General features: G+C 41.3%; 1 protein-coding gene across 7 annotated transcripts; it reads left to right on the top strand.

Moving 5' to 3' along the window:
• Window positions 1-38,479: 38,479 nt before the first annotated feature.
• ZNF516 (zinc finger protein 516) lies at window positions 38,480-139,301 on the top strand. Of its 7 annotated transcripts, none has more exons than XM_086894471.1 (7): window positions 38,480-38,683; window positions 81,104-83,125; window positions 123,367-124,836; window positions 130,360-130,464; window positions 131,372-131,439; window positions 136,335-136,392; window positions 137,972-139,301. In XM_086894471.1, the coding sequence occupies exons 2-7, from the start codon at window positions 81,229-81,231 to the stop codon at window positions 138,217-138,219; spliced, it is 3,846 nt and encodes a 1,281-aa protein (XP_086750597.1). In that variant the 5' UTR covers window positions 38,480-38,683; window positions 81,104-81,228; the 3' UTR covers window positions 138,220-139,301. The 7 variants fall into 7 exon arrangements, with proteins under 7 accessions (XP_086750597.1, XP_086750630.1, XP_086750609.1 ...); XM_086894483.1 differs by having other exon boundaries at window positions 38,680-38,833; XM_086894495.1 differs by lacking the exon at window positions 38,480-38,683 and adding an exon at window positions 40,904-41,105.
• Window positions 139,302-144,179: the final 4,878 nt, after the last annotated feature.

Below are 144,179 nucleotides of genomic sequence, written 5' to 3'. Positions count from 1 at the left end.
TTTCTCCAGGCTAAAGAGCCCCATGTCCACCATCTGCTCCTCATAAGACTTGTGCTCCATACCTTGACCAGCTTCATTGCCCTTCACTGGACACACTCCAAGGGCCAAAACTGAGCAGTGGATTCAAGGTGCAGCCTCACCAGCACTGAGTACAGGGGACTCTCCCAACTCTCCCTAACTCTGCTGTGCTCTCATTTGCTGCAGGGATAGCATGCTTGTTGAACATCACAGAGCTGTGGGTGTCTCTCTCAGAAGTGTTGTAATCCCTGGGAAGACAGACTTACTGCTTCCAGTTGTCTGAACTTGTGTTCTTCCATATCAAATTACTATTTTCCATCACACTGGGACAGCACCCACTATTGACCAGTGTAAGTCTTCTCCACATATTTATATACCACATGACACATGCATCTTAATTAACTAAACGATCTTACAGCTTAACCTAGGCTTAATACAGAAAAGGATCACAATAAACAATGGTGGGAAAGAGGAAGAATGAAGGGAAGAATGAAAAACCATGATAATATTCTATACACATCAGTCTTTACTTCCTTTTATTTTAAGTGCTTTATTTAAACAATAGTCAAGCACCAAAAACTTGAAAGTTTATGAATGTTAAATTTGCCTATAGAGTGTCAGCAGACTAAGGAGTTGTCCTAAGGCTGGATACGCAAAGCAAGATCAGTGTATTCCCTAAGAAAGCCACCTAGGTTCTGGCTTGTAATCGTCACCTGTAAAAAATCACCTTACTTGTCCCTCCTAAGCAGCAAGCAAGTAAGGATTAAATTCTTTGGCCGTATTCCTCCTATTTCCACATGTCAGGTGCTTATTTTTAAGTGGGTAAAACCCTACCCCATGTACCATGATTGTATTGGCATGAAATGACAGTAAAAGATAGTAAGTTCCAGTAAGCAGCTGCCTTAATGCAGAATAAAGGTAGAAAACCCCAGCTTCCTTCTTTGTGTTCGTGTTTGTGGCTAAAGCACAGCAAGTGGATGGAGAACCTCAGGCACAAGCAGGTGAGATAAGAGGAACAGGTAGTGTTGCTGACAGGAGATGCCAAATGGGATGCCGAGGAGACCTAGAAAAGATGGTCACAGCACTATGTCCAAATCTATGGCTGAGAGCAGGAACAAAGGGAAAGGCCATGGAAAAATCACTCTAGGAAGGAACTATTGGAAATTACTTATCAGGTATAGACAAAAACTCTGGATGTTTCCAGATCCAGATCCTTTGATCAGACTGACAAAAAGTGGCCCTTTATGAATGGTGCTTTCAAGACCTTACAATAATCCCAGTTTTGCCAAAGGGGGGGAGTGTGCAGGTTCTTCACTATTGTTTCTTCCTCCTCTGCCTGTGATTGCTCAGAATTAACGTGCTCTGTGGTGCACACCAAGCTGGAAAGTTCCTGCAGTATTACACCCTCATATTTTCTGAATTTTAATCTGAAGTGGGAAGCTGTTAAGAAACTACTGCAGCAAGGGGCCACAGCAAAGCAGGGGACAGGAGAGAGATGGCTGACAGAGAGAGAAGTGGCAAGCGTACTGTCCCTGGCCATCCAGGCAGTTCCCTGCAGTACAGCCATAGGAAGTGACAGGTACTCTGTCCTTGGCTGGATTTGCATTTGCTTTTCCATTTGACTCGGGTACTGGAAAGCACAAATTATTTTGATTTGGTTTTTATCTTCACTCAGTATTTAGGCTTGAATCCTAGTTTTCTCAGGCCATGGTATATTTGCTTGGTATTTGCCATACAGGCAGCAGTTTGATCCTGATGAGTCATATGATGTATACGAAACAGTAACAGTTGGCCCACAAGTGGAGTTAGACTTCCTGTGCAGTCATCCCTGGAAAGCCATTGCCCACTACTTGATTCAGTTTCACCACCTGTATAGTCAATTACTGTACCCATGGATCTTCCCATCCAAAAGGATAACATAAGGTTTATGAATTTACCATTTCCATTGTGACCTGGTAAATGCAGAGTTCCATCAACTCTCCCTGCTCCCCTGTACACCCTGGAAAGCAGGCATCCTGAGGAAGATTTATCCTGAAGAAATAAAAGCATGGGTTACTGTTAGCAGTGTACTGATGATTGTACACAATATCGTCACAGCAGAAATTTTCTGGGTTGCCATGTAATAGCATTGCCCCAGCAGTCAGCAGTGTCTGCTTAGCCAGCTGTAACTTCCCTGTGCCCCTCATACATTCACCTCCTAGTCAGCCCTCCTGCCACAGGGTCCTAACCTCAGCTATGCCAAAGGAGCCCAGAGGAGTGCCAGGGCTGGGCTGATGTCTGATGTGGTGTATGCAGTGCATTGCCTGCAAGCACAGCAAGCAAGGACAGCTCATGCCTGAGCTGGTTCTGGGTGGAGGGAAAGGCTGGGGGGTGCTGTGGTGGATGGTACTCCATCCACAGGCAAAGACACTGACTCTGTACAGACTGTCAGCCTCGTCTCCTTTCCCACTGCAGGTTGCTGCATAGAGTAGGTCCTTCCAGGGGTAGGCAGGTACCCGTGGATTGGCTCGGTTTTGTTTGCCTTATCTAATTACCCCCAGCAGCTCATTCAATACAGAGAAAAAGTGTAGTCTTACACTAATGGAGTCTTTTCTGGGAACTATAAGTTATCTTGCTTAGCCAGGATTTCATGAAATTCGGAAATTAATCTCTTTGTATAATACATTTTAAAAAGTAACCCTTATTGTATCATGTTAACAAAACTAGGGCTGTTTGACAATATTTAATAAAGATATTAAAAGAAAGAAAAAATATCTTTCTTCTGTTCAAAAATATTTTCAAATAATGTGACCAGACTGAATGTGTGGGAGGTGCCACCTGGCAATCTATGAAAGAAGGAAGTCAGACTTGGTCGTCTTCCATTACAGAAACTTTTGCCAAGGTATACAATTCTAAGCATTTTATAAAACATTGTTTTGTCAGCTTGCTTTGGTAAGCAAAATCTCTCTGTTGATTTAGCATCTGGTACAGTAAAAAAGTCTAATCCAATAGCACATCAGGTAATGCTGACTTTGGTATCTAGTGTTCCTATCTAATACTCCAGAGAATATACATCCTTAAAATCAGTGTCTGTCACAAGATAATTTGTTCTCATGGCATCTCTGTTATTATTGGCCAATATCACATGAAAGTGGCCAAGATAATTACTAATAGTCACAAACTTATCTGCCACCAAGGTACCCTTAATGCAGCTGAGAGGGACAGAATCAGAGATAGCTTAAGTCACCTTCTCTTTTCCTCTGCATTCTTAGGCTGCTCAGGGACTTTTTTCATCCCTGCATAATTTAAAGCTTTCTCTTCCTTTGGATCAAGAGGAAAGAAGAGGTTGCTTGAAGTTCTTCAGGCCCAAAATGTCTTCTGACCTCTGGTTGAACAGCCTTAAGACACCTTAGAATCCACTATGCCACACTACAACCCCTACAGAGGGAAACCTGGGCAATGTGTTTTACTACACTGTCTCATCAGAGACACACTAGGAGAAACACAGTTACATGGAAGTGTTCTGTAAATATCTCATGACTATTGTAAACAGTCATCAGCGTGCACCAGCTTGGCCTGAGTCAATCAAAGTGTTACAAAATCCCCCCATGCCTAAGGAGGACCTATCCACTGACCTCATCTCTGGAGGCTGAATGGGAGGTGACTTTCTTGCAGCTAGTGAAGTGCAGCCCGTGGCTGATGCCCTCATTCCTAGGACAGGAAGCAAATGGGGACACCTGTGTGACCAGAACAGAAGTTCCAGCTGCCTGTTCCTCTCTGAGAGCCAGAGGATGGGTCTGGGTTGAAAGTGTGAGTGCAGTAACATACGTCGTTCACAAAAGGCTTCCTTCCTTATCTCATTCAGCCTTATCCTCAGAATGTGGAAAATACATAGCTTAGGACTTAAGGCTGGTACTAAGAGGCAGGATCCTCTTTGGCCTCACTGAACATGAGTCCTCAGAATGACACTACAAATCTGCCTAGGAAGTAACAAGGGAATCAACTGAAGTTCAGGAAGTATTCAGACTGAATCATTCCTGTATGACCTGGGGCCACCATCTCATCATCAGCAATCTTTTATCCTTAGTTCTGAACCAGCTGGATGCATATAGGTAGAATGTTGTCAATGTGTGAAAAATGTCTTCAAATAAACTTGATTTTGGAGGCTCTGGGCACTGGCAGAAGAGTCCAAATCATTAACTTAATCTGTCAGAGTCTGTACCAGGACTTCCAGGCCTCCCAAAGCTTAGTGCTGGTTGAGCCCTGCTGCAGCTCTTCAGCTTCCTTCCATTCAGGAGCTGCTGTTGCTGTCATGCTGTCATACTTTCTCTGGGAACACAGCACCTCAGAAGAATAATAAGAAAGTTTATCATCACATTTGTGTATAAATGTTTAGCTATAAAGCTGCATTGGTGGTGAAGGGTCTGGACCACAAGTGTTATGAGGAAGGGCTGAGGGAGAAAAGCAGGCTCAGGAAAGACCTTATTGCTCTTTACAACAGCCTGAAAGGAGAAAATTGCCTCAAGTTGCTCCAGGGGAGGTTTAGATTGGGTATTAGGAAAAACTTCTTCACTGAAAGGGTTGTCAAGCAGTGGAAGAGGCTATCCAGCAAAGCAGTGGAGCCACCATCCCAGGAGGTGTTTAAAACGTATGGAGATGTAGCACTTGGGGACGTGGTTTAGTGGTGGCTTGGCAGTGCTGGGTTAATGGTTGGACTTGATTATCTTAGAGCTCTTTTCCAACCTAAATAATTCTATGATTTGTACTGAAACAATCAGGCATAACGAAGATATTTTTCAAATTTATTTTTTTTTTTGTTAATTTACAAAGCTTGTCTGAAAGACTGGTGGTTAGACCAGCAATTAGCAACAAGTAAGTGGGAGTGATTTTCCTTCCATAACACAGATGTATTCGAGTTCCATAGATGCTTCTTTTGTGAGTGGCATTGCCTGCTTCTTGGAATATCCTCCCTTAAAGAGAAACCATCATCCTCCAGGCTGCATTTACAAAGATGTGTGGCTTGGATGTATCTTATAATACGAAAATGACATAATTACTTTGCTTCTAGCAAAGTCTATGGACAAAGTGACCCAAAGTCTTGTACTTTCAGGAGTAAAAATAGGTTTATATTATCTCTACTGTCCTTAGTTTGACAAAATGCCATATGCCTCCAGTCACCATGAACCTTATTAGAATAAGAATAAAAATTGAACCCAGAACACAGTTGACTAAGCCAGTCTCTAACTAGAAGATTTCCTTTTCAATAAATCCATTGAGATTTCTTCATTTTCTAATTCAGCAGTGTAGTCATAATCACTAGAAGTGGTAAACCAAGTTGAATAATTTTAACAAAAATCTTAAAAATCCTGCACAACCCTGTATTTTTATATTCCATTCTATTTTCCAGACACATGAGGAAGGTGCCAAGTAAAATCCTAGCCTTGAGTTGACTGCAAAGTTGACCTACAACTTATCCTGAGATTGTAATACTGATTTATAACCTGCTTGATCCACTTCATCCCCCTTTACAATTAAAGACAAATGATGGTCTACTGGCTAAGGCACAGAATGAGAGCATCTAGATTTAGTTCTCTGCTTTTCCAGGGTCCAGAGAAAGCCAAGTGGTCAAAAAGCCTTTTAGGGATTTCACTCCTCTTTTACAGCTCCTAACCTCCACTCATTTCCGAAACACAGGTCAGTTATCTCAGGGGATATCAATCTTGAGGCTTTAGCAGCAGTTCATCCCTTCTGAGAGGAAGGATTATAACTCCTCCCTCTCTCACAATAAGGAATTCATAAATCTGTGGAACACTAGTAGATTGCAGTGATGGGCTCAGAGTGATCATTCTTCAGGCACAAAATTAGGCAGAAAGTGGTACAAGTAAATAAGGTTTCTCTGTACAAAAAGCTGTGGAAGCTTAGATGGAATCTCAAAAAACCTGTTTTCCACAGATGTGGAAATAATCCATAGAAGCGTTTTAGTAGTGAGTATTGCATTGGCATCCATGTAAAAAATTTCCCTCATCTGCAACAGCATGTATACATCTTAAAGGTCCTTTCCAACCAAAGTGATTCTATGAGTTTGGCTTTTTCATGTGGCTGTCCTGGAGGTGACTACATTTCAGTAATTCCAAGTAGGCAGCACAGGAGGAGCCCTCTGAGCCTGACAGCCAACCATTACACAAACACACAGCAACAAAGCTCATGGGGTAGATGTCTTCTGTTTAAATCTGCAGATAATTGCCTCATCCACTGAGGTGTCTACCAGCTCTAAGTATTTTGCATTCCTTGGGATAAAAGGTAGAGCAGGAACTCCAGTTTTAGCCCAGCTCTTGTGGATAGTGCTCTAAGAATAGCACAGTGCAGCCCCCACCTTGTTGCTGCTGCCAACCAGCATCAGACATCACACAGAGCTCATTAGTCAATTTAAAGACAAGTCTTCTAACCTAAAGTGTGGTTTGAAAAACCGTTGCCCCAGTGTTCTTGGCTTCAGATGAAGATAATTTAGGAATATACTCCAGTAGTCAAGTCTGGCCATTTTCAAAAGAGCTTTACAGAATATAGCAGGAGCAATCTGCAGGTATACATATATATATATATATTAGCTTTTTCATGGTGTATGCCTTTAAAATGGACAAGGACAGGGACTCCCTCCAATAAGAATTTATTGCAATTACTATTTATACTTTTAGCAATATTGGAAAGTCAAATCATAATACTGTGCTGTTTGATATCATGATAAACCAGAAAAAAATCATAATAATTATCAAAATTCTCATAAATTCTATAATAATAATTCTAATTCTAATTCTAATTATAATAATAATAATAATAATAATAATAATAATAATAGTCCCAGATAACTAATTGCATATTGCTGTCTGCTAAATGTTCTTTCATCTGTATATACATATTTGATGTCACAGTAAAGTATAATAGCAACATATGTCTTTTCTCTACTTCTCCCATACAGAAGGTAGTCTTGAGTTCTGTGGGTTGCATTTTGAATACCAATTTCAAAAAGAAAAAACAATGCATACTTCCTTTGTTGACACATTGCACAAGTCAGATGTTGAGACTGGAATTATTCCCTGCCAATATATTTTCACTTTATAAAATTGATGAAGATACAGAAGGGAAATAAATAGGGCAATAACTGCACGATATAATTTAGTGTAAACAGTAAAATGAGCTTCTTGTTTGCAGCTTCCCATGGGACATGAGTATAGACAGGGAACTTCCTCTTGTTTCTAAAGTAGAAAATGAAAAAGGAGGGATGGAGGGGAACCAGTTACTAATCTGCAGAGCAGCCATTAAGATAAAAACAGATGGGGACATGGCTCAGAGGATTGGTAACAGGATATGGTACCTTTTCTTTCAAAGTTACTGACTTTAATCAAACCCAGGTTGTTAGCTACTGAAAATTGTGGTATTACCATTCAATGTATGTTCAGTGGCCTTTATCAAAAGGGCTGTAATTGCAGTCCAGTTTCTTGTAGTTCCAGGACCAGTTGAAATGGCACCCCAGGGTTACTCAAGCAGAGACACTAAGCTTTGGGTACTGAGAATAAAATTCCCACCCAAATGAAATCTCAATCTCCCAGCAAGATGAGGAGATGGAGTAGAGCTGCCACCACACTGCTAACTTTGCTACACCTGTTTTCTGGCCAGACAGGAGTTGTTTTCACAGCTACAGACTTTCAGTGTCTTTTATTGACAGATTTTCTAATGTAGCATTCTCTGATGATGATGATGATGCATAATTTATTCCCTTCCTAATGTCAGAACTGTTTCCTGAGCACTGTGATGTCCCTTCCTACCCTTCCCTCTATTTTCTTTCAAGTCTTTCACTTTTTCTCTATATTGTTCTGGTCTGTTGGTACACTGTTTATTTAAAACAATCAATAGAGAGTATGAATAAACATTTTTGCTTCTGCCATTAAAATTATCTAGGTTTTGTCTTGTGCACAGTTCTTTTTCTTTGTTTCTCTTCATCCTGCAGTCTTCTCCCCTACTGAACTTAAAGCTTTTATGTTTCATCAGGAGGGCTGTAGGCAGAGGTGGTGGTTCAGAGGGTGCTCTGGTGTCTGCAGACCAGCTGGGAACAGGCTCTCACTGGGATAGGCAGGCACTCCACCAAGCCCCACTGGGGGCCAGTCCGTGCCTTGGGGACATTGCTCTCTAAAGTGGCAAGCCTTAAACATGCAGAGAAATACTTCTATCTGCATGAAAAACACCACAGGAATGAAGAGCTCAATCTGATCACTGCAGTAGTTTATTTTAAGTGGCTTTGTATCTGTTAAAATTCCATATGTGATTCCTCTTCCAACACATTTGGAGGTGTCTTTTTTATTTATTTTTTTTATTTTATTTTTTTTCCCCTCTCCTTAGGGCTTTGGAATAAAGAAAGTATATTCACCTCACACCAGGTTGGGGTCTCAAGCCTGGTTAGTGGCAAGTACCCTGATCTCACCTCAAAGCCCAGCATGCTGAGCAAGTCGAAGAAGGTGCTCAGAATACCTGAGAAATAAATCACAATTGTTATCCAGTTCAAAAAAGATGATTTTTCATTTCCTAAGTGACTCGGTCTTTTGAAGAGATACATCATAAAAGGAGAGCAAAGGTAAAACTTTTCAGTCTCTTCTTAGTGACTAAGATGCTGCCAAGATGCAGACTAGCTGGAAAAACAGCAAAAACTAGATTCCTCCCTCCACCTTTTCATTTTTAAAATAATTTTAAATTTTATAATTGAAGAAAAAATAGTTTAATGCCCCGTTTTCTTTCTTTCCCATCTCTCACTCCTCCTATCCAATGTTTTTAAACATACAATAAAGTTAATCCAAGAATTCAATAGTGATTAAATTCTTATAATAGACACTAATAATTACCATTCTGCTACTATTCAAGAATTTCATCTATTTATCTCAGCGACAGAATAGGCAGAAACACATAAAGTAAACAGAGTCAAGTCTGATTAGAGAAGCAGGCATTGAGTTTCATTTCCCAAGGACATTACATTTGTAAAATTAGTATCTGAGAAAGATTTGAAATGTCTTCAAATTGGGAAACTAATAAGAGGGTTTTTTCATACTTTTTGTACAGCTAATACTTCTGGAAATGAATTATTCAACGTTTCTTTAATGCTTGAAAAGATAAAGAATATCCTTTTAGCTTTGCAGATATGGGACAGCAGAATATCTACTCTTAAAGAAATAAAAAATGTACCTACTTTCTTACTGTTTCCACAATCTGTGTGACACCTGCATATCAGATAAAAATTCCTTCAGATATGCATTTTGATATGCAAAGATTGCTAATTGTCTTAGCAAGAAATATTGAATCATTATGCAGGATATAATAGAAAATACAAGACTTTCTACAGCATTTTAAAACTAACTGGGAAGTGTAATAATGAACTTAAATACAACTTTACAACAGATTATATTTTTCCAGACATCAATTAAAACACCAGGGAAAGGGTTTCACTTTTCATTGCTTCCTTTAGCTTTTTTACAGTAATTTTCTGCAGAAGACTTGTTTTCTGGGAGCTTAATTTTTTAAAAATTTCTTGTGTTTTAATATTGATACTAAATTTAGGCTAAAAAGAAACGATTAATTTCTAATTATCATTTTTTCAGACAGTATGATGGTAGAGATTTAGTACTCATACTCTCTGGATTAAGTATGAAGCCTTGGATCTCAAAGAATGCGTAAAGCTGGTAACAGGGAGTCAAGAAGGCAATATACTGTAAAGGGTAATGCAAGAAACAGAAAAGGAACTGCATAATGACTGCAGTTTTACTTAGCAAAGATGTGTGCAAACAGTTGCTGTTGGCTTTTACTTTGAATACCTGTTGTGGGTGTGTTGGAAGCTTTGGATGTTTCTCTAAAAATCAAAGCAAAACAAGGTTTATATTTGGTGAAGCTGGATTATAGTCTCAGTTTTGCTCTGAGAAACAAATTATCACACATTATGTCAGTGTAAATATGTATTGTCTTAGATGAATTTGAGGGAACTTTTTTATGTATCTAGTCTGAATTTCAAGGTTATGGCGAAGAAACAATCCAAGGTACTCTGAATCATCATGGCATCTCTGACCAAAGGATCTGCTTACTATTGACTGTAAATATGCCCTTATAATATATCCAAGTTATAAACCTTCCTGTACATGTACAGCAGAGATAGAGGCAAATTAAATGCTTTCAACTTCTTAGAGACATAGACCTTACTTGGATGTATTTTGAGCTTTCCAGATGAAAGTCACTGCAGACACAAGGAGCAAAAGTCCTTGTACGGAAGGCAAGGCATACAAGCCTGGAGCGCTCCCAGATCTGCCTCTGATTCACCTTCTGGCCCCAAATTAGTAGCTTTGCATCCTCAGATACTTTTCTTAACTGTTTAATGAGCATTTCTGGTATTTGACTACATATTAGAGGTGCCTAAAGGTCACGGTACAGAAGCATTGAGTTTTATTGGTGCCAAGTCATTATTGCCAAGTCTTCTCTTGAACACTGAACACTGTTCAGTGAACTCCTGGTAGAACAGGGCTAGTGAGCAAGGCAGGAATAGGACACCTGGAATGCTAAGTAGATAAAATGAATTAATGGGAAATTTAGATTAAAACTGAGCTAAAGAAGGAAAACCATAAAAGAGGAACGGAAGGGAACTGAGAAAAAAGGGGTCTGTAGAGATGGGAACAGGAAATGAAAACCACACCTCACATCTTGCAAAGTGTAATCCTTTCAGGATGGCATTATCCATACACTATTATCACGGCACCTACCCAAAGAAAACCTCAAGTGCCTCATCATCTTGCTGATGATTTGCCATTACCTTCAGCAGGTGAGACACAGGTGAGACACTTCAGGTCAGACACTGATGGTGCTGAAATCTCACTTACAACAACAATGGGAAACCAACACGAAAAAAAATTCACATTGGCATAGCCCATTTCTGTGAATCACTAAAGGTTTGAATTGTGACCTTTCAAAAAATGGAAAAACAAATTTGGGTTTCACAGTACATTTTTGTATAGTTTTTAACTTGTGTACAGTTTCATGTTAATTGGCCTGAGATCCTTGCCTACAAGATACTTTCCTTGCAGGTAAAATCAACAATAATTCATAAGAATATAAAACCCAAAAATTTCATATACTGACCCCATAATTTTCTCCTGATTGAAACAATAATATCATGCTTTGCTACAGCCAAAATCAGATTTTTTTTCCTATTCCACCAAATTATATGGTTTATAAAGATATCATCAAGATGGAGAAGTATATGTAAACTGGCTATCAAGCACAGAATAAACCATATTTTATCTTCCAGTAAACACTTAAGCCTCAAACCATCCGATTATCACCAACAGGGAAAAACGTGAAGTTCTTGACAAGTTAGTAAAAGCATCTGGCAAAGGATGGAGATTTTTAATTTTTAATTTAAAGACCAACTATCGTTCTTACTAAAAATATCTTGAAACAATCAGGTGATCTTCAACACTCCAGATGGGTTAAAGTTTTCCACAGAAAGCTTTTACCAGTCTGCAGTAATCTGTCATGACTCTGCTCAGTATGAATAGTGTGGATGAAAAATGTGTGGTTTATTGGTTCACATACTAAATGTGTAAATAAGGAAGCAGAGAAGAATGTGTGGGCATGTGTTTTTATCAAACTTTCCTTGCTCATACAAAGATTATGGTCTTGAATATGGCAGCAGCCCTAGTGAGTCTAAGCTTAATTTCCTAGGAACTCAACGACTTACTCATTTCCTACCTTTGCCTATGTAGGGTCCAGAGCTGCCTCTTTATCCATTTGAGGACCACAGTAAAAGGAAATTAATATTTGGTATTTTCAGCAATCTCAGATGGGGAAGAATGTCATTACTCCCAAGTCTTTATTGTACACAAGTCAAGATCTGCTTTCACGTGAATAACAGTGGCTAAACCAAGGTCTCAGTCAATTTTTTTGTCTCTAAGTCACCCATTCCTTTTCATAGGAATATCATAAAAAATCTCCTGCTGGAAAGGACCCTTCTTCTTCTATACTGAATTTAAAACTGTATGTCCATACACCTAAAAACACTTTTTATTCAATCCTATTCATCTAGTCACGGTTCATTTCCATTGTTTCATGCAATCTTGAAGACAATGCTTGTCTCTGCATTAATTTAATTGACAAATCATTAGAGTGACATATGTTAATTTAAAAGTAAGGAATATGAACTAGATGTATTTTTAACTTAGCTTACACATCTAGAATGTGCCACACTAAGAAAGGCTTTTTTAGATCCCAGAGAGAATTTTTAAACCTTAAATGCCAAAACCTGTATTTTGGCCCTGAAAGAAAAAGCTTCTGTCACTGCAAGACAGTGAGGTCGATGTAGGCTAATTCTATTTGGATGTCCAAAATCTGGTTTAGGAGGGGAGCATTCAGCATGCTGGGCACAGCTGTGTCAGCAAGGCCTGTAAGACAAGGAGCACTGAAGGAGCACTGTGGTGTCTCTTTACAGCTTTGGGGAAACGCTGGTACATCACACCCTGCAGCAGCCCATGGCACCAAGCAGGTGCTGGAGGGCTGTGTGTCAGTAGCAGAGGCTGAGCTTTAGTGTGTCGAGGACAAGAATAATGAGCCTCGTGCAAAAGCAGATTTCTGCTGGGTAAAAGGGATGATTTCTGCCTTAATGAGAGCTCACCTTCATGGTTATCAAGGGAGTTTATAAAGCCTTGATCGCAAGCTAACAAATCCTGGTGTCTTTCCCTTGTGGATCAGGTTCTTAGAAGGGAGAATTCACTTTATCTGCCTAAATGCTTCATTCAACACTGTGTGTTCTTAGGGGTGCTCGTTCCCTGCCCACTCCTTGCTTGTCTCTTACTCTGCACTCTGGATTTAAGGTCAGGGTGCTTATGACCCTTAGGAGAGCAGGAGTTAAGCAGTGAGACACCTGCCAGAGCCAATCCTTCTGTCTCCTGACCACAAATGCCCTTCCCTGGGCATGCACGGTGCAATGCCAGGGGAGGCAGGTGGAATATTTTGAGTGGCCTTTACCCATGGACTTCCCTTCACTGGAAAGCACATCATTGCAGCACTGGGCAGGCTTTTCCTCCACAAGAACTTTCCAATGTCTGTTCTCCTCTTAATGATAAAGGACTAGTGCAGTAATCAAAGCAAGGGGAAAGAAAGAGTTAAGAGAGAGGTGCCATTAAGGCTTACTAGGATTTGAGATTTAAACTCTCTTTTTAATTTATAAAACCCAAGCCAAGCAGCGTGACAGAGAGTGAAAACAGTCCTGTACCTAAAGCTGCTTGAAGGATGTACAAGAAAAACAGCCAAAAAAAATGTCTTCCATTTCCTAGCTATGCCTTTCTAAGTGGCCATTATTAAGACTTGTTTACAGTCCCCAGGTCAAATCCCTGGCACTGACAGATAGATTTTCATGGTGTACATCATGACAAACACCAGAAAAGGAGGTGGGGAGAGACAGGAAAATCTATGGTCACTGCCTGTCACTGAAGAAGAAATCTCCATATAAACTATGGCTATAACCTTGGGAAAGTTTTGTGTTTGCTGTCCCAAAGGGTTAGATATTTTGTTAAATAAATAGGAATTAAGCACATGTATATTTTGATATCCTAAGAATTCAGTACATATGTTGCAATGATATGAAAGTGGAAATACTGACTTTTTTTTTTTTATGCTAGAATTCCACCTGCACACAGAACAACAGCAAGTCCATATCCTCTAACATCTGCTAAGGACAGGGTGATGAATTATGATGGGTACTCCATCCCTGTCCACTAACTCACACTGAAATACACTTCATCCACAGTTTGAAGAGGTATCTACATAAGGGATTGTGTAATTTCTGCAATTTCTTGGGTTTGTGGGAGCTAGTATGCCTTTGGAAATAACCTTCATTACACAATACAGCAATCATAGGAAGGTATGAAAATAAGCACTTTATGAGCTGGACTGCATTAATATTAAATAGTATATATTGTTTAATGAATATAAATATCTTAATAATATTTTTCTTACCAGAGAAAGCAAATAAATGTATCTTCATTTACAATTTTCTGTGAATTTTTAGGGAAATTATCAAGTGTGAAAGACTTCAATTTTGTATTTCTTACATAAAAAACCCCAACACAACAAACAAACAAGCTGTATGAGGTCAGTGAGGATTCTTCCTTGTGCTCCATCCATTCTCTTCCCTCTCAGTGATATAACAGCTGAGTTTGTAGGAATATGCTTTGTAAGTGGGATTTTTTTCTAATAGTTAAGGTCGTGGAACAAGTTGAAAAGCATGAAATTCTGCTGCATAAATTATCATTAACAATGTGGTTTATTTTTCTTTGGCAGTTGAAATTTTAATGTAATGTTCTGCTGAAATTTTGAGATTCAGTCAAGTTTTAACAAGCTACTGCTAGGAGATTGCATTATTTTTTATGCATTTGTTATTAAAATTCTTGATAAATGTTGCAAAGATTCTACCTGTGAGCTGTTTTTCACTCTCTAGCTGATACTAAATACTTGCCACCAGAGCTGCATTTTTGATGGTGATTTGTCACATGGTATCTATCATTTCTGTTCCTAGAGTGAGTGAATGCAACCTTCATCAGGATCCTTGTCTGAAGCCTCACAAGAAATACATTTCAAAATGGAAGTCATCAGTATGTATGTACATAAAATTTTCCATAAAGATAAACTAGTACTATTTTCTTGCATGAATGTTTATGACAAGAGGATGCCATGGCTTTCAGCATGGGTGAAATGGATACATATTAAAATATTGAGCAAAATTTAATAGAAAAAGTTTGCGTTGTTCACCCAACTATGTTTTGTTTTAGTCAGCATTTGTGCAGACAAAGCTATTCAGCAGCCTAAGAAAAGCCCACAGACAAGGTCCCTGTGACTCCAGTGATTTTTGGCCCAGCCACCCAGGCTGGGAAGATGGGAATTCTGTGGGCTCTGGGATGCTCTCCTCTGAGCATATGAAGGCACAGTTTTAGATCTGAAGGGGAAAAACCAGAATTTTTCTTTCTCTGGAACACTTTCTAACGTCTTAAGCTAACAGGTTCCCAGCTTGCTTCCAATCCTGGTTTATAGTTGCTCTTTAGGGGTTCAATAAACTGCAGTGCATTTCTTGCATGCAGTGCTGCTTTCTTTAAAACATCAGGAAGTGAGCGTGGTGGCATTGGGCAGCCTCCAGGTGTGCCAGCCTGACCCCAGGCCCTCCAGCCAGCTGCTGGAATGGGAGATGCTTGCACACCAATGGCTTTGTGCACACATTTTCCTCAAATGAGTGCAGAAAGGTGGGGCGGGATTCTGTGAATGGGGGCCTGATCCACCATCTCTGCTGGTTCCTCTGAGCTTTACACTTCTTCGAGCTTTTCTGGTGATTCTGTGCAGTCAGTCTTAGACCACTGAGCTCAAACCTCTGCAGGGTCTTGCAGGTGTGAATGAAGGTGGCTGGTGATAAAACTTGAAGAAAGGGACTATCATGAAAAGAAATCTCCCCAGCAGTTCTTCCCATGTCACATAAATGGTCATACAAACCTGACCCATCTTGGGAGCCCAGAAGGAAATGTGGTTGGTGCTCTCTGTGAGCCCAAACACCCTTTCACACTGTAGTTGTCATGAAAAATCAGCTTTACCAAGGTGGCTGTTCCCTGGATGGACTCCTGGGAGTGCAGGCCACAGTCACAGAGGAAGCTGCCTGTGAGTCATTTCTCCTGCCTGTCATTCCAGGTGGACCCAGGGGATTCCTGTGTTATCCTAGAAGGGTGGGTGGCTGTCCAGGGGAGGTTGACTGAGAGAGGAAGGTGGAAAAGCCTGCAGCATCCTTCTACATGAGGATCTGCTGCTAGTATCTGACCTATTCCTGTAAATTGTCTTAATATGTGAAAACAACTAATGCCTCATCTATAGATTTTGTATTTGTGGCAGCCATAAAAAGGTTGTGTGTCAGGTTTGAGTTTGATTTGAGGGAGGAGTGGGATCTGGAAGCTGTAGATGCTGTTTTAAAGCTTCTCTCCAGTACTGATGATAATGAATGATGTAAGCCATTCCTTCGGACTGATGATTAATCCTAATGAATATGTTGCATACGTATGTTTCACGGCTGTCATTAAGCTTCCATTTTAACTGCTCTTCCCCTTTACCCACTCCCACCCATGCCTGCAATCTGCAAACTCTTATTCCCTGTAGGTATTTTGATAGAGAAACAGACAGGTAACGATCCCGATGTCAGACTGTAAGCCATGCAACTGTCAGTTCATATCGTGTCTGACAGCCATTGACAGCTTGCTTCTTCAATTTTACTAAGATTAATATTCGTCACATGTTTTATTTATATTTACTGATCTTGCTGCAGTGAATTTTTAAAGAGACGTTTTCATGTTAAAACCCCCTGTTAAAAATCAAATCTGCATTTTCTTCAAAATTTGGCTTTAAATTTCATAGTACTGCTTGTGGAATTTTTCACATTGCTAATGGCATGATCTCATGTACAATGCTTTATCCATGCAGTAGTCAATAAGGCTAATTCCTATAAACCCACAGGATCATCATGTGGGAACCTCCTCATCACTGGAAGCACATCCACACATGGTTAACTTGACACAAGGCAGTAGTTTCACAAAAGACAACTGCTCAAATGCATAAAATTATTCACATGTGCAAGCATTGGAAAGATCTAATTTCTGCAAGAGTAACATTGTCACCAGAGTAATGCTTTTGAGCTTCAAAGTATTCACACCAGCAAATGCCTGCAAGATTAGACTTTGGGCTCTCTGGTGAAACTCTTGTACTGTTCTGTCCATTTGAGGCAGCTCAGCATCTCTCTAGATGCTTGAATTGAAATAGAAACACATTGGGATGCTGAAATTGTACATGGGATGGGGGAAATTACACTTAAGTCAAAAGAATTTTAAACAAGACAGAAATACTTGGAAATTTTGAAAAAAAAAATCTAATTCTATGAACATTTTTATATAAACACCAATTATTTAGCTATTTTATATGAAAATAATGCTTGAAAAATGCAAAATTTATATCTGTGTATATAAATATATAATTTTACATTGTGTAAATATGAAGACAAAAGCTTAAACTTGATTTCAATGGCATGTCTGCTTTAAAAGGCATTAGTCAAATATCCCACCCAATGATTTTGATCATGTGTCCTATCTGAGTGCAGGCTGGCTTATTTGACCCAATTTAAGGAAATTCAGATCCCCATCTTCACACATTTATTAATCGGAACATTTCCACTTCAGGACTCCTTTTAACCTCTCTGATCTTTCAAATTGCATGTCTCTTAACTTCATAAATTAGCCAATTCTGACCTCATCTAGCCATGAGATTACAGTGGTGGTTTATCTCTTTTTTCCCTTCCTTTCTCTCCAAATCTGTATCATCATGTTTTTCCTATTGCCATGGCAATACAGCGAAGTATACAGAAAAATGCAACAAGCCAACTGCATGTAAAAAAGTTTGCACAAAGACAGAATTGCTAAGTAAACAAGGAGCATTGCTGATACATGGCTCCTGCAGGGATATTAGTGGTGGGGGAGAATCCCTTTTTATCACCTCTCATTACCAAGCAAAGTGAGAACAGGAATGGGGAGACGAGACAAATCAGGATTTCCGGAAGGGATATCAGCATGAAGTAGGACCAGCAACATGGAAGTGTGATGTTTCCTTCAGATCATACAGAACTCCAGCAGCCTCTAATGAAAATATGGGTGATTTAGCATTTCTTCACTGAAAATAACCTTGCCCTGGACCTCAGAGAGGGGGTGTATTGTTAACTTAGAAACAGTGGCACAAACAATCAAGGGCACAAAAAAATCAATGAATTGGTGAAAACCCCCTCCATTTAGCCTAATAATTCTCTCCATATGCTTACATGTGAAATTAATAATAATTCATCCTTCAGTTACAAATCAAGACCACTTTTCAGCCCAAATAATTATAATGAAGTAGTTAAAACAGAGATGCTTTTGATTTTTCCTAATGTAAGAGGAAAAATTAGATGAAGAAGCTGTAGTTTCTTACTTTTTTTTATTTGATTTCATTTACATTTTCTTAATTAATTATTTTTTACGGAGAAGAGGTTTGTCTTATTTTCAGCGAAAGGAATGCTGATTGTTCTCCTAGGGATATTATAAGAATGTCAAAGAAAGCCATAAATATTTTATAAAGACTGATAATAGAGTTTTCTGTGCTAAGGAAAAGTCAATGATTTTTGAAAAGGGATACATAATGATTTTCTGACTAACTGCAAAAATGAGATGGCAGTAATTTTAGCATTAGCTAATAAATATTGACATTTGTATTTCAATGAGTGTAATCAGGCTTTGGTTGGATATGGAAAGTCATAATTTTTTCATCACTATTATTATAAAAGCTTGACTATTTTCACCAAAGATATTAAACAATCTTTGCAGGAAGCCTCAGTAACTTCTCAGAATAAATCCAGTAAGACTATGCAAGAAATAACATGTGCTCTCTGCATCATATTGAGAGCTCATCTATTTTGCTGTCTCACTTAAAAACAACATTGTGCAACAGGCATCCTCACACAAAAGCAGTCTGCATGCAAAGTGATCAGGTTAAAATGACAGCTCTGGGCATAGAGGTAACCTGATGCCCTCGGCATACTTTACCTTGTTTTATCTCATAGCTATTCAAATTTACCAGTTAGGGAAAAAAAAAAGACCTTGAAAACACCCAGGGGTCACTCAGAATCTGAAATGTCAGCTGTTACTCATGGTGGTAGCCTATTATTGCAGAGACAGTCAAAAAAGTCATTATTCTGTGATGACTTCTCAGATTTTCAAAAGCTTTTGATCCCAAAGTTACCACCCTTCCACCAAAGCCAAAATCCCAAACTGGTTTCAGAACTGCTACATTTCTGCTGAAGGATCCCCTTGAGATACCTGGTATTTGATGAATTAAAAATGACATCATTCTTGTTGGCTTTAGGGCTGATAATTACGGTCGGCTGAGAACACAGAGCAGTGAATGGTGGCAGAGGGGAGCGAGCTGAAACCCAGGGCTTTGCTTAAAAGTTCATTAGCGGACATGTCTGAAACAAACAGACCAGATTTTAAAATTGACTTGTTTTCACAATGCAGACAATTTTCAACAGGAGATTCTGGAAGAGTGATACTGTTGCCTCACAAAACAGCCACAGTTTCCAAGCAATTCATTTTTCACGGCAGCACGCTTCAAAAGTGTCTCTCTCCTATGGTAGCACAAGTACCCAGTGAGCTGGACTGGGAAGAGAACTGGCTGAAAAATAGCCTGTTTTGGATAATATTTAGCTGCATAAATTTCTTGATCCAGGTTACTTTTTAAAAAATAAACCAGTGGGAGTGGGAAAAGTGAAGCTGGCTGGTACAAGAAATGCTGCTCGCTGATGGGGAACCACGACCCCGTCTCTGTGAGTGCCACTGCACCATCCTCACCTTGGACTTGGTGATGTATTTCCAGACCTTGCCCTTTTGCTGGCCCTGGTGCTCCCCTGACCTCTCTGTGACTCAATTTAAAGTCTGAAATCAACAGAAAAGTAACAAAGAAAAAAAGCAAAAAAGCAAAAAAAAAAAAGCTATTTGTTTAAATTTGCTCAATAAGGGGTCAGATAAGCAGCAGTGCTACTGCACTTCCATGCATCAGCAACATGTGGCATAGTCCAGGGAAAAGGGAGGACCCTCACTAGCTTGACCAATTTAAACTGTCTCGAAACAGCTCCCTGGATATCTTGCCAGGGGCTGTGTAATAGAAAGACAAGCATTTCTGCATTGCAATGTTTAGTCCTGGCTAATTTTAAAACATAATGTAAAAAGGCTTCCTTCCTTTAAAAGCCTGGGACTCGTGACCCTTTCTTTTATAAATACACATGCACAGACAGATACACAGAGTATAAATTAACCTGGAAAATGTTGATTTATAGGAGGAGGGAACAGAGGGAAGAGGAAATCTAAACAACCTCATTTAGTCTTGGCAATATCAAGAATGCCAAGGCTAGTTTTCCCCTGCTTGTGGATTAGGAGGTTGGTGGCTTTTTAGGGAGGGACTGGGATTATATTATGAGCGTTTTCACAGTTTAGATGAACTGAGAGTGATACTGGAATTTTAAGGAAAGATTTTTTTTCTCCTATATGATTTTGCATGCTGAAGTTTAACAGCTGTTGCAAGCAAAAAGAAAACATATTTTTCCCACTACATCTTTTGATTCCACCAGATGAACTGAGTTTCTCTGGCATTATTTCTTTTTAAGAAAATTCAGAAAACCAGGCAGTTAAATTTAACCCAGCTATAACTCTGCTTATTCAAAATTACATTAAAGCAAAGGTCTGATTTGGCCAAACCTCTTAATTGCTCATGACCCCATCATTTTCTGTCCCGCTTTCCTCCCCCTTAACTGGTTGTCCCATTGTTTCACTAGGGATTGAAGTTAGATTTACTGGCTGGCAAATACAAGGATTGCTCTTTTGCCCCTTTGCCCCATTCCCTGATTTAAAAAATAACAAGAGAGGGGATGGGTGTAGGGAGAAGCCTCAAAGGAGTTTGTTTGTTTGTTTGTTTGTTTGTTTGTTTGTTTTTCCCAGCATCCCTGTAGGTTGCTAGTGTTATATTATACCGTGAGTTTTTAGGAAAAAATGGGAATACAAGCCAATGGATTCCCTTCAGCTCCATAGGACTGCGCTTTCCTGGGACAATCCATTTGCCCTGTGAGCTCTCCCAGATGATTTTATTTTATCTGTTTCTCCCCGTTTCTCCCCGTTTCTCCCAGCCTCTATGGATACCTGCCCTGGCGTTCTATTCGGCTGTCAGCAGGAGCGAGGAGCAGGCTCTGCTATCCGTGATCCCCGCGCAGTGGGCACCGGCCCCTCCGAGCGCCCTGCGCCCCAGCGGGATCCACTCCCCGAACACATCCAGCTGGGTCCTCCTCCCCCTGCAGACTTTGCTCTGGCCCGAGTGCCGGCCTTTGCTTTGGGTTATGGCTGTGAGCAGACTGTCAGCACGTCCTCCGAGCCCCCTGTCCAGCCGAGCCCAGCTCGGGGGCTGCTGCCATCCCCAGGAGGTCCCGCTCACCCGCAGCGGGGTTAGGCTTGGTCTGGCTTGTGGCGAATCTTCCTATCAACACATTTCCCACCTCAGGGGCCCCCTTTGGGGCTTTGTATCATCATAAGATAGGACCGACCGGGATTGAATCTCACCCCCTATTTATGTCCAAACAGCAGTGAAGCTGCAGACAAACATAAATAACACATGCTTGCACCTCCTCTGCTGTGTTGTGATTCCAGAAATTAATCTGAAACTGGTGTCTGAGAGCTTCGAACCCTGCTTTTAGAGAATTTGAAATGCATCCATTAAATTGCAGCTTTTGCTGAACCTGTCAAGAAGGGTTTCTGCCCCAAATGGAAACTGTCCAAAAAATTATGCATGGACATTTTAAAGTTATGCAAGGTTAGAAAATACAAACAAAACAAGCCAAAACAAAAGAGGGGCAATTGAATGGCTGCAGGACAAAACTGTGAGCTAGGGGAGCCCATCCCCTTCAATTATGCCCCCTTAGCCACGTGAAATCAGGGCAGTGGTGAGCTGCACAAGGATGAGGTGCAGGTCCTCCCCTTAACCACAGAAATTTGGATTCCAGTTTTCTAAGTGTTTTGAATCCTGACGTCGTTTTAGGCTAATAGCTGGGGTTAAAATAAAAATGCTTCATTGATCTAGGTGGGTGTGTGAAATGGTTCTTTTTTTATCTGCTGCTCTGGGGAAAAACAGGAGGACAGGCTGGGATTTAGTGTTCATATTAGTCCATGCTGCTGCCTGTGCTAGCAGACAGGTGTCCCAATATGAAGGGCCCAGCCCTTTTGTTCCCCAAACACAAGCCATAACAACTGTGTTCAGAATGAAGAGAAATATTAAGTTTCCTCTGACTAATAGGTGTTTTTTTTTGAGTTTCATGCCCTGATGAATTCTGGGGGTTCCTAGGAGGCAGCTCTGATTCCTAGCTGGATCTGTTTTCAGGGATATTTCAAATGAATTTGTCTACAGAACCATCAGGAGCTCCTCATTCCTTGGAGCCTTTTTTTCCCCACAGCCCCCCAAACTGGCCCTCTGACAGGTTCTGGTTTTTAGTGGTTTTCCCCTTCATTAGCTGAATTCTAAGCTCAGTTAATCTCTGCTCTCTGGATTAGTAAAAAGTTTTTTGTCTTCTTGTAAGCTGCGCTTTTTCTGATCTCTAATTTTAAGTGCCCAATGAGCAAGTCAAAAAAGAAATATTCAGGTTTCCTTGCTATGACTGTGAAATCAAATCAACCATGAGTGACAAACCAGTTTTATAGGAGAAACTTGTTAAATGCAAGGAATAATTTTTAATTTAATTTATCTTTTTTTTTTCATTTAAGTTCATTCATTTAAGAATTCTGAAAGGGTTTTGCAGAAAGTCTAAAAAAACCTCCCATCTTTCTATATAAAAACGTGTCTCCAGAGAAAATTCTCTCAAAATACAGAAAACAGACATATAATTTAGAACCTGTGGGCTTAACTTCGACAAGGCATGACAACCGTTTTGCAAGCTTGAAGGCGTTTTGGAGCCATTGTAAACCAAAAACACCAAGACATTGAAAATTAAGGCTCCAAGCCCAAGTACAAACTGCCTCCCTGTGTACCTATTGCAGCACACACAATACCTTGTGTTGGGAAAACAACACTCCCTTCCTGTCCAGGGAAGACTGGAACACATAGCTGCAGCAAGGCATGAAAAAGCTGGAGTTTGGCTGTAGCCTCTTACATAAAGGAGATTCCTGATTAGGAATTAGAATACTCTGGTTTGTCCTGGTATAATTTGATGAACAATTTTTCAGGAAGGCTTCCAGCAAGCTCCTCTTCCCTGTCCCCTGACATTGCTTCATCTTGGCCTTGGCCCTTACTCATTTGTCTGGCCTTAGAGTGAAATGGGTGAGAGAGCTGAATCCCTGGGAAAATCATCATTTATTCTTGTATTTTCTATTTATTTTTCCATTTTATCCTTCCTGGGTGATTTTTGTTTCCAGGGAATCAGGTCCACCATCCAGCCTCCTACACAACTGGGAAAATAGTGCAGGATGGACACGAGAGGCTGAAGTTGCTGGCGAGGCTCAGAAATTACATAAAGTAGCTAAAGCATCCTCCAGCTCATTGAGGGCTAGCTAATACCTTTAGTCCATCTGGTGAGCACACCCTGCTATGGTTATTATACCTATATATTTACCTGAATGTCTGCAACCACTTATTTTCTGCTGAATTGTCCCTAACTTACACCAAAGCAATGCGAATGCAGCCTGTCTGCAGAGCACTGCTGCCTGACTGCTGCTTTGACTTGCTTGGCACAGCTGTGAATACAAGGTAGAAGGCAGTGAAGAATTGCGAGCAGAGTAGCTTAGGATGTTATAAACAATGTCTGTGAGGTTAATTTAAATTTAGCTTATGTTTCTCAAGAGTCATTAATGATAGATTGCTTTGCATTCTTAGAGATGGGAGGTGGGGGTGTGGGGGGAGAGTATGCAAATTGACACTGTTATGAAGACAACAAAGAAATTCCTGGAGGCCATTTAGATGCTGTTGAAACCAGATTTCCAAAATAAAGTTAATAATATGTTAACACCTTGTTAGTGTGTTAAAGCATGTATGCAAAGGTAACAGCAATAATAACAGAAGACACAAAAGTTGCAATGCAAGCGATGTGCCGTGAATTCTTCTTGCTCTTCTCCCTCTTCTTTTGCTTCTCAAGGTACTTATATATGTGTACTGCTCTGATGTGACTCCTTTCAAAGGAATAATTGCAGGCAACAGACTTCACTCTGCTTTATTGGCAGCTTAAGGCATTCAAGCACTGCAAGGATTAAGTCTTATATCTTGAGGGACACCTTTCTGTTTCATGTGCCTGGGAAAGCTAGTGGTTATCAGAGATGTATGGGCAGGTGTGTGACTGCCTTAAATATGAAAGATTTTTTTAGAATGACTCAGTGTTTATTTTATCTTTTGTGTTCTGACTTTCACTTAAGTTACCCTCATACTCTCAGGTGCAAGGTTCTCTTCAGGTGTCACCTTAATCCAGCATCTCCTCCCTGTGCTCTGCTCCTTGGACACAGTGCTGCCTGTCACTGCGGAACATAACAGACAAATGCTTCTTATTCTTATTATGTTTAAATGCACTTTCCAATTACATGAGTATATAACATTTTCTAAACAAATAGTCTAATTTTGTATAGATAGGCAGCTTTTTAATAGGATGTCCCAACTGACAATTACCATACGATTCCTAAGGCCAAGAATCACAAACGTCATTAATCTCCTAATGAAAACATCTGATCTCCTCCATGATTCACTGTAGAAATCCCTGTCTTTTTTACTTTTTACTACGTGCAGGTAGCTGATTGTTTTGGACTGTTGGAAACAATTAAATCAGAGTCCATTGGGCTTTCTACAGCTGTACTTAATAGAGGAAGGCATAGTCCTTCCTGCTGGTTAAATCGGTTGCTGCAATGCACAGCTATTTTTATTTTTGTGTGAAAGCGAGGTTTTGAAACCTTAAAAATAAATGGTGGACTTGGCAGAAAAAAAAAAAAAATACTTGCTTATAAATCAGCACAAATGCAGTGCTCTGTATTTACTTTGCAATGTGTATCTAAATTTCTATTTTGATTCAGGGACTTACCCTGATAGATTAATCTATGTTTAGTGAGAGAAGAAATTCACGCTACCTGTTTCAACAGTGAATTTGCATTAAATAGGATGGGTAAGAGGAAAGCTGAATACCCCATTTGCACATTAAAAGCTGATCATTAATCCTATATTTTAACTCTACAACTGTCAGGAGCTATTATTTCCCAAAGAGCCTGACAGTTCAAGGGATAAACTGGAGTGGGTCCCATTATACAGGTCTATGAATAGACGTCAGAATAGTTTGCGCATCAAACCCCAAAGGCTATTAGATGTGATACTTTAGGAATCAATTTGTAGCTAAATTAAAATGAAGGGATGTGAGTCCTTGGACAGATTTTAATAAAGCAGAAAATTTAACATATAGAGAGGCATTTTAAATAAAATTAGACAGATGTAAAGATTTTAAAAAATATGTATTATTAAGCATAAAATAACTCTCAACATTGATTTTCAGCCTTGTGCTTGAAAAACTGTGCCACAGCAATGAGATCAAACAAGGAGAGGTGCTGAAATGCTGCTTTCAAAATTATGTTTTCAAGTGACTCTAGAGTAGATCAATAAGAGAGCTGATAGCTTACGAGCTTCTGAGACAAGTCAACAAATGCAAGGCAAGAAAAGAGGACCAAAGAGCTGTCTTCCTACAAAAAAATTAGTTTCCAACAGGACATCCTGCTGAGTTTTATCTGAGTTCATTAGGCTTGAAGACTGAGATCTGCTAATTCCACATGAAAAGTTCCAGACATTTACAAAACCAAATCAAATGCGATGCTGTACTTAAGCTTGTTAAGAAGTTGAAGTTAACACTAAAACCTGCTTAAATAGGCTCTCAGGAAACAGCGCTGCACAAGCTCTACCATACTCACCCTTTCAGAAAACCAAAAGAAATCATGTCAGCTCTGTGCAGTTCATGTGAGGCTTTTAAACACCATACTAGACTGGCCCTCCAAAAAGCAAATGTTGGGAGAAGAACACGATCCCACAGTACGTTACTTCAGTTTTCTCCCAAGGGGTCTCAAGTGAAGTCAGGGAATCAGGCTCAATGCATACAGTTACAAGGGCAGGAGTACAGAAAGACTGAAAGCCTCACTGGACTGGGAACAACTTTGTTCTCTCTCATTTATTTCTACAATTTCTTGCTCTTACGTAGTTTATATCCTGAAGTCCTTGAAACAGGATGTGCCTTAAAATTTATACATCTTTCCCTGTGCTCTGAAAGTTAATTGTTGTTTATTATTCAAAGTAGGCTACTGAAATTAGATCTCATAAAAATGAAATGGTTCATTTCCATAGCTGAAAATGGAGCTCCTTGCATACTGAAGCTGGAGGAGGTGAAGACAAAGAGAAGTTTATTGTAGACAGTTTCCCCTGGTTGTTCTGTTAAAAGCCTGCTGAGACATGAATGGAAACTGCAGAAAGCCCCTTACTCTGTACTTCACTGGTATCACAGATTTTAATATCCCAGGGAGGATAGCTAAAAGCTCTATGCTGTGGGCTGTCCATAATGTCTAGTAAATCTTTGTTTCCAATAACTTCAGATAGGCTATTCCTGCCATTTTTATATTATTAAATGCAATTAACTATTAACCCCTTGTCTACCATTATTTTATTATTTTGAACTGGAGTCAAGCTACTTTTAGACATGTGGATGTATAAATTAAGGGAACTAGGCTCGTTACTGTGCTGTTCTTAAGTCATGTAGACAAACTAATGTCGAAAGTTCCAATGGTGAGGATTCTCACAGTCTATTCACTCGGTCCCTTATATGTGTGCTTTATGGTATCATCTTTAATTGCACAGCCACATAATAACTTTATTCAAATGCTTCACTCAAAAAGAAATAATTAAATTCCTTGTGAGCTTCTCTGTGGTGACCAGTTCTGCAGTATTTGAACGCTTCATGAACATAAATTAATTTATCTCCCTCTTGGCAGTTGCTGTTGGAACTCATCCCAACGTTACTGCTCTGAGTTCGTAGTATAGTGAAATTTTGGCTTTGCCCATGTAATCTACCCTAGAATAATATATTCGAGCGTGGAATAGTGGGACACCGCAGTCTATAACTGAGGACGTGGCATATGTGGTTCAGTCAGCGCTACCAGCTGTGAGAAACCTGAGCATCCTCAGTTACAGCAGAATCTTAGAATTTAGCAACTCCAATTGAAGAGGTAGTGATGGAGCATGTGCAAACTGTGATTTTTCACAGACTTATAACATAGCCAAATGTGTAACGAGAATAGCAAAAGGCAAAGCCCTAGCGTAGGGAGACTTCAGATTTTTCAGACTCTGGCTTCAAATTGTGAAGGTGCTAGAACAATTCCCAGAGAAAATCCAGACTGTTTATTGATAAGGAAAACAACCTACTTTCTGTTTCAGAAACAGCTAAACAGTTTCTGGCTGAAATTGTCATTAGCATTTGGGCCTAAATTAGATGTTGCACAAAATGACAGCAGAAATGGCTACACTGATAAAATTTAGCTGTCTGTGAAGACAGGCTTTATAGTAAAGGTAGAGTGTCAGGCAATTTTTCCTTTTCACAGCACCTACACAAATGTGTAATAATCTCATTACACATAATGCTGTGTGTTTGATATGAATGTGTACGCGTGTGTATTTGCAGTTGTGCAAATATACACAGAGAGATCAAATGTTTTGTCATGTTGAAGATTAGCCCCTATAGATAGTCACCGTGTGTAATTCGGGATCAGTTATGCAAGCACACAAGCCTACTGCTCGTGAGCCACTCAGCAACAACGCTACCTCCGACTGCAGTCAGAACAGGACAGTCAGGATCATAATCTTATTAAAGGAGAATAGATGCAGAAATCATGTCCCACTTTTGTTAAATGCAGCACTGGTAGGTTACATGGCTTGCACACGGTTTGCTCGTTGTGTATCTGGCTTGCAAAAATGATTTGATTCATTTGCGGAATTCTAAATTTTACCATTAATAGAATTTTCACCCTTAGGCCTAAAAATCCAGGTTTATATTTAGAAAAGAAGGCTTGTGTTTATCATCTGTAAGAAGCTATTGTAGTCTTTTATTGCAGAGAGGCAAGTGCAATTACCAAAAGAGGAAACAATTCAGTTCAGCAGCAGCCTGGGCAGGAAAGCTGACTGCCAGGTGCATGAAGTGTAAGGATATCTGTGCTGGCTATGTACGCACCAAGGGTTTGATTTGCATTAAAACAGTGCTGAGTTGGAGGGAAAAGAATGGAAGAGAGGACAGGTAGGCACCTACCCCACCAGCATCTCTCTGCCTGCTGAAAAGGTTTGGATTTCATGGCAGAAACACAAATACAGAGTGAAGATAAATAATTAAAGCCCGACATAATGGGCCAAAGTAATTTCCTGTTATTGGGAGAGTATTTTTTGTGTGTGTATGTGTGTAACAGATGAAGCTCATTTTGAAAAACTTAAATGTGTTAAAGAATTCTAGCATTTCTTTCAGTATTGGCAGGACTTGTATTACCTTGGGAAAAAAAAAATAAATTACCCAACACCACTGAGCACATGGGCTTATCTGCAACCTAATACTGTTATTGTAAGGGTTTGTATAGCTCACTTCCTGTTTTTGAGCTTACACAACAGGATATTTAAATTACAAAGACAATGAAGAACTGAGGTAAAATGCTCTTGATATTAAAAATTTTCTAGTTGTTCTAATTGCCCATGAAGTGAGTTGCAGAATTAACCAGTAAACACAAGGTCGTTCCTGGAAACAAACTACAGGCAAACGAAAGGCAGCAGGGCAGGTTCAGGGTTTATCAGCTGTCCCAGTATGCTGTGAAAAGCGTGTAACTTATGTGTATAATGGCAGCTACTAGCCTTTAATAGTGTTTACTGCCACTCTTTCCACTGTTAACTTGGTCTTCAGGGTTTAATATCTCACCTGTATCAAATTGCATCAGGTCAAAACTTGGCTTACAGATGTGTCTGGATGGTACTCTTTTTTCTAAAAAACAAAAAAATTAAATTTTATCCCAACCAGAGCTGGGATGAGGACTATTTTTTAATTATATTCTTTTATTGATATTGATATTGATATTGATATTGATATTGATATTTTTTCCTATTCACTTCCCAAATCTGAACACAAACATTTAATTTTTCACTGAAAAATCATCTAAATAAAATTCAATTGGTACATTGAATCTTTTCATTACTTTTCAGCTTTAGTTGACAGAGATATTTTTATCTTTAGATGTCTTTATCTGAGTGGGCTCTTCCTTCTTAGACTTTCTGGATCGACCATCTTGGAGCACTGTGAGAAAACCTGCACTGGATGTGCACCAGACCTTGTTTTTTTCCCCTGGCGTGCAACTGGGACAGAGTCTGTATTCTATTCAAAGTATATTTATTCTCTTTTAGCTGGGTGACTGACTCTGGTTACGCAGCCAACCCAAAGAAGGTGCAAAACTGCTTTCAGCAGAGATTGCTGAATGGATATAACCCTTGCTGTGTTGGGTACAAATGCCAAAACACAATTCCAAGCACAGTACCAAGCATGACTTGTGCCACAGTTTGCTCTGCCAGGGTCAGCAAAGGTCTCAGGGTATTTCATTACAGCAGTAGTGAGCACAGCTCTCTGAAAGTACTGGCCCATTTTGCAGCTACAGGAAATTGAGGCTCAGAGAGAAGAAAAACTGGCTTATGCAGTGAGTGGAGTGTCCTCCCCAAACCCAGTATATACAGCTGCAATGGGGCTCAGACCCAGCACGGTGTTTTGGGAGCAGGGCAGAAATGTGTTACTCCTGCATCCCCTGCTGTGGCAGCTCCAGTGATAGCCTGGGAGAGGGGGCCATGGCACACATCACCTGCTGACAGGGAGGTGCAGATGCAGCCACAGGCAGCCAGTCATTGCCTGGCATTGAGATAACCACTTCAGCTCTGCTCAGTGGTGCAGACCTTCCCCTCTCCTTGCTTACGTGTGCTGCAGGGGGTGAAAAGAGGACGAGTCCTACAAACCCTTGGTAAGGACTAAGTATCCACTCATGAGCAGTTTGAGTGAAATTCAGCTTGGATTAATAGCTGGAGTTCTAAACCCATTTTGCATTAGTGACGAAAAAAAGCCACAAGTACATGGATGAATGTAACTTATTCATGGGTTTATGGGCCCTAAGGTCAGGGAGTGAAGGACTCTGCAATAGCTTTGATGGTTACATTCTTCCATTCATATCTCTGATTAAGTTTAAGTGTAAAACTCATGGAATTTCCCATTAACTGTACATCTGAGGAAGCTGCTGAATGCACTTATGCAAGTCTAGATAAGAAATTTAAGTCATACAAACTACTCACACATCCCTTTGCTTTTGATAAAGCAGAAGGACAGAAGGATTGTATGTGTGCTAAATAAATGACATTAGATGAAGTAATGCCTTTTTTGGACATTTTCCACTTTGTTGCATTTGGAAGTCAGGAGCATCTGGAAATCCACGTTTTTTTGAAATATGGTGGGAAATGATTAAATAAGAATGTTCCTGTCAGTCTCTTGCGTGCAAATCTTGCCGGGTCTGGAAATTACCAGTGAACTTTGGAGAGAATTTTACCCTTAATATGGACTAAACACATTCGGTAGTCAAGGAGAAAACACTTGGCTACCAACCAAGCAAATAGTTCCTTTTAAAAATGTTCTAGTGAGCAAGTGAAAAATGAGGTCATTCATGCAAATATCCCATTCACCAGCACTTTTTTAATAACCAGATTATGGATACTACACCTGCCCTACAGCAGAATAGTATGAACTTAGTAGAAAACTCTTGAACATAAACTTAATGTAGTTATATATTCCTTGCCAGAAGCACTTGTGAATGAAGTAAGGGGTGTGCAGAGGTACTGTTAATGCTCTGCCAAGTAGCTTTCTCCAAAAAAGCAAAGGTGAGAATACAGGAGGCTGCAGGAGCAGCTGCAGAGCCAGGCAGGGGGTAGCCAGAACTACCGGCTTTGTTCCAGGTCCCACGGCAAAGCTCCTGGCTGTGACCTCAACAGCCACCCCTCTTTAGTTCCTGCAGCTTAGGGTAGCAGTTCATGTTCAGCTGCTCACACCAGCTTCCAGTTGCTGGCCTCTCACAGACTTGGCACTGGAACTACCACAACATTCATTAGGGTTACAAGGCAGGAGAGCACTTCCAAATGGCTCCTGGCCTCTCTTCACAGCCCACTGACCCCTTCTTCCCACTTGTGCCTCGTGGTGTCTCTCCTGTGGACTACAGATGTAGGTGCTTGTGTTGTGTCAGTTCTACCTGCTGGAGCCTTCAGGGAGGTAAGCACCAAATGGTGAACACAACTCTCTTCAATTCTGTAAGACAAGTAAACAAACAAACCAACACACACTTCAGCCTTAGTGACACCAAACGGAGTTGAGAGCACACGCTCACATGCATCCTTCTTTCTCTGGAGAGACAAAACATTGGCTTGGACAATACTAACAGCATCATTCTGTGAGCATTTTTGGCAGCGTTGTTACCACAGTTATTTTGCAATCTATTATTTTTATTACTCCAACTTCCATCAAAATAAATAGGATCCTGGACTTCTTAGATGATAGAGGGATTTGGCATGAAATGTTCTTATGTCTTAGGGAAAAATATGTGGAGTATTACACCGCAACATACTTCATAGCAATAAAAGTATGACTAGTGGTATATCTTGCATTGCAAGAACACTGTTATACTAGTGATGTGAAATGCAGATCTATTGCATTTCACTTTATAAAGCATAACCCTTTTATTATACAAAGCCCCTAGGAGCAAACAGGATGTTTGCACCACTGATATTAATGGGATTCTTTGCAATAAAAACAGTTCTTGGGAATCTTTTGAACAGCAGAAGGAATCTAAGAGTTGCTGGCATATGTGATAACTGCTTTATTGAGTGTGTACATCTCTGCTTTTGTCAGAGAAGCAAATGAAAATGTAAATAGACGGGGTGAAAAAAAATCCAGATAAGGTATTGCTCCACAAGAACATTCAAAACAAAAAAAGTATCTTCCAAATAGCTTGTTCTCTTCAGGAAGCTAGATAAGTGTTTTAGAATAAAAGTGCTGCTTATTCCTGAATGAGGCACCCACATAGGGAGCTGCTTTAGTTTGGTTATTCTGCAAACAATTCCGATAGCAAAAGCTCTGCCAGCCGGCTTCCTTGGAGAGGAGGGGGGAGGAGGTCTTCACTACATTAGGAGCCTTTTGTTGGTCTGATATGGCTATATTCCCCACCACACTGGTGTTCAGCAGGGTTTCCAGGATAAAATAGAAATCCAAATAGAAATCCAAATACCCCTTTCTGTCTACTTGAAAGTTTGTTCTGATTTGAACAGAATTTGTGTACTTACCAGACAATTGAATAGTGTAGTTTAACACTCAGCCTTTTCTGTGCTCGTTTTAAAACACAGAGGGGGGAAAGCAAAGGGGATTATACTGTAGGAAACAGAGAAGCAGCACTGCATATGACTAAAATATCTTCAGATCCTCACCACAGAAGTTTCTCAAAACCTTGCTGTCTCTAAGTAAGGTCTTTGTTGACATGAGTGCCTTACTTGTTACTGAATGCTCTGGGTTTATTAGCTTTGGAGTTTAATGGGGGGAAAAAGGCAAATGCCTAACAAAATCTGTAGTGGACCAACTTCCCTAACTCACTTCTGTCTTTCAAACCCTATGAAAGCAACACATGAGGAGCCGCCTGCAACTTGTTGTTATAAGTCAGGATAATTTTATGCTGATAATTTTATGCTAATGATCCTGAGTGTTTGTTTCAGCCTCTTTCTCTCACTAGAACAAATTCACTTGGTTGATTTGTGATCCAAATGTGAAAAAAAGAATCATGAAATTTGTGTGATTTATGGGGAAATTAGAAAAGTAGCCAATTTGGCATAAAACTGTGCAGGGAAGAAAAATGGTCTATCAGCAATGAAAGAAATAGTGGGAAGTTTTTGGAAGAGTTCCTGTTCTCAAAATAATTTTCACCAAATTCTGCATATTTATTATGACTTACACTGTTGCAAACTACTGCAGCTTCAGATGTAATCATTGTACTTTTACTCATTTTTAAAATTATGCCAGTTCAGAAATACAGGCTGACACACACAGTTTCAGGAGTAGCAGACTCTCACGCGTCAAGATCTTAGCTACCCTCCCCAATCTAGTATTTCCTGATTTTACTTTAGGATGTGGGCAGTAGTATGCTAAAACTAGGCTAATGACACACATTTCTGACTTGAATGAGATGCAGAAGGTAGAAGAAAGGTTTGGGAGCTTCTGAATGCTGAGTTTTTGTCTGGCTTACTGAAAGGTTAGAAGGCTCTGGCAAACTTTTACTCCAGCCTGTGAATGGATCTGTGTGGACAGATCTTGGTGTAAGTTGCAGCATCTCTGCAGTGAGGCAATAAACTCTGCGATATAGTCTCTAAAGCATCTCTATTTCTCATTTGCAAGTTCCTGTGTGCTTTCAGCCAAGTAAATATCTGATACTGGTTAACTTTTACTGTTTCTTCTGCTGCTCGTCATTGCAGATCCACATCCGAGTGCTTACGGCATATTATGTTACAGCCAACCAGCTAACTTCCTCTCAAACATGTTACTTCTACTCTGTTGCTTGTGATATTGATGGCTATTTTGACCTTTGCAGTTCTCTAATTACTGAAGCCTTAAAATAGTACACGTCAGGTAAAATATTCTCTTTTTGAAGTTCCTTTTTCCTCGCATGCCTGAGCTGAAAGACCATATAAACTTAGATTATTCAACCACTGTAGACCACTGCACAGAATGTCAAGGGAAATTTTGTTAGCGAGGACAAGTGACTGTTTTGTTCCACTTTTACTTTTGAGGTATTTTTTACTCAGCAGAAGACAGTACAACGATGTATTTGCCATGCCGTTCCATAAATCATTTAAATTCTTCCCCTTGCTAAACTCCAGAAATGAACATTTGTGAAACTATTTTTTTTCTGTAGTCCTTTATTTAAAGTTTGTGATAACAAATTGTTAAATGTTGGTAACACATTGTTTAGAGCTGGCAACCAATTTCCCCAGTTTTACCAAGCGGCGCACTCTCTGTAACATCACAGGTCATTTTTAGCTATTGTACGTCTTTGTCTGGTCCAGTTAGAAAAGCGCACAAGCACTCCAGTACTATCAGTTATGCTTGGAGGAACATAAGAAGGCCGAGGGGGAGGGGAGTGGAGGCAACACAAACTCAGAAATATCCCGGTTTTTTGCTTTGGGAGAGCACAGCCCGCTAACAGTCAGGTCCACCTTGACAGAAAATCAGCGTACCGCAGTATTACTATTGGTAGACAGAATGGAAAAACCCAAGCCACAGAAATATGCCCTCCCAATGATCTCTGTCTCAAAGAAAAAAGAAAAAATCTTAAAAGTCGCATCCTTATTGAATTTGTCTTTCTTTAAATTAATTCTACTTTGTGGCCTAGTTATTTTTTATTTCTGAACCTATTATGGGCCACATCTGTGGAAGTCTGTATCAACTATTCTGAAACCAGCTGCTGCTGAGATTCTTTCAGTTAAGCTGAAATTAAGAACAGGTTTGTGGGCTCCCTACCTGCTGTGAAGCCGTGATGTAGTTTATAAAATTACATATGGGTGAGAAAATCTGACTGCCAGGGCTGGAAAAGTTGGTACATTTAGCATGAATCTAAAATAGCCGTGTACACTGAGGCTGTACTTATTTGCAATATTAACTTTTTCTGCTCTCTTCCTCGGTGTCATTGTAAAAGCAATATTGGATAATTCAGTTTAAAAAAAAAAAAGTGGGTTTGAGAGGATCAAAGCAGAAAAAATCAAAATCAGGCTATATCTTAGAAACTGTGTTGGCGGTAGGGGAAAATATGAAAGACATTAGCGTTAAAAATGTCGATTCCTCAAGAAAGGTCTCCAGATTATTTCTGCCATAAGGAAAAGCTCATTACATGCCATAAATTAGATGATGGAAACAAACACCGGTCATCTTTTATCATTGATGCAATTACATTGATAGCAAGGGGACAACTTAGTATGAATAGAAAGTAAAGAGGTTATGACCACATCCTGACACCTGGTACAATTTGTCAACAGATATGACCAAGTTGCTTATTGCTGTTACACATTAATAGACACGTCAGATCATGAAATATGTGTGCCTCTCCAAATGGAAAAAGTATTTTCAAATCCGTTTGCCAGATTTATGCCTGACTGAATTAACAGGGCGCAAAAGCTTGACCTCAGTCCATGCAGACCCAGAGTACGCTGGTGCGCGAAACTTTGATGGGTGGGGGTACGTTTTCATATTGCAAACTCTGGAAGCAGCCTGACACTGCCCAGCTACTGAGGCATGATTAGAGAGGAGAGAAAGATTGTTGTGGTGCACATCAGAAGTCAATGTATTTGATCCAAGTGTATAAGCTTGTTATTAATTGAAACCATTTTGTTTCAGAGTGGAATTTGTGCCACCCACGGAATCTCTGGAAGCACACCAGTGTCAGAATGGCACTCCATTTTAACTGGAATCAGAAATGTGAGTTTATTTTTAAAAAACGTTACTGGGAATGCTTCTGTGTGGTGATCTGCAGATATAGATGGGTGATAGAGCTGCCTGTGCCTTCCAGTTGGTAACTTCTGCACATGTTTTTTGTATCTCCAGATACACCAAGAAAATGTCTGATTTAGAATATAAAGAGTAATACAAGATTATTTGTCATCAGTTTGTGTGCACTTTTTTCTGACAAAACACAGTTTGAGAGCAAAACCTCTGCCTTAGATTTAAACAGAATTTCAGATAGACTTGTAATAACTGAAAATATTAATTGGCACAAAACCTGGGTAACTGAGCAAGCACACAGAGAGACTGACTCCCCTAGATTACATTTCACAGACTGTATTTGTGTATGTGACATGCACACACACACACACACATATGCACACACATATATATGAAATGTAATCCAAAATTGGCTTGTTTGCCTGTCTTGAAGTATTTATCTGTGCTTTCAGCCTTGCTTGTACAGGGATGGCCTTTTTCCTCACTACTCTACCACAGTGCTTCTTGGGAACCTTTTCTTATCTAAACTTCCACCAATCACTCCTAAGGCTAAGTTATGCAGACAAGTCATCGCACAGAATTTCATCAAACTGCCATTTTCCCTAACTTGAGAAAGCCTGGTCCCAAACGCTGAACAAATAATTTATTAGACCATAGCAAAAGTAAATAAATGCTTTCCTGCTCCAAGTATTTCATTAGCCAGAATTATTATACATGGAAGTCTATAAATAGTAAAACACGTATTGAGCCATTAATATCGCTGACATTCTCATACAAAATACTGTAATTTAAAGAATTTGAAACTGGAGGACATCTCCTGGAAGATTTCTGGCAAACATAAAATGAGTAAACTGTCTGCAAACAAATTAGTCACCCATGGAAATGGTACATTACTAACAAATTGAAAATTAAGAACATCATCTCCACCTGAAATTTCTAATGACATTGATGATATTATGCAAATATATCCTGCATATCTTTTGAGTCTATAAATTCTTACACTGTTTCAGTTTTGCTTTTAAAACCCAGAAGTGCTGGGCTCAGCAGAAGAAATGTGAGAAAATCTCCTATTTAAAATTACATGGACAGAAGAACTGTGCTGGTGACTTCCCGTGAAATTAATATACCGCTTGATTGTTTTTAAGGTCTCTGCATCTTCTGAATTTTTAATTGCCTTTCCATTAAAGTGGAATACCCCTCGTGTACTAAGCTTGAGATGGGCTCTCCAGTCCTTTCATCCTTGTAGCCTCCTATTTCCTTACAGGAACAAGGAGTATAAGACTGGGCCCTATGGAAGCAAATATGGAAATTATCAAGTATTTGGAGCATTACTCCGTCAAGTAATAGAGCAAGCACCGTATTGTGTATTCTCATGTTTTACTGTGTAAGGAAAATAATCTGTACAGACTCTGAGAGAAAAGGAGTAGGTCATAAAAATCACATTTTTAGGTAGAGGAGTTGAGAAGTCTCATGCACCTTTCATTGCTCTGACTTGTCAATTTTCACCATATGGAAATTGTTAGCTTAATACTGTAGTTCTAAATACTGCCCAGGAATGCTGATTTATAATGGATTTCTTACTCTTTGTGTAAAGAAATGCTGAAGTACTATATAAACTGTGATTAGAGAATCGACACGCCTGTGTTATAGGCGTGTGCCTGGGGTGGATTCTTCAGGCTCAGAGGGGTGACATCTGCGTTGGTCCACTCACAGGTAAATCTGGCACCAGTAAACTCGGAATTCCCACAAAAATGCTGCACTTCTGGAGTAACCCAATTTGGCCTGCAATTGAAAAAGTGTGCAGGAAAGATGCTGATGCATAGAGGACAAAATCCAGACATTCCAGATGCGTTATTTACTATTGAGGCACATAAAGACACCACGTTAATGTAACAAAGCTGCTTTTGAAGAATAGGCAACGTGCATTTTTTAAAGTGCGTCCTCTTTATACTTTGACCAGCTGCTATGCACGTCTAGTTATTTTTTTCCTGTAAATTAGAATTAAATTTGATTGTCCCAAATACATCCCACTCAGGCATTCATGCTGAAAGCAGCAACAATTGTCAATGACCTTTAACACGCCTGCTATACAAATTAGTGCAGATCATTAATCACACATAGCTTACATTTTATGATTCGTGTATCCTTCATTACCAACTTTCCCCCGTCGCTCGCTGCCCCCCACCCCCACCCCTTCCCTTTATTGCGAGGGTTCTTGTAATAAAGACGGGAAAGGGCAGGATTTAAAGCGTCCCCCCGTCCCAATTTCGTTTTCTTCTCGTTGCCGGAGCACTTGGCGTCCCAAGTGCAAGACGGAGAGAGGGCGGCGCGGGGCCGGAGCGCCCAGGAAGGGCCGGGCCGGGGGCGGGGGGCGACTCCGGCGGGGAGCTCAGAGCTGGGGTGTCCGGGGGCCATGGGGTTCTGCCGGCCCGGGCCGTCGAGATAACACCGTCCCTCCGTCAAAAGTGCTCCGTGTCAATTGTACGTCATCGCACATTACGAGACAAAGAAAGAAAGAAAGAAAGAAAGAAAAAAAAAAAAAAAAAAAAAAAAGGCTCCATCCACACCCTTGATGTCTAGTACCGAGCGTTAAATTAGGCTTCCCAGCCATAGACTAAACACACTCCCCTCGCCTGTGGCACACACAGATTTGGCGTGATTAAACCGAGCTTCGCAAACAGGGAGGAAAACAAGAATTGAACTTTTCAGCCGTAGGAAGGAGGCGGGGGGGACGACTGGGGGGGGGGGGCTTTTTTTGTTGCTTGTTTTTTATTTTTTCTTTCTATAGCCATATGGCAGATTGATTTGTTCGGAGGTCTTTCAACTTCCCCAGCGTGGCTGTTCAACAGTATTCCTCTTTGATCTTGATTGAGGACTTTAATGTTGTTGTTTCTGCGCATTTCAATAGATCCATAAATATTTTACCAGTGGAATTCGCGAAAAAAAAAAAAAAAAGAAAAAAATAAAGTTTCTCATAGAAATGCATCTGGGGCAACTCCAGCCCGCACCTTTCGCAGCAGAGGAGGTACGTGGGAACCGGGGCGGCGGTGGGCAGAAGCGCCACTCGGCGGTGCCCGCCTTCCTCCCCCCCGCGCTCCCGCAGCGCCCGGGGGCGGCGGCACCCGCGCCCCAACTTTGCCCCGCGCAGACAATGGTCCCCGGCGTGTGCGTGCGGGCTCGGCACCGGCCACAGCAGCGCTGCCGCCGGGGGACGCGCGGCGGCGGCGGCGGCGGCGGGGCGGGCGGGGCGCGGCGGGCGCGGCGGGGGCGGTGCGCGGGCGCGGGGCGCGGCGGGGGCCGGCGGGGCCGCCCCCGCCCGCGCCAGTGGAGCCGCTCGGCGGATCATGTGCAGCGCGGCGCCGCTCGCATGCGGCGCGTGGTTTCACCTTCAGCGCGGCTCGGCGCGCCCTTCCCCGAACGCTGCCGCCGCCGGCCGCGCAGGAGGTGAGGGGCGGCGGGGCGGGGGAATGGCCCGGGGGGCGGGGGGTCCTCGGGCTGTGCCCCTCGGGGGGGGAAAAAAAAAACCCTTCAACTTCACGCCTCCCCCCCGGGTGCGGGGACTGTCCCCCCGGTCATCGGAGCAGCTCCAAAATGGTAACTTTGCGCTGTTCCGCGAGGAGGAGGTCGGGTTTGCTGCAGTGGTGGTGCCGGGGGGTGGGGGAGCCCTGCGGGCTCCGGCAGCCTTTTGGCTTTGTACGCTCCGTCAGGGGCGTTGAGGGGGGGCGGATCGCGATATTAATCCATTAAGAGACAAAGAACAAATTGCCGCACTTTAAAGTAAAAAGCTTGGGCAGAAGAAGGAGGGTGATGGGTCGTCGAGCCCCGAGTAGCCACTTCAATTATTAGCAGCGGGTTGTTCCCCCCGCTCCCTCCTCCCCCCAGCCCCGCTAACATCGGCCCAGCGTGTGCGTGAAATGCCCGATGTGGGGCCGTGTCCGTGTGTGTCCCCCCCTTGCTTGCCAGTCGCTCTCGGTTCCGTGGCGAGTCGGTCGCTGCCTGATCCCCGTTAGAGAAGTACACAGTTTATCAAAGGAAGTTGGGGGTGGGCGGGCAGAGAAAACAATTATTCACGTATAGACAGCGAGGAGGACTCGGAGGACAATGTCTCCGTAGCGATTATTTCCAGAAGAGGAAAAATAGCCCGTTTGATGCGGGTGGGGTGCGGGGGAGGAAGGGAGGCAGGCAGGGAGTTTAATGTACATGTTAAAAAAAAAAAAAAAAAAAAATGGGGGGGGGGGCGGTCGAGAGGAGGGAAGGAATGGGAGAGAGATAGAGAAGGGAGAGAAAAGAAGAATAGAAATAACGCAGTTCCAGACATTTTGTGCTATAAAAGCTTTCCTCCTCCTCGTCCCTCCCTCCCTCCCCCCATTACTATCTTCGGTGATCATTAGCATAGCGCCGAGTCGCGATCCTAATGCGAATGAAGCACTCGGGCAAGTTGAGGAAAGTTTGGATGGGTAAACTTTGCAATGAGGGAAGAAGGTGGGGTGCTGAAAGTGGCAGTACGTGTGGGGAGGCGTGTGGAGCATGACAGCCGCCCGTTGTTTTTCCCCTCAAAGCAGCTAACCTCTGCAATTAGCTGCTGGAGACAAACCCTGTGTTTTAAGCCGAAAAGTGTCGGTTTGGAGTCAGCACCATTTATTAGGAGCGTTAATAAGCTCCCAGCAGCAGACAGGGATCTTCTGGGGAATGCGCATTGTGTGTGCCCACAGCTTATCCTTTACATTACCCCTATAGCATACGGAGCCGCTCGGGCACTTGGACGTGCAAATATCATTTTGCTCGGACTATTTTCGAAACATTAATTCTGTTCTTTATTTAATCCAGATGCAGGGTTCCCCTCCCCCCCCCCCCCCCCCATTTGCTGCCTTATTGTTGGTGTACATTTTCTGAAAAGGCGACTGGTGTAACCTGTGGAATTTGAAATGCAAATAAAAGCCTGTGGGAGTTGAGGCAGAACAAATCAGCATTTATAAAGTGAAAAAGATTTAATGTCTTTGAAACCACTGCGAGATTTATTTTTTTATTTTTTTTAAATAAGAACTGAATCGTGACGTCAAGTCGTTCGGGAAAGGTTTTTTAATTTTTTCTTTTATACGTCTGAAACGCGGGTATGCGAAGTGCTTACAGGAAAAACAGATTACAAGATTAACATCTGTTAACATGATCGTTTATCTCCAGCCAAAAATAGGTCAGTCCTTTCTTAAGGAAACACGATTGCTGGGCGCATGATTAAATAATGAAATTAGGCTGATGAGTTCATAAATTAGACGCTGTGTCGACGTGCGTTAGGATCCGACCTGTGACAAAAATACGTAATTCGCGGTCCGCCGGCGAGCGGTGCGGGGTCAAAGTCCCTTTTTGGGGAGAGGCGCAACTCTCTCGGCGCCTCCTCCTCCTCTTCCTCCTCCCCTCGCTCCCCATCGCCGGGCGCTCCCCGCTGTCTCCCCGGCTGGGGAGCCGAACTCTCCCAGCGAGCGGAGAAGTTTCCTCGGCGGGGAGGGACGCGGGGGGTGCCGCGGTGAGGGGGGGTTGGGGAATGGGGCCGGACGGCCGCCGAGCCGAGCCCCGGCCCGCCCGCGGCCCCGCCTCGCCGGGGCGGCCCCAGCCCGCGGGCCCGCCCCCCGCCACCGCCCGGCCCGGCCCGGCCCGGCCCGGCCCCGCGCAGCTCGGCCCCGGGGTGTCGGGGCGCGGCGAGGTGGGACGAGGAGCCGCCGTGCCGCCGCCTTCCTGCTGCCCTGCCCGGCCGGGCCCTGCCCTGCCCTGCCCTGCCCTGCCCTGCCCAGAGCGCAGCCCCGGCCGGCCTCGTTACGGCTGTCCCCTCGCCGTTCGTCCCTCAGCGCTGGGATCCGGCTTTTTTTTGGAAGTGGGTGCAGAAGCGCCTTTATGACACGGCTCCTCGGGGCTGGCAGGGCCATCGATACTTTGATTTTTGTGGGTCTTATTTTAATATTTTTTACTACTTGGAGGCGAATTCGCCGGTTTCTGGAGAGTCCCTCCCCAAAACTGGTTGGTGGGCGCCGTGCTCAGGGCCGGCTCTTCGGCGGCCGGGGAAAGGTCCCAGAAGCCCGCCCGGCAAAGGGACGCTGCGCTTTGGCCCCATGCCACGGACTTTATTTCATGCTTGCTGCACTAAATGAGTTAACAGCCAAAGGGTTTTTCATTAACTCGACTTGGCAACCGTGTATTTCGTTGGCTTCCCCCCCCCCCCCCCAAAAAAAAAAAAACAAACCCAAAAAAACCCCAAATAAAACCAAACCAAAAAGTGTAATTTTAAGCAAAAGCTGAGTGGCATAGTACGGGTTGATGTTGATTTGGGAGGGAGAGTATTTTTCAAAATTTCTTGTCAGCTTTCCCTTGTGTCCCCGTGCTCGGGCAGGGTGTGTGGGTGGGATGATAGCCGAGTTGTGTGAGATGTGCTGTGTGTGGTGATTTTTGACCATTGCTTGCCAGCGGTGTTTGAAGGCCCTGTGTGTCCTGGACCAAACAGAAGGATGCTGACCCTGTGGCAGGGCAGTGACCTTCAGCTGTCTGCCCTCAGCCCCACATGTGGATGGGGCTGGGGGCAGCGTGTACATGTGTGGGCTGGGGAGCTGGGTGCTGCATGCGGGGCAGGTGCATGCAGGGCTGGGAGGGGTGTTGCGGCAGGTGGACAGGAGTGTGTGTGCACAGATGCAGGGCGGGGATGGGCTATGTTGCACTGCTGCATGGGAGCCAGATGTGTGTGTGGTATGTCCTGCTGGCTATGAGTGTGCACAGCACAATGAGGCTCACATGGTTGCGGGGTGGTGGAGTGCTTCATTGAGGCAGGTGCGTGTGTGTGTTCATGCCCCCCCTGTTTGTGGCTGTGTCCCATGGGCAGGTGTGGGTAATAGTGCATGCTGAGCTTCTCTAGTGAGGCCCCCATGCGCTTGTCCCCCAGGCTGGCTGCTGACAGTGGGCTGAAAATAACTGCATTGTAAGACGTGTTGGCTGTTTTTTGAGGGGGGAGCAGTGCCAGGGAGGGGTGCTGGTGACGGGAGCAAAAGTTTCACCTCGGCGGAGAGCATGTTGGTAGTTTTGCTCCAGTAGTTTTGTCCGTAGCAGCTGGCCGGGATGAGTTGTCTGCCAGTGAATGTTGTTGCTTTGTTTCTCTGCCTAAGTGTCCTTCACTTCTGTCACAGCAAACTCACAATCATCAGCCTGGTTATCTGCTACTCTGAGCATCCCAACTTTGTCTCAGTAGGGTGGGTACAGTGGTTTTTGGAGCTTTCCTCCTGTTGAAACTGGAAGCTGGAGTTGCATAGGAGCACCTGTGGTGTAATTAGTATCAAGGTGCAGATATTCCAGGAGGCATCTTCAGTTTCACAAGAGTAGCTGCCACAGCTGTCTTGAGTGAGCTCTGTATAATAAAGTCTTTCGCGTGGGGCTCTGCGTTACTGGCACAAGCACACCTTTACTAGTTCCTGGTGTAAACAGGCTTTTAGCTATCTCTAGAAATTCTTGCCTGCGGTTTGTTTTCAAGCCTTTAGTTCCTATAAAACTTGAGTGGTGTTGAAGTGACACCTAGTTAGTGATAAGTACTGTGGAGTCTGTGTGAACAATAGGGCATTACAGCCCTCCCTCCAAACTGTTAGATTAATATGCAAAGATAATGCTTAGAGAAAGGAGAAAAAAAAATAAACCATCAGTGAGAATAAACCGTTGTCCTAAGGAATGATCTAAAACATGTTTAAAGAGAGGAGTGATCTTTGTTATCACGGTGCCTATCTAAGTTTAACACAACCTTCTGAACTCCTGTACCAGACAAACGACTATTTCTCTGCATCATAGAAAAGAATTTACTGGAATCACTAGGGTGAAATCTACCTCCTGTTACTTGCAAGTGACCTGAATAACTCTATCTGCCTAGAATGGAGCAACATTTTGTAGATTAAAATTTTCTTGTGGCAATGACTAATGTATTTACTTTTAAAAATAGGTTGATTGTACGATTCTATAATTGGTCATAGTATCATGCTGTCACCAAGATTTAATAATAGCAATTATCAGTAAGAAGTGTTTACTGAAGAAGTTGAAAACGATTGTGCCATTGTTCTGAATCTCTCCCTGTTGAATTGATCCTCATTTTAGCAAAGGAGGATGTTTCTGTCTTAACATCTTAAAGATCACCTTCAGAAGCTGGGATGTTGGCTTCAGTTGACTGAAAAATGCATAAACTTTGAAATGCACCCTGCTGTGGGTGCTTATACCAGAAGGGCAGCCTGGAAGACTGATAGAAATGATTTTTCATTTCTAGTCACCATTTCATTTAGTCACCAACTCTTGAGAACTTTGGGCAGCGTGCTTATTTGGGCTTTTTTGTTAAGGTCTTTATGTGTGGGTGACTTCAACAGTTACCTTTAGTTACCTATAGCTATTATATATATTTTTTTAAATACATATATATATATGTATGTATGTATATATACACATATATACATATGTATAGTTGTAATTACTGATAAGTATTATCTGTCTATAGTTACTTATAAGTATAGTTATCAACAGTTACCTATCTATAGTTCTCTGTGAGTAAGATCTGATGAGTTTTATGCTGAGGTCCCATCTAATGCAGAGTATCTGTATTTAGTATGATCCAAAACCAGTTGGCTTTGGAAGGCCTAACTTCTGTGAAGACTTCAATTTGTGCCAAGAACTTCCAGGACTTCTCTGGAATTACATGCAGTATGCAGAATGATCCAGTGCTTAAGCTTTTGTTGAGACCAGTGATGGATGAAGTGTGTATGTGTGTACTTAAACTGGAAATTTGGGTTTGACTATACTGTTTCTTAAAGTCATCAAAATAGAAAGCTGAAATGCAAAGTGATTGCATTTTGCAGGAAGCAACTTGTCCAAGCTTGCAAATTTCACAAGAAAAGTGCCTGTTTAAGTTTTTGAGACACAAGTTTGAATTTGTAGATACGTACCTTTTAAGACTGAATTGGCATTTGATTTCTGCACAGAAAGGAGAAATGGACTTACTATTGTTTTTCACAACCATGTGATATTCTTTAGTTGGATAGGAGCATGTACAACATGGTTAACATCCTGAAAATTAACGTGTTTCTTGAGAATCACCGCTGCCCCATAATAAGCACCCTTTCCTCTCCCATTGACTACTGGGAGTTGCATGACGGTGATTCTGGGTGGAATTACAGTTTCTATATGTGTATCTGAAATCCTTACTTACACTGGCAGTTAATCAACTAAAATTTACTATGGTCATTTTTTTTTTTTTTTCCCCTCTAGCCATAAACTTAATCCAGATACCTAATCACAGTGTAGCAAAAAAAAAAAAAAAAAGGGGAAAAAAAAAAAGTCACATTTATTTGATTAGATATCTGCAATATAAATATTTGAAACTTGGAGCAACATTGCTTTTTCAAAGCAGACATCTTACATGCTGCAAATATTTATACACTTCAGTGTTAGGATAAAGCTGTTCTGACTCAGACACCAAAAGCAAAATTCTGTTTTTCAGTTACCCACTGTAACTGTACAGAAACTCTGTACAGTATTTGGGAGTTAGAACGACTTAACAGATAGCACTGTTGTTGGTTGTCACTTCTGTGTTAAAAGTAAATGGAACTTCCTTTCCTTTTCCAGCAGGAACAATTCTAGTAAATGTTATGTTAGTGAGCCCGCATTAAAACTTGAGGTCCAGGTAGTTAACACTGCCATGGCTTTCATTAGGATGATGACTTCATTACAAATGTTTACTTTCATTACCTAACTGTTAGTCAGCAAATGTTTGGTCTCTTGATCTGCTGAACCTGCTTTGCCATTTGAAGCCAGCAAGCTCTCTTTTTTTTGGTGTGACGATTACTCAATGCTGGTTGTTCATTTTTTGATGTTGTTTACATCTTGGTTATCTGCAGAGGCCCATCAACATTGTTACACACTTGGTGTTAGCAGTTTCTCCTTGCATTCCTGAAACTGCATTACAGCAACAGCGCTTCCCCAAATGAATGCGGGGCTTTAAGCGTGTGTTCTGAGATTAAATTAGTGCGCAGATGGACAGAACTTGCATCTCCTAAATTGCTACCAAACTATTTATTGCCTAATAAATTCTAGCAGGTTTCACAGCAGTAGCACATACCTGCTGTAAGGTAAGTTGTTTATTTACCACTCCCAAGTTGTGAGCTAACACTGCACAAAATGTCCATGGCAGGGACACTGAGGCAGGGGCTGCTGAAGACTTGTCTAAACTGTTTTAAATCATGGAGGAACAGAGGCTCTGATCTGTGGATTCAAGGCTGCTTACCTTCTGACAACTACTTAAAATTCATTTTTGCTAACCTTTCATTTAAGTGATTACTTATGGAAAAGAACTTAATTTTTATCAGCAGAATACTGTGTTGCTTAACGCTTGTTCAGCAAAATCCACATTTCATTGGATTGGGCTGTTGCAGAAGCTGTAGGCCTGGCATTACTGTTGTACTGTTGTGGTAAACCCAAGGTAACTTTAGTTGGGTGACTCTGAATTTACAGCACTGGATGTGGGGATGAATTTAGCACACAGCACTTAGCTCCTAATTAAAGCTTATAGTATTACATCCGTAATCAGGGCACTCTTAGAATCTCTAAGAAATTACTTTTTCCTTTGTCTACTCTTCTCCCTTTCTTGCCATATCACTGTGTGGTATTGGGAGCTTGCTTCTCCATGTTGGGGCTTCATATTTATGTCCCAAAGGAAGAGCTTTCCAGCAGTGTACTTCAAATTGCAAAGTAGAAGAATTTTGTAGCTCCCTAAATCTTCAAGGCCAGTTTCTAAAATGATCTAGCTTTTAATCTTCTTTTCAAAGTAAAATAAAAACTACAAAGCATATGTAATTATAATTTGTAGCTATTTTTAGACTCCTGACATGTTTCATTTATAGTATAATGATAAAAACAAATAGCACAGAGGCTAGACAGACAATTTTCAAACCAACAGCATCCACTTCAGCTACCCTGTGTGTGTTTCATACGTGTTTCCTTTGGTTCTTTTTTTTTTGTTGTTGTTGTTCTTTTTTGGTTGGGAGTGTACCGAAACTGTATGTCTCAGTATTCGCTGGGGGGTGCAGAGAAAACGAGAGCTCTGTCTGTCGGGCAGGTCCTGTTGTGAGTGTTTGCTGAAAACCGGATCGTATGTCAGTGAGTTTTAACGCACTGCACACACGCAGACAGTCACACACGCACGCATGCTTTGCTTTTCCAGCAGGTATAATAAAGGAAGAACGGTGAGTTGGCTCGTCACTATTTTTACACGGCATAGAAATGCTTGTTATGGGGATAAAGCTGACTGAATAATAATTTTTCCTTGTCTTTTTAAAAAAGATGGTGAGCAGGGAAGTGGTGTTAGTTTTCAGTAAAGAAAGAGGGAGAGAAGCTGGTGGAAATTGAGGTGTTCTAGTCAGAATTGTAGCCTAATTTTAAAATGGTCACGTTTACTTATTTAAAAATAGATTTGGGAATGAAATTAGCCACGTTCTTTGTTTTTAAAAGGGTAACGTGTGTGCAGTCACCATATGGTAGCATTTAACCCATATTGTATGAGCTGACAACAAGTCACATTTATTCTCTGATTTATTTCAGTGTTTCAGAATGTTCTTTTTCTGAAATCTAGTACGATAAAAGATGCATTTAGGATTGTGCAATGTAATTGACTGTAGCTGTTTTGCCTCATTGTTACAATGATACCAGGTTCATGAGTAAGCAATATTTTTCCCTTCTGAAATAATTTCCTTAAGAAATAGTCGTTCTCTGAATGTTGAAATGGTTTGCAGGAAGAGTTATGAACAATAGCCAGTGACATGGTGTGTTGTAAAGGATTGCGGGGCGAGGTGTTACAGTCTCTGCTGGCTGAAACTAGAGCTGCTCCTTTGATGGTTGAGTATGTGCTTGCAAAGTCTTTCTCCCCCTCCCCTCGTCCACCAGTCTTTGCACAGAGGTTGTTTAGTTGTCTATTTTAATGGATGCATTCTGGCTTCCTTTGTGGTAGACTGTGAGGCACCTGTGTTGGTGAGCTGGTACCAGTATTGGCAGCCACAAGTATGATAAAACTATGAATCAGACGACTTAGGGACTGACTTAAACTGTGCAATTAGGGAAATAAGATATCTTATTTTCCCTTTGGATTTCCTTGGGAGCTGTATTTTTAGGCTTCCTTTCCCCTGTGCCATCCTATCTATGCACATCTTTGGGGTTTCAGATGAGGCTCTACTGCAAAGTTCCAAAGTGTGCAGTAAATAGGAGTTAGCCTTACACAGTATGTTGCGTGCGAAGTTTCAAAAGTCGGTGTCACTCCTCACTGAGGTACCAGTTGCTCACCATCTGTCTCTTAAAATAATTTCTTTTAACCTTGGGACTCTAAAATATTTCAACAAGGTTATTCATGTGTTTGTATGAAGTGTCTGTAAGTGTACTAAAAAACTGCTAAGCTTCTAATTTCAACGTGGTGTTTGAATACTAATGTATACCAATTAGGAATGGCTGACGTTGTAATTTATAGAAAGTTGAAAGGAGCATTAAACACCACCCTTCCAACACTAAATACAGCTTTTCCTCCTGAGTGTAGCTGCCTATGTGAAACCAAGGGTCTGTCCTCCAGATTGTTGTACTACCATGTTGATACATCCTTGGATAAACCATCAGGCTCATGTATTATCACATCAGTCCCTTTGCAACATCCTGTGTGTAACTGTACCTTTAGCTGATTAACACAGTGCTTTCTTGGTACTGTTTTTGATGGCTCTGTGAATGCTTATTTTAAGACCTTTTTTAAAGGAATGTTTTCATCACTAAAGAGAAGAGCTGTATGAAATCTATAAATACTTACTTTAATTAGATTTGCTCTGTTTGTCTCTTTTTTTCCTTTCCCTCCAGATAAATTTTACCTCAGTAATGAATGCTGTGATCTTCAATGCATAATTTATATTGACATTAATAATGATAGTTGGAGAATATTTTAATGCCAGTTTGAGAAAACATGACAATTTATGTTGATAACCTTGGTCCCATTAAATTAGAACAGATTTTAGTAGAGAGCTATGACTATCAGTGGTATGATGAAATAACCCACTTCTTTTCATTGTGGCAAGCATATTGGAGAGTTCATCTTATCATGAGCGGTACATACCAGGTGTCAAGTGACATGCCAGACACACAGCTTTGCTTCTGAATGACTCTTTCCAATTAGAAAGTAATGGCTTTAACAGGATCAACCAAGTAATCGGAGTCTGTCAGTTCTCCAGTGCCAGGAGGTGTATATTTGCAAATGTTATTTATTTATCTGCTTTTTAATGAGTTGCAAAATTGTTGGTAACCTTGAGTAAATTTGGGGGGTGGTGGAAATACTATGTGGAAATTGTGGGATTAATGGTTTAGCAGTTGGGATTAAAAATAGTCTCAGCAAATTACCCTGTTGATACTGAAGCCAGAATCTGTTAATGGGGTTACAAGCAGATTGGTTTATCGGTCATTTATTTTCTAGGTTGATTAGGGATTATAGGTTGCCATCACAAAAGTAAGCAGTGCAAAAGGCGAGGATTGCTAATATTTTGCTTCGAAGTTTCATGCACTTAGAAGGAGGGTGTCTGGAGCTCAGAAGCTGTTTCTAGATTGTGGGCAGACTTTCCCCTCAGATTTTTATATTCTGAAATAGATGTCTAAGTAGCCTGGCTGTTGTAAAGGGGTGGTTTGGCTTGTTAAAAGTCTTAAAAACAGTACAAAACAGAAATTTCTGAAATCCATGTAGGCCACTAAGAAATTTTTAAAAGCCTGCTGCTGAATTGCCTACTGTTGTGTCGCCTGTCTCAGTGCAGAACCCAGGGCATTTCTTACTCAACAATGTGTATGATGTGCAATAGACTGATGGCTTTTGTGTGTCCTGTTCTAACCTGCAAACAAACTGTGTGAAGTTCTGCATAACAAAATCCTTTAACTGCCACTCGTTTATTGCAGATCACACATATGTCTCTGAGCTATGGACAGAGTTGCAAACCAGGGCATCCCCTCTGAGTCTTCATGAAAAGATGACACCCATGATGAAACTTTTCAGATATTACTCTTATCTTCTGCTGTCTAGTTCAGGAGATGCTGTGACTTTCACACTCTTTGCTACCTTGTCCTGATGTACAGCTTGAGATAACACAGTGACATTTATTTGGCTTTTCAATATTTGATTAGTCAAATGCAATGAAATAGCAGGTGAACATTTCTGCAGTTTTTTATCTAGAAGGTGGAGCACTGCACAAGATTAGTGGAAAGACCCCTAATTGTTTTTATGTCCTTAGCTCTGACAGAAGATAAGGGAGAGAACAAGAAATTCAAGAAGAGAAATGCTGACTTGGTTTGAGGAGTGAAGATACAGCTTAAAAGGAATCCTATGGGCACTGGCTGATCGGGCAGGCTGGCAAAAGGGAAGGAAATGGGGTCCTTGAGATGTAAGAGATCAAGCTAATTCCTTACCCTTCCAAAGATTAGGTCTTCTTCTGTTCTTGCAGAAGGCTTGTCCAAGCTTCCTGCAGGTTCTAGATGGATATCCGAGGACCAAGACTTGTATCACCAGACTGGAGAGGAAGACAGATATGTTACCTGCTTAATGTGGCTCTTCTGTGAGTTTTGTGCTCCTGGAGAATGGGAGAGAGAGCATAATGGACTTGATGGATGATGGGCAGGGCAGTGACAGGGCAAGTGACAGGGTCAAGAAATTTGGATTTGAACCAAAGAGATTTGGTTCAAATCTCTTCTCCTGCAGTTCATTTTGCACACCAGTGTGGGTTACTCTGGAGTGTGTAGGGAGCCTAAAGCTGTCCTGCTGCCTCGGTGGGATTGGGAGTGCTGCCCTCTGAGTTGGTAGTTCCTCTGAATAGGGTTAAAAACCTCATCACTTGGTACAGTCTCTGTCATCTGTGATCCCCATGGAAGAACACTGTCTTTTAAACTAAACTCTCTTCAAGATGTAAGAAAAAGGACGAGATGATGAGAGTTGAGAGTCTGTCAGCTAAGAAGATGCTAGACATGAGACAGATTTTTGTTTCCTTAAACATACAATTTATTCTGCTTTATTCATTGTATTGTATACTTTGAAGAAGATAACAATATTTGGAGGGCTAAAATCTCAGTTTTTCATTCTAATATGCAAAATTAAGTTTTGAACTTGCATCTTCTTTTAAAAAGAAAATATCTATGTAGGTATAGCAGTATGTGAAGGTAGTAAAATAATTTTGCAGATGAATTACAAAAATGCTCTTCACTTCTATTTTCCTCCATGCTGTTAGGGTCTAATGGATTTTCTGTAGAACAACTCAATTCTTGTGGAATCTTAGAGCAGCTCTGTGAAGTTTATTGAAGTTTATTGAAGGCTAGGTAACCAGAATTATTCCTTGTGTAATTCCACCCACAAGTAAGGTAATTACACCTTGTGTTGGGGATAGCGGAGCTATGCCAGTATGACCTGGTTCACTTGTAAAGATCTCTCAGCTGTTCCATGTCTGGCAGTAGTGTCGGTCTCTTTGCTCAGAAGTGATGAGGAGCTGGTGCAAGCAGCAGGCACAGCAAAAGCTGGAGGAGAAAAAAACAGGGCGTGATCAGCTGAACAGAGCCTTAAAGTAAAAAAGACTGTAGCAAGATCATGCAGAAATAAGGAGGAGGAAATGGGTGTTTGGAGGGGCTGTGGGTGGAGAACTACTTTCCCTTATACCAAGGAACGCTGAGTTTCTGTAGGTGGGTGTCTTTTTTCATCAGAAATCGCCAGGGCTGGAATCTGTAGTTTTCTGCGTTAAGGTAGTAAAAGAATCATTGGCCTTTGGTGATGCTTTTGTTCATGAGTGGTGAGGCTGAGGTGGTGGCCAGAGCTCCCCTGGTCATCATGTCCCTGTACATTGTTGCTGGATGTCGCTGTCTGGGATGCGTTAATGGAGTCTGAGATTTGTTTCCTGTGGCACTGCTCTGCTGGGTAGTCTCTGCCGTCCTGCAGCAGCACCAGAATGAGACAGGATTGTGTGCAGAGCTGTGTAGGAGCAGGATATGGGAGATGCCTGGTGTTTTGTCTGGTGCCTAGCATGTGCAGTCCTGCTTCATTACAAGGAGCCCTGGGAGAAATTAGAGTGGTGGTGGTTGTGGAGAGATGTTAAACAGAAGAAGAAGAGGCGGTTGACCGAGTATATGTGTTTGCACGTGTGTGAGGTAACTGAATTTTTCTTCTGTGTAGTTTCTTGAAGGGACTTAAGACTTGGTTCTACTGCACAAATCACTGTTTATTGTAGACTCCTTTCCTGTGTCTTGTTCCCCAGGCATACTTTGCTCTGCAGTCCCTTTTTCGTGGCTGTTGCGCACTTCTGAACTTGAGCTGGTGTCAGCACTCAAAACTTGAAAGTGGTGGAGACTTGGGATGAGTGGGTGGATGTGGCATGCTGAGCATGAGAGTTTTTGGAGGAGGAGTATGAAGTGAAGCAAGTTTGTATGCAGAATGAAAACGGGAGTGATCCAGGTGTTGCAAGGGGCCCGTGAGAAGGATGAAGCTATGGTGAGGTGAGAAACCAGGCTGTTGGGAAAGAGAAGGGTTGGCAGGATGTCAGGCATGATGCGAACAGCCACCTAAGACTGATTAATTTTTAGCACTGGTATCAAGATTCCTTAAAAAATAAATTGATGTTAATGAATAGAGTTCGTTAGGACTAGCTGGGTTCGTGAAAGATGTAAATCAGCAAAAACAGCCGTGAAAAGAAAAAGCATTTGGGAAGTCTGTTGTTCATCCCCTGTCTTTTCTGTGAATGCTGTCATGAATCTGTCCTGAAAGCACATTTTCTAGACATGACTTTTATTGCTACAGCCTTGTAGCAGTAACTCTGATGACTTTTGCAAAGAATGTGCTGGGTATAATGTTTCTGCTCTCTTAAAAAGAAATAGTAGCTTTATGTTTTTAGCATTATGAAGGAGATAAAATGAGTACTTGCAACAGTTCCCTTTTCCAGGCTTCTGTTGTTCTGATCAGTTCCTTATGCTAACAATTGTCCTCTACATCAAACCACAAGAAGATGGTCAGGTAAAGGTGCGTGGGAACACAGCAGGCATCTGTTTTTATCTACACAAAGTCAGCGGTTTAGGCTTACAGAAGATTATGATTTATCAAGAGAGTATAATTATAAGCTGTTGTCATATGGTGGCACCCAGTAGCAGTGATGATCTGTTGCTGTTGTTCTGGGATGTGTACAAACACACAGTAAGAATAAGTTCCAGGATTTGATTGTATCTCCTCTTTGTACATGTGGTTGTATGGATCCATTAAGGGGTCATTAAAGTTCTCCAAAGCATATCTGCTGTCAAATTAAACGCTAATAAATGTCTGTTAATTATCACAATCCTCTTCACAATAATAAGTTATTAGAATTGAATTTACTGTGCATTTTACTACAGTGGGGGGAAGCCAACTTTGGTGTTTGATCCTCATCTGGCATTTGAATGTATATGCATAATACAAGGCAAAAAATTTGGCCAGAGTCTTCCTGGTGCTGAAGGCTGCCTGTGTGGTGATCCTGTGGAAATGTCCTCTGCTCTCCTCCAAACTCAGCTGGTTTCTGTGCATAAACTGGTCCTTCCCCAGGCTCACAGGAAAAGACCACCATGGGGCTCTGGTTCTGGATCACACCACAGGTGCCCAGAAATGTGGTCAATGCCTGCATCCCATGGTCATTCCAGAAATTAACCTGCTAGCTACCTGAACAATATTAGGATGGCTTAGTACCCCTCTCTGTGTCCATTACAGAGGGGTAGTAGGGAAAAATCATCACATAAGAGATCAGTGACCAAGGAGGAAAATGTTTAGCATGCCATGTAGCATGGGTATAATCATGTGAATACAACTCTCTTCCCTGGGGAAAAGTATACGGAAAAAAGTGTACGGAATTCTCTTTCATTGCAAAGATACTTTCCTTTTGCAAACAGCAGCAGCAGCTTTCTGGTTTTGGTAATTCAGCGTATTAGTAAGAGCTGTGTGGCATAGTAAATATGCACAGATATGAAGTTTACTTTTATGTATTTCCTGAGGAGTGCAACTGGAAGTGAAGTTGTGCCATATCCCATGGACATGTAAATGACATTGTAATTTTCTTCTAGACAGTGGTCAGAAAATGATCCATGTTCCATCACTTTAGGACGTTGTTTTCACTAAACCTTACTCAGTTACTGTGCATTTTGGTGGTGTTTCTCCAGTTAATTTGGTCATGTTAGTTTAAATTTACATCAGCATGCATTAGACTAGAGCTTGGCATAGATGTGCTGAATATATGCTGTGGCATGGAAAGTGGAGCAGGATGACAGGGAACTGGGCTGGCAGAAAGAGGTGTGCTCATGGCATCTGTTTTGTGCCTCTTGAATACTTTATTTCAGCCCTGTATTCTCTGAATCATGTTAATCATGGTATCGGTAGGTACTCCCTACACCCACCTTATTTCTACCTTGAGGTCATGGCATAGGGTCATTATCTCACTTTCTGACTGCTTTCCTCTGTAAGACACACTGCCTTGTAGGTTGGTGATGAATTCATGGCTTTTAGGGAGTCATGTCTGCTCCTGTGCATGTGCACACACACACCCCCACTACAAAATAGCAACTTCAAAGCCCTCACTGGGTAATCTTCACTGACATCAGTGAGCACTTCTTACTCATCTGAGGAGCCTCGCTGACTTGAGGCACTTTCTCGTGAGTAGGAGTCTGCCAGTGTTAGCAATGGTGGCCCAGCCTGGCCCCAGAGGGTGATGGTATGACTCAGTTACCCTAAGTTTGGCATTGCCTGGGCATGGGCATATACACACACATGCCCAAAGAAAGAACAAAAAAAAAGAAAAAAAAAGAAAAAAAGAAAGGTGTTGGCGTTACCAGGCCAGGATTTGAAAAAACAAAGAAATTGTTGGTTTTGTGTCTGTTGTTGATGCTGTTTAAAGTCAGGCAAACAGACTACCTGCAGCCCTGTAGGTACAAGTGCCTCCTTGGCTGCACATAATGATGTGGAACTTAATGACATAAATTAAAAATGTGGAACTTAGTGACATAACGATGTTGCACTTACAGCAGTGCAACATGATGTGCTTCTGTCCCCTTGCCTCCTTCCTGTCACTGTGGGCTGGATTCTCCTCAACTCTTTGCCATCTCCACTTGCTGACATGGAGAGGTCAGGGGTATAGGCTGGGCCAGTTTGGTTCTCTGTTTATACAGGACATAGACCTGCATGCTCTGAATATATTTGTTTAAACAACAGGTCAGTTGTTAACAGAAAATGGTACATGCCTTGCTGGTTAATGGGAAAATGAGGGCAGTATTGTCATGATGATGGCTTTAGAAACAGAGATTGTTTTCTGTAGTTCCTCAAGTATGACAGAAGACATCTAGCTAAGTATTGTTAAAAAAGGTGCTTGCTAGAATAGTAGTACGATGAACTTAATGCCAAGTATAACAGTACAGTTTAATCAAGTGACTTTGGAATCCTTTTGTCATTCAGTATTTCTGCTTCTTTTGTCTTGGTAAAGAACAGATTTTTTTTCTTCCCTTTTCCTATTTCCAGTTAGGAAGTATTTCTAGTCTCCTTCCAGAAGTAGGTTATCTGTAGTCCTCCATAGTTTTGAGGTTATGTATTAGCACACATCATATTATTAACCCTTGCAAGTCAGTGTTGATTTTTGTAGTATAAGCATAGCATATGCCTATACATGTGGAAACAAAAGTCAGAGATTTATTTTAAAGCTTTAAAGGTGGATATGTGGTGTTGGCAAGAAGCAGAGTGTACCCTAAGGCAATCTTACATTGCCAGTTGGGATTTAATCTTTTATACTAGTAAATTTTATTGTCTAGGTTAAAAGCCAGATTCATTCAACCAAATTAATCTTTGGTTCTTTTCCAGTGTGGCAGAGTTTAACCAGGGACAAGTGTAGCTGTTTGGTTAAACATTAAAAGATGCCGTTGATTTGATATTTTTTAAACTAATATTAGAGTGAACTCAAAATGGAAGGAGGTTTTACTTGCCAATAATAAAATGGATCTTTATTTATTTATTTGTTTATTTGATCAACATGCTTGTCATGAGTACAAAGCTTGTAATTTAAGACCCCTCCTTGGTCTGGCAAGCTGATCCCTATAGGCAGATGCTGGTGGCCACTTGGAAGTCTATTGAACTGACTCTAAAGATTTGATCATGTGGATCAGTCTGCAATTTGGGGTTTAGTTTCAGAGACAATGATTCACTATTGCCTAATTTTGGAGCTCAAATAATTGCTTTGCTATCAGTTCTTTTTGAAGTGTTCCTAAATAGGGTGTAAAAGCAGGTAGTTTATGCTAAGTGGCAGGTGAAACAGTTTGTCTTCTGCATGAAACCACTGTCTTTATGTATCAGTGTAATGTGTGTAATCCATCCACAAGTTTATGCATTCAGTGTCCTCCTGGAAGTGTCAGAGATCCACAGTGCCCCCAAGCACTAGATTTAGTGTTTGATGCTCAGATGTAGTTTTCAGATCTATAAAGTGTCTTTTTCCTAACAGCTCCCCACTGGCTGTATTTTTCAAGATGTTGAGGTGCTTCTTACTCTCTTCCCGAGTCAGCTGTGATTTATACTGAGGCAGCCCACTGAAGTTACCCTAAGGGAAGCTGTCATCCTCAGGATGGTTAAAAGGCCTCGTTGGGCATGTGATGCAATATCAGTATGCAGGATAGCCCTGCTGCAGGTCGAGGGCTCCAGCCCCTACTGATGCTTCTGCCCAGGTATCTGAAGGATGGCAGAGCTACATGTGCTAAGTCAGAAACAGAGGGAGCAGGCAGGAACAGTTGTTCCCTGTGCATTTTTCTCAAAGCAGAGCGGAGAATGTGAAAGAAGGTTTAGGAAGGCTAAAATACCAACTTGCATAAGTGGTAATAATAAATGCTTAATAAATGCAGTGCTAGCATAGCATAGGTGAGATCTTGTTGCCCGGTTGCTCCACATACCCCATTGCGACAGCTGGGGTGGTTGAGCGGGGTAGCACTTATCTGCTCCCCTCTGCAAGTTTTCATGTTAGAACTCCTATATGGATGTCTTCTGGCCAAAAGCTTCTCTCAGGCATCACTTTAGGAAGCATGTTTTGACACTGCCTGCTTGCATATGTGCTTAGAGGGAGTCACTGCAGGTGTCACTGCAAAGACAACTCTTCTCTTGTGTGTGGTTGAAAGGTTGCAAAGCAAAGAAGTCACTGAGAATTACTTAGGGTTTGGCTTTTTGAAGCAAAACTAACTCTTCCTCATTAAAATGGCATGAATTTAACAAAAATAAATATCAACATTGGATATATCTGTGAGGAGGTGATTAGTTTTGATATGAAACATTTGGTTTAGAACACTCTATATCAAGGACATGGTATTGCAAGTATAAAAAGTTTTGGGTGAACCAAAATGGTATTTTAACTTTGGGTTTTTTTTGTTTGTTTGGTGGGTTGGGGTTTTTTTGTGGTTTTTTTCATCAGTACAGTATGGAGTGGCCGATTCAATATTGAGAGGTGTGGTTTTTGGGTTTAGTTTTGGGTTTAATCCATGTGGAGTTTTGTTTTTTTTTTTGTTTGTTTTTTTTTTTTTTTTTGTGTTTGTGACACTTACATAGGTGAGAACCAGGTCTGCTGAGAGACATCATTAACACGCTAGATGTCCTATGTAACTTTGCTAGGGTGAGGAGGAAGGGATTTGGTTGGGATGTAGCAATTGGCAAGAATAGTGAAGTGTGGTAAGACCAACTGGATGCAGTCACTGGGGTGCAGTCAGATTTGATTGTCATGTACTTATTCTTCCTGTGGTTACTGACAGGTGAGGCATCCTGCAGTGTAGCAGGCGTCTGCATGTTTGAGCTAGGTCATACAGTACCTGATCTTACAGATTTAATAATCTGGGGTGGTTGCACAGCATAACAAAAAGAGTTTGCATCCTTCTTCAGATTAATGAGATCTGTCTCTTAAAGCAGGGGGTTTATGGTGTAATTACTCTGTATTTATATAACAATCACTTGTGGTGTAAGAGAGGTAGCTTATATAAACTTTTCTTTAGGATTGTTTTTGTTACTGTGAATGAAAAGTTGATTTATTTTTCTTATAAATAAAATTTGAAGGTAAGGTCAGGCTATATTTTTCCCATGCACGTAGGATGTAACCACTGCAGTGGTGCAAACTGCAGCAAAGGTGGTGTTGCTTGATGCAGATTGAACAATATGGAAGGTCTGTCTTGTGCTGTGTGGGCCTCTTCTTCTTTCAAGACTTCTTTTCAGACTTCTTGAGCAGCCAGATCTCATAAGAAAGAGCTGTCTCTCATGTCATGGTGTCTGTCTGTGGTAGTGGCTGTGCATTGGAGGGCAGAGCCCTGGTGGAGGGGAAGGGGTGGAAGAGGTGGAGACATGAGGGCAGGGATATAGCCTGGAGGTGTTGGCTCACCTCCATGGAATCATTGAGACATTTTTGTTTGAGTTGGGGAGTGCTTTGAAGTCCTCTGGTGGAAAGCCTGCCTCCTCACCCCTGTCTTTGCTTTCAGGTGGGTAGGTTTTCAACCTGCACTTCAGCAGAAGTGTAGGTTTAGCTGCCTGTGCTTTACACGAACAGAGTGTTTCCTGTGGCAAACAGAAATCACATGCAGAAACCCATGTTTGATTTCTCAATTCTGAGTCTCTGTTCTTAAAAAAAAATGGTTTTGCTCCACTTTTTTGTTCAACTTGTTAAGTTTTAAAGGAAAATATTCAAATTGTGCTTTTCAAGACCATGTAAAGTATTTCAGTCATTGTCTTGGCCAACAGAGAAGACCTGGGGGAGCTGGGAGCTAGAGAGGAAGACAAAACAAAAGTACCTGTTCAATTAAAAATGCCAGTGCAGATTAAGGAATCTGTAGCATTTTTATGCCAAAATTCAAACATCAGTTTCAATTCAACTGTTGACACAGTCACTGCCCCTGTTGCAGCATCTGAGTAACTGTGAGGAAATACCTGAGTATCTCCTGGTTGCTGATGGTGTCTTGGTGACCTCATGCAGTGATGTGTGTTTTCTCCCACTGGTGCCTGAACACACGCTGCTGCCAGGGCTTTCCTCCATCCACACTGGACAGGAGTGAGCACTAGGCAGTCTCTGTGCTGCTGCCTATCCTTGGTTGAGACTGTTGATGCCTCCCCTTGGTGCATGGAAGCATATTCCTGAATGTTGGACGCTGGCATTTTACTCTCCAGTTAGGAGTGAAGGCAGCCCTGTTGACCTTGGGCTTGCGAGAGTTGCTGTCCTAGTGGGTTTTATGGGGTTTCCTTCTTCTGATTCTGTTTGTTTTTCAGAACTGTATTTAACTGAAGCTTGCCGCTGTTCGGATTTTGAGAGTGAAATTTTAATTGCTAAATAAAACTTCAGTTATTTGTATAAATTATGAGGAAATCAGTTAACAGCTTTGTGTTTCTTACTTTTCTGGTTATGCCTACTAGGAAACTTTAAGGAAATATATGAAGCTGTCAAGGCTGCAAAAGCAAGAGAGTCTTGTTCTTGAAGAGAAGAGACTTGGATAGCTCATAAAATCACAGCCTTTGGATGCTGCAGAGAAGGAAATTGAAGTCATTATGACATTATGGCAGAGAGTGTCTGATCTGCCAAACTGTCAGTGTTTGATGGACGTGGTATCTACTGACACAATGCTGCACGAGTGCCAGCCAGTTTCTCTTTCTGTCAGCGCAGTGTTGATACTGCCAAGTGCCTGTTACTCCCTCGAACTGCTGCACGTGTAGAAAAAGCTGCTGATCAATACAATAAAAGGGCAGTTTATGTTTGGTGATTATCAAATGCGTATTGATCTGTCTTTCGGTTATGGGTGTGTAACGTTAGGAAATCAGTGATTGAGACGGTTGAAGTATTGGTAACAGATAATTTCTCTAAATTACAGCATAAACATTTGCAACACTTAATAATTTACCAGATAAATATAGTTTCCTGACAGCTTTCCAGTATCAGTTTCATTTGGGAGCTGAGTCACTAACACCCTAAAGTTTAGGAGGAAAAAATTCAATGAAAGTTTTGGGAAGTGACTTTTTTTTTTTTTTTTTATATATTTGGTGTGCTTTTTTTTTTTGTTTGTTTAACATAGCACAAAGTGAGCATCCCAAAAAATGATCTTGCCACCCTGCTATGACTAAGTGCCTCCGAAATGAGTCTGGAAGCAGGTTCTGAAAGTGGAGATGCAGCAGAAATAAAGGTGGAAGTTGAAAGAGCAAATGCCGATGTTATGGAAGATAGCAGATGAGAAATGATTCAATAATGGTTACAAGCATTCATACAAGGGGAGGAAAACCCACCCAGATTCCCACTTAACAGTATTGATTTCACACTTGAAAAATGAACTGCAGTTTATTGCATCCAAGTTGTAGAGAATGCTCCCCGCAGATCGAGGGAGAGGTACGGCAGGAGGGTTTTTGCTGTGTGCTTAGACAACAAAGTAATACGGGAAGGATTAAAGGACTTCTCAGGTGAAGTCATCCTCTGTTTAATGCTTATGGAGAAAGCACTGGCATCTTGTAGTCTTAGCTGAATATATTTTGGAAGGTTAAGGATGTTTCTGCCACTGTATGAGTGACTGTTGAAAAGAAGATCAAAGCTCCAGTCTTTTATTGGCATTCTCTCATAGCAAGGGTGTGTGCTTTGTATTTTACTGTGTCATAATTTATAGTTGGTTTTTTTTTTTTCCCTTGTTTTTGTGTGTGTGGTAGTTTGTCATCTTTAGTACAATGCACAAATAAGTTATTCAGGTAAAAACTGTAAAATCTGAATGACCTAATTATAGATTTCTTAATTTGCACTCCTGTGTCCTGTTATTAAGTATTCCCTTACTCAGAAGAGCTGAGAACTTGGAAATCCCATTGCAGTCAACGGGAAATGCAATAATAAGCACTTTGAAAAGCAGCCTTTCCTTGAAAAGCACTTAAAGATGATGGTTTGTAGAGATACCCGAGACATGAAAATTCTTTACCTAAATTAGTAACCTAGTTAGTATCTCTAGAGCCAATGGAGTGTTTGAAAAATATCTGCACTTCATTTGGGAAATTTCAGATTTAATTTTAAATAATTCTGAATCTTGTAGGTATTTTTGCTTGGAGCATGTGAGTAGAATTGATTATATATTTTAAGTACTGTCTTTTCGGAAGAAATTTTCAAGTTTCACTATGAGATCTCTGATTTTGTTTTTTGTTAAATGTACTGTGTCATAATTCTACTCACATTCAAAAGGTAGGAGTGGTTTTGAAAATAAGAGTAGCCTCACTGGATTTAAGCAGATTATTTATGTGTGTGAAATTACTCAGTTGCATAAGTGTTTGCAGAACTGGGGGTTGTGTAAAGTTTCTGTTAATGGCTTACATTGCTTTTTGTTCTATTCTTAATAACTTTGTATTTAAGATGTCTGAAAAGCCTGTATTTACAGCACAGCTCACTGTCTGCATTTGGTTTCTGAAAGGAAAATCATTTCAGGTCAACTTCCACTTCATGTAGAAGGAAAAAAATTGATGTGAAAATAGAATGGATTTTGGCTTTCTGCATGTTTCATCAGTGATACAATGGATTCATTCATAAACTTTAGTAAGATGTATTTCGGTATTTTTCCTTTCATTGTAAAACATAGGTACAAGTTTTCCTGGAGAATTAACAACACAAAAGCCTTAATTTAGAGTTTTAATTACAAAATGATGACTTTACCATTTGGAGCAGTTTAATGGTTTTATGTGGAGTGAGAAGAGGATGAGGCTTTCTCAAATGCAGGCCTCTTTAGGACACTGAATAATGTGCAACAGATAATTTTGTCCAAGCAGTATACAAGAAAGCATGGAAATTACAAGACTACATATTTTAGGAAAGTGTATTCATGAATGAGCAGTTTTAAATACATCCTGAAATAGTTCCATACAGTATGGACATGCTGTGAAGCTCAGGATGTCCTAGATTTCTTCAGACAATATAAATGACTTCTTGTTACTAAATTTTGAGCAGGATTCACTGTGTCCTTTTATGTAGTTTTTCTGGGTAACACCTGGAAGTTTAATTGTTTGAGACACCTTTTAGTTTGCTCTGCAGACAAATTGGGGCATTTTCAAAGTAGCAGTTAAAGCATACTGAACTCCCATGCACTAAAGAGTAGACCAAAAATTACTTCCCTCAAAAACACAGGCTTATAAGCTGCCTTGCTCTTTTTTTCCCCACTTCCTCCTGTGTGCTAGAGACCTTTTTTCCTTTCTAGCTATGCATTCTTGAGTACTTATCACTAAATCATCTGATTAACTCTTGCATAAAAAAGCCAATGAGAAGACTTTTTACAAAAAGCATAGCTGAAGTTTTCAAAGGAACCTCCATAACACCATTTCTAAAACTCTTCAGCTCCTTTGAAAATTTCAGTTTATGCCTCTTGAATTGTCCGCCTATATTATGCATCTGTGCACGTGCAAGTACATAAAATGTACTGTATGGTAAAACTGACTAAACATCTGTTTCAAATTAAATGTAGTCATTGAGGAAAGGTTACTTTAGGCTCAGGTTATTTCACCAATATTCTACATCAAACTTCTATTCAAACCCAGTATTGCCTGTTCACAATGGAGTTGGAGTGAGGCTTGAGTGAAATGTCTTCATGTGGCTGGGTGCCAGAATGAGCTGATCTCTCAAAGACATTTGACCTGTGGAACTCACCATACCAAGATATTATCAGAGTAAAACATTACAGCTCAGGCTAGCTAACAAAGAGGTTATGACATATGACTTTTGGCTTAAGAGGGCTACTCAAAGCATGAGGTCAAGAAGATAATATTTTCAAAGAAGGGTGCTCTTGCCTACTTCTAAATCACTTTGTGCCCTCTGAAGTAGGGGTACTGGTCTCATCTCTTACTGCTTTTCTTAAAATGAAGGATGGCTCTGGTTTTAGAAAAAATACTCTTTTAATCTGAATCACTGCTATAGAGGCTTAAATTTTAAGGAAATGCCCTCATAATTGTGCATGCTCTGTTATTTTGATACCAAGTATGAACAGTGTCTGTCACAAAAGGGAATTTATTATGATAAAATCGATTCTTTTAAAAAAACAAACAAACATTGCAGCAATTAAGCTTGAAGTCAGCCATAACAAAGCCATAGAGTACTTTCAATGTCACTGAAATGACTCTAAATTTTATGACAAGGAATGGTGACCTGGCAGCACTTGCACTTGATTATGCTCAGAAATTTTGTCCAAGACATTCCAATTCATGTTAGAAACCAACACTGTAGTATTAGGAAAGCTACATACTACTGTGGTCTGCAACTTACATATCATGTGCTTTACTGAAGATTAGCTTTATTAAATCAGTCACTGCTTTCAGATCTGCTTCAGCAAGACTAAATCTGAGGCTTTTAAATTTTTTTTCTTTCCCTCATTGATGAAATAAGCAGAAGCAGACAGACTGGCTGCACGTTGCTTCTCCATTCATGGAAAGGATGAATTCAGAACTATTAAGCCAGTTTCCTCTTTAAATTGCTGGAATTTTTTTTATTTTTATTTTGTTGTTGCTCAGAACTGGAATTCAGATGAAGTAAGAACCAACGATTTCTCTCTGACCTTGACACATGTTTGCTTTTCTTGGCCAGCTGGAAAAATGTTAGAACAAACTTCATGGCAAGACACTAAGAGAATAATTAAAGCCTTACATGTAGTTTTTCAGCTGTTGGTTGCATTTCTTTAGAGAATTGATTCAAATAATTACAGATAAAAATAAGTGCAACACCAGCAGAAAATCTGCCTGTGGATGCTGGAATGAAAGGGTGAAAAACTGTGATTTTTTTGCACATCTTATGATTGATTATTGATGATTGTGGCAACTCCCCCTGGAAGGGTTTTATTGTGCTGAATGAATGTGACCAACTTTAGACTTCAGCCTTTGTTCTATAAGGTACTTTAAATGAGGAGTGCCTTTGGTGCTCAGCAGCTGCATTTCTTCTTTTAGTGCTTTCATCATTGCAAAACAAGAACTATAATGTGGAGAAACCTTAATTATAAAATGCATAGATGTTGTTTCACTTACTTGCTCAATAGGCCAGAGACTTGGGAATATGAACCAACAAGCATTCTTCTAATAAGGATGCATTTACAAATGAAATAACTTTTAAATTTGATATTTCTGTGCTGTGCTAAAGATATGTTGTGTTTTTATGCCTTGGAATTTCATATGTTCATGTCAGGGGGTTATCAGTGGTGTTTAAATATTTTGGGTTGCAGATCCCTTACAAGGAAATGCAACACGATACAAGAGGTGTTGGTTCAGTTGTGCTTTCTGTTTATTTGATGTATATGGAAACATAGTTCTTGTTTTGTGAAAAATACCACTCTAATAATTTCAGTACAAAATGTGAGTCTTTTCTCCAAGCCCCACGCTGTGCAGTTAAACCTAAGCTGGGCTATGAATTGCTCTTTTTTGCAATACAAGTGCGAGCTCCATATTGGCATAGCTCACCCCCGTAATTAGCTGCTGCCGCACAGGCGTGGTGGCCAAGGGTACAAACTATTGCATGCACATCTTTGGATCTGCATGTGTTGTTTTCATTTACAATGTTAATGTATATGGCAGACGTTATTAATATGGAGTAATTAAAGCGTGCATCTATAACTTTCTGACATCCCTGCAGTTTGTCTTATTTTAGACTGCAGGAAGGATTATGAACTCTGAAAAAGCTGTAAAGAGAGATTAATGGAAGTTACTCAGAAGAATTTGAGATCTAAATGTGAAAGCCTGTAAAATTACTGCTCTTTCTCTTATTTAGATAAAAACATATATTTCTTGATTTCTAAACTACTTTGGTCCAACTGCTTATATAGATTCTGGATTAGCAGAAATACTTTAAAATAAATGTTGGGATGAAGGTTGATAATAGATGAGTCCAACTATTTTTAATGATTTAAAGTTGTTATTCAGTTAAGTTAGACCTTGCTGCACTGGTACACATCTGGTCATTACTTTCTTTTGGCAGTATTTCCCTAAAAACTTGCCTTCATTAATAGCTACCGACTGACTCTTAGAAAATAATTAAAATTTCATTTGATGGTATTTATAATACGATGGTTGTCTTGTTGCTGGAAAGTGAAATCAAATGCTTAGCTGCAGAATTTCTACAGATGAGCTTCACTGTTTCAAACAGAAACCATTGGTTTTGCAGTGAAAGCTGAGAAGTTTGGTGTGTGTGCAAATACACTGATAATGTCCTCTCTTCGTAGTAGCATGCCCTTTACTCAAAAAAATCTGTGTACTGAATGCCCTTTAAATCTTACTGACATCTTCTTTATATGTCATTGTTTAAGATGTAAAAAGCCCCTGTCATTACAAAGTTACCAGAGTTTATTAACTTGATTTTTGTTCCTTCCCTTTGGCTGCAAGATAATTGCAGTGACTTGGTCACTCAAGTTCATTCGATGGAGGCACAAGGAGGATGGCTCTGGAGCCTCTTGCAGGCAGCTGTGGCAGTGTCTGGTTTGTAGTTGAGAGGTGTCTGTGTTCCTGACAGCCTGTGTGGTGGGAAGTAGTGACAGGTACAGGGACAGTAGCTGGTAGCAGGGTGGGAGATGTGTGTTTTTAGAGCTTTGCTTTTTTTTTGTTCCAGGGAATCAGCACTATTTTCCTTCCCAGTTTGAAAGTTTTGTTGTCAGCTCTTTTGGATGCTGTTGACCTCTTGCATATGCTCACAAAAAGGCAGGGAAGGGAGTCCTCTTTACCTTGCCAAGGCATATTCCTACTGCTGTGCCAGAGATGGTGGCTGTGCTCTGGGGTGGCTGCAGCGCCAGCTGTTTTGCAACTTGCTGTGAAAGATAAGCCTTGCCCTGAAATTCTGCAGCCACATAAAAGTGACTCCCCACCCTTCAGCTGGAGGTGGCTGGGCTGTAAGATCTGAATGGAGGGAGGCCTCAGCCCTTCTCTCATACAGCAGTAGATGGCTTTGGATTTGTTACTAATAGTCATGGGAATGTAAGAGGGTCTGAACTGGGTCAGGCTGAAGATTCATGTGCTCCATCCCCTATCTTTCTTCTGACAGTGCTTGGAGCATCAGAAGCCTCTTGGGGTACTCTCCCAGTTTGACCAGTCTGTAGTTCAGTGACTAAGTTAGAGGTTGTATCTGAGTCTTCCTGGTTTCTTAGCCTGGATTGGCTCTTCTGTCTGGAGTTTGTCTGTTTGCGGATATTAAGCCTTATGTGAATTGGTTAGATAGTGGTGAGGTGTGCTAGGCAAACTGGGAACTTTCTTAAAATTTTGGGTGTCTTGGTTTCCAGCTGATGTGCGCCTCATAAGCTTAGGCAGGGTTTAAAAAGAATTCCAGTGCAAAAGGAGATAATTCTAAATGTATAAGCAAGGTAAATATCAGCCTTGGACTTTAAAACAAAAACTGAAGGGCTGGTATCTCCCTTCTTGTATGGGTATAAGTGTGCAGTGAGTGCTAAAGTCGTCACAATAAGTCAGGAGGGACACTTGTCTGACTCAGGTTAGGATTTGACCTTCAGTTTGTAACCAAAGCCATGAGTGGGTGTAAACCTCCTGTAAGCTGGCAGTCTTTCTGCAAGCTTCGAGATGAGAGAAGTTGTAGATTAAATGAGCTGTATCCAACTGCCATGATGGGGTTCCCAAAGAGCAGTTGTCTTGTGCAAGAGCTATCATGTTGACCAATGACAGGGCCTGTTGATGGCCAAACACTCCTTCAGAGGCTGGACCAGCTTCTCTTGGTCCAGTCACCTAGGTAACAGCATGAGACAACCCTTTTTTTGCACCTGGGGTGCAAAATCTGAAGCATATGAAGGAACGTTGTTTTCACAAGTTCCAAGCTGATAATACGCTAGAGAATAAGGGATAGAACAGAGGCTATTCTGGACTTCATTTTCCAGCATTATTGCTGTATCTCAGAGGGCTGGTCTGTTGACTTCTCCTTTATGGGATACCTAACAGTTTGGGCTGAAACAACTGCTTACTGGTTTCAATGTTAGCAGATCCTGTAACTGCCTTTAGCTGTAGCCAAGACAGACACAGTTTTTCAAATGACAAACCGAGTGAGACACAGTGGGGTTTGTCACCTCCTTCAGAGCTGTCTTGTCTTACAATGATGTTGTCACCATCTATTCTACTTTTATTCAGGGTTATACTAGAAACATTCTGGCAGATCTTTCTTTGCCTAATTTTTTGATTACCTCTAAATCCCGTGGAGTAAGTAGAGACTATGCATACTCTGTGCCTTTGACCATCCATCCGCTGAATGTGTATGTGGAGGGATTGTTCTGGCACCCTGCATTAGATGTTTATAAATAAGCTGTTGTAACCTTCTGAGGAGTGTTTTATGAGTGAAACAGCAGAGCAAAAGAATATCACATCTGTTTGCTTCAGTTACGGTTTTCCCACTTGGAAGTTTTGTCAGTGGAGAAGCTAGGGGTCATTTCCCAAAGCCCCTTCTTCTGCAGTCCAGTGGTTCCAAAAGAGAAGATACAAGCCTGTGAAAACAGAAAGTTCCTTGACTTCGTGGTTATTGGAAGAAGCTTGAGTGTACTATAAAAGCTCAAAAGACAAATAAGAGAATCCACAGCCAAGTTATGGTCAAAAACCTTGCCGAAGTTGATGAATGCACCAGGATGTTTGAGTGCTTGATCTATGAGGTTTAGTGCTCTGAGTTGGCAGTACTATAATAACCATTTTTATTGTGCTTTCTCTGCAAGTCATATCCAATACCTGGTTTTGGATAATGTATTTAATTAACACCTTGATTTGAAATGTTAATTAAATGAATCACGCACGCTTAAATTAATCAAGTTCAGGAGATACTTGAAAGCCTGTCAAAAAGGAGTTGTGACAGAATGAAGGACAATACTTTTAGTTGTAAACCTGTATTTTCAGAGTTATGATACTGAAAGGAGTTGTTCTGTTTGAATGCAAACCTGATACAAGGGTTTAAGGAAAAAGTTTCCTTATTTTTACAAAATACTTGATTATAGATAAGGTGGTGTGCTTTTGACCCCATACATGGTAGTAATAACGCTTGTGTTTTTATTTCAAGATTGTGGTTTTTTTACTGTTGGTCAAAGTGAGGCTGTTTTTTTCTTACATATATGGCAAGTTTTTACTCATGAGAATATCATCTCTTCAGATTATAAACAGTAGCTTTGGTAAATGTACCCATTACGTAAGGAAGTGAATACAGGTGTGCTTATCTAAACCTGTTTAAAAAAATATAAAATCCCAAATCCTCTAAAGTATTAGCAAACATTGTAGCTGACTGTTGTAAACCTGCCAAAATTAGATTACACCTGCCTAAAAATGTGCTTTTAGTCAGGCATTTTCTATAACTTATGCTTGCTATTTCTACTGAAATACAAACCTCCCTGGCATAGATTGCTTCTTTTTATTTGTATGCTCTTTGTTTAGTGCTGAAAGTGGAGTAGCCATGGAGTACTAAAGGTAATAAATACATAGTTATAAATGGTTTGTTTTGATAGTAAGAAGTGTCAGGTAACTGTAGTCTAGAAGTTGTTTATATAAAGAGCAAATATAATACTGTGCTACATAGAACTGTGTTACATCGTGATTATTTAGCACTGTCTACGGTGTAGAAATACATTAAATAGGGAGTAAATGAGTAATAAATGACTGAGATGCAGAGAAGTGAAAGCGGTGGTAAAGATGGATAACCTAAAATAAGAGAACGGTCTTTATGTATGTGGCCAAGACAAATGGCGTTTGTGTGTTAGGAATAGCATCACAAAACATCCCATAATGAACCAGCCACGCTGTAATCCATGCTTATTTGTTGTGTAACAGGTTTAAGGGTTTAGCAGCGTGGCTCAAATTCTGCTCTTGGAGTTAAAGAGTCACAGTTATGTTGTGCTTCTCTGGTGGAAAATCTACTTGCTTCAGCATTGCCCTGAGGGGTGAAGGAGTATATTTCTATTTGCAGAATGGTAAAATGTGTGATATAAAGCAGCCTTCTCATGCTGGACGAAAGTGAGTTTGAAAAGCATTCAAATCATACAGTTCCAGGTATAGAAAGAGACTAACTCCTATAAGAAGAATATGTCACTAAAGTGAGGATCACCTCTAAGGATCTTACCCTTTAATTTGATGTTCTGCATAGCCTACTTTTTTTTTTCCAGTTTCTTGTGAAGAAATGGAGAGATAAGTACAGCACTTGAATTCTATTTGTCATTACGCTTCTTGTTTGTTATTAAATGTAAATGCATAACGTTGGCAGGAAGTGTGTGTTTCAGAAAGGCAGGCTATAGGTTAGTGATGTGATTTATGCCTTGTTAGCTTCTTTACTAGCTTAGCTTTACCATTTGTTTGATAGTCCTTTTGGTTAACTTAAGAAATGAACTCTGCATAGGCAGAAGAAGGGATTAGTTTACTTTTGGAGCTCATGGGAAAGAAGCTGTTTGTCAACTTCTGTCTGCACCTCTGATGAAAAGAGGGGCTTTGACACTTTGAAAAGGTGGATCTTGACTTTTTAATGATAATTTGCTCCTAGAAATTATCTGAAGTTGGAATATTTGGCACTGTTTGAAAGTACATAAAAGAGCACATACAAAAGATCTCAAATTCCTGCCTTGAGGAATATACATAGCAGTTAGAACATTGCAGTATGTAGTACACATATTATGCATTAGGGGGAAGAACCTATACAAAAATGAGTGATGGATTTAATTTTAGAAAATAATTTTGAGTTATTTGTGGAAAATATGATTTAAGAATGAATGAAAATATAATGAAGAACCAGTTCTAAATGCAGTGTCAGAACACAAGGTCGCTGATATAAAAGATGTATTAGGGAGGGTGAGTCACTGCCCACACAAAAGAGAGTAGGGTGGAACTGTGTAGGTCCTTGAAGAAGAAGAATGGTGCTTGAACCTCATATGTGAGGCATTTGGCATGGGTGTTGGCATCCGTTGATTTTTTGGGACAGCAGCAGTTACTGAACAGACAGAGGGGGACAAGTTACAGGCTTGGAGACTGGAGGTGGTTCTGTTGTAACTGAGGATATAAAAGCCTGAAGAGTGGGCATCTTCTGGGGAGGAGGACAGAAGGGGCAAGGGGGAAGCCTGTGAGTGTGTGCTGGAATGCCCTGGCAAACAAGAAGCCGCTGAGCAGGGACTGAGGGTGTACTAATGAGGGAGAGCTCAAATGGGAGAATTAGTCATGAAGGGCCCAAACAGGTTTGGGAGAGAGAAGGAAGTGAAAGTGCTCCTGGAAGAAGCAGAAGTGTTGGGGACAACTGAGAAAGGGCTGGAGGGCAGGCAGACAGATGGGGAAGAGTGGGGAAAAGATGTGGCCTTTAAAGTACATCTGCAGGATGGTAGTGGCCAGAAAGGGAGTGTGAGCCTGGCAGCTGGCCCCAGGTGATCCAGAAGGAATCTGACCGGCAGGCAGCGTGTGTGGATGGCTGGGGTAGGAGGCATGGTGGTGACAGCAGTGGGGTGGAACCAGGCTGGAGGGCAGCAGTGAGGAGACCAGTGCCGCAGAAAAGGTGTGGTTGTGGGTGGCATGGACAGGGACGTGGGCTGTGGTGGAAGGCACAGGGGCACGTGTGGCGATGGTGGCGTGTTGAGGTCTCTGCTGCGAAGAGTGGTGGGAGGAGAGGGTGCTCGTCCGTGCATGTGGTACATACACTCATTTCTTTGAAAGCGGTAACAAAGTCTAGCTAATACTTTGTGATTCAAACGGGTTGGTGTTCTTGGTGTATGTAATTAATGTTTTTCTTACCAGTTGATAGATTTGTCTTGCCAGTTATAGTTGTAGTGTATGGAAAAACAAATATATCGGCAACAGCCTGTGCAACAGACCTTTCTTCCTTGCAGACTTGCTTGCTTACTATCCTGTGTGTGATAATTTCAGAGGTCTTGGTTTGTTTTGAAGTAGTTGCTCAGCATTTGAGTGGTGAGGCAGTTATGAGATTATCTAAATAGGGGTGGGGTTTGTTCCTTTACTTTTTTCTGTTCTTGACTCTACCTTCCCATACCAAAGGCCAGCAGTGAGCTCAGGAATGGTTTTGGAGATTGATGTCCCCTCAGACCCTTGTTTTTCACAAAGGATCTAACACAGAATGATTTTTCTGCATTTGGGCAAATTTCTGTGTATCTTTGGAGTTCTGGGAAAGTGCCTTGTATTCTGTAGGTGAGGGACTGGCCCAAAGGTTCCAAGTCTGATTAAATTGCAAGGAGAGGAGAAGTGCATGTACGGAGTAGTTCTGAACAGAGTTATCGGGGTTCATCTTGTGATTCCACAATGTCCTGACCTGCCAAATTCTGAAGCATGCTTTTGCATTGCGCTGTTATGAGAGCAAAGTTGACAGGTTGGTAAAATGTGCTTTGAAATTGTTTATAAGGAGTGGATGGAATGTTTGTCTCTTTTAGGCGATACACTGCAGCGATGTTCCACAGAGATAGTTCAGCACTTCATACCAAAATAAGCCAGACCAACAGACAGCTGAAAGATACGATTTCAGGTTTAGTTTATTTTCTCCTGACTGAAAGGTTTGAAATCCAGAAAAAGTCATCTTGTGCTTTGTATTCATTTGACATAAAAGACTGTTCCTTTCTTCCTTTCCCTTTTTCCTTCTTTCTTAAAAGAAGTAAATGAATGAAAAGAGGAGAAAAGTAGTTACTTCACTGTGAAAATCAAGTCATACTTTATGGCTATGCCACTTTTATTGTTCTGGCTGTGTGTGTTTGCTTTTCTGTGCAGTACAAGATTCAGTATATTTCAAAGTTGTATTTATTACATATGTAGTGGAAATGGCTTTTAATGATGATAACTGCAAAAAACTCTAAAATGAGCTGTTGGAGTAATGAAGCAGCAGCTGATATCTCATCTTTAAGACTGCTGGTGAACTTAGGAACTTTTGATCCTTCTTTCAAGCTGCTAGCAGTCACCCATCTTACTGCTGTATCTAAGATAAGCTCATCATCACAAATTACACTTGTGGATGGACTGATCTTCAGGGGTGCTGTGTACTTTTGTGTAAAGACAGTGATATGAAGGTATTTCTGCGGCACTGGCTATCCACAGATTGGCCCTCAGCACTGTCCTCTGCCAGTTTGGGACTGGTGGTGTCATGGGGACAAATCTGTGTGTGATTTGAGCAGCCTTCAGCTTGGGTGGTGAGGGATCTCTGAAGTGTGCAGTGTCTTCGTCTGGGCCTGGGCATAGTCTGCATGCTTGACATTCAGAAATGTTGCAGAGAATGGAAAAACTGTGATTGAAAGTCTTAATGAATTACCTGCTTAAGTTCTTAAGAAGTTTAAGAAAGCTTCCTAAAATAGAGCTTGTCCATACTGTTTTGTGCTTTACAAGAGCTTACAGTGAAATACTTTATATATACACATGCATTTACACATACACACACACACACACACACACACACACATACACATATCTCTACACACACAGAGAAAAAAAATGTAGTCCAGCATCTGCAAATGAGTTTTTGACAGCTGTGTGTTTTGTAAATTTTGTGTTGCTTCTCAGTGCTATCTCAGAAGGTGATGCTTTACAGAATGCTTGTATGGCTTATTGGATATGATTATTCATCCTTCTATTTCAGGGCACAGTTCCTTTCCCTTTCCCCTCTGCCCTTTCTGTCTCCCTCCTTCTCCCTTCCCCCCAATTTATTTTTTTTTTTTCAGTGCACTCTTTTTCGCTTTTGTTTCATTGCTTTACAATTCCTTTATAATACTGTGGAGGGGGAAGAAATAAGCAAACAACTCGGTGGTGTTACTTCAGAGAAATAGTTTTTGTTACAGTAAGACATTAATTAATCAAAGCACAGTGCTGCAATTCTAAGTCTGTTAACAGGTTAATGCTTGGCAACACTTCTATTTATAAGATAATGATTTTACTATAGCAGTTTGAGCAGTAGGATATATTAGGTATAAGTGAAATTAATTTATTACCTTGAATTTCTTAATTCTTCACACAACTTATCTTGCAGCAGTGGCCCATAGAATAATATTTACCTTCCATTGGCCTGGTGAACCATATTGGTGTAGCTAGTAAACTTGTTTGGTATCAAACATACAGCTTTTTGCATTTGAGGTCTGCTGTGGAGAAATTACAGCGTTGCATGAGTCTACTAAAGAAAGCACTGAAGTTTGTTCCTTGCAGTTGTTGGTTGTGACAGTGGAATTTGGGCACTTAGGGCAAGGTTGCTTCGTGTAACTTTTGCTGGGGTAGGAAATCAACAACTTAAAATGTTTACCTTCAGTTGTGCTCATGATTTTCTTGCATTCAGGTCTTGATGTACACTGCACAAAGGCATTCCAGTTTTAGTTAGCAGTACAGCTTCTGAATTGATACAAATTGATTTCATGGCGCTGTGTGCACTTAGGGGCAGCTGAGGATGTGGTTTGTGTGATGGGGCAAACAAGAGGCAGCAAGGAGGGGTGGGAGTGTGTCTGTGTGTGCCATGTACTGCACCTCCTGTGTTTTCTGATGATCCAGCCCCTGGTCTTCCATACAATAATGTAAAAATTGCAAAAAAGTGAAGTATGTCCTTGCCATGACACTGCAAATAAAAATAGATACTTCAAAATTTTTTTACTGTTGTAAGATAGAAACTGGGCTTGGAACAGAGCATATTGACAGAAATGCCCTGCCCATACAGTTTGAAATCAGCCCCCACACTGAAGATTTAAAATGGCCATGTTACAACTCCATCTAAATTAGTCTGCAGTGGAAACCCTAACAAGATCATTAAATATAAAAGCACTACTGGATGCTGGGAAAATATTGTACTGCCCATATATATACACGCATCTCCACAGATATGCATGAATAGACAGCGTCAATGCCATCGATTTGAATAAGGAGGTAATACACAGCATTGAGGTGACTTTGCTTGTACCTAACTTATTTTTTTTTGTTTGGAACTATCAGAACTGTAAATGTTTCTTCAACTTCTAAATTTTAGGTTTAGGGAATAATAAGCCACCAAAGCAACTCCCTTGGTGGGTGTGGCCAAATAGGAAAGCATTACTGTTACACTAAAGTGAAATGGAGTGGGGGTTTTTTTTTTGTTGTTATTGGGTTTTTAAAGTTTTTTTCCCCCTTTTTTTTAGAACCTAAGCTGATGCTTATTTTCAGAATTAATGATACTGTTACAACATGTCAAAATAAGAGCTTTTGACTTGCCAATATATATCATTAATGACCCTAGGAAAAGAAAAATCACATCTGCACTGGTGCAGTTCTTGGCTTTTCTAGGGCTGATCAATAATCACATTGTGCATTCATTCCCGCTAGCCCCCCACCCTGCGAGGTCAACTTTAACTACTAGTCTTTACATTTCAGAAAAAGGACTTAGTCTGCCTTATGCATTAGTAGCATCAGTCTCAGTGTTCCCTTTGGGTCTCATTTACTGCTATGCATCCAAAAATCAGTAATTTTTTTGTTTTGTTAAATTTATTTATCTGTAATTTTTCAGGAGAGCTTTTCTGCCTTCTGGTGCTGTGCTGAGAGATCTGGGTAGAAACTGGACTCAGGATGCTGAGGTTTGCTATGGTTGTGCTATTTAAATGGATCCTCGCTTGATTGTATTGTAGCATCTGACAATGACAATGGGAGAACAACAGTTTCAGGGCCTCCTGTCTGGATGGTAACGCAGCTGCTGCAATAAAGTCTTGTTATGGTTGACCAGTCACATTTGGACAGTTATTTCTAATTAGAAGTTCTTATTTACGTTGCATTAGAAAATAGTTTGAAGCAAGCTGGTAGATGTTTGGGTGAAGTTAGTAGTTAGTTCATTTTCTCCTCCTTGCCTTGAAAGATTAATGTTGCTTTTTGTTTTGTCCTGCTGCCAGAATAAGTAGCCTTGAAAAAAAAAAAAATCTTGCCATTAAAAGAAGCTGCTTTTTTTTTTTTTTTTTTTTTTTTTCCTTTTTTTTCTTTTTTAATTTAATGTAGTGGTCTCCAGCAACTGATGTAAAATAAAGGATTACTGTGGGTAGTTTTGTCAGTGTTAGACATCACCAATAGTTTTAAGTCTTGTGATGGCATTTTGTGATTTCTGCATTGTTGGGTTTTTTTCCATGAAAGTACTAGTGTTAGTGGTTCCCCTTTTATTCATTTCTTCATATTAGGGGGAAATGTAGTTTGTTCATAATGGATTATTGATTGGTCTGTGAACAGCAGAAGCCCCAAGGCCTTGTCATCAATGGTACTTACTCTCCCAATAGTGAATGCATCGCTTCATGCAGCCATTCTCAACCTCAGTCTGTAGAATATAAGCCCGTAATTGTTACTCTTGTGCAGCACAGTTTTTAGGGAGAGGAACTCTTCATTGTCATTATGGGATTTTCCCCCTCAATTTGTTCAAAGAATAGTCCCTTTGTTTTGGTAGCGAGATAAAGCTTGTCCTGGATGTTAATGATACATTTCAATTCATTGCTTAGAATACTACAGTGTAACTAGTAAAGTACATTTCTTTGTCTCTCAGAAGACAAACAAGCACAGTACACTAAAACACAAAGTATGTACTGAGTGGGTGACGGCTCTGTGTTTCTCAACATACCCTGTAGCAGTGTGAAAACAAAATTTCCCCCCACCCAGCCTCGCTCCTGAGCTGATTCCTGAGGGACGCACAAAAAAATCTGGGTTACAGAGGTTTTGTTGACTTCATTTCGAGAGCGATCACCTCGTTGCAAATGCGTCCCTCCAGCTTTTTCAGCATTAGTGTTTTTACCTTTATTTCACGTATTCCTTCCTCTGCTAAGGGTGCGGCATCAGTTGGGAAAGGCCTGACTCTGCTTTCCTGGCTGCCGCTCGGCAGCCTGCTGCAAAATGTCATTAGCTCATGGAGGGAGAAAGACACAAAAACACATGATGTATTTGGAGAAGCTCAAAATAATATCTCAGGGTTCAGACAGCAAACTTCACAAATGGGAAGAGCTTCACCAGCTGCAGGGGAAGGCTGGTTGAAAATAATTAAACAAAAACGTTTTGCAAAATGCTGCCCAAGGATTTTAAAAGCCTGAGTGAAAATAGATTAATAGAAATTTCTTGTTTGTTTTTCCAGAAGCTTTTTATTTTTCTTTTTCGGTCCTGTGTCAGTTTTGGCAGGCTTCAACAGACTTCAGGGGATCTGTTGTCAAGATTGCTACTTCTGATAACTGAATACATTTGGAAAATTTGCCAGTCTTCTGCAACTGGTTTTGGATTTTTGGCTAGGTTTTTACTGAGTTAGTTTAGGTTACTCTCAAAAAATCCATTTAGAACTACGCTGCCTTTACCTTTATGTGCTGCAGAATGCCAGAATTTCCTGCAAATTCAGGTGCAGGCTTACTGTTTAAAGATAAGCTCATTTCTTCTGTGCTCTGGTGTAGTCTGTGGTCCATAGCCTGGTGGTATGGTCTGTAAGAGGCATTTGGGTGGGACTGGTGTGTAAATAAGGATGGCAGGATTGAGCCTTTCCTCAGGGTGACGGACCGATGACCCCCGTGGGATGTGGCTGCTCGGAAGAAGCCGTGTCCCCTCACCAAGTGAGGAGGAGGAGGAGGGCGTGCAGGTAGAGCAAGGCTGGTGTGTGTGGAGGACAGAGTCTGTAGCGTAGGGAGGAGGCACGGAGCAGGGAGAAAGGTCTCTGCGGTTCAGTGAGCTCGAAGGCTGGTGGGGCAGCTGTAAAATGTTCTCTGTCTTTTGTTCCCTTCCTGCACTTGGCCCTTGTCTGGCGTCTTTGCTCTGAATGGCAAAGCCTGTTTGGCTCTGAGGCAACCTGAGCCTTCTCAAATCGGCAGAGAGCCTCTCTCCAGGTTGCTGTTCTTCAAAAGCACAACTTCCTCAAATTCACCTAGATATTTACATGCTATGTCCTAGCATTTCATCATCTAGAAGGAATTTCAGTAAGATATTTTTCCACAAGATCATGCCTCCCATAGGTTTTCTTATTTTTGATTTTTTTTTTAAGTCCTTGTTGCTCTTGGCTGAGGAACATGGTGGCGTGATAGCGGTGTACGTTCAAACCTCTTGGAGATTAGAAGAGCGATTATTTCTCCAGTGCTTTTATCTTTCAGATGAAACTTGAAATGCACCCAGACTGAAAGCAGTTTGTTTTAAAAGATACTCTGTGCTATTTGAATAGGTCTGTGTAGCTTCCCAAATTGTATTTTCTTCTTTTTTGCTTACTGGAGAGTTTTCCCTTCTTGCCGCTATAGGTCATGCAATGTGGTTTTTAAAATCCTGTTTAATTGAGGAGAAATTTGAAAGAAATGTATAGTTTGCTTGTTCTATGTTGGAAAGGAATAATTTTGTATGTGTTTCTCTGCACTGCACAGCATATTTGTATATAAGAAATGCATTTGCAATTACTTTTCCAGTGTGGTATCTTTTGAATTATTTTTTTCTTAATTTATTCTCCCCCCACAATTTTCCTGTGTTGTTTTAATTTCAATTTCTGTTTTTATTAATTGCTTTCCAAGAGGCACAAAAGGTCCTTAGGAAGCTCTGTCTTTCCCTGTGGGCAGTCCTCAATACCTGGTTCTCTTCCAGAGTGTGAAGATGAAGAGAAGAGTAATATGTATTTCAGAGTGCTCCTATGTTACACAGAGTGCTCTCTCCCCATACTTCTGTGCATGCATCATTGCAAGGCTAAATGGAGGTCTTGCAGAAGTCGTGAGGATGATGCAGCCGTGCAGCAAGGCTACCTGCTGAGCTGCCAGCAGGGACGGGCTACCATAGCCTCTGGGAAAGCCATTGGATGATGGGGGAAAAGATGCTGGGGCTCTGTGGTTAGAACAAGTCACTTTGGTCAAATGTGCTTTTCTGAAGGGAAGCAACTGTAGCCAAGTTAGTTTTAAAAACCAGAGGAGTTTTGATGCCTAAATGTTTGAAATAGAGTAGATTCTGTCAAGTACTTGCTTTAAGCATGTAGGAAAGCTTGTTTTCCCCTTGGGGTCACCAGGGGAATAAAAAAAAGTTTGTATTTGTTCCCATGTGGGTCAAGGCAAAAAATCTAGTGAGACAATGGTTCAGGAAGAAACCTTATAACTAAAATATTTGGCTGTGCAAAGGCATTTATTTCTCAGCACACCACCCCTCCTGGTTTTGGGTCTCTGTTCATGTTTCCCTTCCATCTTGCTTTATATACCAAACTTGCATGTAAACAGTGATGGTAAGTATATTTTAAAGGCTGTAAACACCTCATAGATAGTGGTCAGCTGCTTCTTATATGAACTGCTGATTCCTAGTTCAACAAAACTTAATCTAGTTCCTGTGCCCCTCAGAGTATCACAGCTCCCCCAAGTAGGTGGGTGGCATTTGCCATAGACTGGAGTGCCATTAAAACACACAAAATATTTTTTAAGACCACATATTATTTTATGACTTACATTCACTTGTGTTTTCTTATGGCTTGCCTCTCTGCTGGTGGGGATTTCTGTGCTGTGGCAGAGGAATCTGCAGGCTGGGTGTGACTCTGCTATGGATTCTGTGTGATGAGCCAGTGCTGTGGAGCTGCTCACTGGGTGAGCTTGGACCAAAGCAGTGGAAAGCTGCTGGTTACCACCTGAAATTACTGAGAGGGGAAACACTTTCAGTAGCCTGAGGGTACGTGGAGGTGGCTGCCTTCCATGCGTGGTGCTGATGGAGAATTATTTCAGAATACTTTAAAATTTGGAATTATTTCAAAATACAACTATTTTTATCATCACAGGCAGAAAGAAACAAATATAACTATGGCAAAATCTTACACCTAATGAAGAAGTAACCGGTGTTGTTTGATTTGCCAGTTGATGTATTCCATCCATTCTGCCATCTTTGATGTTTAGTAATTAATCCTGAGGTAAAAATTATTAAGACAGAACGTTATTTTCTATTGTTAGGATTCTTTACAGGTGTTTTTTTCCCCTTATTTTGTAAGTTCAATCTTCTAAATTGAAGCTTTTTTCCAAAGTTGTAATTTTATTTAACACTTTCCAATGAACCAGCTTTGCTGTTCTGTGAAGAGACCCCTCTGGAATAATTACTTCTAATTAGCTGCTCAAATAATAGGAGGAGGGAGAAGTGAGTTAGTTATATATTTCACCAAAGCCAAAGATTGACCTCCACTGTCACTCACTATAAAGCAAGCTCAGATTGGGTGAACACACTTCATCTCCCTAGAATTTTGTCGGTGGAATATCAAACTTGAAATTTTGAGTCTTATATGTGCATGGATCCAAATAAGTCAAGTCTAGGAGTACTTGATTTCAACTTTTAAAGTCACATATTGCAGTGCATTGAGCCAGGTAAAGTAATAAAAACGAAAAAAAAAATCTCAGAATATTTTTGTGAAGACAATAGCACTTCCATTAAGTATTTTGGACTAATAAAATTATTCAGTAGGTTTTAAGTCTGACATTTTTCCCCCTCAGGCCTAATTTGATGCAGGACTAGGGGGATCTCCTGTGAGTGGCTAATACCCTTCTTATAAGTAATGCTTTCTTCATAGCCTCATTTTCATAACTAAGTTTCATTAATGAAAATGCTATAAATAATTAAAGTGAAATATGTCAAGACTAAGGCCAGGGAATCTGTGGCCAAGTAAACAAAGGGACTCTGAAGCTTTGGATCTACATGTGCTTGGACTGCTGCATGCAGCATTCTTGTCTAAGCTTGGCTCTTAAAGCGCTTTTGAACTTTCAGACAGGAAACACTGCAGAAAGTTGAGTTAAAATGGGCCCTACATTTTAAAACAAAAAAAAAAAGTCGTTAGTCTAAAAATCAGCCTGCCAGCAGAAACAGTATTCTCACTGGTGTAAGCTGTAGAAGATTAAGACTGTAGAAAACATTGTATAAAATACATGAAAAAATTAATTCCCAAAGCTTTGTATTTTTTTTTTTTTCTGAAATGGTGTGGAACATTTCAGAAGATGTCGCTTGCATATAGCGTAGTAGACTTGAACAAAAATCTGGTATTTCTTTTTATGATTTAATGACTTCTAGGTTAAATCTTTGATTATAAGACAATATGGGTTGTTACTTGGCAGTTTTAGATTAGTGGGTCAGATAAATAAGATGTTACTCTAAGTTGTTTCATCCACAGATGGGCATTATAAACTTGTATTTTCTGTTTGGCGTGTTTGTACCTTCTGGTGCAGCCACAACTTCAGTGTCTGACATCCTTTATTCACCCAGGAAATTTCTTCTGAGTCTGTCCGTCAGTTTGATTTTAAATGACTAATTTCAAAGACTGTTTTAGAGTCTGTAGTTTGTAAATGTCCTGTTCACATGGACTTCTGAATTTGAGATATCTTTCTTTTTTTCTTTTTTTATTTTCTTCTAATAATAAAAAGATGCTTCATTCAAGAAATGAAATTACTTTTGTAACTCATCCTTACATGTTATTGTCAGCTCTCTGAGGAAAAGCTAGTTTGGGTTTGATGTTGTTTGAGGACTCCTAAGATGCTAAATGGATATTAGATATGCAGAAAATCCAGCCCAGAAATGAATGTCTTGTAGCAAATAAGAGGGCTAAGAGATTAAATTAAAATGCAATGAAGTTCTTCTGTAGCCTGTGACTGAGATGAGCATTGTGACAGTCTTGCATTTTGTTCAGCTCATGCTGGTGATGTGGTTAGACTGCTTATTTACGTATTGAAGAGATTCAGAGGTGAATACAGTGAGAAATCTTAAAACATGAAGCTGTAGATCTGTAGCTCTTTGTTGAGTCATAGATGTCAAGTGATGGATGTGGGAATATATAGTCTTGTTAGTGCTCTGCATTTTTTTAACTACATTTTAAGAAGCTGATGTTTTCTTAATGTGGCAATAGATCAGTTCTCTTCATTAGAGAATGCTGTGTTCTTTGATCTTAGTCATGTGGTGTTTGTAGTCCTTAATGAGGATAGGAGGGGGGGAAGATTTTGTTTTACAGTGTAGTAATTGGAAAAGAAACAGCCTATGTGGATTTTGATTGTTGTTTTTTGCGGTGCAAAAGGTGCTGGTCTGTTTTGTCTTGTACTAAGATACTGACCTGTGCATTTATTCATGGAAAGATACGAAAATATTTAAACTTTCATTAATCTGCTCTGTTAATCAGAGTTTTTTCTTGTTTTGTTTGTTTGTTTTTGGTTAAAATTCTGTTTCATTGAGATGGGTGGTGGTGTCATTTCCTGTGTGTCATGTTGACATAAATCACGTTTGAGGTAATTTGATAGCTACGTTATCACTTTGCTTTGTTAGTGTGAGACTAAAATTTATACTTGGGGGGATTTTTTGGTTCACTGTCCAGCAGGAAATAACTTTCAGTTTTCATGAGTGCTTTGTCAGGCTCTGCATTCTTGTTTGCTCTGTAATCAAAGTACTGAGCGTCCTCAGCCCTTGCGCCTTTCTGTGCCTGCCACTTCAAGCACAGCCGAGCTGTCTGAGACACAAAGTAATGCAGTTGCCAGCAGGAATACGATACTTGCTAAAGTCTCTAGGAAAGCCTTTTATCTTTGGCAAGTAAGCATTTTACATGAAATTATACATGATGGTAAAGCCACAGATTTAAAGTGTAATAACCCCCACAAGAAATGTTTTCCTCATTTAAGGTGTATTTTTAGCCACTTCTGCCTGGTTTCGAACCAAAAAATATTTTTAAAGTTTGCACTTGGTTCAAGACACTGGTGTCAGCATATGGAAATGAGTATTTGCTCTTTTATGGATTTTACTTATTTAGTAATTATGCTTGTCATAGAATATCAACAAAAAGAGAAACTACTGCCTTTTGGTGCAATAGATTGTCATATGGTGTGCTTCTGAGTGCAGAGTGAGTGATGGAAGCCGTTGAATTCAAAACATGAATAGGTTTGAATATATTTAAGAATCTGTACATTTGTGTGATTTCGTTCTCGTTTCAGGTGATCTATGCCATCCGCTTACAGAGCACACAGAAATAAATCGGTGCTGTGGACTCTGCGGAGCAGCTGAAAGGAGAAACGCTACCCTGAGAATGAAGCAATAAAACACCTCTCTGCAGAACCGTATGATTGAAAACGCGGTCCAGCCCTCCTCTGCTGCCGGACATGCTTTTGTCCTCCTGCCCTGCTTACCCACTGTTGCAGTAATACAGATGGATCGTAGCAGAGAGGCAGAAATGGAGTTACGGAGATCCTCCAGCCCTGGCAAGCTAAGCAAGATCGACATGGATGCTGACAAGACCATGTGCCACAGCTGTTGCATCTGCGGTAAAAGTTTCCCTTTTCAGAGCTCCCTGTCGCAGCACATGAGGAAACACACAGGTGAGAAGCCCTACAAATGCCCTTACTGCGATCACAGAGCTTCCCAAAAGGGCAACCTGAAGATTCACATCCGCAGTCACAGGACAGGCACTTTAAGTCAGGGGCACGAGGCAGAGATGGGAGAGGCGCAGCTGGGGGAGATGGGCGTTTCAGAGGGCCTTGGTGGGTGCACCAGCCCCACTAAAAGCACATCTGCCTGCAACAAGATCTTGAATGGTACTGCTCAGGTCGATAGCAGCAAGATCTTGTTGAGAAGCAGCAAGAAGGAGGTCACAGAGATGGCACCAGCTGAGGAGGATGGCAAGCTGACCTCTTACCAATGCAACTTCTGCAAAAACAAATTTGAAAGGAAGAAGGACCTGGAGCAGCACCTGCACCAGGTCCACAAACCGTTCAAGTGCAGGTTGTGCAGTTACATGACCCTGAGGGAGGAGACGCTGTTAAACCACATAGAGAAAGACCATATAACAGCTCAGGTCCCCAATGGGGAGACCTACACCGAGAACTGCAAGAGCGAGCTGAATGCAGGCGAGTTCCCGTGTGAAGTCTGTGGTCAGACCTTTAGTCAAACCTGGTTCCTGAAAGCTCACATGAAAAAGCACAGGGGGTCATTTGATCACGGGTGCCATATTTGTGGCAGGAGATTCAAAGAGCCCTGGTTTCTCAAAAACCATATGAAGTCTCATGGCCCCAGGTCTGGGAGCAAAAACAAACCAAAAAATGATTTGGAGCTGATTGCCACTATCAATGACGTGATACAAGAGGAGACAATTGTGACAGGCCTATCTCTATATGAAGTTTGCACCAAGTGTGGAAATCTGTTTACAAATATGGAAAGCCTGAGAGTGCATAATGCTGTTCACTATCGTGTGCAGCCGGGCAGCACCGGGGATAAAGCTGAGGGCTTGACTGATGGGAGCCTGAGCTCCTCGGTAACCAAGCAGTTTTTCTTGCAGTGTCTCAATCTACGGCCATCTGTAGGGCTGGATAGAGTTACGAGAGGACAGCCTGGGAAAAGAGTAGCTGAGCTGGATCCGGTCAGTAGCTACCAAGCTTGGCAGCTGGCCACCAAAGGAAAAGTAGTAGAGCCCTCAGAGTATGTGAAGTATGTGGGATGGGATGAGGCCCTGGCAGATGCAGACGTGACTTACGACAAGGATAAGAGGGAGTATATCCTTGTCAACCAGGAGAAGCGCAAGCGAGACCAGGACTCACCCAGCAACCCCAAGAAGAAGAGCTGCACCGGTGGGCGCCTGGAGAAAACTGTCAGTGTCCCAGCGGGGGAGAGCTGCCCGCTTGCCCCGGGGGATCTGGACTATCGCCCTGCCTCGCGGCAGAGCCGGCGGGCCGCGCAGAACAAGTCCACCGAGTGCTTTGAGTGCGGGAAGATCTTCCGCACCTACCACCAAATGGTGCTGCACTCGCGGGTGCACCGCAAGGAGCGGAGGAGCTGCAGCGAGGGCGGGACAGCCGCCCAGCCGGACCGCTACGGCTCCAGCAGTGAGGAAGGGGACTCGGGGTCCGTCAGCGGGCCCAGCACCCCTGGCTCTGCATCCGCCCTGGAGGACTCGGCCGCCTCTGGCTTGGGAGAGGAGGGGGCTGAGGAGAGCTCGGAGGAGGGAGCAGCCAACCCCTTGCTAGGTAAGATCGCTCCCATCTTCTCCCTAGTAATTGTTGCTGGTCCCTGTGTCTCCTGGTATGGGACACAGTGATGACCAGAGGGAGGAATACGTAACATCATGTGAGAGGTTTTACAGGTCCTGTGCCAGCTGCTTGTCTCATTGTGGCAACTCGTTTCTGGTGCAGGTAATAAAAGCGAGATGACATTTTTGTAATGGGCTGGTGAACTTGTATTTTGATGAAGGACACCTGAGAAGCATTTTAGTTGCCTATAGCAACACTGTAGAGTAGGGTAGTCTTTTCCCTGGGTATCTTGGGGGCTGCTTTTGCTTAATTTATGGGTGTCCTGTGCAGTGTTAGGCCTGCAGTGCACAGGTGTAGCCTGCATAGCATAGCCCCAAAGCACATACAACTTGTTAAGCGCCAGCGTGAGAGGAGTCTCTCTCCTCTTCTCCGCTTCACTTCCCAAATTGTGTTTATAACTCCAAAGGCTATAATTAATCTCTCTGGATTAAAGCGGTCCTTTGAGCCCAATGCTACTAAATGGAACAAATTATTCTCCAAATAGCAGCAAAGTAAATATTTAAAAGAACACCGTTAAGCACTTTCGTATCTTTTTTTTTTAATCCTTTATTTTTGTTGTTCACCATGCTTTGTTTGTAATACCCTTTTAGAAATGTGAGATTAACCATTCTTTCCTTCCTAGTCCTTCTGCTGTTTTTTGTTTGTTTTCTGTTTAGTGAACAAAAACGGTTTCCTCTCATTTTCATTCCTTTTGTTGTGAAGAACATAGTTATCTATAGAGTTAAACTCATTTTCAAGACCATCGTGGATGAAGTAATCTTCACCATTGTGGAAGAGAGTGGGTTTATTCAATTACCTTGCTCTTTCAGCATATTATATAACGTTGCCTTTTCTCCTGGCTTCAGACCCCACAGCAACAAAGCAACATTTTCCAGAATTGTGAATTGCTACGTGTTTTTCATAAATTTTTGAAGCAGTGTTGGATATATTCAAATTGATCCAAGAACACCGATTTTTTTATGCCTTTTCACTTTTCCATAAAAAAACCAGCTCCAAGAAGTCTAGTGACATGCTAGATTTTTACAGATTCTTAAATACTTGCAGTATGATTACTGCACGTTTAAAAGAAGGAGAATTTGGCTTTCCCATCTTCTGTTGGATTCTTGAACACTTGAATTTCTTTATGGGTACATGCCCACTTTGTGTGCAAGTCCATCAGCTGCCACCTGAAGCACTTGGGCTCAGCTGACACAAGGTGTGGTGATAAAATTGCAGCTTTGTCTAGAGTTAAATGGGGCTGCCACGTTTCAGCAGTGTAATGTACAGTGCTGCGATAGAACCGCTGTGATGGAAAACCATCCCTCTGGAGATGGGCCCAAAACACCACAACACTTCTTCATATGAGGTTCAAATAGGAAAACTGTTCTTACATGCTTTCCCTGTTTTATTTCTAACAAGAAGAGTTGTTTCATATCTTTGCCTGTTCTGCTTCTTGCCTCGGCTCGGGCTTTGAGCCTTTGTTGCAGGAGTGAAAGGGGAGAGTTAGAGTCACGCAGCACTTTGCTGTTGTAGGAATTAAAGTTACTGGCTTAACTGATGTCAGCAACTGGAAACTCACTTCTTTCCGTACTCACTTCTTTGGTACTTTGCTTTAACTGTAAAGAAGCAGCAAATTGATGGGCCTGAATAAAGGCACATTTTGGAAAAGGGATGTATTTGCCATGATGGGCTGGGAGGGTGGCTGCTGCATTTTATATTTGCTGACATCACAGCTGAAGAGCTAATCAAGTATTTAATTGGCTAATGAGAAACATTCCAGTGCAAGAGAAATGTTGCCTATTAGTAGAGGTTATTTAACTCAAATCACTTTCTCAATGAAGGGAACATTTTTTACAAGTGATAGATTTTTTTTTTTTTTAATTTGAAAGAAGGTTTAAGGGTTTTTTTGCTTTATTGTTTTGTTGTGTTTAAAAGGAGTTTTCATAGGTAAATGTTCAAGAATAAAGTTTCCCAATTGTCTCTTTTTGGTATGCAGGTATATTGGCAGTGCCCTGGTATTGTGTACTAAGGAACTGGAGTCCTCGTGTCCAGCAAGCTCTAGGATTAATTTTACTCTTTTGCAGATTCTGTTGTAACTCAAGAAGGTGTTTTTTCCCCTTTCCCCTATGAACATTATCTTAAGGTGTACGGAATATAGGCCAGATTCTTCCCTCATTTATGTGCCTGCAAAAATGAGGTGTTCTGGTATGGCCTTGAAGCACATTTGTCCTAGAACTGCTCTAGTTTGCTATCCTTTGCTGCAGCTTTTTTTTAGTTACTCTTCCAGGTGAAGATTTTCCAGCAAGAATTGAACTCCAGCCTCATGGACAGGCTTCCCTCCCCAGTGGAGGCAGACAAGCAGGGCTTTCAGTTCCTGTTCCTGAAATGATTTCTACAGCACTTTTTTTACTTAGGCTGTAATCAGGAAAATCTCGTGCTGCTCATAAGGTTATACAATATCCGTTGGGTTTTTTTTTTCACTTTCCTATCTTTACTCTTTCTTTCCCCCTTTGACGCATTACTACGTTATCCTGTGTCAGAAAAGGGCCTTGAGATTGCTGAGTATTGAATGTTGTGGCCTTGACTCGGCTGAAAGTATTTCTTTGTGCATTTAATTCTTCATAATCTGAGGAGTGCTGTTGACACACGGTGTCTCGCAGCAGGGAAGCTGGCAGGGCACCTCTATGGGGTTAGCCCCCTTAGGTATGGGGGCTGAGGGTGGCAGGAGCAGGGAAGTATTGGCAGGGCTCACTGGGAGAAGAGCAAGAATTGGGGTTGAGAGCCTCCAGGGCAGGCACGCCTTTGTTCTTAACATGTCGAGTAACATCACGATTTCTCAGGCACCAGGGTGTAGCGTTGCAGACCCAGTTTATCAGCTGCCGGGGGTAAACCGGCTGACTACAAAGTGTACTTCATCTGGTTGGAGGGAGGGTGAAAACAAGTTTTCTAGAGTTACACTTAGTGTACTGTGTGATACCTGTCATGCAGAGCTCATGCGTGAAGTATTTGTGCTTTGTGTGGCAGCTGTGTGGGAAGAGGTGGCTCAGAGCACGTTTGCTTTGTTGAGACCAGATTTTGAATATTTTTGAGGTGTTCCTGCCCCAGATGATTCCTCATTTTTATTTATTATTCAAGCCACTTGCCAAACTGTACCTGAATGTCCACTGAGTTGCATCCAAACTTGTGTGAACCATCTGTAGGTTGTTGCTCACCTCTTCCCCAAATTGAGGTTGGTTTTTTTTTTTCATGATTTTCATTTTTCCCTGAAAAGAACCCCAAATATATGACTGAGAGAGTAGAGAGGAATTATATATGTGTTGATAAAAGTGAGAGGAAAACACTATTTTTATAATCTTCCAGCCTCTCACCTGAAATGTAGTTTTAGATATATCACAGTAATTTGGTGGTTAGTATTTTTAAGGCATGAGCCCCTTAATTTCCATGGTGGTTTTAGCGGTGAAGGTGTTCAGGTTGTTACATTAGGCTCTATGTCAGTCCTGAAATGAAGAAGGAAGAACAATTTTTGAGTCTGTGGCTGCTGTTGGCAGGTGGAAAGATGAGGAAAATAAGCGAAAAGAATTTAAATACCTCTTGATACTTGGCAAGTATGTAGTAAAAGCACAGACCTGAGATAGCCCATCCAGTGAGGAAGTGCTATAAAGGTGATACTTCTTCTTGCATGTAAGTGTCAGTCTGGGGTCAAAGTAAATGTTAAAATTTAATCTAGGAGGGGAAAACAAAGAAAAGAAAAAAGAAAAGGAGAGTTTATCTAGGAATAAAGGAGAGGAATGCTGCTTCTAGCATGGCAGCGTCAGGGAAGAACATCATGGAAAGGAGAGGATGTATCACCTTGGAATGCTGCTTCCAGTGAAAACAGTCTTGTCTATTTTATTTTAGAATAGACATTCCTAATTTTTCCTTTATCTCCTGCCTCTGCTCTCCCTTCTCTTAGTCTTTTTTGCCCTTCTGTTGGACTCATCTGATTTTTTGAAATGCTTTAAGTAGAGACTGATTCTCTTGTCTTGGACACATGCTGTTTCTGCTACATTGGCCACTGCAGGAAGGGACTGACTGTGAGTGAGGACTCTTGTACTGGGCCCTATACCAATACTGCTCTCAGCCCAGGGAGCTCATGGCCTGACTGAGGTGGACACAAGACTGCAGAATATAAAACAACTCAAACAGTGAATACAAAACAGTGCTGTGTGTCTGTGTTTGGTTTACATCAGGAATCACTGGTGGTGTGGGGGGACCTGCTTAGAACATGAGCACCATGGAGGAGTGGGATGAGGTGGGAGTGAGGTGCAGGCTGGAGAGAAAAGAGAATGGGGGAAGGCAGAGAGAAGCAGGATCTCAGTGAAGGGAGCTGAGCACCATGATGAGGTTTCAAGTGGGATAGGGGGCTGAGGAGAGGTGTGCAGTGGCAGTGGACTTCAGACCCTCCAAGGCAGTTGCCAGCATGCTGGGTGACTTGCACCATGACAGGCTCATGGTGTGCTGTGCTCAGGTGGGTGACTCCAAGAGGATTTCCATGTGAAAACCAGAAGGTCTGAACCTCTTCCTTCGTGTTTGTCACATTTTAAAAACCCTTAGAAGAGCGTGGCCAGAGACTGATTTAGGATCTTTTTCAGTAAACTGAAGAAAAGATGACTGCCTGTGAACTGTTTGCAGGTTATACAGTCTTGGGGATGTAACACATACCATTTATCCCAGGCCTGTTATATGAAAATGCTATATATAAACTGGAATACTTGAATAGAAACATAGCATTAGCAGGTCCTGTGGAATAGAAACATAACATTAGCAGGTCCTGTGGAAGAAGAGTAGGGGAACTTTATAAAGCATAAATTTGGACTTTGTTTTGCTCAGATATTAATTATAACAAGTCCAAGAGCTGGAACTTTATTGAAAAGTTAATATTTTCAGAAGTCTTTTGATGTTAAATAATTCAAAAGTAAAAGTTGTTTAGAGTTGGTTTAATATTTTAGTAAAGCAGCAGGGCTGTAATTTGTGGGAGGAAAGCAACAGTAAGAATAAAACAGCTAACCAAGTGAAATTAGAAAAATGAAAATGTATAGTAATTCCAGAGAACAGAGCTAGTTCTAGTAGATGTTTTCTGGTGCCAGCATGAGTGTATGGAACACTGCCACTATCCAGTACCAGGACTTCATTGTTCTTACATGAAAAAGTGTTCCTCTGTGTGCAAGGGGAGGTCTCTCCACTATGTAAAAATCAAACATTTTTACGACGTATCTTGATTAATTGCACTTCAGATGCTTCACATGCCAGACTCTCACTGTAAATCCCACAGTATCGTGCTGCTAAAGGCAGTGCTCTTGGAACATTTTACACCAAATGATATCTTGTTCTGTATGTGCAGTCTTTAAGTATGTTTGTTGTTTAGCATGTTTAGTTTGCTGAAGGAGCATATAACAAATGGTAGAATGTTTCAATGCTGGACAATTGGTAACTATTGCCCCAGGCTTCCAGGAAATAAGGCAGTTTCAAGAAGGAACAGTGTCTCAGAACTGTGAAGATAAGAGTGTTATGCTGCGATTACACCAGTTAATCTGGGCATTGCTGAGGGGTGGTTGTTGGAATATAAAACCCTTTCAGCTTTGCAACTTAAACTGATTCTTTGGATTCATAACTTTGGTGAGATCAGTGAAACTCTGGGACATCTAAAAGGTGATTAAAACCTCCCTTGGCAGGTGCACCTCGCACACATGAAGTTGCTTGCCCCTTCTGTATTTTAGGCTGATGGTGGGAGCTATGCTTCAAGAAACCCAGATGCAGGAAGTGTTTGATTGGAACAGGGCAGCAATGCTTGGGTATAAAACAGCCTGTACCCTTTAATGCTCTTCATTAACCTGACATCATACTAAGGAACATGCAACGATTGCCCTGCAGGAATCCTAGATAAATTCCACTGTGTTCCTGATTACCATGCTTTGCTCTGCATTACCAAGGTCTGTTTTACTCGGTCCCATGTAAGATGAGTGGCCAGCAGGAGCATTAAACATCAGTTCAAGTTCCTCTTAAAATGGGGTGTGGTGCTGAGGAACAGATAACATACAGTCCACTCAAGTCAGAGTTAAGGATTGCTCACTGAGCTTGGGATACTTGAGTAGATTAATGACTCCTCATGACAGAGGTTGCCTTTATTGTTGCTCAGAGACAATTCCTTATGCAGCATTTTGAAGTTATTAGACTAACTGTAGCACTACTTTCACTTCTTGTAAAAAATTCAGTGATGGTGTTAAGTGCAGAATAACTTTGTGCAAGTCAAAGATACTTCTGCTGTATTTAGCTTTGATTGTTAGTGTTCCTTATTTTCAGGTTACCGTATGCAATAACAAGTGACACAGTGAGATAGAAGTATTATTTAGGGAGTTCATTGTAGCTGTACTTCTGTAATATGAGTGACCAAAACACATCTCAGCTTGGAAGAAAAATAGTGCAAGATGCTAAGAGAGAGATAGGTTTACCCAGCCTTCATTTTATCTCTTAGGAAGCAAGGGAAGTGAGTGTGGTTTCTTAAAGGTAGGTGATAGGAGGATAAGCTTTGCCCAAGATGATTTCTTCATACTACTGCTTTCACTGTTTTTGGAAATGTTGTCCCAGGAGCTGCTTCAAAGGATTGCTTGTTTTGTCTTGTCTTTGTTTAGTCCTTCCTGAGCTGTCAGTCAGCATTCCACGCTTACCATATGCTAGTATTTAAAAAAAAATATAAATTTCCTAGAGTGTGGAAAGCTATTGGCCATCTTAGTTTCAGTTAGTGCATTCAGAAATACCCCTTTAGGTTTAAGTCAGTTACATGGGGCTTCCAGTGTTCATACTAGGCTTTTAGCTCTTCTGTAAATATGATAAGTGTCTGCATATATGCACTTGGAAACGTATCTGTATAGAACCTCAGTTTTAACAAACTCCTCAATTCTTGACACCTGCCTTGGCCTTGCTGCCTTGTAAAAGTCAATTTAGCATCTCTGGTAATTCTTTGTACTGGATGTTTCTATTACATCAAACTGTAGTGTTGCAAATACTGCTTTGTGACATTTGTAGTCAAAAGATCACATTGTGTAGTGCTTTTGTTTTCAAGTAGTTCCTGATCAGTGAGTGAGGACTGCCTTTACAGGCAGAGAAAATTGTGATGGTAGCATTTTAATGTGGTAGTTCCATGACCATGCTTAGTGGGATTCCACTGATCTGTAAATGACTGCTAACGAGGGGCTTGTATAAATGTCTTTAATGTTAAATCTTTTTGCTGTTCTTAACATTATGGTTCCGTTTGCCCTCCATTGCGAGTCAGGTTTTCTTTTTTAGGGCACTAGGCACTCACAGTGGATGGGGTGGGCTGAGTCCTGCGGGAGCTGAAATGTGGGGGAGTCCCAGAGCTGCACAGGGTATAAAAGTAATGTGTGGTTGAGCCTAGCACTGGTAGATAATTTGTTTAGCGCAGGTGTGTTTTACAAATACAAGTTTTACTAGGTCTCACTTGACTTCACTTTATTACGTTTTAACCCAGTAGTCTCATTCAGGCACTGGATTACTTGACTGTGAAAGGGCCTGTCTGTGGTACCAGTCGTACCAGTAAACATCAAGAGCAACTTTGCTGCAGTTAAGGGAGCCCTTTATGATGGGAACATCGATGGCTTTTCTTACTCTCAGTTTTCTTTTGATTGCCTACAAGATTGATCATCAGCAAGTCTGTATTTTTTAGACATGAAAAGCATATAGTGAATTTTATTGAAACTGTGGAGGAAAACTTTTGAGTTTTGCATTATAATTTTCAGTGCCTTAGGCCCTGAATGAGACTTTCGGATCTTTGTACTTGGTGCGTGATTGCTGCTGTCCCGTATTTTGTAACAGACAGATAGACATTATTTTCAATGCCTGAATGGATTTGTAAATGTGTAGGGAACTTACTTTCATGGTGAATTTGTTTTTCTTGTTTATAGACAGCATGGGTTTGAACTGGAAAATTGCAGAATACTTTGGCCCTGATACAGCAACAGTTATAACTGCTGGCTTGATTTTAAGCATACGAGCAGTCAGATTGGAATCATTGTTAACTGCTTTGTTGAACCACTTGGCACCTAATGGCTTGAGATTAGAGAAGAATAGGGAAATCTTTCTTTTCTGTAATCAATGCCAGTGTAAATTGCATATCCTGAAATGCACCGTAGCATGCAAACTTTACAGGGAATAAGGCTAGGGGAGGAGTAAGTCTCAGAGTTGTCTTTTGTGGATACTCTGTTGATGGATTCAGTTACGCTTTAGCAATGCTAGGGGCAAAAATCCAACCCTTCATCCTTTTAAAGTGCAGAATCTCTATTGAGAAAGTGTCCATGTGAAAGACAAAAGTACTCGCTCAGTTGATGATCATTGTAACTTCGATACGGGTGCTTACTTAACATGGATTTAGAGCATGAGATACTCATCCTTGTACAGGACCCATGGGGGAAGATCTGCCCTCCTGCTTTCAGAACTTTGTTTTCCAGGTTGGTAGTCTCAAACCTCAGTTATTACTTCATTATCTCTGTTACTTCAAATAACAGAAATACAAATACCCATTAAAATTATTGGTTTTGTCATGTAACAGGTATAAAGCTAAAAAGTTTTAGTTTTGTTTGGGAGACAGAAGTTAGGATTTACTCCAAGTCAGATCTCCTTTTTTTTTTTTTACTTTTTAATTTTTTTTAAAGGATGCAAAATCACAGATTTTATTTATTTATTTAAAGACTAAATGTAGGGTTAGTTTGTAATATAAGGCACTCCCAGACCTTGTGTTTCTTTGAGATAACAAATTCATCAGGCAGTTGAAGGCATCAGCTACACCTAACAGCACTTCAGAGGTGTGTGTTATCTTAGGGTAGCATATGTCTTGTGATGTCTTATTGCTTAAATAGCATTTGAGGCAAGCTGTTGTCAGCAGAACCTAAATATTTGACGGGGGGAAAAAAGCATAACCACAAGGGAAATATATGGGATCTTTGGGAAATGTGAACCTCAGGTCTAAAGGGCCTTTTTTTTTTTTTTTTTTTCATTTTTCCCTCACCTCTCTCTTTCTGTGAAATATTTTCTGGGTGTTTTGACAGTAGAGGTCTTTCACCAGTGTCATGATTGTGAAAGACTGCATGCAATGACTTAGGATGATAATGGGATATAAAAGACTTCATCTCTTCCTATGCCTGCTGTACCCCAAGGTAGTGGAGCATATGCTGTGTTTCCTTGTTGCCTTCTGCATGTTTTGGTAGGTATGTAGCACTATTGAAACAGGGGAATGATCAGTTTTCCGTGATTTGGCCTTTATTCAGTAGGTAGTAAAACCCTTTTTTACTAGATGACAAAGCAAACGGATCTGTCTCTTCCCTTAAAAGAGAATTCAGGAAGTACAGTTTACACTGCACATGGAACATATTAATCCTAAACCCCTTATAATACTTTGCAGAAGTTTCTTGTCCTTGCACATGTCTGTATCCACATGCACAGCAATTTCCCAGGAATGTCTTAACCTTAAGTACTGCTGAAGCCTGGAGAAGCCTTAAAAATAGCCAAACACAGAATGACAAGTGAAGTTGTAACAGGAAAAAATTAATCTTTACTTGGATTGTTCTGGGACAACAAAATGGGTGCACATAAGTGAGGATCACTTACTTGCTACTGTAATGCTAAATGTATTTGACAAGGAAGCCTCAGTGCTGTTATTTGTGTGGAAGTAGGGAGTGTTGTGCTTTTTAAAGTTTAATACACACAGACTTGGCACATCAGTTATGATTCAAACATAATAATATAATTTTGCAAATTATTAGAATTTTTTATCTTAGGTATTATCAGCATGCAAATGTCTAATACTAAGGCTTATAATGGAAATAAAGTGCTATTAACTCATAATGAAGTTTTTATGTGCCAAGTAAGATTTTATGCTATACTGACCTTTCTTGGCCAATTCTATTAGAGCAAGATTGTCTTAAAAAAAAAAAAAAAGTATCTTGGAATATATTCAGTAAGTTGAAATACTGACTTCACTCAACCAAGGCATCATGTAAAGTAGTCTTCATAAAGTATTTACTCAAATTCCAGTTCTGCAACTTTCTCTGAGGTCTTTAGAAGCCAAAAGGAAAGAAACCTGATACCTAGGGAGGAAAGGAAAGTTGGAAAGGGCCAAAACCATAATGTGATTAAAAAGTCCATCAAGCAGAAAAAGGTTTGAGAAAGGAAAGACAAAAATTCAGAAACTGTGTGAATTATGTAACAAGTATAGATAAATAGATCTAAATGGTAAAAAAATGATGCTTTACTATTAGAGGTGCATCCAAATGATCTAAACAGCTTCTTCTCTCGTTGGTAGTTCCACGCAGACCTCTGCTGCTGACAGCTCTCCAGAGATGCCTGTCATAGTGGGCAGTGGGAGCCGTGCTAAAGCACAAGCCAGCAATGTGGTTTTCTGCAGTAACTGACCTGTCTGTGCACGTGTTTGATCGGATTCATGGTGTCAAGATTACCTCACAGCGTATACTCTGTAGGATAAGCAGTCTGTATTTTTTCTGCTGAGGGTCCCAGCTGGGAGTGAGCCAAAGTGCCATTTCATGATGTATCCCAGTGTTGCTGTGGGCAAACTGGGCGCTCAGGCTGGTGCAGCCGAGAGTTGGGTGATGGATGGGACCTAGCTGGGGGTACTGTCCTCTGATGCAACCATCACGTGTTTGTGAGCTTGAAGAAAGTGATAGAAGAATTTGTCTTGAAGGGTCTGGATTTCAGGCTCTTGTCAGCTGCAAACCATAGGTGGTTTATGTAGGAGTGGGGAGCCTTAGGAGCAGCCTTGGAAAAAAGTAGAATCAATGTCACAAGGGAGTAGGCTGTAGGTAAAAGCATGCTGTGTTTGCATAAAATGGTGTCACAGTGTTGGCTTACTAATTGGCTTACTATCCCCTTATCCATGAGGATAGCCAAGGCTTGGAGCAGCATGTGCCAGGGAGGTTGGCACACTGTGGGAATTCATCCTATGTGGTCACAGCTGGCATTTGGGAACAGAGTACTGTTGAAAGGAAGGAAATAAGTGACCACGGAGAAAAAGTGTAGCATTAAAGACGAAGGTGCTCAGTGTCATCCTGCTCACCTTAGGAGGTGGGAGTGAACTGGGGAAGGAGGTCACACAGTGCCTCTGCTGCAGCCCTGCGTGAGCAGTCCCAGTGTCTGAAGCTGTGTGCAGCGGCAGAGAAGGTGAAAGAAAAGCAGGTAAAGTTTCTTTTGGGTCCTGAGAACAGTAGAAATGGAAAAGAGATGGAGGAGTGATAGGGAGACATACTAATGAGGGATTCCAGTTTGGTATGTTGCATTTCTTAATGTCTCACCTTGCAGATCACATGGATAATGATGTTCCTTTGTACCTTTTCATCTGAGTGCTGTGGCAGGAGATAATTGTTATATTTGGAGAAATCCTTAGAAAACATTTGTACCTCTATCTCTGTTCCGCTTTTCTGGTGTGTGGGGAAAAGAATGAAATATATTTTTATCAAAAGTGTTATTGAATGAAAGATTGAAAATGATAAATTGCTGGACTATGAAAACATGATTACTTAAAACTGGTGTGACTGGACCTCTTAGCTTAAATGTAGCATGTAATTTCAAAGGCACTAAAGCCAGATGGATAACTTGCCCCAGATGTTTAGATTCAGTGAAGCAATCACACATGGTGTTTTGAAAAAAGTTGCCTATACCCTAGTAATGGTATTTTGTGAATAATACTGTAATTTCAGACACATTTCTTTGCCTGTATTTTTCACACAAATAAATTGGCACCCGTGGCAAGCACAATGTTTGTCAAACTAGCTTCAAAATCTTAATGTGCTGCTTTCTTGTTACGGTGGCTTGAAAGTACTTCCTCTGTTTCTTTAATGGAATTAACAGCTTGTTGAGAGCTAAGGTTGTATGTAGGATTCATAATCAGTTTTGTTTATGCAGAATATTTTATTTTCTGCCTTTCTTCCATTTTGGGGGGCATTTATATATTAACAGAACTTCCATTAACTCCTGCTGTTTATTCTTTATCCTTAAGCTAAAGCCCTTGTTGTAGCATCACAGTGTTGACCCTGAAACCAATTGCTGTGCATAACATAGAGAGGATGATGAGGCTTATATTGCAGCTATTGTTTTCCAGTAGTCCTGGTGTATATAATTGTTGTAGTGCAGTAGAATAACTCCATTTAAGAACTTTGTGACACTACCTGGCCAAAGCCAGTAATAAAAACAATAAAAAATAGGCTCCTTTGCTGATCTCTTGTTTTACAGTGCCAAGAGCACGGCTGGGAAAGCTGCAGCATTCTTCCTGCATTTGGAGAGTCGGGATGTTCTCCATTAGTTTTGATGTCTGTCGCTTCCCTGGAAGTGAGCGCATGTGTAAATGCGATACAGATGTTTATGAAAGCTTAATTGTGCCCCTCTCTACTTTAAGCTTCGGTGCTGTTCTGTTTTGATGCTCACCCTCCCACCCAAAAAGACTTTTCCTGAGAAGAGAAGGGAAACAGTTTTCCCATTCCTCTCTTACTCAAGAATTAATTATATTCTGCACTGTGACTACACCTCAGCAAAAGCTGAATGGAAAAAACAAGACTCCTGACAAAAAAGCGGAAGTTTTTAGGCGAGCTTAGATTTTCTATTCTTTCTTAGGACTTGGAAGTCCTTACTGATTTCAGCCAAAGGAAGAAATCCCACTCTGAGGTTATGTTTCATCCATGTGCTTTGTTTCTGAGAGAGCTTAAATCCTCATGTTTGGTTGCAGGTCGTTGACAGCCAACTTGGTTAAGTTGTCACAGGTGCAACTGTAGGCAGCCAGCAGGAACTGAAGAAACACGGGTAATCCCACTTAGGAAATCCCCCAGTAGCTTGGTGCTCCTTTGAGGCAGAGCACCACAAGTACAGTTAGTGGCAGTTAGGGGAAAAAAAAGGAAGAAAAGAAATCCTTGCTCATGAATCAAAATTAAAGCGATACACACTTCTCTAATTTCTGGGGTTACTATGTTGTCACTGCTCTTCCTACAGACTCCTGAAACCAAAGAAGAAATTGCTTGATCATTGTCTTTAACTAATACTGTACTCTGGTTCTGGGATGCCAGATATGCAGTCAGACTGGATGAACCCGTTTAATTTTATTCTGCCGTATTTGTTTTTGCTGTATTTATTTCTTTGTATGCCTTTGTACCCGTTGAGTTTTCATGCTTTCACAATCAGCAGTGTAATCTCTTCCCTCTTTATTTGTGCCCCCCTAATACAGCAAAATGAAACAAGCTATTTTTTCAAGATGTCTGAGACCCAATTTGTTTATATTTTCAGATAAGCAATAACAAGAAAAGTCTCATAATTTTGGTGAATAACTGTAGCATAGATTTTTTGATTTTTTTTTTGTTGTTGTTGTTACCTAAATCATGAGGTAATGAGATTGTCAAAATCTGGTTCTAAACTAACAGGGCTTGTAACCTATGTTTGTGAAAGACAATTAACTGAGCAGATCCAAGACAATTTTGGTGTTTGTTGTTTTTAGAGGTTTTTTTCCCCAGAGAGGGAGCTTCCTGTCTTTCTAGAAAAAGGGTCAGCTTTTCTAGGGAGGAAGAAGTATGTGAAATGCATTATTTCATGTAATTTAAAAAAGAAAAAAAAAAAAAAGCAGTAGTTTACCAGCTTCTGTTGGTTAAATTTATTTTTTTTTCCCTTTTTCCTTGTATCTTTTAAGGACATGGCTTAAATTTTCACAGAATTACATATATGATTTTTTTCTATTAGAAGGAGGCAGGGTCACAATGTCACAGAATCATTTTCAAGTGGAAAGCTTGGCAAAGTCCCCAAGGGAAAAATAAAAGAAAAGTTTAAACAGGGATCAAAACAGAGAATTAAGGAGTAGATAATGGTATATCTGAGAGCTGTGAAAGTGTTAATGACCAAAATCTTCCAGAAGGATTTCCCACTGCATGTTATCATTTTCAAGTTTACAGCTGTGTCTAATTACCTAAAACTGATGTACAGTGCAATTAATGCTGCATCTCAAGAGCCAGGTAACGGGGCAGCTGACCACCTATGTGAGCAAATAACCCAATATCTGCTCAGTCTGGGTGAACAAATGCATGAGGAGCATATTCAGATGTTCACAGACCTTTGCAGTCCCAGCCTCTGAGCCAGTGCCATTCCCTGCCCTCAGACTGGACACAGATGCATGGAAGTGAAAAAAGAGCAGAGAGAGAAAAAGCTAGTCAGTCAGGAGAATAGTGTCTAAAGTTCAGGGAAAACATTTCTAGATTCTGTTTCAAGCCATAAATAAAATAATACAGCAAATAGTTACTGCAAAAATAGAAGCAATCTGACTTTTTAAAATTTCTGAACAGCTGATATCATGACCTTGTATTCTTTGTTATTTATGGAAATCTGTTACTTGCCAGACTGTGAAAATGGCTGCCTGCTTGTATATATATTATTTTTGAATTGTTTATAAGCCAGCAGCCACATTTTAACTAAAAGTTTAATAAAAATATGAAAGATGGAAAAGACAACATCTCTTTATTAATACCTAGATATGAAACTATTTCAATACTTTAAACATTCAAATCATTTGTGTGAAACAAAAAGGCTGGAAAAGCTTTCCCAAATAAATGACTGTCATCAAAGCTTCTTTCCATATAAGGCTCCTATTTCAGCTCCAGGCCTAGCTAAAAAGAACAGAAATACATGATCATCACATAATTAATAAATTAGTCCCTTCTGATGGTGTAGTAATTTTACTAGGCTTTCTTTAAAGTGCAGTTAGTTATTTTCCTACATTATGAAGTTCATTTGAGCTTAAAATCTTGTATTTTGCTCTGCTGTTGTAAGGGAAAACTAATCTTAATAACTGATTTACTAAATGCTGCTGTTTGTATTTGCCTGTCCATGTCAAGTATCACATGGGCATTTTAACTAGCTGAGGAATTATGTGGAAGCGACAGAGTTAAGTGAGTGATAAATTACTTGTTTGCTATCAAATCTGTTTCCCTCTGTCTTGTTTTCACCTCACCCTGCCGCCATACCAACCGCTCAGCCAATTCAGCTGTAAATTTCTTAGTGGAAACTATTCAGTCTCTTCAACTGCCCTGTCTCCAAACCAGTATTTCAGACCAAATTCCAGACTTGCCTGGAAAAAGCAACCACTGACTGTACATGTGCAAAATGTCTACAGCCTGACCACTACACGCAAGCTGTTGAACAAGAGCTCGGTCTGAGAAAAATATTTTAAAGTGAAGATGGGAGTGGGATTGGGTTTTGCCGTTTACATGCAGGAAGCATGAGAGAAGAGGCTCTGCTGGTGTGTTCAGGCAGGATGTTAATTAGTTTCTGGTCAAAATGTGGCTCCACTGAGTTGGTGGAAAGGTTGACTGACAGGTTGTAAAAAGTCAAGTATAAGACCGGTATTACTGATCTTGGAGTCTGCAAGTCCGAAGTATGCAGCCTCCAGAGCTCAGTCAAAACAAACAAAATTTATCTCTGGGAGAGAAAAGGTGGAGATTTGTCTTCTTCAGGCTGGTTTCTTAACAGGCTGAGTTGGGGAGTGGATGGCTTTTGGCAAGGAAAGTTTGAGTTTGTCAAAAATACTGTAGCATTTTTTTGCTTCTGTCAGACAGAAGCCTAAGAACTGTGCTGTCTACAGAATATGTACTACCACTTTGCCAAAGCCCAAACAGGTTTTTTGACAATCCTTATGCTTCCAGTATACCCTGACCTGCCTTATATGCAAAGAGAGTGCCTTAAGGCTGGTGTCTAGACAGAGCCTTGTATTTCAGCAAAGGGAATTAAAAGTAGGCTGATACCCCTAAATTTGCAGAGAAAGCTGTATTTTGGCTACCTGCCTCTCATATTTATTGGAAAAAATGGTCCATTTTTTGTTGATTCCTGGGATGTGCAGAGATAGGGAAGGCATTTCAGGTGTTGCTTGTCAGGATGTAACTATATCATGGTTATTTCAAATGCCACTGCTGAACTGCTGTTGTCAAGATTAAAAAGTGAGGCTGCTGTTTGTAGACAATCCTATTCCATATCTCAGGCGTCATTGTTGTAAAGGATTATTCTGCCCTTACAAACCGTACAAAGGCAGCTCAGTGAGCTTGACCTTAAATCTAAAATGAAATTATGATCCGTTCTGCACCCTGCAGTACGGACGGAGAGAGTCAGGATGGTGATTCTTCAGGTCAGTCACGGTGAATTATAAGTAAATAAACAAGGCACTAGTTAGTAGGACTGTTTGTAGTTAGTAGATGCTTATTTGGTGTATTAACCTTGCTCCAAATTTGAAAGGTGTGCTGCCATTTGCTGCCATTAGAATTAATACCATCACGGTGTAAGTTACTTGGGTAATGTCTGTTTCAGGGTTAATACAGTGTAGGTCATATTGCAAATCTCAGTTCCTCAAACAACCAGTGTATTCATATGGTATTCATATGTGTTCTCGGTTTATTATTTACTCATTTTACAAGTAACATCAAAACTTCGGTCTATCACACAAAGATTTTTATTCTTTTATTTTAGTTCAAAGTCACTTTATCAGGTTGAGACATAGTAGATGCCCAGTGGAAAATATCTAGGGGAGCGTGAGGCAAATGCACTTCCCAGCCTTCAACTCAAACACTCTTAAAGCTTCTCAGGCTTTTAAGAGATTTAAGACTGAAACCTCAAGTTCAGATTTGCCTTATGGATTTTATTCTTGACAATAAATTGTACAAAACAGGTGTACATCAAGTGCTGTTTTGCTGGTTCACAGAAAGTAGTGTCTTAGGTCTCAGAAAAATTCAGCTTTTGTTTTCAGATCATCTGCATTCTCCTATAACTGCTTGCATCATTGAAAATAGTTCCCTTTAAGTGCCCCTCTATCCTTCATCTGCAGTGCTCTACTGTTGGTGAACAGCAGGTTTAGAGTTTTGACTAATAGGCTGGGACTCAGATGGATGACCTCTATCAATTATTCATGATGGATCTGAGTAGCCAGTGTATAACACTGACAACATTCATACCTTTCTACTGTAATACGAACTGTAAACGATACAGTGATTGATAGACTACAGATGACCCTTGGTCATTTTTATTAATTCCTGTTGCTGAGTTCTGCAACCTGTTTTTCATTGCTTAGGCTATGGAAGCTACTGTGTTTTTAAAAACTCCAGCTGTCCAGAGCCAGGAAAGGCTCTGAATTTGCTGGTTTTTATCTATTTATGTTCTTCAGACTAATTCTCTTCCTTTTGAGGTTACTAGTTGTATCATCCAAGATTTCAGTGGGATCACAGCAGGCTTCTTGTACATATTTAGAATAGTATTAGATGATTGAAGTAAAATATGTTCTGTGCTGTGCCTGATGGTGAGTAGAAGTGAGTAGTGCTATGGGAAGGGGAGTTTTCAACAAAAGCAGAGAAAGAGGTGTTCCTTGACCTTTGCTCATGGACTACTTCTGTTTGTCTTGTAGGTTAATGCAAAAAAAAAAGTTGAAACAATGTAAGGGTTGAGGTGTTTTGCTTCTTAACTGCTGCCTAAGGGAGTTCCATTGTATAATCCTACATTACACATACTGTGCTGTGACGAGCCTCAGATGCAAATTTAGCATTAAGAATAAGCTGAAGTTTTAAGAGCATTTAAATCAGTTTACTCAGGGTCTCACTGGAGAAAAGTTTTCTGAAGTCTAGAATGAGAAAATGCTCTTGAATTTTTAATTTCTTTTGGTTGTGGAGTACATTACATATAAGCACAGTAATTTGTGTTTCTCCAGATTTGTTTGAGAAGAGCTGTAGGTAAAGATCTGTAAAAACTTCGTTCTGCATTTAAACATGCTGCTTACCAGGAGTTCATAAAAAAGGCCTATTTAGAAGGTAAGAAAACAATTGAGTCAGTCAACACTGGCTTCTGTACTGGAAGGCAGGAAGGGATGGAGGGGAGTCCTAGTTTGTGACAACATTCAAATGTAACCCAGAATTGGAAGATAAGCAAGAAATACCTGTTTCACAGGAGACTTAGATGGAGTCCGTGTGGCAGGTTCTGCCAGCAGAGTCATCTGTGTTAGGTGTGTTAGGCTTAGAGCAGCGTTACCCTGAGCCCTGTAGGTCTGGTGAAAGGGGACCCCAGGTGCAGATGCAGTGCCAGCCAAGTGACACTTCCAGCTGGCTTTTGTGTAGAGGAAGGGCTGTAGCAACACAAACAGCAGCCTTGCCACAGTATCTCCATCCTCTCCATCCACGCTGACAAATCCTGTGGGTGTCTGGTTTTGGCTGCTGGCATGGATGTAACCTTGGTACTCTTGGCATCGGGATCCATGCATTGATACCCCCGGAGATCTGTGAGCCAGGGCTTCTTAGTGAGGGATGACAGGGATGGTGGTGACTTGCTCTGTAGTGGCAGCTATGCCACAATTCCCTTGTGGGTGAGGGTGCTGTTGTATTTGGGGTTTGAGCGAGAGAGGAACAAGAAGCATTTGAAAACCTTGACACCTGTGCTTTCAAGTTTGCTTCAGTTAGAGGCATTAAACCAGGAAATCTCTTCCCTTCAGCTTCATTCCAGGGAAAGAGCTGTGGCAAGCTGTTGCTTTATGCATTGCAGGCATTCAGGAGACGGTACCTGGTGTGTTAGGTTACCAAGCAGACCTGCTGGCACACCTGAATCCTGATCTGTCTGGCCTCCCCCAGCGGCCCTAGAGTGTCAGGCACCTTTCCCCAGGTAACACCAATCCTCATGCTCTGCTCTCTTCTATTTGCTGTGGGTCTTCAGTGTAGCTGAAAGTAGGACTGTTCTCCACTCACCAGTCCACCTTAACAGAGCATTACTAGCCAACATATTTTGTTGATCAGTGTGATTCCAACTCTGCAGCAATATGTAGACTAACCAGATGGAGGCTTGTACCTCTTGTGATTGTAAAATTAACCAGAATCATTGATAGTTACGAGAGTGATGACGGAGACCCAGGCGCTGTCAGAACAATGTGCTTTGAGGCATGCTTAAATCTGTTAGGACAATATTTCATGTTGCTGCGTGCTCAGTACACAATTCTACAGCACAGCAAGGCGCGTACGCCTCACTCAGCTCTGAGGGTGGACAAAGGATGAAGATTATTCACTACTGAATTTGACTCAGCAGAGAAGGTGCAGATTCCACTCCATTCAGAGGCATAGCCAAGAAATTTCAGTCAAAGGTCTGTGTGACTGGATTATTGTTTTTTTTTTTTAATATTTAAATAGGCCTAACTAGGATTTTCTGTCTGAACCAAACAAAGTTTTTTAATTGGAACCTAGTGTGAGAACTTCCAGGCAATCAGTGAGAAATTTGTAAGAAACAGCTGGAAATAACAGTGGAGAAGGCAGTGCCATCTCTATTCTCTTCCTACCACACAGCCCACAGGCGTACTGTAGTTCCCTGTTCATTTACATCAGTGACTAAAGGACCTATTTAAATGAATGAAGTTAATGAATTAATAAACGCAGAACGGGGGAGAAACCTGCAAATACAAAAGGTACTTTGTTCTCAGATGCTGAGAGTAAGAGTTGGGTTTGATATTTCACAACATAGCTCTGACTGCTGTTTGCTGTATTTCCTAACACACCCCTGGTGACATGAGATGGCACCATAGATTCCTCCTATTAAATGGTTATTCAGATGTGTTCTGCTACTGGCAGCTTTTTGCTTGCATATATGAATTATTAGGGGTTTGAATTAGCAAAACCTGGATTTAGCAGAGTTTTTGCTTCGCTAATGGTACAACAGACACTTCAGCCATTTGGTCGTCAGATACAGTCGTTCTGTGTTTGAGCTTCTCAAAATAATGCCTGCTAGTGCCTCTGTAATTAAACATCTGTCAGGGTTTTAGAAATGCCCTATGGGTTTTCTTTTTTTGGGGGAGGGGGAGACAAACCCCTGCTTTTACGGGGAAGAATGCTGTGTGTAACAGCAAAATATATTTTGTTTTAGCACGAGGGTAAACTTAGGAGATCAGCAGCTTTCTTCTCCATTTTGGCTGATGTAAATAAGCAGTAAATTTATTGAGACATCCGGCACAAAACTGGTGTGAGAACAGAACTTTGGGCCTCGTGTGGCAGCTTGAGCAGATGGGTGCTTCTTACTATTTCTTAAAAACTGAAATGACAGGGAGATTAGGGTTTAAAAAATCACAGCTTCTGTCGCATGCATTAATTAAAGGGTTTTAGTATAATAATTCTATCTTATTGTTCTAGAGCATACGCTCAGCTACTTTCAATTTTTGAAAGTACTCGGCCTTTCTCTGGGAGCCACGGCTGTTTGTTCAGTTAAATTCCTTCTGATTAAAGCTCCCTGAATAGTCATTGCCTTCATATACCAAGGCCAGCCCTGTTTTCTCTATGCAACGCTGATAATGGGGTCACTGGGAGATTTCTGAATTACAAGTTCTAACTGAAGTTACAGCGCTTCAGGGATGCTTCACTGCTCAGCACAGTCTGATGCGCCTCAGAGTACTGTTAGAGCACTTGGGGCAGTGGCTCATACATTTCTGTTCCTGACTTGTTTGGCTCACAAGGGAAGAAGCACTGAAGAAATTTTGGTTATTTCCTATCAGAACCAAAATATCGTCATCCTTTTCAATATGGGAAGAAGTTTGAACTCAACGACTGCAACGATCCAGCGATTATTAGCATTTTTCTTTTTTTCTTAGGTATACCTGCACTAGCCTCTCCTTTACTACTTCTTCCCTGCAAAATACAAACCTGCAGATTTTTCAAATCTAAAAATGGCGTGTATGGAGAGTACTGATTTCACAGTGGTGGTGGGTCTCCTCTGGAGTCCCAGACTGATGAGTTGTGACGAAGCTGCTTAAATAACAAGGCCTTTAAAGTAACTGCCATGCAAGTTTTATTTAAAAATGTCAGTCCCATGAATACTGTGGATTTGTTACTGGTTTTGCTTCTTCCAGCAAAGCTTGACATTCCCTGGAAGAGCAGATGTTCGTGGAATGAACTCCTTCTGGGGAATTAACTAATTAAGAAGGTCGAGCTTCTGCGTTCTTCCAAACCGTGTATCCCGAGGCTGCAGTGTAGTGTCAGGGCTCTTTCTTGGCAGTGCTTGATAGAACACGTAGGTTGAGAATGGGTGAAGACCTGTAGCTGTCTGCCAGGCTGCTAATCTGGTGTTGGAGTTCAGCAAGGGAAAAGGAAAGAGTTGCCAGTCCAACAGCTTTCCTGTTGTTTCCCTTTAAACTGATCATCAAATGTGGTGGGGGTGGCATCCATTTCTAGCATTTTGCTGGAGAGCCTGTCTTGATACCAGTTCAGTGAGTGAGTAGCAGACTTGATTTATGCTACCTCTGGCCAACATCACCTGATAGACACAGGCTTTCCATCTGGGATATGCAGATACTGTCGTCAGCTCTGAGATTAGTTTACTGATGAGTAGTAAAATTATGGTTTTTCTCTTTCTGTCTGGGTTTTCTTTTTTTGTTTATCATGGTTTTTTGTTTTGTTTTTGTTCTGTAGTTTTGTAATTTTTTGGCCAAGTTGTCAAATGCCACTCCCAGCAGTTGGGAGCAGAACCTGGAAGGAGGGAAGTTGTTGTTCTTTGCCTCATTAAGTGCTACAGCTGCCTGTAAGGAGCTATTAAGCTGTTAGAGCAAGCTGATCTATCTTTAGACTGTACTCTGACCCATTATCACCCCGAGTCTTCATGTCTTAGAGGACAGGCCACTTCAAGTGAGGGATTTCTTAGATCCTCTTAGATGCAGGAAGGAGCTTGGTTAGAAGAGATAGGATGGCACCCACCTGCAACAAGAAAATCATGGTAAAAAAGGGGCTTTTGTCCATCTATTTCTGGCTTTGGGGGGAATGGAAAACCTCCTCAGAGGGAGTTTCAAAGAAAAAGTGAGACTTTTTCAGCGGTGGTTCTCCATTTTGAGGCTGCAGCTATCTCTTGCAGAGAGAGCCTGTGGAATGGAGAAGACTAAATTGGCAAGGATTTGAGTTTGAGAAGACTGGCAGAGGGATAGAGAAAACCCCTCATTACCCTTCCTTGTGCCTTTCAACTTGGATTATAGAACCTGTCAGCCCAGAATTTGGAGGCAACTTCAACTGAGCTTATTCAGATACATAAAGTTTCTCATACTTTAAAATAAAGTGAAAGTTAGAAAAATTTCACAAAAGCTACTTACAATGAGCCTGAGATCTAAATATGCTTGTTTTGACAGTATTGTTTGTAGCAGTGTGATATTAAAATACTGAAACCACTGTTTTCCTCAGAAAATAATTCCATTTCTTGTGATTCAGTAATGTTGGACAAAGTATTGCTTTGTTTTTCTGGGGTTTTTTTTTTCAGCCTAGTAACAAGATGACTCAGATAGTAACCTGGATAATTAGGTTACATAGAAACAATTTTTTATTAAATATACAGCTTTATGTTCTTAGCTTTGCAGCTTAAATTTACTATCAATAGCAGTAGATCAATTTTGAATCAAAATAGGATATGCATAAAAAATTCAGCTCCATTTTAAAGGCACTTCTCATTGTAAATACAGGAGTATGACACTGCAATAACATTTTTTTAGGTAAACCAGATGAAGAGATTTTTTAGAAGAGCTGCTGTGGCACTTAAACTCTTGATTTGTTTGAAAATGAGGATTGTACTTTACCACAATATTGAAAGTACTCTGTAGTCTTAAAAGTTTTATGTTTTGTCTGTTGAGAGCATTTCCAGGGTAAAAGTGTAATTCATTTTTAAGTCCAACACTAAGCAGCAAGAAAACATTCAGCACAGTGCAAGTACCAGTAAAACTCAGTTGTAGGAAATTCACAGTAGTTTAAATGAAGTCTGAATTTTATGTTTAGGTTAAGTGAGCATGAATTTCTTGGGGAAGAGTTTCTGCCTAAAGGAAGTTTTTCGACTTTGCCTAAGTGCAAATACAATGCACTGAAAATATAAAGAAAATTGAGAAGAACTGAAGAGTGGGGTTCAGAGATGCTGCAACAAGGAAAAAGGCAAGGAGAATGTAAAGGGCTGCTTATTTTAAATTTACCCTTTTTTCATAATGACTGGGACTTTTCTTGCCATACATAATTACTTTGAGCTTCACTGCAAGTAGTTAATTAACTAATGTCGAAAGAAGGAATAACCAAAAGAAGGAATTAGAGTTTACAAACTCTGATGTAAATGCTCAGTTGTAGTAAATGATGAGGACTAGATGTGGTGGTGAGTTTTTCAGTGCATTACATCTTCAAAACTGGAAGTGTTCCAGCTCATTAAGTTCTTTGTCCTGGCCAGGGCAGGTGATGAAGGAACCATAACTGAAATTAACACAGAGACTTCTGTGTGCAGAGCTGAGTCAAGTAGAGGACAAATCTTCTCAGTTAGTTGGAGCTAAGAGACACTCTCTCTTCTGAGCAACAGTGCTCCTCCTCCAGAGGATAGAGAACTTTAATCTCAGAGGGATTGAACAACTTTCTCATGGCTGTTTATGGGACTAAAGTATGTAGTAAACCCAAAAACTTTAGCTTGGAATGTCTTTAGTTGTCTTTAACTACAAAACCATCCACCCTCCGAGATAAGTTTTTTTTTTTCTTGTGAAGGAGAGAATGGAGCAAGACAAAAGGACAAGAAAGAGTACTAATGACTAGCAAGAAGAATATATTCAGAAGATACTGGATGGGTGTGGGGAAAAGAAGTCCAGAAGACATCTTCATAGTTGTAATAAAGGTAAAAGGCATTACACCAAAGTAATAAGCTTTTCCAGAGGCTAAAAATACAGAAAGACAGCCGTGGGGATTCAGACAGGAAGGGCAAAGGAGGAAACTCTTGGGGTAAAGTCCTTCAGTGGAGGAGACTGAAAGGTTGACTCAGCATCATAGTTGGCAGAAAGTGCTTGCTGCTGAACTCTGCATGCTGCTAAAAAGGGCAGCTTTCACACCTGTGACCCTAAATACAGACCTGGCTTATCTAGAAACCCTGCCAAGGATTCCCTTCTTATGGGAAGCCTTCTTGCACAGCCCAAAAAAGATGAAAGGAGGTACCTCATAGTGCAGAACTTCTTAATTACAGACAAAGGAAACTTTAAAGGCTCCTTAAGAAGCAAAAACAAAAGACAAAGGGGGAAGGAGGAATCGTCATTAGTGAGCTTGGGAAAGCCAGTATGTCATCAATAAATACACAAAATTATGACAGAGCCTTGGAAATTACGTGGTAAACTCAGTACTCATTTATGCTCTTAATTTTTTCAGGGAATTTTCATTCTGAGGTAGAATTCTGAGAAAGAATTATGTGGATTAGCCCTAAATCTTTAAACCAAGACAAGTTGGTTTTTTTTTTTTTTGAGAATTTACCTCGGAAGGGCTGCTTTTTACAAAACTTTGCTAAAACATCCTTAAACTGAGTGTTCTCACTGCTTTCACTGTTCTTGGCTGCTGTTGCTTTCCATTCCCAGACAGTCAAATAGAAAAGTGAGGCATCAGGGAAGAGTCAGTGGTTTACTCTAATTTCTTCATAAGCTGGAAGTGGAAACAAATGCCAGAGAACCAAGTGCACTTGGGTGCCCAGTGGCAGAGAGTTTCCACATTCTGCAGAGCATGATGAAATGTGCTTGTTTTCTGGGAGCTATGCCTTGTGAATGAAAGCATATGAAGTATGTTTTAATGCCATAAAATAGGAGTACCCAAAACCTTTCATTGCTTCCAAAAACCTGGGCCTTCAGGACTCCTTCCTCTAAATTATTTTGGGTTTTTTCCCCACCCTGAGAATAGAGTTGGATCCATTTATCTTTCTCCTGGTCTTTGTCTTAAGTTGAATTCAGAACAATTGTACTTTACTTTGTTCCTCACTACATTTGGCAAAATCTGAAGTTTTTATTCACGTGCACTCTCCAAACATTTTCAATTTAATAATGTGTTGTTGCAACATCTTAATTTGCCCTCCTACAAACCAGCAGTTTGGAGTAGTTTAAAACTGACCTGGTTGCAAATGTCAGCTTCCATCTCCACGGATACCTGTTTTCTTGTGCAAGTTACTGCTTATTAGTTTCCTGTTAGCTCTAAGTGAAGCTTCTCCCACTAGAAGAGCACTTTTTTAATTGGCAAGAATGTTCTCTCAATTAGCACTTGGCAGGCAGAGTTTTTTGCATTTGTGAGGTCTTTGTATTCCTGTGTTTCTGTATTTTCCCCAGTGGCTGGGCTAGGAAAGTTCAAGCCATCCTTTCCTGGGGAGAGGAGCATGTGGACTAACTGATGACCATGCATCAAGAAGAGCACTCTGTAAAGAAAGATAGAGGTTGGCATTACCTCATCCTACTGCTGACCACCCAAACTTTGGCCTGTTTTGACAGGGATTTTTCTACATTGCAGGGGCACTGAACAAAAGTCAAAATGTCTCTGCTAGAAGTTTTGTCTCCCTTAAAATGGATGCCTTTCTACCATCTGCAAACATGGTGCTTCCTTGTAATCTATATTGACGTGTTAGGAACTATTTAAAAAAAAAACTTAAAAAGAGAATTTTGGTTAAAAAAAAATAAAAATAAAAGAAGAATTATGCAATACAGTTAATTATATAGAAAACCCTTGGTCTTTCTGTAATTACACTCAAAGTTACTGGACTCAACACAGCTGTATTTTCTTGATGGTGGCAAACACTTTGACCTAGGGTGAGTTGGGTGTCATCATCAGCCACATCAGCACAGCTCCGTCCTGCAGTGAGCATTTGCTGCTTGATGGAGCCTCTCTTTGCCCCGCAGCTCTGACTGGAGTCCTTTTCAGCAAAGAACTTGAGTCCCCAATACACAGAGGTGGAATGACATGTATGAATTTGGTTATAGATGGCAGGGGATTTTAGGTGGGAATTTTTGTTCCATTTTTTTTTTTTTTTTTTTCTTCCTCCTCCCCCCCCTTAATTTTTTTTCCCGTTCTTGTTTGTTCGGTTTTTACTCGTGCGGGGGTTTCTGGGCCGCGGTCGGGTTTGGAGCAGGAGGCTCGGGCAGCATCCGGCCCGGCTCCCAGCTGGAGGCGGGGGCGCTGCCTTGGGAAGGAAGCGGCACCCACACCATCCGCTGGGCGGCGGCGCCACCTGGCGGCCACGGCCGGCACCGCCACCTCCCCTCCCTCCCTCCTCTTCCTCCTCCTCTTTCTCCTCCTCCTCTTCTTGCCCGGCCTGCTCTCCCGCTCAGCAACCCGCAGCTGCCCGGTGCCTGCTTAATGCCGAGACAGGGACTGACATCGGCGTGGAGGAGAAATGACCGCGCCTTTAAGTGGCAGTGAAAATACCAGAGCTGTTCTTGCAAGGCAATGTCCTGTACAAATTGATGTCCCTGGGCTCTTTGGGGAGCTGCAGTGGGGGTGTTGGTGGCAGGAGAAGCCTGAACATGCTGCACATGGAAGTAAGTCTTAGTAGTCCTTAGGAAGGACTTGAGCACGTCCAGAGGAGGCAACAAGGCTGGTGAGGGGCTTGGAACACAAGACCTGTGAAGAACAGCTGAGGGAGCTGGGGTTGTTTAGCCTGGAGAAAAGGAGACTCAGAAGTGACCTTATCACTCTCTACAACTCCCTGAAAGGTGGCTGTACTCAGGTGGGGTTGGTCTCTTTCTCCAGACAGCAGCTGACAGAATGACAGGACACAGGGTCAAGCTGCTCCAAGGGAAATATAGGTTGGATATTAGGAAAAAATTCTTCATGGAAAAAATAATAAAGTACTGGAATGATCTGCCCGGGGAGGTGGTGGAGTCACCATCCCTGGTTGTGTTTAAAAAAAGACTGGATGTGGCACTTGTTGCCATGGTTCAGTTGTGGTGTTAGGGCTGTGTTGGACTCGATGATCCTGGTAGTCTCTTCCAACCTAGTCATTCTGTTGAATTGAATTCTGTTTTATTGAAAGCCCCTAGGTTGGGATTTCAGCTGAGCGTGTTACTTGTGTGCAGGTGAAGGTGTCAGTGTCAGCTTAGCAGTACCAAGAGCCGTGGCTGAATTTCCAGGGATGGGTAGCTCCGTTTGCTATGGAACCTCCCTCACAACAACCTGAAGTCCCTTCAGAGGCTGTGTGTTCCTTTTGATTAAGGAGCTAAAGCTGAAATGGGCTCGATGTGATCGATATCTGTACATAAAGACTAGTTACCACCTGGACCTTGTGTGTAGTCAGGTGTGCAGGTGGATTAAGTTGCGGATTAAATGCCTCTTAGTGAATAGATTTAAAATTACTCTTTTGAGAAAGATTTTCAAAACGTTTTTATTTTTGTGATGTTGGCTTTATCTGTATCTTTGTCAGAGCAGTTGTGGTACTAAGTACTTCTTTATGTAGTGATACTGGGAAGACATACACACACACACACACACTCGTAGTAAATATCTGGGCAAACATCTGTTTTTCTGTATGATTGTCTACTATTTAAGAATCTGAATTAACCAGATTAATTTCTTAAGCCCATTCTTCTGTGGACAAGTTTTATTTCTTGTCTGGAAACAGCCTTAAGAGGCCACTTGTGGTTGGGATGGGTTGTGTCCTGCTGTTTGTCATTATCACAGAAAACATTAACTTAAGATTAACACAGAAAAGTGTGGATAAATGATAAGGGATGTCAGAGATCTGAGGAACTCCTTCTTTATTAGTAACTTAATATTTTTCTCTTTTTTTTTTTTTCCTTTTTCTTTTTCCTTCTCCCTGTGGAGTGCTAAACGCATAAAAACAGACCCTGCAATCGATACATGTCTGGGGCATTGGGGTGAGGGAGGTTTGGTTACCTTAGTTCCCCTCATCCCTCCCCAGTGCATCCACTCCCCAGTGGAGTTGTTCTCACCTATTGTGTGCTGCTGGGAAAGCAGATGGCCTTCCGGAGCTTCCAAAAAATCAGGTCCCTGTAAGTCCTTAACACCGGGGAATAATTAACACTTAAACTCCTCAAGAGGAGAGGTGTCAGTACTGCTTCCTACAAAAGTACACCCAGCCCCAGCCCTTGCCCAGGAGCTGGTGCAGCTTGTTCCTTGTTCCCAGTGAGGTGCTTTTCCATCCTGACAGGTCTGCGTGCCTGAGCAGACAAGCTTTGCACTGAAACATCAGACATCTTTCTGTTTAAGGACATCTTATAAATAAACAATCATTGACATTTTAAGATGTCTCTCTGTTAATCCCATGGCAAGCCCATGGATCTTTGCTGGGCCTTGCTCTCAGTGTGGAGGTGAGAGATGCTGGGGAGGTTAACAGAGCCTCTCGCCCAAAGTGGTGTTTGCAGAGTGCTGTAGGGACATGTGTGGAAGTTCTTCTTTATCAAACCAGGTTTTTAAGTTGCCCTTAAATGTATTTACCTGTTCGCTTGTAAGGAATGCAATAAAATGAGTGATGGGAGAGGGACATAATTCCGAAGTACTTTTCTGCTCCTCTGGATGTGTGTATGTGGTTGTTTGGTTTTCTACTTTTTAATCCTTTTGAAAAGGAGAAATTCCAAATTAAGCCAGCCTGTGGCAGTGTTTTTCAGCATTTCTTTTGCTTCTGCTGCTTTTAAAGCTTAAGCCTTGGTGCTAATTGGAAAGTGGAGAAGCTTCCTATGTGCTACATGCAGTAGTAGTTTCAGATTTAACAATGCTTTAGCATTTTCACACAGCTCTTACTAAAATGAGGGGCTGATATGAATAATCATGGCTCACAGGTGCAGATTTACTGTTTCATTGTCTCTGAAGCCTATTTTAAAGTATGTGTTTCTATTGCCATTTTTCAAATGGATTTGATTTTTCTTCCCCATCTTCCTTTAGCATAACTTCAGCATATTAGTTTCTATTATTTTAAAGATTCATTAAAACACATTTACAGCTGGTTCTCCTTTTTTTTCAAGATGTCTTTATGTTTCTTGACCTTTCTGAGTTACATCATGCACCCTGGAGTGATTCTCATCTGACTTCTTTCCCAAACAGAAAACTTCCTCTGTCTCTTCCACCAGAGTTTAATAGATGTTGGTATTTATTTATTTTATCTTCTAAATGACATCCTAAGTTATTTTTTTGCCTTTACTCATTTTTCAGAACAGTAAGACTTTAAAAGGAAGAATGTAAGTGAACCCAAAACTCTGGTGTTCTCGTCAGCTCTCAGATTTACCTCTCTGTATAAAGGAATGGTGTCAGGAAAAAAGCTAAAGCCCCAAATCCCTTTTAGAGCGCATTTTGCCTGCAGACAGCTGCCCTTTCTGCTGCTGTGCTGGTGGTACTAGGTTCCAGCCTGCTTTGTCTATCAGCTCTTCAAGGGGATTACAGAAGCTGCCAGTAAATGGCTGATGTCTTCAGTGATCTCCGTAAGACTGTCACGGAATTCTGAATGACCATTTACTTTTCCAGAAGCGCCTTCCATCGTTATTGCTGCCACAGGGGAGGACAGTGGAAGGAATGGGAAAGGGTACTTTCCTAGCAACCTGCAGATACCCCTGTCTTTGCAGTCAGTGGGGGCAAGCACTGCCAGTGCCGAGGCAGAGGCAGCTGCAGCAGAGCTGTGTCTGGCACCTCCAGCCCCTTCTCTCGAGGTTTTGGCTCTGGGCTGCAGGGTGTGTCACATGTACGGTGCCTTCGGTGCAGTTCAGCTGCACTGGCTACTGAGTCAGTGGCTTTGGCTGAGTGGCCAAAGGCTGCCCTTGTGCCTACAGTCACATCCCCCTTTACACCCTTGGTTCCCTTTGGTCCATCCAGAGCAGAGCTGTTCAACTTCTGATCTTTCAGTAGCATAGGTCCTTCTATGGTGAGAGAACTCTAGGGCTTGGTCCCTTATCTCTCCTGCCATGTGCTTGCAGCACCACTTAATGGTGCTAATTATGATACAGCAATGCTGCACCTCACCAAGGGCATCCAGTTTCCAGTGGTGGTCAAGGAATCGTAGTTCTGTCCAGCCTGTGTTTTGGGTTTGATAGTGTGTACTTCTTTCCCTAGTCCAACCCTATGTTCTTCCATTCTCTATTCAGAGTCCTCTTTCCTCTGAAAGACAGAAAAACAATAGGCACAAGAAAGTGTATTTTCTGTCCAAGCTCTGTATAACTACAGAATCTTTAAATTTGTGTAATACTTACAATCTAAGTTCCCCTTTCTGTCACATGCTCCTCCTTGTATTTTATGCGATGGACATGCACAGTAGAGATTCTCGACTGCCTTAAGTCTGTTAGCAGAGTCACCAGCTATGGTAGCGTGGCCTTCAGCAGGAGAAACAAGGTAAATTAGGTCATGCAGAGCTCCTTATTTCTGTGACTGCTGCCTCTGTTACCACGCTGGGCTTGCCGGCTGTAGCTGAGGTATTTCTGCAGAATGCTGGCTGACAGCACAGCTGTACCCTCTGTTTTTAGATTGAGTAGCTGTAGTAAAGGGCTTTATGATGTATGGCAGTACGCTACCCATGCTTAATAAATGATGGGAGAAGTGAAATACTGGATGAGGAATGTTAAGCTATATGGGACGGCTGCCAGTCCACAGTCCTGGCCTGGAAAGCCTTCCTCCTTAATGCACTTGACGGAAGACGAACAGGTGGTGGTCAAGAAGATGCTGTGGAGCAGACATTGTGGCAGATCTGGCTGTTGGAATGAAAGGGAAAATCTCCAGGAAGATTTACAACTGTTGGGGTCTATGTTTGCAGGGATTGCACAGGCAAGCTGCCACTTGCTTAAAAAAAATCTGAGTCATAATTTTCCATCTCCTCTGCAAGTATTTTTGATGCATCAAAGCCAATTGCATTTCTCTTCTTGTGCCTTAAATTAAAGGAAAAGATCCAATGCCCAAAAAGCCAGTAACAGCCCTTGCCCAAATCCACCCCTCTCAAATTTAATTATGTATCTTGCTGTGTTAATGGTCTTAGACCCTTTCTTTCTCCCCCATCTACCTGCACCACACTTCACAGGCAGGGCCACACACAGAGAAATGTGCAGCAGCTACAGAGCATACTGGAGGTATTCTGCCTAGGTTTTGGACTGGTTCTGCTGTATTGCTGTTAACTCTGAAATTACGACAAAGCTGTGTTAAGAGTCAAATTGGTATCATCTGGCCTAATCACTTCCTAATTTTGCAGAGCAGTCATGGGGTTTTATATCCCATAATTTTCTTTAAGTATGTTATGAACAGCAACGTTTAAGGCAATGCCAAATTGTACAGTTTCATTTTGGCAAACAGGCCCTTCAAATGTATTTATATCGATTTTGTATATGTGTTCCTCTGGCCCTTTATTTTACCCCCAGTTTTTAGTTAAGTTTTTTCCAGGATCCAAACTGTAGCTAGAACAGCTCTCTGTAAGACAGGATGACATCAGGATGCTCTTGAAGCTCAGAGGGCAAAGAGGGGCTGTGGGCCATGACTGGGAAGCCTAGTCCCAAGTCCCAGAATGGGCTGTGCTGGGGTTGTGAGCAGGATGTGGCATCAAGATGGGGTCAGATGCATTAGTTGCAGCCTTGCTTTGTAGAGCTGGTGATATCAGTGTCACCTGCCCTTAGCTCTAGATAAAAGATAAACTTTATTCTCAAGTAGTGAAAGCCCCAGTGAAGTTTTCACTACCCTTGGGTTGATAGAATATGCATGAAGGGTGAAAAAGGCACATAGGCTGCGATGACAGGAGCTAGAACTTCACCTGCAGAAAAGTACACGTTGTTTTGTGGGGCTTTTTGCCTGCTTCTGGGCAGAGAATATGCTCACAGACCCCTGTGAGAAATACACAGGTGAAAGCACTGGGAAGTCACAGCTAGCTCTGCCACTGCCCAGAATTACTGTGTACCATCTATAGAATGACTTACCAAAAAAACACCACTGAGGAGGTACAGAGAAGTGTGATGAGCACTGAAAATGTCGTGTCTGTGGCACACCGCCAGCAGCAGCAGCCATTTTACCCACATTTGCACTTTGACTTCATTGCGTGCCCTGCTGTGGATGCTTTCCTCCCGTATGCCCCACGTCTGTGTTGCCTCTGGAAGGGCTGATTGGTACCTGGGAAGCAGATCCCAAAGCATCTGCCCTAGGAGAGGGTTTGTGTTTGGGGTTCACTACAAAGCTTTTTGCACCTGATGTGCACTGGTGTGAAGCTGAGGGTGGTGAGCAAGAGGATACTGGAGTAATTTGCATGTGGGGCTGCTGTTTAAACCAGTTGACTTTCCAGGAAGCTTGTAGCATCTGTACCCTAGATAACAGCAAAGCCAAAGAAGCCAACACTGTAGGCAAGTAGCAGGAGAGAAGTTCACTGTGAACTTTCAGGCTTGATTTTCCAGTACCTAACAATGTGCACTTCACTCCGAGAGATTTTGGATCTGATACCCTTTACAGCCTAGTTTCTTAGTTACTTTGTTGGTGCCTATTCTCTAGATTATGCTTGAAATTCCAATAACCTTCCTGGCATTTGCAACTGTAGCATCTGTGGATGGTTTCAGACCTTCCTTTTCTTTTGGAAAAAAAAAAGAAAAAGTGATCTTGAAGTGTGACAGAACTCTAAAGCATTTCTGCTTTGCAGAGGAACTTGTAATTTTACTGAGCTGGGGAATACCTTGTAGAGAGGCGTCTTTTGTGTGCTGTACTGTTACTTTTCTCAGACTCAGATTTCACTCATCTTAAAAGGTTAAGTTTTAGATGTAATCAACTAAAACTTTTGTGCTGTTTTCCACTCACTTTGGTGGCATTTCAGATTCTTTCTGAAGTGCAAAACTAATGCAGTATCTCTGATGATAATAACACTAATAATCTAAAATAATTCAGAAATCTCAACATGTGCAGTCCAGAACTGAACAAACTTTATTAAGTCTAATGGTCACCTGTTCATGTTTTTTGCTTGTCTGGATGGCAAGAGCTCTGTGGGTTTTGTTTTCATAAGCAGCTGGTGTCTTACTGAACAATGCTGGGGAGATTAGTCAAATGGAGACTGGGAGGCATTGGAAGTGGTGGACTTGGCTGGCCTGTCCCGTTTTTGTCCTCTTCAGTGTCTCCCAGTTCTGCAGGGAAAAGGAGATGAACAATGGGACAGGGCCCTTCAGCTCTTTGCACTCTCTGGGTTTGGAAGGACGATGCATTTGACAGCAAGGGTAAAAAGTAACTTGCAGGTAAAGTGAGAAATTGCAGAGGGTAAAGTTAGCGAAATGAAGGAGATGGGACTTTGAAATAAATCAGGACATTGTTGTTCCAGGAATAAAGGGAAGCCTGGGAAAAAAAAAAAAAAAAGGAAAATTAGCTGAAAAATAGCATGGTCAAAAAAAAATTTGAATTAAAGACACCAATCATTAGTTATATAATCATTGTGGCAACAGCAGTAGTACTGTTTGGGAAGTAAATGGTGTAAAAAGTGTAAAATTTTGTTACTCTAGGGTGCCTGTTGTGCTTTAGGGGTATTATTCTCCAATTCGAAACTCCCACTGACACCATGCTGGTCACTTCCTCCTCCCCCTCCTACTGGAAACACAAAAAGCAAAAATCACAGATTGAGATGAGCAATTTATTTGGAACAGAAATGAGATAACAAACCAAACAGAAACAATCTTAAGAAGTATAAGAGAAACTATTTACACTGAAAAAGAACCCAAAACAAACCAGTAACAAACAAATACAGCACTTGTCTGGTCTCCAGGTTTCTCCCCTCTAAGCAGTGAGAAAGTGTCCCTTTCCCCTCCACCCAGCAATGACTAGAGGTGGTATCAAAGAACATTAGGGTCCTGGCCATGCCCCCTCCCAGTTTTTGCAAAAACTTAACCCTGTCCCAGACAAAACCAAGACAGTACCTAGAAAAAGTTAAAATTTTTTCATCAGATAATTGTTTCTCCACTCTGGGCCCATTTCTTACCTCCCCACCCCAAGAAAACCAGAACAAGGAAGCTATTCTTATCTCTCTACTTGTGACATCTTGGGTTTCCATGGTCATCATCCTTCCCCGATAAATACTTGGTCAAAAGTAAAGATCTCCTATCAGGATGCTTTGCTTGAAATTATTTGTCATGCTTGAAATTATTATATTATGAGTTTAAAAAGTCAGTGGGAAATCATTTTAGGAACTTTCAAAATTTAGATGTAGAAATGGGGAGACAGCGAGTGCAGACTGTACCAAAGGGCTGCTACTTCTGATTGACAAACCCATGCCCTGGGTTTATTTGCTAAGGATGTACAGTGTTGCTAGAAATGCATAGCTGATTGCACAGAAGTGTAAAACTAACTCCCCCCCAACTAGCCACAATAAAAATAAGAGAAAAAAATACTCAGTACAAACCAGAAGTATCTTGCTCATGACCAGATGAAGGCAGGACTTCCCGAGGCACCTGGGTCTTACTTTCCATGTGCTCCTGGCCTGCGGTGTGGGACAGCATTATTCTCCTTTCCCCCATTGTGTAGCTGAAGGGAAACCTCTGTGGGACAGGGTGTGCTGTCTGACTGACAAGCCATCTGTATCAGCCAGCATCAAGAGCTCTGCTGGGTTTCTGCCCTGTTAAAAACCTCAAACCTCAGCCAAAACCACTCACTGTCAATTCTGAAGTTAGTCGGAGAGAAAGCAGGGATATTAGTTGAATTGTGTGCTTTCTACCCTCAGAATCACCTTCTTACTGCTAACCTGCCCCATCCTGTGGTGCTGAGTTCTCCAGTCTAGTCCTTGATCTTCTCTTTCTCTGAATTATTTGGGACCTCATGTAGGAGCCCTTCAAAACAGCCAATAATGTGTAAAGCAAAAGGAGCTTTGCAGATAAGAAGCTGCATCACCTATCAAAACAGCATAACTATTTCTTCCCAGTATCTCTGTTGTGGCACTTGGCCTTGTGCTGTGAGAAAACCTAAGAGGATTTGTGGGAGTTGTCTCTCACCTCATGCCCACGTTGCCAGCACGTGTGATCCTCTGAGTGGCAAAACTGGATCAGAAAGCAGGGAAAGTGGTGGACAGTGTGTGGAGTATGAAAGCGTGATGCACAGGCAGCTGGAACAGGGGGCATGGCTCGGCTCAGACAAATCCTCTGAAAAACAGATACCAGGTCTCTTGGAACAGCCTGAGCTACGTTCAGAGGATAAAGCTGCTGCTAAGGAGTGTCATGGGCTCACTGTTGAATGCTCCAAGAGTCGTTTCTTAAGCTAAGTGTGTCTGGAATTAATATGAAAGGAAGGCAAGGTTTTTGGCATATGTCTGTGAAGCAGTTACAGTGTGTGGATACTGGCTGTGGGGTTTTGCTTTGCTGTGCTGATAGAACGAAGGGGAGGAGTAACTCATGCTTTCTGCCTCCCCATGAAAAAGATGGATTTTTATGTGTTGATAGTCCATTTTTTTGTCCATACAGGTTTTACAGTCCAAGTGGTGTTTTGCCTTTTCCCTTGACATTTATCACTCAAGCTGCAAATACATATTATCGTTTGTTTTTTTTTTTTCTTTCTGTTAATCATGAGTTTTTCTGCGTGCAAGTGTATCTGATTGTTGTTGATAAACTCCAGTGCTCAGGATCGCACAATTCTTCTGGAGTTTGAACTCCTGGGGAGGCTGCAGACGTTGGCCTGTCACCCTTCTGTCTTCCCTCAGCCACGTGGGGAAACTCTTTGTCTTTGTTTTCTGGTGGGTTACTTTTCTGTGGCAGTTCTCTGAACTCCTTCTGACTTACCTGTAATGCAGATCTGCACAGATATTCTAGGGACATGGACTGTTTTTGTTGAACCTTCCTTTCACAGAATAAAAGACCTGATTTTCTGCTGCAAAACTGCTTTTTGCCTTTTTTCCCCTGCAGGGTCCCATTGTATTGTGCTTACTGTGGGCTCTTACATAGTGCCCATTATTATGATGTATATATATTAATATATATAATCTTTTGTATGTTTTTCATATATTTTGTATATTCAAAATCCAATATGACCAGCATGGCCATTGTGTCTTTTTCAGAGGGATAGTTTTATTTTTGTTTTTATAATGTGTGCTTTTATCTCTGAAAACTAAACTGAACAACTTTATCTAGTACACTCATATTTAACTTACTGTCTGTTGTAACCTCAGTTATTTTCAACATTGCTTCTTCCCAGATTTTGCCTTCCCACTGCATGGATTTTTTTGGGATAATTTCCCTTCACTTGTCTTAGCCTGCTTTTCTTCCCAGAATGAATCTCATTTGATTATTTTCAGACTGCATTTCTGTTCCCTCTCAGTCCCTGTGCATTATTTCCTTGTCCCCATTATTTTTGCAGCTCCTCCAAATGTGATATTTCCTGGAGATTTAAGTTAGCATGCTGTCTAGAGTCTCTTCTGGAACATTAAAGAAAATACCAAGTGAAATAGGACCTAATACAGGTCTTTGCAATATTGCACCTTCTTCCCTTGTTATCCTTTGCTTTTATCATGATTTATTTGCAGTCGGTTTTCAAGTCAAGCCACAGTATTCATCTCAAAGTGCAAATCACTATCAAATGTTTACTGAAAATCAAACACACCACATCTGTTCCTTTTCCTTAGACTCCTAGTGCTGTAATACTAGCCAGAAAAGGGGCCAATTTCTAGCCAGTTCTGCTCTTCTGAATAGAAATCACGATTTCATTGTCTCCAGCCTTGTAGCCTGGTTTACTTTATAGGAAGCCTCATGAATTAAAACAGCTGTGCAGCCCATTCTGAAATTTGATTTTGTGGAGAAACAGTGCTGGGAAGAAAACAAGTGGAGGTTATGGATGTGAGGGGGAAAAAGAAGAGGGATGTGTGGGGAGAAGGGGAGTTGCTTTTATCTGTGTGTGTGAGTAACTGGTTGATGACGTTAGGTGTATTTCTGAGGAACTGCTCAAATCCCTGAATATTCTTGTGTTTCTAGACCATGGTTTTCATACAGTTAAGTGTGTTCTGCACTGTTCTGTTTTGCTTTCCCTGTGGCCTGTGTTGCTGTTGATGCTTGAAGCTGCAGCCAAACTGAAGTCCTGAGGTGGCATCAGCAGCCACCTCCTAGCTAGGCACCTTGGAAAATCCCCCTGCTTGAGCTGTTGCCCAGGTATCTGTGATACAGAAAAAATGTAACACTTCAGGGTTGTAGTAAAAGGACCTTCCTCACTCTAGAGTACGACAGATAAAAACAGCTGTTTGGGGTAAGAAACAAAGGAACTGAGACAAAATATAAGGAGATGATAGAGACTGTAGGATAAAAGCGAGAGCATGCTTAGCCAAAAACTCTTTCAATGGGGAGTATGAGTTACAGTCCCTGGAGATCAAGCAGAAGGAGTCTCATTCATGGCTTTTTGCTTTGACCTGGCCATAATAAAATTTCGAGTTTCTGGTGACAGTAATGCATGCACTGGGCTGGTTAGAACAATATTTTATACCAGTGATTTAAAGGGATTATTAGTACCCCTTTTCAGCTGGGGCAAGTAGCTGGGAGCAGACAGAAATAAATTTAATCTATTTTTCTAAAAAGACTTCACCTATATTTGTGAGTGTGCTTACCATGTTCTCGTGTTCTTGCCTGCATCCTGTCTTCCACCTGGCTTTTGTTATCTGCTCACTGCCCAGCCTGGACCACCTGCCATGATGGGAAGGGTGGCTCGGTGCCATCTAGGTGTTGAGATCTGTGGTGTTGGATCCCTGGCCGAGGGCAGGATGGGACTAGGGAAGAGTATAGGCTGTGCTTTGTACTGATAAAGAAGTCTGAGTTGGCCTGCAGGTGAAATTTTTTTCTGTCTAATCTTGGGAAAGAGGGGTAGGGGTGTGGGGTTTTTTTGTTTGTGTTTTTGTTGGTTTGTTTGTTTTCAGTACAGCTTGAGCAATTAGCACAAATACTGCTATTGAGCCTCCTGATCTAAGCTTTAAAATTATTCCTAATGTGTTCATTACTGTTCTTGTGAGGCATCAGAGGAATTGAATCTAGCAAGACTCTATGAAGAGGTGTTATAAGCTTATGGTTGTGTTTTCTAATAGCCTTACAAATTTTCATTTAATACACTGACAGCATTGGGGTAACTGCAGGCTTATACACCTCAGAAATGCCTTCATCATTTTCCTGCTCTGTGTTACATTTTCCACCTGAAAAAATCCCTTTTTCATAGATGGATGCACTAGGAAATAGGGCAAAAGGGACTGCAACCACCTCAGAATTTGCAGTCCCAGGCTTTATGGGGGCACATGGGTCTGTGGGCTGTCTCTGTGCTTTCTCCTCCTCCCCCCCATCCCAGGTACAGACCTAAACTGAAAAGTCCTGACCTAAAGACCAATCCCAGATCTGACATGTGCCATCTCTCACAGTCTGACCTTGTCCTCCTTTCTGAAACAGCTTGGTGCATAGATTTTGACTAAACAAGAAAGTATGCGGGAATGTCTGTGGTACACAGAGCAACCCTGGGAGTTGCAGGTGTCTGCTGATGCCCCCCTTCATCACAGCTGCACAGGTGGGCCAAGAGCCTCCCAGCTCTGTAGTCCTTGAAATGGGGCTGGCAGTGGTCTCCCACCTCTCTCCTCTGCCCAGTACAGCCAGCAGGTCGGTTCTCTCTCCAGAGTACTGCTGCAACCAAAGGATTTGTTTTTGCTCTGCTTTATTATTTACTACAATGATCAAAGCAGCCACTCCTTGTGATCATAAAGAGAAGCCTTAAAATCTTATTTAAGAGCACAAGTATTTTGAGCTTTGACAGATATGCTTTGAAAACAACACAGATGTGCAGTGTCAGATTTCACTGCTGTATGCAGTGTCTTTGTTTCAAACTATAAATTTGGCTAGTAGAGCTGGGCATGTGTGTTCCCAATACCTTGTCATCTGCAACATGGGAAAAACAAGTTCCTGGGTTCTGAGGGTTTTTTTTCCCCTGAATATACCCCCTTAGAGAGTTTGAAAGGAAAATTATCTTAGCAGAGTGAGCATTCAGCCCTGCGAGACTGCAAACCTATGGGTTATTTTTAACCTAATTACCTCAAATTAAACAAAAGCTTAACAATGTTTTTGCTTGAGTTGAAGGTGAGGCTAAGTAGACTTTATGTGCAGAGCAGCTCCAGCCCACTGCGTGGTTCTTCCATTGCACCGTGCGGAATAATGCCCGTGGCAGTGCCCTGTGCCAACGAACGGCGCTCGATTTTCTGAAGGGCCGGCTGTTGTGAGCTGATGTGGGAGGATATGCAGCTCTAGAGCAGTTCACTCCTTTCCCCTTCTCACCCCTCCTGTGGATGTGGTGATCACTTCAGACTGGTGATGTTTTAGATGGAGCACGGTCTCCTTACACTTGCCTGGCAGTGGCTCATTAACCGCGTGTTAATTGAAACTGAAAGTTTGTCAGATGATTCAATTCAGTTACATTCTAAATGGATTCAGTGCAGTAAGCATTACTGCTGTGATGAAAATCTCTGTGGAATTGATCTATGAACTGATTTAAAGGGATTCATTGGCTTCATCAGTGTCTCTCAGAGGTCAGCATCGGGAGAACAGGCATGCTCCCAGCGAAACAAATCCTACTCTTCTCTTTTGCCCAGAACAGTTTTAATTGCCAGTATGTTCCCTTTCCAGGACGTATGTTAGATGGACAAATTTACTCTGGAGAGCTGAGAAGTGAAAAAGAGAAAAATTAAAAGTGTGTTTTGAACTCTGTAATCTAAATGGCTGAAATGTTGAATTCTTACTTCCTATAGATTGAGCAGTCACAAAATTTTCCTGAAGTTTTAACTCAAACATAAACATACGTTAAAAAGAAAAAAAAAATAATTAAAGAAACTAAAAGAAAAATAACTGCTTTAAAATAAAAGACAGAAAATTCAAAATTTACACCCTCTATAACTCATCTTTTATACTTGGCCACTGCAAAAAGTCTCCCTTAAGTGGGCAATTTATTCTGTATGCTGTACCTGCTTATATGGTTGGTTTCCGTGCAGAGCCAATTTTTACTGCTGAGTTATAAACCCTTTGAAAATAGGGGCTTGTAATGGAAGCGCTGACAGACCTTTAACTAGGTCAGTTTTATCTGTCTCCATTATCTTTGCTTTTGTTAAAGCATTAAATGGTTGCAGATTTGTTTATTTTTCTTGCCGTCCCGGAATTTTAACATGGGTATGTTAGTGAATTGTTTCTTCTTCAAAATGTCATGAACATGCAGTATTAGAGAGTTTATCCAGACTCCACAGTCATCTTTAAAAGTAAATTGAACTGTTGTGTCTTATTTCAAGATTTTCTTGCTCATACAGTACATTTGGTCTGTAGCACATCATTACCATAGTAATACCAAAGTTTCCTTTTTCTCCTGCCGTCCTATTCTAATCTTGAATTCTGCTTTGTCTTTTGGGCTCTTTTCTGTGTAAAATGACAGTGATGTTCTTCTGTTTGTCCCATCCAGATGGAAAGCCATACCACTGCAACTTCCCTGAAGAGGAAACGCTGATGATAACATCTCAGTTGGATGAGCTCCCAAAGCTGGGAGGCCGCAACGCCAGAGAAAATGAGGCCAGGGAGCCTAAACCAGAGATTCCTGCTCTGGTGTCAGCACTGGAGAGTGTCATCAAGGAACCCTTTCCAAAATACCAAGGTTCTGCAGACATAAAGATGCCAGTATTTCATCACAGCCAAGGGCTTCCTTGTTCCAGTCACATTGCTAGCTTTGCTTCGGGTATGGGCCAGACATCTTCAGACATGGTCATGGACTTGAAAACATCACTTGAAGTGCAGGCTAGTCGTGCTAGAGAAAATTTGCTAGACTTGCACAGGGAGCATCCTCTGATAGAAAAAGGTGCTGAAGCTCTAGAGGTAGCTCCACTCGATTTGAGTGAAAAATCAACTAGGGATAATTCATGCAATAAATACCTGAATACATCCTTGCAGGCTGCTTTAATTGTCTACCCGTGTCCTTTCTGCAGTCACAAGACCTACTACCCTGAAGTCCTGTGGATGCACAAAAGAATTTTGCACAAAATCAGCTGTAACTTGATGGTGCCCCCGTGGGTTCAACAAAACGGATTCAAGAGTATTAAAAACAACCTGGTCTTTCTGGCGAGGAGTGGGCGCACTGGCCCCCCTCCTGTTCTGGGTGGTAAGGAGTGCCAGCCTTTGCCCATCGCCAGGTTTACGCGTACTCAAGTGCCAAGTGCGCTGCCAGGTTCCAAACCCAGCTCTCTCTCTGTCGGGATGGCTGCAAAGTCCGCGAGTACGCATCCGTCAAAGGACAGTCACGCGCTCGGCCACTGCGCTGCACGCGCGTCAGGTCTGGATGGCTACAGACAGCCCAAGTTAAACCATTCCCAGGAGCAGTACAGCATAGCAGCACAACAAAAAAGCAAATACGAAGCAAATTCCAAGCTTATGCAAATGGGAACCTATGGCAGAAGCGTAACGCCTACTCAAACAGTCATAGCCAGGCCTAGCACGCAGCTCGCCAACAGTAAGCAAGCGGAAAAGTACCCGGTTCCCCAGGGAAGTTCTGGTTTTGCCTCTCCAGGTAAGCACTGTGCGTCCGACTCGGTGAAGGCCAAATACACCCCCCCGCTGCAGTACCATCCTCTGTGTAAAAGCGAGCAGTACCCTAAACACGAAGAGCCGTCGGTGCCTCAGAGGGAGCCTCACGTGAAGGCTGGAAGTGAGATGAGGACATTGGCAAACTGCACAGCGGTAGCACGAGCCAGTCCGGTGCTGCAGCCTCAGCCTGGCGCCGTGGGAGTTCCTCCGGCTTTACACTCCAGCAAACAGGATCTGGGATCAGATGGGCATGAGAAACATTTGGACATTTTAAATATCTTCAAAACGTACATTCCAAAGGACCTTGCTTCACTGTACCAAACCTGTGGTGCCAACAGCCCCGTCCTAGATCACACAGGTAAGTTTTTCACAAGCTTTTCCATAGCTGAGGATGTAGCTTGTTTGTTCCTTCTTTGTTCAGAGCCATGACATGCTGTTTCCCAGTTTTTTCTCTCTCTGCCTTTAACAGTTAGGATTACAAGTTCACTGTTTTTATCATTGCTGGATAGGCTTGAATAGGTTTGTTTACTGCTCTCTTAACATTGCAGCATCCCCTCTTGTGCACTGTGTGACATTTCTGTCGCAAGTTAAATGTATCTGGTTCCACCTGGAGTACTGCTGTTCCTTTGTCCTCTTGCTTCAAGCAGGCTAGAGTTACACAGATGTGCTGTCACAGGAAGATCCCCCTGATATGCTGGTGCTGGCACACATCATCATCTTTTTGCTTCAGGCAAAATAAACATCCTCTGGGGCTTATCTGTGATGTTATTTTGGAGGTTTTGTTCAATTTTGTCTGCAAACAAGTCTTCCAACAACACAGAGGGATAATCGCTTGTCAGTGTCCTTTGTCTTTCTTGTCAAAAGTCTTTTAAGATCTTCCTTGTCCATATCAAAGGCTACTAGGTATTTTTCAAATGAGTCTTTTGATCTGCTCATATGCTTATAATTAAAAAGAAGTAGAGCTGAAGATGTGCCTGCTAATTCACATAAGCAGAAAAATCAGTTGTGCAAATAGCCAGTTTAAAAGTTCAGGGAGTAAGAAAGGTCAATGTCCATAAAAATAAAATTACACCTGCGTATTTGCATTTGAAACCATACTCCTGATGATCTGCCAGAATTAGTTTGTCTCAGTGGAAACTGAAAATCACACTGATTGATTACACATGAGATGTGTGTGTGTGTCTGTAGGTGAGGAGAATTGGAGCCATAGTTTCACCTCTCACCACTTGTAAACCGTGCTATTTTTTGTACCTTTCTTCTCTTCTTAGAAGTAGTACAAATCAACTCTGCATGAAAAGAACACACATTCCAGGCTGGTGTTCCGGTGTCCTCACCTGATATAATGAGTTCTTTTTTGTTAAAAGCTTGTGTGAAATTGAGCTTTTGCAAGTGATACAAAATGCAGGGCACTTGGAAGCTGGTGGTCTTAAGGACAGCTGTGGTCTAGTGCCCAGAGGGTGTGTGCAAGTTGAGGCAAGGAAGGAGCCCGGAGTGTTAGATCAGGTCTTGGTGGAAGGGCCTTTTGGAGGAGACAGGAAGGCAGAATCTGCCTTACATAGTCATCAGTGAGTTGCAACTTTCAGCCATCTCGTTGTCAGTGCTGCTCAGTCAGTCACTTCAAAAGTGGCGCTGTGTAGGGACCTGCTATTTATTGAGCAGATTGTTTTGCAGGAGCTTAGGGGCTGCATCATGATTGCAACCAACATCAGGCTCCTGGCTTTTACTAAAGAGGCAGAAGAAGACATGCTTACTTTCTAAAACTACAGTTTCAGTGTTCCTTAGGGTTTTTTTGTCCAGCCAGCTTTGTTTTGGCCATCCCAGTGAATTGTTGTCTTAAGTTTCTCCCTGCCCGCTTTCTGCTCTAAGTACCAGTTAATTGTTCCACCCACAACTTGGGGTGCCTTCACATGGGTGCCCTCCTTGATGTTATTTAATAGTACATTGTGCCAGCGTGCTCAGAGAAATCTTACTGGTCCAGTGAGCTCACAGCCATGTTAGGAGGGATAAGAGAAAAACAGTAAAACCTAGGAAACAGATGACTTAGTGAAGGCAAGGACTAGAAAATACACGATGGCTTTAGGAACAAAGTAAAATAGGGGCAGGGTTTTTAAAGAGTTGTCTATTTACCTGCTTTTTAAAAGAGGTGTTTTATTGCCAAAATGTTTTTGCTGGGCAGTGATTCCTAGAGACACTTTAACTGGTGTCCTGTTCTAGGGCAAATTTGTGGGGAAACTTCCAAAGGGGTCCCTCTAGAAAACAGATTCAAGTGGCCTCTCCCCCTACTGGTTTGGGAAAAGATTTCCTTGGACAAAAGTGGAAAAAACTGTTTATTTAACAAGCAAAGTATTCACAAGCATAAATAAATGGATAATATTAAACAATAAAACCTCTTGCTGTTCTGGAGAGATGGCAAATTCAGAAAGTCCTTGCCATGGGGTGTAACTCAGCTCACTCAGTCCCTCCTGCATTGGAAGGTGCCGTGTCCTGGTCCCCGATGGGGCACAGGTGTGAGCTCCTGGTGTTTTCTGGGTTTTCAGTCCAGAGCAGGCTGGCCAGTTCCAAGAAGAAAAGTCACAGTCTGGGGGACTTCTCTGCCTCAGCTAGCTAAAAACTAACTAAAAGCAAAGGAGAGCTCTATGCTGCTGTCTGTGCTGCAGACACCACAGTCCATGAGAGGGAACGTGGGGGATTGAGTGCAGCTTCTGAAAACAAACTGTGCACTTCTTCTTTCCTCCCTTCGCTCTCAGAGCCAGTCTTAAAGGTGAAGAGCTTAATATCCAGCATAAACAGAATAGACAGTTGGGGATACAAGCGTCATAAAGTCATCCTAGGACAACTGGAAGTTACCTAGTGCCCATCTCTGCTTTGAAACTTCTCCTTTCTAAGTGTTTTACAGCAATCAAGTTTTCAGAATTTGAAACCTCTTTTCTTTTAATGTAGCTTGCCTTTGTTTTATATACAAATTCAGGTTGCTGATGTTTCTCCAAACCAATTGGCATGATGGCTGGTTTTCACAGCACTCAAATAAAAAGCTGCTTCAGGCAAAAGGAATGAGATTCTACCAACTGCAAACAGAGGAGGGTAATTGAACTTCATCTGAAATAACATATGGCTCTAGATAGGCTGAGTCCTCTGAGTCAGTATGCATCATCCCATTTAGACTTAATACTGTAGGGGTGAATCATGACATAAAGGACATCCAAAAATCCCACTTAGGTATACTATTTGTCATGTATTTTTCCCCTCAGTTGAATATTCTCAATAGACTTCATTGGGGTTTTTTGGTATATGATGTCATTTTGGATCACACTACATTATTTTAGTGTGTGGTAGTACAGTGTTCAGCTTCCTTTTGATTGGCTGCATTTGTTTTTGGGATCCTTTCTTCTACATTTGTGTTTGTTCCTGTGTGTCCTTGGAAGACAGTTGTTGTGCGTACTCTTGTGTTACAGCTGCAAACGTGAAGCTTGCTGTGCTTAGGCTAGGTTTGTTCCACACTGCCCAGTCTTCCTAAATGCCTGTAGAGACAGAATCTTACTGTTATATTTAATAGAGATTATTTATTTTATTCATGCAATTTATATTAGGAAAGGGTGTGTTATGGCAGCAGATGCACTCTTTCTTCGGAGCTGCTTTGAGAACAGCTTTGAGTGTGGATTTCACGCAGTGGTGTTCATTTACCTTACTTTTCAAGCACCTGTAGTAATCCACCCCCTTTTGTTCACCTGGAGGATAACCTGAGTGGTGACTCAGGCACAGGAGTTTTGCCATGTGGCAGGCACGCCCAGGGCTCAAAGCTCTGAGCTATCAAAAGCCTTATGGTGCTCCCTGGGAAATACAACAATGGCAAATTCACCTGGAAACAATCCATTTTTTCCAACTGCTTTTTGAATAACTCCTGTAAACTGAGTGCTAGGGAGGGGTTAGGTGGAAGTCTTAACCCACTCACCCTTGGTGTTTATATATTGGTTTACAAACAGCATCCTCAAGGGTGGGAGCGGTGCTTCCATGAAGGCTGTTGGATCAGATTGGAAATGGATGCTGAGAAAAGTGTGTTTGCCTTCAGCAGAAGGAGATGTGGGTTATAGAGGGATTAAATGTGTTTCCAGAGGTGTCAGAACCGTGGTCTGAGGAACCCAGCTTCCCTGGGCCTCACAAAGCTGCTCTGCCAGTCCCTGCCTGTCCAGCAGTCAGTGTGGCATCCCTGCCAAGGCCACGACTGGTTCCTCCACACACTTCCCTCAGCTGTGCTTTCCAGCTTGCAGCTGCAGTTCTGGGCAGTGAGGGGGAAAATGCTTGTAACAGCTCAGAAATCCTGCTTTAATCTTGACTGCCTTACAATGCAAACCTGTCCTGGTACAGTTCAATAAGGTTCTCATTGATATTCAGAACACTTAAATATTTGATTTTTTAAATTTTATTTTGTTAGGGTTGGTTTGTTTAGGGTTTTTTTTGGTTTGTTTTTTTCTTGTCTGTTTGTGGGTTTTTGGTTTTTTTTGGTGTGTGTACACCTGATCGGGATTTTTCCCCAAATCATGATCTTGTATTTGACTGTCAGAAACTTAATTTTGCAAACGAGTGTTCAGGTGCATTATGCAGACTGTGCTGCCATCTGCAGGAGGTGCTATTATAAAAGGAGAAAAGAATCTGTGAGTAGAGGTGTTTGGAGTTACTTGTTTTGCAGCAAGATATTTTTTTGCAGTATGTGGTCTGGGGAAAACCATCCCAGGATGCATAGTGTCATACCAACAGAGTAGATGGCAGCTGTCTTCTTTCTTCTCCATTCATTTTCAGATGCAGCATCCATATTTTGGATGAATCTTGTGGCATCCTGCAATAGATTTTTCAGTCGTCTGGAGGTTTTTGTTGCCACTTTTTTGGTCACAATTTTTTTTTTTTTTCTGAATGCTGTAACTAGGGAGGGAGTATATGAATGAAAAGCTGAAACTTCACTGCCATTGACATCCCTCTCAGAATTTCTTTAAAAGCCAAAGTACTCCAGTGGCAAATGGAAACATCAACTCTTTTCTTTCAAAGAGGGTGTTCTACCAAAATAGAAAAGAGGATGTTCAAACATTTTTTTTTAATAATAAAAAAGCCCAATAAAAGTCAAATGTGTCTTTTTTGATCAGCAGCAAAAAGACAAAGACCAGCCCTTTAAGTCAGATGCTGTAAACTGACCTTTGGAGAAAAAGGAGAGGTTTGAGCGGTTTTCCACAAATGCTAATGGCCTAGAAAACATGTTTACCCAGGGCTGGGGGAAGGCTGCTGTGCTGCTACCAGCTCAAAATGTCCGGAATGACACTTTCATTCACAGATGTCTTTCGTCTGTGCCTCAGAGGTCCGGGGTCAAAGCAGCACCGGCAGGCAGGTAGGCAGGGGCGAAAGGTTTGATCAGTCTGCGATGGCTCCGCTCGCTCTGCATTTGTCTCTAAGGTATTGCCGCCTGGGGGGGACAGTCGGGCTCTGGTCCTACTCACTTCCTATTATCCATGTGACTTGTCTCAGCCACGCTGGAGTCACTTTGATTTGCCTGATGTACTGCTTGACAAAGCTGGGTGATGGCTGAGAAGTGGATCCAGCTGCTCTGAAAAGCGCACACCTGACATGCCAGTCCTGGTGCGGGCACATCACGGGGAGCATTTTTTAATTCAATGTAATTTATGCATTCTTGCAGTCCTGTGTGTGCCTGGCCTGTCAGCCAGTGCCTAGATGAAGGCTGACAGTTGTCATCCAGGGCCTGAAGGTAGCCTCACATAATGACACATTAGACATACTAATGATGTTTTCTTCTGGCATAATGTTTTCTTCTCAACTTTCCTCTCTCCTCTCCCCCCCCCACCCCACCCCCCCTCCTCCCCTCCCTCTCTCCTGACTACAGGGATGCTCAGGACACAAACACGCCAAGGAGACTGTGTCTGCAGAGAATGTGGAAAATGCTTTACCCAACCCAGCCACCTCAGGACTCATCAGAGGTCCCACACAGGTATCTTTTCACACTCGCTCTTGCTTTCTCCCTTTCCCACTTGCCTGCTTTCAGATTCAGCTAACAAAATGCCAAGAATTACATTTCACATACCGTGTTAACCTAAGTAATTCCAGTACCTAAATCTATTAGACAGATTTTTTATTTTTATGACTATTGCTCTTGTTCTCCAAATATTGCTTACCTGATCCCTGCCCGAAATCCATAAAATTGCAATGCATTTAAGATAAGTCTGTTTGCAAATGTTTTATTTTAATTAGAGAGTAGGGTACTCAGAAATGAATATGCTAATGAATTCTGTTGCCACCAGCACAAATTGAAATCAAAGTACCCCTTTCAGCACAACATAAGGCTTTGTTTTGCCTCGTCGTTGCTGGTGACAGGAACATTTCTGTGGGAAACGAGATTTTTCCTCAGACTGGTCAGCCCTGAAATGGGAAATCCCTACCAGCCTTTCTTAACCTGATGTAGTCTGTAGTTGAGGCTGGAGGAGGCTGAAGCCACCAGTGTCGTGAGCCCTCCTGAGCATTGCATGAGACAGTGAGAGTAGCAGGTTCCTCCTCAAAAGTGTGAATGATGCATACATAAGCCAGTCTGATGCAAAATGACAGAAGCCAAATGGTAAGTAATGCAAGAAGAGGGTCCCTTTACACATACACTGATAATTAATGTTGTCAGTGATTGCTTTCTTCAGTGCTGAAGTCTGAATTAAAAAGGGCAGTGGCCCTAGGCTGCCATTAGCACACTCTCTTACAGTAAGTGTTACGGTAAATTGGTATTTTCCGGCCACAGGCTACTAGCTGGTGTCTTTTTTTGAACGTGGTTAATCTGTAATGGTCTCAAATAATGTACACACACTAACGAAGCTTGAATGTTCATCTGTTAACAAGCCCCCTTGTTCCCACAGTGGTATTTGAGTCTAATGGACTCCGAGGTACTGAAGTTCACACCACCTCCGCAGATGCCCCAAAACAAGTATGTTTTACAATTAATTGGGTGTTTGGTTTTTAATGTGGTAGCTGGGAAAAAATTGTGCAGTGATACTCATCAGTAAAGCTCTGACTGTTTTATAACATGTATAAATAAAAAGGGTATTGCTGAATTTTTAGCTCTTAAATTTTTAGAGTATTTTATCAGAATCTGATATATAGAGAGTTAGTGAATTGCAAAGCAGGTAGATAGTGTTTAAATAAACATGTTACTGCCTTACTGGGGGCTGGGTGGGATTGGTAACTCTAATGTGCACTGACATATAACAGTGAGGTAGTACATAAAGAATTCCTGGAAATTTGCTTTAACAATTAACACCTTTTCTGCTGACACAAGACAACTAACGTTTAGTCTGTATTTTTCTGAAGAGTATTTGTATCCTGATGGCCAGTATCAGGCCTTTGAAAAGCTCTCATCCACTTGTTTCCATGGACTCTGTTAGTGTGCTTTCCTGCTTCTAGTGTATAGTTTCCTGTCTTAACAAACACTTCTCAGAGCTCTGAATTATACATGACAAAGCTGTTACATAGAAAATCATTAAACTGAATTTGTTTTTGTGTATCTTAAGTTGTTGGAGAATAGCGTCCAAAGCCTGGACCTTCCCATTCCATTTGCAGCTTAGTAGGTTTGTTTCAGGGCACACCTGGGCGCATCTCTTCCATTGTGAAACTCCTTCAGCATCACTCACTTTTCCTTTCATCCTTGTTTTTAGTTTAATTTTCACTATAGCAGCCCCTGTTATCCTGTCCTCTTGCTAAACTACTGAAGATGTTTTTAACCATACTTAGAGAATGCATCTCCATGCTACTCTCAGCATTGTGAAGTTTAGGAATTAGATTTTACTTGTCCAGTAAACATTCTCACTGGGCACCACTACACTGCCTAGTTAATATGTTGCACCCTTCTCGAAGACTCCTGGCACCTTCTCTGTGTCCTTGGCACCTTATTTCTGGCCCAAAGGCTGCATGGAGAACCCAGCTTCTGTCACAGGAGTGTCTGAATTGACACCAAGCCATAGGAGTGGCCGACAATTCTCATGGAGGTTCCAAGATGGCATAGCACTTCAGTTGTTGTTGTTGTTGTGGGCAGTGTTTCCTTTGCTTTTGTGGAACAGTAGCCACAAAGTTCCGCAGCAGCGTCCCCCTTATGATGCTTATCTGATACAATTGTGCAAGAACACCTCTCTGGGTAACAGAGTGAATGACGAAGACACAGACACAGTCAATGTGACAGAGTGACACACTGCAGCTGTGCCAGCTTGCTCAGCTACTCTTTGGTTCTCATAGTAACATAGATTTAGTAAACCTAAGCATCTTCTAAAATGCTCTTTTATCTTTTCATGTTCATGGTTTTCTCTTTTGTGTAGTTGAGATCACATTCTGAAGGCATCTGGGCTTTCTTCTAGAAGACAATATAAGGTCAAAGTTGGAAGTACATTTCCAGATAATTCTGGAATGGCTGTTTATATTCAGAAAGAAATGTGGCAGCTCAGACCACATCTGGACTCTCTTTGTCATTTGGGTTATATTACTGCACAATAAATCAACTTATATTCTTGTCTTTGCAAACTCTTGTCACGCCAGAATTTATTGACTAACTTCATCCATGGCAAAGGTAGCTTGTTCTCTCTTGTTCTATCTGCCAGTCTGCCTTTGAAGCATTTGATTACATTGCAGCATCTCTGAATACAGCAGAACACCGAGTAGGGCTTAGCTTCTTGAATGGCTTCAGCTTGTGCCAGTCAGTATTTCTTCCACAGAAGATGCAGCAGTGTGATCACTTCTGCAGGAGATCGTCCCCTTTCTTTTGTCTCGTTTGCTCCTCAGTACCAGCCTTTGTCTCAATTTGTCAGCGTCTGTGTCGGGTGGGATTATTCAGTTGTCTGCTGTTCTGCCGGCTCTGGTCGCAGGCAGGCGTTGTGCTGCCCCAGAAGACTCCACCTGCACAGTCCCTGGGCGTTACAGAGGAACGCTCTCATTTCCACAGGCAGCTGCAGGGGCCTTCAGAAGCGCGGAAATGAGCTCTCGGTGAGAACGGTGCCTGCAGCACTCCGTTAACATTACCATTTCCCACTTTAAACGTTGTCACTCCATGTCTTCATTTCATTTCTTAATTGGGGACAGATCTATTCATGAGAGTTTACGGTGTAAAGTCAGTTCAAGTTACAGAAGTGCCATGCACATGCTCCGAGCAAGAAACAATGGTTATCATGTACGGTAGTTTGAGAAGGAAAGAGGGGGTTTTTTTTGATGTCAAGTGGAAATGATTCACTTTACATAATGTTTCCACCTCACAGGTAAAATATCTTCCCCTGAGTAGTCTGCTAAAGAGTAAAAATATTAACATTAGTATTTCACGGTTCCCCCATTCCCTTCTCTAGTCAGCCAGAAGATCATCTCTAAAGGTTTCCTTTAGGAAATAATGTTAGGCAGGGCTTTTAAAATCCCCCAGCATGGTAGCTCACAACAGTGCTACACTGAATAGCAGTTTTATCACAGAATAATTCTAATTCTGCATGTTAAAAATAGGGTCTACAGCCAGGCTTTTTCAAAAATGAACCAGCTTAAATCTATATTTAAGTCTAAATAAGAGTCCTATTTTAGGATAGTGAACCACCAACAGGAGGTGCAGGTGTTCGGCGTCCCTGAAAAGGAGGTCACCTATAGGAGTGTGTAAAAACGATCGAACACACAGTGCTGTTAGCACTGGGCTGTGTTTTGTCCTTTGTTATTGGCACCAATGAGATATAAATAAAATGTAGGAAATAAGATGTTCATTCATAACAATATTTATTATGGTTTCTTATTTCTACCTGAATGCTTCAAAAAAAAATCTCAACAAAACGACATTTTTACATAAAATGAATTTCCCATGAACTTTGGAATGTTTCCTGCTCTTCTTTATCTAAAGGACAAAAAATGCTCATTACATACCCCAAGTCAATACAATCTGTGCTAAGTCATGTGGATTCTCTTGAAAAGCTGCCATATTAAACATACTGAATATTCTGAATATTTTTATAAATGCTAAATATCCCAGTATATACATAATTAAACTTGCTTATCCACAATGAATATGTATCTTAATTTGGAATACTCTTAAGCAGCCAGCCAGAGACACGGTTTAGCAGGCATGAATTCGGGGAGCACACTCCAATTGCATATACATGGCAAGACAAAAGCTGGCTCCCCTTCAGAAGGGGCCCTGCAAGCACGTGTGTCTCAAAGCAAGGCTCTCCTAAAGCGTGGGGTCATTTCAGAGGCACTGCCTGATGCTGCAGCCAGAAGCCCAATTCCCAGTGGTACAGGAGTCAGTCTGGAGCCTGCTTTTTCACGGTGGTGACAGCAGTGGTAGCAGTTTCTAACGCGTACGCCGTGCGTTTGACTTCTCCTTCAGTGTTTTTAAAGCCGTGTAAAAACTCGGCCCACTCCAGGAATATAGTTTATTCTCTATCAGTGTCAAATCAATAAGCTCTAAAAATTTTAAGGGACAAGAAATTGGGTGTTCAAAAGGCACGATTTCCTGGTTAGCAATGAGGAGAGCTCTCTCTAATTGAGTCTATATGTATGTGAACCATATTTGCAGCACTGGAGCCAGAGACACCAAATTCTCCATCTTCTGTGTGAGTGAAACAAGGAAAACCCCCAAAACTCCAGCCTTTGCCCTCTTCAGAAAAACAGCCTTTTATTTACAGAAAATCAATTAAAAGCTGCAGCCCAGGGAAAAAACCCAAACTGTCGGTATCCTGAATTCTCTGGCTGAAGCTTTCCCTGTGTCAGAAGGCAGTGATCAGCCTTTTTTTGTGAAGCAGCTCTGGACACCACAGTTTTTGGGCCTCATTCACTGAAAAGACAGGTGTGCAGTAGGTCCTGTACCTGCTGTGTGACAAGGGTACTGTGTGACACTTCATTAAGAGGTCCATAAACCCTTTTTTTCTTCACTATAAGTATTTTGAAATATTTCTTGCAGCATGCAATGCTTGAAATAGCATAAATGTAAGTAGCTCGAACTTGGGGGATAGAAAGACTGGAAAGAACCATCAAGAAAATGCTATATACGTGTCTGTATGTGAGTGTTGTAAAGGAGCTTGGGGGAAAAGCTGGGGACATCTGTTACCTGTAATGTTTTTATAGTCCAGCAATACTATATCTCTGCTTGTCCTAAAGCAACTTTACAGAGAAGGGGAAAAGGCAAAAAACCATAATAGAAAGTTATTTAAACTATTGCTTTCTGAGTTTGGCTGGTTTGGGTTTTATTGCACTCAGAATTCTAGTACTGTCTGTTAAAAGTCCTATTTATGACATTTGTTCATATGAAATGTCTTGCCCCAGTTGCTTGCAGAGTTTCTTCCAAAGATCATGATTAATAGTTCAGTCCTCATTATTGCAAATGTTATTTTTAAATAGTTATTCTGAGAACAAGAATTCCATTAATCAAAATAATAGATAATGAACAAATAAATGGCAACCTAATTTGTCTCGTTCATACATATGGAGATTATAATGCAAACAATCAAGGAACCATGGAGGCTGCTGTACTGGCATCTGAGTAATATGCATGTACTGCATGTCTGTTACTTTAGGAACATTAGAGGCAGGATTAGGAGCTGTAGTTCTTGTCCCAACACTTGCTCCTTGCTAGGAAACTGCAGTGGTATCTGTGCTCCTTGCAGTTTACTTCAGTGTTGTGCAATTTATCTGTCTCCAGCATATTAATATATACACAAACTGGGTTTTTCCTGTTAACTGGGGAAAAGCCCTGGACGTTGCTATGAGAGCAGCTTTTGGCATGGAAGCTTTAGGTTTAACTTAAAGATCTGCTGTTTTTCTCTGAAAGTGAAGAAAGGCTACTTTTTAAAAGGGAAAACATTTTTATTTCAGGAAGAATTCAATCCAACTCTCTATCAGCTGGTTCAAAATCCGACCATACCTTGGGACGGTGTGAGTACAGCGGGGTGAGCCCCGGGGTGGGTTTTGGCACACACAGAGCTCAGGTTCTGTTTGCCAGTGAAACTGGGAGCACAGATGTGCCAGAGAGGGGCCCAGCCACCCACCACCTCCATCCCCTCTGCGCTGTTGTTGCAAGTGTGGGGAGAATGGATTGTCCTTTTCCTTGATCCCTTGTGCTGTGTGGTCTGTGACAGTGGGCACACTTTCACCACCTTGCAGGCCGTCCATCCCAAAAAAGCACCCTACTTAGATCCCTTTTTTCAGTTTCTGCCCAGGAAAAGTGGGGCAAGGTGCCTGCCCTCCCCTTCCCTCCCTTTCCCTTCCCTTCCCTTCCCTCCCCTCCCCTCCCTCCTCCCAGCCCCGCGATGCTCTGCCGCGCTCCCCTGTGTACGTGGAGCCGTTCGATACGAGGCGTTCCAGTGATGAATGCCTCCTCCCGGAATTGTGGCTGTGTCTCTCAGGCATGATGCAGCCGCGCAAAAATGTAAAGCATCTTTCTTAGTTTACTGCGGGAAATTCAGCATCCAACTAAGGAAGTTTTATCACATCTCTCATTCAGTTACTGTTTCCTACATTTCAAATATACTGCGGTCTGTACAGCAGCTTTTTTTTTCTTTAATTTTGTTGCAAATCTTTCCGACTTAAAACCAAACTTTGACTGGTAAATGTCATGAATCTCGGGCCAGGTTTAATTAGGAATTTTCTAAATCTATTAACAAAAGAGATGCACTTAATACATTATGTCAACCAGAGCTGGGCTTTCTTTAGCTATTTCGAGGGCTGCCATAGGCACAGCTTGAAACTTGCTTGGATTTTACATGGGTGCCGTATTTTATGTTGCATTAATTTAAAATGGTCTGTTTCACTTCATCAAGACTTTAGCTTAAGGATAATGCATTTATGTAAGATTAATCTTGCCATGTTGTTTTAGGATCAGGATTGTAAACTGCATTGTTCCGACAGTGATGTTCTAAATGTCATTTTAAAGCTTTTCTTGGGAGCTGCAGGCTCCCACTTATTCATGATGTTATCTTTAATTTCACTTGATTTTAGAATATCCCTGCTATTTTTTTTTTTTCAATGTGGTAATTATTCATGAAAATTGTCTAAGAAAATAAAAGGAAGATGACAAGGGGGGAAAAAAGCCGCCTTAGCATTTGACAGACCTGCACAAGAATTCGGTTTTTCTTCATTTAGCTGCCTCTGTGACCTCAAACTTCAGCCTTTTTAAAGCACTGATCTAGTTGTGAATCCCTTTTGGCTAGCACATAATTTCCACTTTTTGGAAGCCTCTTATTTCCCTCCTTGTTCTCAGCCTTCTCTAAACTGCTCCACTAGATGCTGCAACTTCTTATTCTAGTCCATCAGGGGCTTTATATGGGCCTGACACTCTTTGCTCTTGGTGGAGATGTTAAAAAAAAGAAAAAAAAAAAGCCCCCAAAGTGTTCTCACGTGGTGGGTCAAGATGAATGTACATGATGCTAATAAAGCGTAACGAATGCCGGCAGAACTTGCTGGAGGGTCACGCCTGGGAGAATGAGCTTTTCCCCGTGTTGTGCTTCTTGCAGGGGAGAGACCACGGCAGCGCAGAGGTCACCCACACGCTGCATCTCCGGAAGGGAACCTAGATCCCGGGTGGAGGAGCCCCGGCAGCCCCCCGCGCTCCAGAGCATCCCCCTGCCAGCCGTCGCCGCACCCGGAGCCGCTGCGCCAGGCTGGGAGCAGAGCTCTGCCAGGAGGGGGGTGCCTCCGCGCTGTTAATCATCTTAAAATAAATGAAGATGCTACACAAGATATATATAAATTGACGTACTAATCAGTCCCATGGTTCCTTATTTCCTTTATAATAAACAGTGGAGTTGGCAAGCACTGTGGCGGCACAAGGCATCTATATTAATCAAGAGAAGTTTGAGACACTGGAAAAATTAAACTTTATGTGATTTGGACAGCATGAAGAAGTTAAGCACTGTAACAAAAACCTCCCTGATGCTCACAATGACTATTTGATACATTTGAAAAACAGCAGTGGATTCGAGGGCTGGAGAAGTATTAATTAATGAAACTGCCACTGCTTGTCATGCTGAAAAGCAAATTAAAAAAAACCACAAAAACAGCAACAGAGAGAGGAAGAATGGGGGGGTGCAGAGAAAAGGTGGCATTCGTTGCTGAGAAAGCAATGCTTGATGAAGGATTAAAGGGACTAAAGAGAAAGACCGTCATTCTGCAATGGTTTGTTTCATTACAGTTTGGGGACCACTTGCATTTCTAGTGCTCTTGCTCTTGACTGCTCACCATTAATAGTATGTGAATATGGAAATTGAAACACTTCCAGAGAAAAGCTTCTATTCTGCTTTGGAAAACAAAAGCTAGTTGAACACTAAGAAAAAAAAACAGGCTTCTGTGTTTTACTCTCAGGACTTTTTTTTTTTTTTTTTGTAACAGGGCTACTTTCTTCAACCTGGTCACAAAGGAAGTCTTCACTTAATGAAAAATAAAAAGGAAAAAATAAAACATTCAGCTGTCTAACACCGCTGATCTGTCTGTTTAGAAGAGAAAAGGTGTCACTGAACGGATTCAGGCAGCCCTGGGGCCGTAAGGTGCTCTCTGCTCCTGCATTTGGTTCAGCAGACCAGCTGCCACTCCTCCTTGGGCCAACTGATGTTCTGGAGAGATGAGGAACTTCTTTTGTGGTGGCAGGTTAATGTCCATATAAATGTGTCATGTCTTGTACTTGGTGATCACTGGTGGTGTTAGAGAAAAAAAAAAAAAAAAAGGAAAAAAAAAGCTTTATATACCTCTTCTACAGTAACTCTTTAACTGCAAGTTTTCAAGGTGGGGTTGTGGCACATAACAGGTTGTTAAACCATGCAGTGTAAGCAATTAAAAATGTATTCCACAGATATAAATATTTTCTTTTCTTATTGCTGTGACACTATGTGTGATGGTAATATTTCTGAAAGTTTCAGATTTTGCACATATAATTTTATGCATTATCAAAAGTTACTGCTGCCTTGAAAGAAAATGTTCTGTGAAAATTTTTGCAAAAGCTTTACTAGTTTTGTTGTTCGTTTTTTTTTTTAATTGTAACATTTTGTAAAGGCAGGAAATGAAGTTAAAAAAAAACAACTAGCATGCTAAATATATTTTTCAAAAAAGCAATAATTTTACATGTACAGAAATGATGCTAACCTTTAATACAGGTGAGACCACAGTTTACTTAATACCGTAATGGAATAGTGCTGTTTTTGTAGAAATGGGCTTCTGACAAAAGATTTGTTTAAAAAAAAAAAAAAAAAAAAAAAGCAGAAAAAACCTTAAAACGTGATCTTTCTGTTCTAACAGTTCTAACAGGTGGGTGGGGGGTTGCTTTTTTAAAAAGATCTAGTCAGTAATTTGGGCTGGATACTACTTGTTACTTGTTTAAAATTACTTGACAGGTTTTGTTACTTTGCAACACTTGCAACAATGCAAATTAACTTTCTTACCTATTTTTTTTAAACTAGATTTTCCTTATGCTATTACACGAGATGTAAACCAGAATTCTCTGTAAGTCTCGGGGTAGTTAGGAATGTCTGTGCAAGTACTTAAAAGTGACTGTAATTAACTGTTCTGTGAAGTTATTTTGAGGGAGGTCGCATAGACACATTCCATTGTACACCAAAAAAAAATGAAAAAAAAAAAAGAAAAGAAAAAATTAAATATTTTGCTGTGTTTCTTAACGATTATCATTTTGGGTTTGCACTAGCTTTCTCTTTGTTTTTGATTTATTTTTTATTTTATTTTATTTTTTCCTTTTGTTTTGTTGCTTTTCTGAGTCGTATTTTCCATGAGAGAAAGTAATGGTGACAATTCAGGAATGCACAAAAGCTAGTTGCTTAACCTATTTGTTTGTGGTTTAGTTATTAAAAACTCTTCTATACCCAAAATGGCACAGAAGTGTAGTGTAATTTCTCTCTTTTTTTTTTAATTGTATCTTTTTGGCAAGCTGAACTAGAAAATTTGAGTTAATATTTAGAGCCAAAACCTTCTTTCTGGAGTTTTCTTCCCGAATCCTTGCCAGAGAAGCTAGTGCTGTCACTGCCATTACCAGGGTACTAATCAGCAAAGTTTACAATCATAATTTAGCTTCACGAAGAACAACAGTAGGGGAAATTAGTTTAAATAATTATATGCTGTGTATAGCACAGAAGTGAGATTTTCACTTAATTAAACAAGAAATAAGAGTGGGTGGGGGAAAACCAACCTTAAGGACCATCTGTTTTGGAAAGTGAATCCCACGATTTCTGGTTTTTTTCCTTTATCATTGTATTGTATTGATTTGTTATTTTAGTTAGACCATAGTATTTAAAATGAGTTGTGTTCTTATTTATTTAGTCAAATGGGCTTTGATCAGCTCTTTTAAGCAACGTGATAAGTTTTTTTGGCATGACACACTCCTGTAAAGCCCTTTTATGACTGTTACAGGGACTTTCTACTACCTCTACCAATCTACTGTTTCTTCTTCTTAACAGGTTTTTATGGTGTTGCAAGTCTAATGTAACTTAGACAATAAAGGGTTTGATTATCTACGCTGCAGATTCTCAGTGTATCTGCCATCTCTCTCTCTCTCTTTCCCTCTCTCTCTGGTTTGTGTGTGGTTTATTTTAGCTAAAGTGTAGAAGGTCTCTTTCATTATGGCTGAAGTGAAAGACCACCAGAGTATTTTTGTGTCCTGAATGTTGTACACTGACCAAAATCCAACTTGGAGGAACTTTCTCCATAGGGCTAATCAGCTACTGCATTGCCACCATGCTGCATTCACGAAATTCCTTCTGTCAGAAATGCTGAGTATAAATGCGTGCATTCTACAAAAAGCTAAACCAGTTGGAAAGCCAAGACAGTTTTTAGGTTTGTATTTTAAAACCTCTTAAAAGTCCTTAGTGAAAACCCTTAGCATAAATTGTTGCCTCTGTCCTGTCGAAGACCGAGCTTTTATGAAAACAGCTGGGCGTTATCCCTTAGAAAACAACATCTGCTGGTAGGTGCAAAAAGTGGTCTGCTGTTGGCTGTAGGATACAAATCTCTCACTAGGGGGATTTTCAGGCACTGATATCCTGCAGGTTTCATGGTAATCCCCAAATAAATGTGTTGCTGCATTCTCGTGTATTGGGGAGCTTTGTGGTGTCTTCGTTTATCCTACTGGAGGCATCAGAGCATGCATGAAGTTTTGGAGCCATCTTACAAAATCCTGTTATTCCAGTGGGAGTGCATCACCCCTGCTCATTCCTTCTCATGCTCAAGGTGTTTCTGAGCAGGCCTGTGCTTGGTTTTGTTCTTCCTTGCTGTATTCCCACGCTGGGCTACCTCAGGTGTATCTCAGCAGCTCCACCAGGAACTGACATAGGTGGGGATTTGTGCTTGAAAAACTTACCTGTCAGAAGACCTGGAACAAAGCAAGAGGTAACTTTTTCATTGGGTTCTTACTACATAAAATGTGTTGGATTATTGGGGGAAAGGTTGCATTTTATGACAAGTCAGATTTCCCAGCCTCTGTACAAGCTACAATTTTTAAGCCAGCAGTTCTGTGCAAAGCACTGAATTGCAGAGTCTTCTCCACTTGTGCTGTCTCCTTTATCTTTCTCTGTGTTTGAGAATCCCGTACTTCAGGGCAGTTCAGTGTTCAGAGACAAAGCACAAGTGGATTCAGTGAGAGCTCACAGGTAAGGAACACCAGCCCGGTCCCACTGTTTAGAGGGTAATGCAAATGAAATGGAATGCATTGATACATAAAAAAACTTAAGTATTTTATTACAAATTAGTGTTTCTGGAGCAGCAAGTGGTGTAAAGCAGTTCAAGATAATTGAAAGCATAGGCAAATAAATCAAGACAGGATTGGTATAAGCAAGTATTTCCAAACTGACCACCAGTTACTGGTTAAAGTAAGGGAAGCTTTTGCTAGTGAGAGAGGAAGGGGTGTGTTGTGAGTAGGAAGCAGGCACAGACCAGGGGTTTGTGAACACCCACCTCTGTGGGCTGCAATACTGCAGTGGATGTTGCTCACAGGGCCATAAGAAAGAGGAAGAAAGCCCAAAAAAGGTCAGTAAGGGCCTAAGTTTTGACCCTCTGAAACTGAAGGAGATGGAAACTAGTCTGAGGGAGGCTGAAGCTGAGAACAGGACCAGGGAGAGGCCAGGAATGGAGTAAGAAGTTCAGAGGAGAATCACCATTGAGTTAAAAAGTTGCCAAAAATGGCAGAGTCAACAATTTGAGAGATAAAAAGAATTTGGAGATGGAGCAGAAACTCTGAAACCTAATCAGAAGTGTTGTGTGCCTGTTGCAGGGGGCTTCTGTTCAAATGAAAGAGGGGGGGAATGTGCAGACAGCTTCTGGGAAGATGGATTGGAAATTTCTGAAAATAAGCACATAATATAATATCGATGAATCATCTCATTCTGCAAAAATGTTCTTAGGCTGAATGATGTTGTGCTAGAAAATAAGGGAATGCCTTTCTTGATCTCTGCTTTCTTGATTGATGAGTGAACCAGAGGTAGAACTATAATTATGAGTAGTTGAGGACTGAAGGGTCTCTCGGTATCTAAGGCATTCTGAGAAGCATATTGTTGCTCTTCTGGAAAAACAAGTGGACCGATTAGCCCCAAGCAGGAAAGGGGAAAAGAAGACAGGCAGAAAGGCTCAGTGTTTTAAGCAGATGCTGAACTGGAGCAATCCTTTGAGGATGCTAGAGGGTACATTCAGATAGCATTCTATAATACAGAATGTTTTAAGATGCCTTGTAGTATGTTGGATAAAAGAGCTGGTGATGCTTAAAGCTGTTAAGAAAAAATGTCCAATATTAAAATGGATTCAGACACTTGGCTCTTTCCTTTGTGAAATCCTTTGTATCTCAAATTTAAGTTGCTCATGTGAGATTGGTACAGATGGCTTGATTTGTTTGTTCCTGTGTCATCAGGTGAGTTACTTGTCAGGAGTTTAGAAAATGTGAGTTACCCATGTTCCTTTTCTGTAAGTGAAAAGCTGTGCATGTCATCTCTCATCATCATCAACCCAAAGCACCACAGGAACCTCAGAAGGATTTTCTAAGCAGAGAAAAATGATTTATTTATCTTCTAAATATTCTTTGTTATGATATGACATAAAAGGGACACTGACCCTCCATTTCATCTTACTCCCAGAATTCAGCAGGTTTTTTTGGTTCTGTTTTTTTTTAGGGGGGCATTTTTCTGGGACAGGGCAGTGTTGTGCTTAGCCTGGGACAATTCACGAGCCATTAGTGGTTTCTGAGTTCTACAGCTTGTCTCAGAGTGCTGGAGCAGTGCTCCAATAAACATGGTTCTTCTGTGAGGGACTTCCCTCAGCGAAGGTAGGTCCTAAAGCATTTCTTGCTTTTACCATGAGTTTCCACAGGAGTCATTCTGCTGCTGCAGGGGTACTGGGTCTGGTCTTCCCTGTGGGAGCCAGCAGTGGGGGGTCACTGCAGTCACCTCACCCACAGAAGACCATGGACATAAAATGGTAGCCAGTTTGCTTTCCCAAATTTTTCTTCCTGGTGTTCCTCCTTCAGAGAACACAGATGTGGGTGGTTGCTTGCACCACAGAGGAGGTGACATCTCCAAAGCAGCGGTGGGGACGGGCAGCTGGGAAGAGTTTTCTCTTTACAAGAAGTCCACATCAGGAGCTTGCCTAGCCCTGTCCCCTCTGCTGGGGTTTCCTACCTGCTTGTCCTGGCAAATGGCAAATCAGCTGTGTGGCCATTTCTCCTGATAATGTGCAAAAGCC

The sequence above is a fragment of the Cyanistes caeruleus genome, chromosome 1 (assembly GCF_971803275.1).
Source record: "Cyanistes caeruleus chromosome 1, bCyaCae1.hap1.1, whole genome shotgun sequence".
Taxonomy (NCBI): Eukaryota; Metazoa; Chordata; class Aves; order Passeriformes; family Paridae; genus Cyanistes; species Cyanistes caeruleus.
Note: the sequence above shows the minus strand (reverse complement) of the source record. Positions and strands in the feature narration are given on the sequence as shown.

Excerpts from the sequence above, each read along its gene's own strand:
- ZNF516 (XM_086894471.1), top strand. The coding sequence starts at position 81,229 with ATGATTGAAAACGCGGTCCAGCCCTCCTCTGCTGCCGGACATGCTTTT. Across the intron at positions 124,837-130,359 it reads CCCCGTCCTAGATCACACAG|GGATGCTCAGGACACAAACA; the intron begins GTAAGTTTTTCA and ends TCCTGACTACAG. Across the intron at positions 130,465-131,371 it reads TCATCAGAGGTCCCACACAG|TGGTATTTGAGTCTAATGGA; the intron begins GTATCTTTTCAC and ends TTGTTCCCACAG.